The sequence below is a fragment of the Myotis nattereri genome (genome assembly GCF_964212035.1).
Source record: "Myotis nattereri genome assembly, chromosome: 10".
Lineage (NCBI taxonomy): Eukaryota > Metazoa > Chordata > Mammalia > Chiroptera > Vespertilionidae > Myotis > Myotis nattereri.
Genome location: NC_138085.1, coordinates 41,567,614 through 41,702,591, shown reverse-complemented (window position 1 = coordinate 41,702,591; position 134,978 = coordinate 41,567,614). Strand labels below are relative to the sequence as shown.

Here is a 134,978-nt window from a genome sequence, read left to right as displayed (position 1 = left end):
TATTAGCTGTGGATGAGTTAGCCACAAATGCATACAAGACTAAGGGAATTATGAGCTCTAGGAAAAGACAAAAGAAAAGGCACAAAACCATACTTCTCTTGGTGGTTAAGCTGCAAGCAATCACAGCAAATCTATAATAATAAAAGCATAATATGCTAATTAGACCAGACGTCCTTCCAGACAAAGCCTGGGCTGCTAGGGAGGCCTGGGTCCCAGGTGCCAGAGGGAAGATGGTGCTGGCGCCTATTCTTGCATGATTTTCGTGCATCGGGCCTCTAGTATATGTATATATGGCACTTACTATATGCTGGGCACTGTTCTAAATGTTTTGCATTTACTAACTCATTTAATCCTTACAACAACTCATTTTTTAGATAAAAAATATTTGGCAAAGAAATTAAGTACCTTATTGAAGATGACACAGTATATTAGTTTGCTCCTGCTTCTGTAAAATGACCACACACTTAATTCCTTGCAACAACACAAATTTATTACCTTATACTTCTGGAGGGCAGTCGTCCAAGATAGGTTTCAATGAGCTAAAACCAAGGTGTCTGCAGGCCGCCATTGTATCTGGAGGCTTTGGGACAGAATCCATTTCCTTGCCTTTTCCATCTTCTAGAGGCCGCCTATATTCCTTGGCTCCTGGCCACTTCCTCCATCTTCAAAGTCAGCAGCATAGCATCTCTCTCCCTCCAGTTTCTGCTTCCAACCTTACATCTCTCTCTATTCTGATTCCTTTGCCTTTCTCTTAAGAGGACCCTGGTGATTACATTGGGACCTTCTGGTACTCCAAGATAATCTCTTCACCTCAAAATCCTTACCTTAATCACATCTGCAAAGTCCCTTTTACCAAGTAACATATCCACTGGATCTGGAGATTAGGATGTGAGCATCTTTGAGGAGACATTATTTAGCTTATCACACAGAGCTAGGGATGGAGGCAGGATTACAATCTACCTCCAGAGTTCTTACTGATATTTATTATATTCTGTTGCTTCTATGAAAATATTTAGAGTAAAAAAATCATGTTAACACTCACACCGGATTTAACAGAATTTGAGATATAACCACATTGGGAGGATAGGGAGAAAGAAAGTATGTAGTAACATAAGAGAGTTAATTCCTCATATTGCACAGCAGAAAGGTGATATACTAAACAGTCTAAAGTGTAAAAAAAATTAAAAATGAGTAAATATATAACCAAGCTTTTACTATATATGTAAATAAATATGTAAATAAATATATATGAAATAGGTAAATAAATACATGTATGTGAAAAATAGGTAAATAAATACTTTTTTAAAAAAGTTGAAAAATTTTGCTTCAAAGGCAGAGCAGAGGACAGGTGATTTTTGTTAAAAGGCTGAAAAAAAAAAAAAAAGCCTGGGCCGAAACCGGTTTGGCTCAGTGGATAGAGCGTCGGCCTGCGGACTGAAAGGTCCCAGGTTCGATTCCGGTCAAGGGCATGTACCTTGGTTGCAAGCACATCTCCAGTAGGAGATGTGCAGGAGGCAGCTGATCGATGTTTCTCTCTCATCGATGTTTCTAACTCTCTCTCTCTCTCCCTTCCTCTCTGTAAAAAATCAATAAAATATATTAAAAAAAAAAAAAAAAAGCCCGGCAAAACCAATTGATTTTGTAAAACATATGCAGCATTACTTTGATTAAGGACGATTAATTAGAAAACCCTAAGGTGTGAATAGGGGACCATGTTTATGGCGTTTTCTATTTGCAGCATCTTCCCTGCTGGCCTTTACTCTTGTCTCCCAGCTACCTGACCTTGTCTCAGGATCTTGTTACTTGCCTCTGGCTCCCTGCATGATGACTAGATTTGGCTGAGTTCCTCAGCCTTGGCACTATTCCTTGGACACAGCTTTGGTATTTGTCCTCCAGTTGCAAGTCTGGGACTCTGGGTGTCTAAACCACCCCTGCCAGAAAGGGGACAGACAAGGACTAATCTAGTTTTGGTGGGTTCCAGGCATAGTATGTGGGCAGGGCACCTCCTTCCCATGTTAACGGGGCCTGAAGCCAGAAGGCAGAGACCAGAATCAGAGGCAAAAACAGAGATTATATGCCAGGAAGTTCATTATAGGGGCAATGCAGATAGGAGCCAGGTGGTAAGCCAATGTGGGATGAGTGAATATGGGTGACAAAATGGAAGTTTCTTCCAAGAACAAGGAGTGACAGAAGGGACTGGACACTGGTGGTGGCAAGCAAATGAGCCATAACAAGTGGATCTTGTGCCTGCCATTAGAATCTGTTCATCCGTACCAAATACCCCAGTATTTTTTCTAGACTCATGGTAGATTGCACTCTATGCAATTTTCTTTGGCCAGTGAAATGTGAATAGAAGCAATGTGTGTTATTTCCAGACAAGTATTTTCAGATCCAGACATTATATGCCACTTCTTCCTACCACAGTGATGTAGCAGGTGTTTAGATGGAACTTCCATCAGCTTAGATTTTTTTTGGTAACTACAATGAGCAGAGCCCCCTGCTGACTCACATTTGACATATAGAATGAGTAACAAATTTGGGGGATTGTTTGTGACCACAGCCTGACTTAACCATTCATGACTGATGTACCAGAGCAGTGAATACAAGGCACTCCATGGGTCAATCCCAGAAAACCAGGTTCATTCAGTGAATCCAACGGGCAAGAACAACGCCTCACAGGATGTCAAAGTCAAGAATCAAGAGCTGAGGAGAGCTGTACTGGAATAAGAACAGGTTGGAGCCTGGCCAGCGTGGCTCAGTGGTTGAGTGTTGACCTATGAACCATGAGGTCAGGGTTTGATCCCTGGTGTGGGGCATGCAGGAGGCAGCTGATCAAAGATTCTCTCTCATCATTGATGTTTCTAACTCTCTCTCCATCTCCCTTCCTCTCTGAAATCAATAAAAATATATTTTTAAAAAAGAACAGATTGGAAGTAAAACTCAGAGGATGCTTGTTAATTTCTAGGGAAGACAATGAATTAAAGTGAGCAATACTTATCTTTATTATTCACTCAGTACTGACCCACAGGCTGGTCTGGTGGGTTTGAGGACTCAAGGTCAAGTGGCTATGAGAGTGGTGGAAGCATCATTTCCATGAAGCTTGTGGAGCTTCAGGATGGTAGTGCAGGGGGATGTGGGAACATGGTGAGGGTGTTCTGATTAGAGAGGAAGCAAACTATTAAACAGAAACTCTGCATTGACGAGGTACTCTGCCAAGCACTGTTGATGATAGGTTCCCTTTGAGTCTTCAGATGAGGCGTGCTGTTTGGTCATTACTGTCTGTTGTGTAGTGTTCAAGGATGTGCCCTTCTAAACTGGAAGGCACACTAGAGGCGAGGTCAGAAATGACAGGACTGTGGAAGAAGACAATCTCACTGATGAACAGATTGGCTATGGAGGGGCAGATAGGGCCTAATAGGCAAAACATCCAGGATATGAGGCTGGCTCAGAAACATGCAAGGAAGCACTGAGAGTTGGAGGGGATACAGGCTTCTCAGGTATTCCTTGACTTCAGGGTGCAAGTTTCACATAGCAGTAATGTAAAGGATGTTGTGTTTGATTCTATACTTTATAGAATATAATTAGGCCTTGTTAACACTAGTCAAGAAGCAGGGCATCGACCTGAGCACATGCTCCCTGAGTTTTACAGAAAGTGTCCGCCGGGCAGTTTTGGCTGTCTAGAATGTATGAGATTGAAAACTCAGAACATTAGAAAGACATGACCTGCTTGATGTGAACAGAACTTCCCTGCATGTGGCAGCTGCTACAGGCTGTGATGGGATGTGTACCCTAACCACGAATGCAGAGCCCGTAGGAAACAATGACTAAAAGCTGATTTTAGGCTGGAATTCCAATTTCTTGGGATCATATTTGACCTGGGGTCAACTTTCATGAGAAATGGGTGCAAGGTTTAAGGTTTCTAGACTTGATGTCCCTCTGAGATAGTTACCCCATAACTTCATTATAAGCTAAAAGTCTAGAAGACTATAAAATGCCAGACAAGCTCAGCTAAGGTCTGGGCAGAGAGGTACAAAGCCTGAAGCCTCGGGATTATAGAGCAACTACCAGGTTGCTCTATTATGGTGCTTTCAGAGTAGTAAAGGGGTGAATGAGCATTAATAATATCCAATGCCACCAGATATGGTGATGAGCTATGTTGAGGCCTTGATAGTCCTGGTAGGTGTTCTTTACAAAGGTTCCTGGGGTCTTGCTGGGAACTTCAGGCTAGAAGAGGGAATGCAGCATCATGGTAAGATGTCAGGCTGGGCACATGTTCAACAGGACACTCGTACTTGGGGCGGGGGGCGCGGATAAGGAGGAGGGTGAAAACAGGGCACTCTTAAACCACACTGTAGGTGGTGTACATCTGAAATCTCTGACATTGATGTGGCAGGGGAGCTGAGGGTCTAGGGGCCCAAACAATGAGGTGGGTGGCAGGCATGAGTCCTTCAGGAGATGTTCTGGTTGTTGACCTTCAGTCTGGAGAGTCCAAGGAACTCAGACAGTATTGGCAGCATGGGACTAATAGCAGCTGGCTTTGGACACACTGCCCCCAAGGACAGCTGGAATAAAGTGGTCTTCTGGGCCACTGGCCTCTCTCCCTGCCACTCCCTCCATTTCAACCTCAGCAATATTGCTTCCTCTCTTCTTCCCAACTATTTTTTTAAATGAGGTCATTAGATTGGACTCTAATCCAATATGATTAGTGTATTAATTTTATTATATTATTTTGTTATTGATTTCAGTGCAGAAGGAAGAGAGAAACATCAATGATGAGAGAGAATCATTGATTGGCTGCCTCTTGCCTGCCCCCTACTGAGGATTGAGCCCACAACCCAGCATATGCACTGACCAGGAATCAAACCATGACCCTCTGGTTCATAGGTTGATGCTCAACTACTGAGCCACACTGGCCTGGCTCCCCAACAATTTTTTAAGAAGAGTGAGTCCAGTTACCTGCGAAACTTTGATTTCCTGAGTCAAGTATTCGAGTGACATATGACCACCTATAGTCTTTCTCCACATCTGTCCACATAGTGCATAACTCTTCCTCTAAAGAAACATTGAACAACTATTCTTTTTTTTTTTTTAATATATTTTATTGATTTTTTACAGAGAGGAAGGGAGAGAGATAGAGAGTTAGAAACATCGATGAGAGAGAAACATCGATCAGCTGCCTCTTGCACATCTCCTACTGGGGATGTGCCCGCAACCCAGGTACATGCCCTTGACCGGAATCGAACCTGGGACCCTTCAGTCCGCAAGCCGACGCTCTATCCACTGAGCCAAACCGGTTTCGGCTGAACAACTATTCTTTAAGCACTGATTTAATGGAGCATCAAATCCCTAGCTTCCCCACGATCAGTGTTCTGATCTGGCCATTCTCTACCTACCCTAAGGAGGAAGACGTTGCCCAAGCACAAGTGGAATGCAGGAAAACGCTTGTAGTTGAGGTTTGAAGCACAGCACCAAACATATGTATAGTTCAATGAATCATCAATCTGAAGATGCCAGATAGAAAAATGGGAGCAGGAATGAAGGCATGGAAGTGTGGTCAGTACAGCAAAGACAGGGCAACACTGGCATGGCTTAACTATGAGAGTCAGGTCCTCCGTGGTGCTTGAAATCCACCCCACCCACCATGGGCTAAATGCAAAATGTTCTACCCCCCCTTGATGGGGATTCTAGTAGAAGTCAAAGGCATAATTTGGCTGATGTTGGCACTGGTTTGGTCAAGTAGAGTAGAACAGCTGAGGAAAAGAGATCCAGAAGAAGAGAGCAAGAACCGGTTAGAAAAGAGCCAAAGCCAAGACTGGAGAGAGCAATGGTGCCAGGTCTGAACGATGACAAAAAGCAGATAAAGCTAGAAAGCTGGGAGCCAGATGAAAGGAAGATGAGGAACAAAGGCAAAAAAATGGGAGAGGGTCTAGTTAGGACTTGTAAGACGGTTGAAATACCCAAAGTTCCTTTGTGTTAGATATCAACCTAACACAGAATAGGAGGGGACAGTGTGCCATTAAGAATACAAGTGATACTAACAGTATTTGATGGTAAGAGTGATTTCAATGACCATTTAAATAACAAGCTAAAACAGTTGTAATGTACATTTGGAATAGTTGGGAAAACAAAAGGGTGCACTGGATGTTAGCATTAGGGAATAGTTGGGAAAACGTAAGTGTATACTGGATGTTAGCAGTAGGTGGGTGTTGAATGGAGGGATGAGTGGATGGAGCAGCATCACCTAGATCTGAGCCCTTGGAGACCATTCCTGTGCGTCCTTCCACCCTACACTTCAGTCTAACTATCCTCTCTATCAGGTCATTTGCCAGGATACAAGATGCAAATATGTAAGAGCTGGGGCAGTAACAAATTAAGAGTAGAGTCACTGTCCCACCTATTTCCCTAGGTCCCCAAGTCCCGCCTCTGCCAACGGCTCCCTGCCCTGAGGACAGCAGCTGCTGTCTCTCTTGGTAGCTTGCTGTGCTGACAGCTCTAACTGCTAAATGAACAGTCTGTTTCTAGAGAGACGAGAGATTCTCAAGGAGTATTTGGGCTCCCGCAACCCTGGGACGGGAACACAATATTGCGCAATCAGAAACTACCGCCTCACAGGAGAGGTCAGTGCTGGATTTTCCATTACAAGAGGAGTAAAATTGGAACTTGGAGGCATCCTTGGAATTTTGGCTCCCAGACTATAATGGGATTCTTCTGATCATTGAGAATGTGGAGGAGCTTTGCTTTCAGGATGCAAGCTACTATAATAAAAGTAATGGTTTGTAAAAGATAAATTGGGTAGTGGCGGTGGAGTTTGTGAGCTCTGCAAATGTATTCACAGCATGAATCTTTGAAGTTCATCCATAAACAAACATTTGTTGGGTATGTGCACGTGGGGTAGAGAAATCAAGAATTCTAAAACATGACTCTTTAAGACAGCGGTTCTCAACCTGTGGGTCTCGACCCCTTTGGGGGTCGAACGACCCTTTCACAGGGGTTGCCTAAGACCATCGGAAAACACATATATAATTACATATTGTTTTTGTGATTAATCACTATGCTTTAATTATGTTCAATTTGTAACAATGAAAAATACATCCTGCAGATCAGATATTTACATTACGATTCATAACAGTAGCAAAATTACAGTTATGAAGTAGCAACGAAAATAATTTTATGGTTGGGGGGTCACCACAACATGAGGAACTGTATTAAAGGGTCGCGGCATTAGGAAGGTTGAGAATCACTGCTTTAAGAGGTAGCAATTTTCCTGAGGAATGAATCAGGCATGATGACATCATTAAAAATGCTAGACAAAAAATATGATAAGGGTCACATAACAGATACAAGCACTCAGAAAAAGAAAAAAAAATCATTACTCCTAATGCTCTTAAAATAGATTAATATGGAAATGAATATTTAGATTACTGAAATCAGAAGAGACCTAAGAAACTTGGAGAAATTCAGAAACTATTTTATAAACCAGCTCTAATCTTATATTTACTCTGTAAAGTTAATGAAAATGTTATTTTAACAAATTAAAAACAATTTTATTGACAAAATGATATGTTGTATTAATAAACATCCTACAGCCTGGCCAGTGTGGTTCAGTGGTTGAGTGTCAACCTATGAACCAGGAGGTCATGGTTCAATTCCCAGTCAGGGCACATGCCCTCTCTAAAAATGAATGGAAAAATATCCTCAGGTGAGAATTAACTAAAAAAATAAATAAAAATATAGAAAAAAGAAATGCCCTTTCCTCTTTAAGGATTTATACTGAATTAGGAGTCACCTGTGTCTGATTTAATACATTCTTGTATACATTTATTCAATAAATATTTATTGAGAGTTTTCTGTGTTCCCTGAATTAAGGCTGGATTTTAGGCACCATTTGTCCCTTTGGCCAGGATATGCAGTGACCCTGGGTAAGGAGGGTATCACTTGGAAGGCGACACTTTACCAAATATCTGAAGGAGATGAAGAATAATTGAAGAAAAAGCATTCTAAGTAGAGAAAACACCAAGTATAAAGGTCCTGAGATGGAAATATGCCTTGCATAGTTGAGGAAAAGCAAAAAGGCCCACACGACCAGCAGGAAGCAAGCAAGAGGGAGAGTGGGAAGCCATGAGGGAAGAAAAGTAAGTGGGAATATAGATAGTGTAGAATCTTGTAGGCCATTGTAAGAACTGTCATTTTTACTCTGAGATTATTTGACTTCATTTTAAAAATATTTCTTCAGTTACTGGGCAGGAATATAAATTGTAGGAGGAGTAAGAGGCTTACAACAGGCAAGGGAGGTAGAGGTAAGGGAGGTGGTGACTGAGGTGGCAGAGTGAAGGTGGCAAAAAGTAACTGTATTTAAGGCACACTGACAGGATTTGCTGCTGGATTGGATGTGAGATGTAAATGAGAGGAGTTAAAGATGACTCCAATAATTTTGACCTTGGAGACTGGAATGATGAACTTGCCCACTTACTGAGATGGGGGGAATACATTTTAGTGGAAGGAGGAAATTTGAGGAGATCAGGATTTTGGTTTTGGACCTAAGTTTGAGATATGTTAAAAATTCAGATGGAGATAGGTAGATAGATAGATTTATGAGTCTGGATTCCAGGAAAGAGGTCCAGCTGGTGAGGTGAAAGTATATAGATGGTAATTAAACCCATGGGACTGGATGACACCCCCTGAGGAGTGAGTGTGGATGAAGAAGAGAAAAGGGCTCCCCATTAGCCTTCTTGCTGAACTTTAGACACGTGGAGCTCATTCTTGCTTCAGGTCCTTTGTCAAGAATATTCTTTCTCTAGACTAGGGATGGGGAACATCGGCCTGGGGTATAAGGCCCGCGAAATCATTTGGTCTGGTCTTACCAAGGCATTAGGTGTGAGTTAATTAGGTGTTTGACCAAATATAGCAGAGTAATTTTTAAAAATATATTTTATTGATGTTTTACAGTGAGGAAGGGAGAGGAATAGAGAGTTAGAAACATCAATGAGAGAGGAACATCGATCAGCTGCCTCCTGCACACCCCCCGCTGGCGATATGCCCGCAACCAAGGTACATGCCCTTGACCAGAATCGAACCCAGGACCCTTTGGTCCACAGGCCGACGCTCTATTCACTGAGCCAAACCGGTCAGGGCAGCAGAGTAATTTTTAAGTTGATAATTCTGTGTGGCCCATGAATGATGTTATCAATATCCTGATGACCCTTTGCAGAAAAAAGGTTCCCCACCCTGCTTACTAGATAGACATTTGTAAGGCTCCCTCCCTCACCTCATTTAAGCCTCTCAAATATCACCTTCTTAGAGGCACTTTCCTTGATCACTCTATCTAAATAGTATCCTTTTCCCCTATGCCCACCAGTCACTCTATCTCTCCTTTATCTGCTTTGTTTTCTTTTTTTAAAATATTTTTATTGATTTTCAAAGAGAAAGGGAGAGGGAGAGAGAGATAGAAACATCAATGATGAAAGAGAATCATTTGATTGGCTGCCTCCTGCATGCCCCAACTGGGGATCAAGCCCGCAACTGTGTCATGTGCCCTGACTGGGAATCGAACCATGACCTCCTGGATTATAGATCTACTAGAGTGCACAAAGATTTGTGCAGCGAGGGGGGGGGGGAGGTGCAGCATGGCATCTCGGGAGCCCTCAGGTGATGTCCAACTAACAGCTTAGGCCCTCTTCCCTCGGGAAGTGGGCCTAAGCTGTTAGTCGGACATCCTTCGCTGGCTAGCCATGAGCTGGCTTCTGGCTGAGCAGTGCTCCCCCTGTAGAAGCACACTGACCACCAGTGGGCAGCTCCTGCATTGAGTGTCTGCCCCTGGTGGTCAGTGTGTGTCATAGTGACCGATCATTCCCCTGTTGGGGTCAATTTGCATATTACCCTTTTATGATATAGGATGCTCAAACACTGAGAGATGCCAGCTGGGCTGCTTTGTTTTTCTGCAAAGAAAATGCATATCGCTTAGCATTTTTCATTTCCTAAAATCATATATTTATTTATTTACTTATTTACTGTTTATCTTCTTTGTGAGGTCAGGACATTGTCTTTTTAAATGTATTTTTTAAACCATTTATCTTAGTTTGGGTTTCCCCATAAGCAGGCCTGAGACAAGAATTTGAATACAATTGTTTATATGAGATATGATCTCCAGAAATACCAGTAGGAGTGTGGAGAAGTGAGAAGGCAGTCAATTAAGGATGCATTATGAAGCAAATTACCACTGTGGGTAACTGGAGTTTAATTGTGCAGGTGAACTCTGGGCTTCAAAGAATATATCCTGAGCGGTGTGGTTGCTGAGATATTAATACACCAACTCCTGTTTAAATTAGCCACCAAATAAGGGCTGTTTCTAGGTTGTGTTATTTCTTATATACTTCTGGTCTTATGGGCTCACTGGCCCATGCCCATACCATGTTCTGGCTGCTGAAGAAAGTTGACAGGCAAAGAGATGCAGATCCTGATCATTAGAAATGGGATGGTGTGTGCCATAAGGCTCAAGGGTATAATGGCGGGGCCCCAACACCATCTGCTACATCATTCTATCCTCAGCACCTAGAACTGTGCCTGACACATAGTGGGCATTCAATAAATACATGTTAAGTGAACACATGTTAACTTTTGGTTCACATGTTAAGGAAACATCATAGATGTCTGGGGTGGAGTGGATGGGTGGAATCCTATTTTTGCACTCAGCTCTTAAGTTCTCCCTTCCTACATTGTACTTTCTTTCATTTTCCAACCCTCAGTAGAGTGGCATGCACTTGGGCAGCCTTGTATGGTGATGGTGTGGACTCTGAAGGAGCAGAATCCATGGAAGGGATGTGTCCAGGAGCCCCAGGCAGAGGAGGGAGCAGGTGAGGGTGGAGCAGGGAGGAGTACATGCAGAGCAGATAACTTGGCGGGGGGTGGGGGGTGGGGGTTGGGGGGGGGAGCAAATAAAAGGTATGTTTTAAGAAACTTCCACTTTTCCAATATCTACCAGATGAAGCTGATTCTTAGATGGGTGTTTGGACATATCGCTTTCCCTCTTTATTTGGAAAGCCATGTATATGTCAAATATTAACTTCTAGTATATTCTTGTGTATATTTCTATATTCTGTTCTGTTTAAGCGATCCTTCTCTGTGTTCTTTAGCCATTTTTGAAATGTGGTTTAACTCTTTAAAGCCCTCCTCCCCCCGCCACCGTTTGAAAGCTTGCTGTTAAAGGAGGTGTGGGAGTGTGCAGGTAGAGGAAATGATACGTACAGAAGGGAGCAGTCAGACATCTGTGTGACTGGAGCCCAGAGGTCAAGGAGCGATGGCAGGTGGGGAGGCTGGACTTGTAGGAAGGGTTTGCTATGGTTTGTGTGGCAGATGTTGTTTTCCACAGATGGCCTCACTATCTCCCATCTCACAGGCTTATCTACAATGTGACCTGATACTCTTTCAATTGAGAGGGGAAGTCTATGTGTCCCTCCCACTCCTTGAGTCTGGACAAATTTTCTTGTAACCAGCAGAATGTGGTAGAAGTGACACTATAAATTCAAAGGCTGTCACAAATGGATATGTCACTTCCACCTGGAGTACCTGCACTTGGAACTCTGAAAGGCCAAGAGACATATGAAAACATGCTCAAAGTCACTAACCATCTGAGAGATGCAAATCAAAATGACAATGAGGTACCATCTCACACATGTCAGAATGGCTATCATCAACAAATCAACAAATGACAAGTGCTGGAGAGGATGTGGAGAAAAAGGAACACTCATGCACTGCTGGTGGGAATGCAGACTGGTGCAGCCGCTGTGGAAAATAGTATGGCGTTTTCTCAAAAAGTTAAAAATGGAACTGCCATTTGACCCACTTCTAGAACTATATCCCAAGAAAACAGAAATAGCAACCAGAAAGGATATATGCACCCCTATGTTCATAGCAGCACAATTCACCATAGCTAAGATTTGGAAACAGCCTAAATGCCCATCAGCAGATGAGTGGATTAGAAAACTGTGGTACATTTACACAATGGAATACTATGCTGCTGGAAAAAAGAAGGAATTCTTACCATTTGCAACAGCATGGATGGAACTGGAGAGCATTATGCTAAGCGAAATAAGCCAGTCAGAGAAAGATAAATACCACATGATCTCATTCATTTGTGGAATATAAAGAACATTATAAACTGATGAACAAAAATAGATACAGAAGCAAAGAAGCATTGAACAGCCTGTCAAACTATAGCAGGAAGGCTGGGGAGGGTTGGGGGAGGGTGAGAGATCAACCAAAGGACTTGTATGCATGCATATAAGCATAACCAATGGACGCAAGACACTGGGGGTGGGGGGAGGTGAGGGCATGTGCCGGGTGGCAGGGGAGGTGGGTGGGGGGTAGGAAGGGAATCAATGGGGAAAAAAGGAGACATATGTACTACTATTTGTAATACTTTAAACAATAAAATAAAATTAAAAAATAATAAAATAAATAAAAGAATAAAAAAGAATTCTTTCTACCCGGAGGCCACCAAGCTATGGGGAAACCAAGCCACAAGGAGAGGATACAACATACGTGTCCTAGTCAGCAGCCCTAATCTTCTCCACCCAGCCCAGGTACCAGACATGTGAGTGAATGAGCCTTAGATGATCCCCGTCACCATCCATGAAGATAACCCCACGTAAAGCCCTGGACTTCAAGTAGCAGAGACAATCTGTCTGCCTTATGCCCTTTCCAAAGCTTTGACCCACAGAATCCACAAGTCGAATGAAACGGTTATTGTTTTACACTGCGAAGTTTAGAGTAGTTTGTGACATAGTCATAATAACTGGAACACTGTCTGGGTTTGGGCTTTATCCTAAAGGCAATAGGGAATCATGAAGTGGTTTCATCTGTGGAATAACTTCATCCCACAGGAGATTTAGAAGGCATATTCCAACAGTAATGTATATAATACAAAGCCTCAGTGTTGCACAACTCCAGGGAGCACCAGTAATACAGGGTGGGCCCTAGCCCGTTTGGTTCAGTGGATAGAGCATTGGCCCACCGATGGAAGGGTCCCAGGTTTGATTCCAGTCAAGGACATGTGCCTCGGTTGCAGGCTCGATCCCGGGCCCTGGTCAGGGCACATGTGGGAGGCAACCAATTGATGTGTCTGTCTCACATTGATGTTTCTCTCTATATAGTAGTATCTCTCCTCCTCCCTTACACTTTCTCTAAAAAAATAAAATAAAATCAATGGAAAAATATCCTTGGGTGAGAATTAACAAACAAACAAACAAACAAAAAGAATAAACTCTTTCTCACTTATTCACAACTATAAGCCTACTTTTGCCCCACCCTGTATAGGATACAGTGTAATGATGGCACCTAGAGTCATGCAGAATAGCAACCCCAGATGCTGTGGATGAACTCTCAGCAGCAAGAACGAAAAGAAAGTGAACTACTAATGAGGCTAGAGTAATAATCCAGGGGGGAGAAGAGTAGGGTCTGAGCTAGGATCAGAACATTTCAGAAATGTTTCAGAGGTAGAGCCAGCAGAACCATGAAGTTGATCCTAAGTGAAGTAGAAGTCTGGGATGACTTCCAAGTGATTGGCTCATGGAGGATGGTGGTATGACAGGGGCTGGGCTATAAATAATGTCTTTGGGACTAAGAGTATATAGTTAGTAATTAAATCCATGAAGGTGGCCTTAGCCGGTTTGGCTCAGTGCATAGAGTGACGGCCCGAGGACTGAAGGGTTTCGAGTTTGATTCCGGTCAAGGGCAAATACCTGGGTTGTAGGCTCGATCCCTGGCCCCAGTTGGGGTATCTCTCTTACATTGGTGTTTCTCTCTCTGTGTGTCTCTCCTCCTCCCTTCCACTCTTTGTAAAAATCAATGGAAAAATATCCTTGGGTGAGGATTAACCAAAATAATCTATAATAATAAAAACATAATATGCTAATTAGACCGGACAGCCAAACGACCTTCGGGACAGCCTTCTGGACGACCTTCCAGACAAAGCCGTGGCTGCTAGGGCCAAGGCCCTTGCATGAATTTCGTGCATTGGGCCTCTAATAATAATAATAAAGCTATGAAGGTGAATGATGGGGCAGTCAGAGAAGTTATAGAATGAAAAGAAAGAAGGGACTAGGACTGAACACTGAGAAATGAAGATGTTTAAGGGACAGGCCGAGGAAGGGGACCTCATAAAGGATCTTCTGAAAAGAAATTATTGAATAAGTGGTAAAAGAAATAGAAGGGTCTGGTGTCAGAATAACCAATAGAGGAGAGAATCTTAAATTTTCACAAAGGTCAATTATATGCCAAATCTCAAAGAGCAAGGAGGATGAGTACTGAAAAGTGGCCACTACATCTGAAAATTATAAGGCCATTGGTGCCTTTGGAGAGAGGAGTTTCTGTGGAGTGGTGGGAATAATGGACAGCGGGTAAGGGACAAGGACTTACTGCAGAGTAAAAAGAAACATGAGTTCGCTAAACAGGCAGGGAAAGAGAAAAGAGCATTGACATCTACAATGGCAGGGAGAGGAGAGAGACGGGTGGGAGAGCAGGATGACTCGTCCCTTTGTCATCTATACTGCAGGCCTTTGTCCCTTAGAGAGGCAGGATGGATAGTGGTTAGAACAGGCTTTGGAGCCAGGCTGCCTGCGTTTGTAGCCAGTTTCACCGCCACTTACTAGCTACGTAAATTTGGGCAAATTACTTAACTTCTTTGTCCTTAGTGTCCTCATCTGGAACATATAATTGCAACGACTTCTTAGGTTTCTGTGAGCGCGTAGAATAGCACTTAGAAAGCACCCAATAAATGTCAGCTATCAATACGATTATTACTGTTATCATCATCATTACTACATTCGTAAATTCAGGTTTTTTCTCTTGGTGATATCTACTATGTTCTAGGGCAGTGATTTTCAAAGTATGATCCAGGGAACTCTGTGGGCCCCTGAAACTCTTTCAGGGGATCCGACAGATCAAAACTATTCTCATAACATGATTTGCCTTTTTCACTCTTATTCTCTCACAAGGGTATAGTACAGTTTTTCAGAGGCAATGCGATGTGTGATAGCGCAACAGAATGATGCAGAAACACATATGAAAATCCAGCTGTCTTCTATTAAGCCGGACATTTAAAAAAAAAAAGATTTTTAAAAATGTAAGAGAATGCTACTCTTTTCACTTATTTTTGTTGTTTTGGAAAATATAGCGAATTTTCATAAAATTATGCTATTTGTGTTAAGTTTATTGTTTTGTATGATTTCAGACTAATTATGTTTAAAATTTATCTGTTTTAATCTCTAAATTAAATACTCAAAATATGTTATCCATCAAATCTCTTTGAAGTCACCAACATTTTAAGAGTGTAAAGAGAAACTGACACCAAAAGGTCTGAGAATCACTGCTCTGGGGACTAACTCAGAATCAGAATAGAAAAACATTGACTAGTTTGTACTCCTGGCTCTACTCACACAAGACGACTTGCTTTTCCCTAAAAGTTTCCTTTCTACACTCCTGGTTTGAATCTTTCCTTGTGCTGGTAGAATGTCTCTTTTCCCTTCTTTGCCTGTGAGAACTCGGCACATCCCTTAGGACAGTGGTCGGCAAACTGCGGCCCCTTGAGTGTGGCTCTTCCACAAAATACCACGTGCAGGCGCGCACGTACAGTGTGACTGAAACTTTGTGGCCACACTCAAGGGGCCAAAGAGCCGCGTGTGGCTCGCGAGCCGCAGTTTGCCGAGCACTCCTTAGGATATCTATAACCAAAATGTCACTGGCTTATGGTGAGGCAGGCCCTCAGCTTCCCTTCTCAGAAGCTGCCTGGAGTCAAGTGTGCTTATACTCACTCCCCGCAATCTTTCCTTATTATTCATCAACCACAAGCATGGAAATAGTTGTGCGCCAATCTCAGCAGAATCGGAAGGGCCTTGTCACCTACGTTGCGGCCAGTGTCCTCCCTGAGAACCCTTCCTTCCTGCCAAGGCTGCTGCTCTCCGTGTCCACAGGCAGGAAATCCTAGAGCTGGACCATCCCTTCAGTTCTCATTTCATCACTGTCGCCTGGCTCCAATTTGAGCCAAAGTGGGAGAATGACCAATTCTTTGCTAAACTTTATCATCCAGGTCCCCAAGCACCATCTGTTGTTTGCTGACCCTCACAAACCTGCTACTTTAGTTTTGTTCATAAATCCCTTTCTATCAGAGACTGACAGAGTCTGGGCCTGAATAGAAACACAACACCCTGCTCCCCATACCTTCATTCCTCTGGTATTTCTCAGGGGCTCAAGCACTAAAATTGTCTTCTTCACAACAGTAGCATTTATGTCAGGTTCTGAATCTTAATTTAAGATTAGCCGGGACCCCCTGTGGTGGTCATTCTCCTCCTCCCCCTTCTCCTCCTCATTCTAATCCTCATATCTATTCTCATCTTCACAGTAATTCTGCAAGGAAGATGTTATTCCCTTGTATTACTTATCTACTAGAGGCCCTCTGTGTAGCCTGGGGGGATCCGGCTGAAACCAGCAGTCCAACGCTGCCTGCCGCTCCTGCCTGCTGCTCCTGCTCATTCTGACCCTGCTGCGCCTGATGCTGCCACTCTATAGGCTCGCTGCCGCTCCACTGTGGTCTCTGGGCTGTGTTGGCCAGCCGTGAGCCCTGCGTCTGGCACCCGTTGGTCAGCTGAGCGGTGCTCCTGCTATGGGAGTGCACTGACCACCAGGGGGCAGCTCCTGCATTGAGCATCTGCCCACCCTGGTGGTCAGTGCACGTCATAGCAACTGGTTGACCAACTGTTTGGTCATTTGGTCGCTTAGGCTTTTATAGATATACTAGAGGCCCAGTGCGTGAAAATTCATGCACTGGAGGGGGGTCCCTCAGTCTGGCCTGCCCCACCTCACGGTCTGGGAGCCCTCAGGGGCAGGAGGTGACCCGGAGATCAGGGGAAGGTGACACCCCCATTATACCTTGCTGCTGCCACTGCTGGCAGTGCAAGCCTCAGCCAGTCCTGGTTACCTGAGCCTCGGGCAGCCCAGGGTGGCTGGTCAGTTGCCATCCGAGGTTTGCCTGCACCTTGGGTGCCGGCGGGGCAGCCAACATCTGAGGCTTGCCTGCACCTCAGGCTGGCCCTGGGTGGCTGGGGGGCTGAGGGCGGGTCCGACCACACCATGCACCTGCCGCCCCCCGCTTCCCCTGGTGGGGCTGAAAGGACTGGGGGACTCCAGAGGGGCTGAGGGGACTGGGCGCTGCCATCTTTGTGACAGCGTGATGGTCAATTTACATATTCCTTCTTTATTAGATAGGATAGATTGCTATGTAATAAATTCTCCTGAAAACTTTAAACAACACTTACTATGTCATCATTCTGTGGGTCAGGAGTCTGGGCTGGCTTAGCTGGGTTCCCTGCTTCACAGGCTACAATCAAGATATCAGATGAAGCTATCGTCATTGTGAACCTCAACTGGGAAGGGATCTCCTTCCAGGCTGACTCACATGGTGTTGGCAGGATTCAGTTCCTCACTGGGCTGTTGGCTGGAGGCCTCCTTCAGTCTTTGCCACATGGGGCAGCTGGCTTCATTATAGGATGTAAGCTAAGAAGGCAATAGAGAAAACCCAGCAAGTCAGTCTTCTGAATCCTAATCATGAAAGTGACATCCCATCACTTTCACATATTTTGTTTGTTAAAAGCAAGTCACTAGGTCCAGCCCACATTTAAGGCCAGAGGATTAAAAAAGGGCATGCATACAGGATCACCCCTGGCCATCTTGAAAGATAACTGCCACACTCATTTTCCTAGACGGTGAAACTGAAACTCAATGAGGTTCGATAATTAGACCAAGGTCACTCAGTAAATGGCAGAGCTGGATTTGAACTCAGGTCTTTCAGTCCCCAAAGCTTACCTGAAGCACTTATTTCATATATGCTTACATTGTGTTTGTCACTGTGATTATCTCCTTCATTCTTCTGCTGCCATATTAAGGGCAGGGGATCCTTATGTCCCTTAGAGTGACAAAAGTGTTGGTGAATAGATGGATGGATGAATACATGAATCAATTAAAATGGTCCATATGTTGGAACCGTGCACACAGAAATTGCTAAACCAAGGTTCAAAATAAAAAAGAACTGCAAAACAGAGCATGGGTCAAACTGAGAAGGGAAGGTACAAGTGAGCCAAGGGGCAGCCCAGATACACTGTTGACCCTATGGAATTCTTCAACGTTCTTTTTCCTCTCTGTGTGAAACACAGCCTGTGTGTTTTGATAATCAGAGACAAATCCTATGTATCTTCAGAATTTAGACCATTTAATGGCCAAGACTACTCAAACGGCATTCTGAATAAAGCTAGATCCACTTCCCATCCCCTCTTTATTTAGCCTATGTATTTATGTGTATTTAACCCAGAAAGTCCTAATCTATGTCACTGTGCTGCTTAAAGGGGAAAAAATGGCTGTAGCCAAAATATATATGCTAAAAGAGACCAAGGGAGCAAAAAATGTCATGCAAATTTAAATGTTTGGGTTATTCCTTCACCTCACAATAAGGGTTATAAAAATATTAATAAACTATTCCCTGTAAAAGGTAACATTTCTAATAGCCATGATGTTACTAGAGAATACTTTAGATTTACATTTTTTTTTTAAGTTTATAATGGTCTTTATTATCCATGAATGAGTGAGATCATGTGGTATTTTTCCTTCATTGACTGGCTTATTTCACTTAGCATAATGCTCTCCAGTTCCATCCATGCCGTTGCAAATGGTAAGAGTTCCTACTTCTTTACAGCAGCATAGTATTCCATCGTGTAGATATACCACAGTTTTCTAATCCATTTGTCTACTGATGGGCACTTAGGCTGTTTCCAGATCTTAGCTATGGTGAATTGTGCTGCTATGAACATAGGGGTGCATATATCCTTTCTGATTGGTGTTTCTGGTTTCTTGGGATATATTCCTAGAAGTGGGATCACAGGGTCAAATGGGAGTTCCATTTTTAGTCTTTTGAGGAAACTCCATACTGTCTTCCATAGTGGCTGCACCAGTCTGCATTCCCACCAGCAGTGCACGAGTGTTCCTTTTTCTCCACATCCTCTCCAGCACTTGTCGTTTGTTGATTTTTTGATGATAGCCAGCCTGACAGGTGTGAGATGGTACCTCATTGTTGTTTTGATTTGCATCTCTCGGATGATTAGTGACTTTGAGCATGTTTTCATGTGTCTCTTGGCTTTCTGAATGTCCTCTTTTGAAAGGTGTCTATTTAGATCCTTTGCCCATTTTTTGATTGGATTGTTTATCTTCCTTTTGTTGAGTTGTATGAGTTCCCTATAAATTTTGGAGATTAGGCCCTTATCAGATATGACATTGGCAAATATGTTTTCCCACGCAGTGGGCTTTCTTGTTGTTTTGTTGATGGTTTCTTTTTAGATTTACATTTTGTCCAGGTAATTCCATTGCTCCTGCTTTTTATGTGGCCTCTGTAAGATGCTTTCCAATATGATGTTATGTTATGGGAAGGGGACTGGCTTGCTCCCACCACTCTTACCAGTTAGGTGAGAACTTGCTGAGAAATGGTTCCTGAACCTATCACTTCCTTTCTTCTACTGTACATATAGATTGTACGTTCCTGGTCAGAGTCGTACAACTCAAGGCACAACTGAAGAACTGAGCAGAAGCAGTCGTTGTGCAGCCTCTTAGACGAAGGGGAGGAAAGCAGCAGCCAAGTAGTCCATAGTCTGTGGTTGTTTGTGGTCTTCCCTCTCAGCGCTGGAGGAACGTATTAACCCACTCCACACAGCAATCATCACAATGAACCCTTTTTTAAAAAAAAAATGATTTTTTTTTAGAGAGAGGAAGGGGAGGAGAGAGCAAGAGAGAGAAACATTGATCAGTTGTCTCCTGTAAGCACCTGACTGGGGACCGAATCTGAAACCTAGGTGTTGTGGCCAAAGGTAAACTGAGTGGGGGGGGGGGGGGGTGAAAGGATTAAGGAAAGACAGATAAGAGAATAATAGCCGGTGGGTCACTGCTCCCTGATGAGGAGACAGCGCCAGCGCCCACAAGCCGTGTCTTTATTTTATAGCAGATGCCACGAGGCAAAGTAGGGGCGTGATCACGTTGTTTACAGCATTCTCATGAGTTCCAACCTCACTCAACTACATGCACCTGAACTCTAGCAGAAGGCACATGGGGCCACATGTTTGGACCATAGGTTCAAGCTTACTACCACAGCCATTGGCTATAATTGTGCTGGGAGGGCCCTGCCCTCCTGCTGGGACTTGCACGTGGCAATGAGAGGACCCTGTCCTTTCATTAGTCCAAGGCTTGAACCTGGCCAAAGCATTGTAGCCGCGCCCCATACCTAGGTATGTGCCCTAACTGGAAATCGAACCCAAAACCTTTCTGTGTACGATGTTCCAACCAGCCAAGCCACTGGCCAGGACAAAGAACCCTTTCTTGAAAGTTGAAATGGGATTAGTGACACTCCTGAAAACAAATCTTTAGAGTTTTCTGTTGACTAGATAAGTTCAAGGTACTAGATCAGTGGTACTAGCTTTTGCTGTTTTCCTAAAAATAAGAGCATAGTAGCTCAGATGTAACATAGCAGCCAGCTGAGCAATCCCTTCATCGCCTGGGTACTAAGTGGCTAAGGCCTGGGGCTCTAACTATCAGATTATCCCATTCTATTTTCTATTTAATTCAGTAAGGAAATTTACAGAGAGTTATCCCTGAGGGCCCAAAACTCCAGAAAATCCTACACTTCTGAAAATGTTTAGATACTTCTGCAAGATCCTGTCAGTTTGCTGGAAGTTTAGTTTTTAGAAGGGAGGGTCTAAGCCAGCCGTGGGCAAACTATGGCCTGTGGGCCGGATCCGGCCCGTTTGAAATGAATAAAACTATTGAAAAAAAAGACCGTACCCTTTTATGTAATGATGTTTACTTTGAATTTATATTAGTTCACACAAACACTCCATCCATGCTTTTGTTCCGGCCCTCCGGTCCAGTTTAAGAACCCATTGTGGCCCTCGAGTCAAAAAGTTTGCCCACCCCTGGAGCTGACAATCTCTATGATTTAAGCATTACCGAAATAGTGATTTCATGACAGTGAAACTATACATTTTTTTTAAAAATTACAACCGTCAAAGAGGAATTTTTTCTGAAATTTTTGCACAAGTGTCCAGGATATTACTATTTATAGGATTAGGTAGGTCATTTGTTGTTTTCAAGTAGCATTGGCAATGGTTGAGCAAGACTCCGTTAGCCATAAAACTATGCTAGGACATTCATTCCTCAACTCTTTGCTGACAGTACACAAGTTATCATATGGCCTGCATGGGAATGTGAGGTACAGTTCTATTTTCAGTTCACCCTCTGGCTTGCTCCATAACCTTGGGAGAATCACTTCTAGGCCTTGTGCCATAGACCTGCCACCTGTAAATTAGAGCTGGTTAGCAACCCTTCTCTAAGTCATGAATTCTGGAGCTGGAGAATTAAGAACTTCAACATGGTCACTGAGAGTCATTTACACACTTATTCTTTAAAAAAATATATACATATATACATATGAAATATATATATTTCAGACAGGGAGAGGGAGATAGAAACATCATAGATGAGCTCTAGCCGGTTTGGCTCAGTGGATAGAGCGTCAGCCTGCAGACCAAAGGGTCCCGGGTTCTATTCCAGTCAAGGGCACCTACCTTGGTTTCAGGCTTCTCTCCAGCCTGGACCCTGGCCGTGCAGGAGGCAACCAATCGATGTGTTTCTCTCACATCAATGTTTCTCTCTGTCTTTCCCTCTCTCTTCTACTCTCCCTAAAAAATACATGGGAAAATATCCTTGGATGAGGATTAACAAGGAAGAGAGAGAGAGAGAGAGAGAGAGAGAGAGAGAGAGAGAGAGAAGGAAAGAAAGAAAGAGAGAGAGAGAGAGAGAGAGAGAGAGAGAGAGAGAGAAAGAAAGAAAGAAAGAAAGAAAGAAAGAAAGAAAGAAAGAAAGAAAGAAAGAAAGAAAAGGAAGGAAGGAAGGAAGGGGAAGGGGAAGGGGAAGGGGGAGGGGAAGGGGAAGGGAAGAAGTAAAGACAGAAAGAAAGATGACGAGAGAGAATCATTGATTGGATGCCTCCTACACACCCCACAACGGGGATGGAGCCATAGAATAAGTTTTCTTTTTGGACGGCCTAACTATATTCCTTCCAGCCCTACTGCTAAGAGAGAAAGGGTATAAATTTTTCTTTTTTCTTAATATGTTTTTATTGATTTTTAGAGAGAGAGAGGAAGGGAGAGGGATAGAGAGTTAGAAACATCAATGAGAGAGAAACATCGATTGGCTGTCTCCTTCACAGCCCCCACTGGAGATTGAGCTCACAACTCGAGCATGTGTCCAGATGGGGAATTGAACCAGCGACCTCTTGGTTCCTGGGTCAGTGCTCAACCACTGAGCCACACTGGAATATGTAAATTTTTCCATCTTACATATGCATTTCCGTTTCCCGCAGCCATTATCCAGGACATACCTGAACAACACTTTCACTGAATTTCACCATGGCAGGTGCTTAGCCAGAATCCATTCATTCTGCGTTAGTCAGTGGATGGGGATCAATATTGTTAGAACAAATGAGAATTTTTAAAAAAATTCATACATTTAAGCCTCTCATAAACGTAAAACACCTACATTTACCTCTTATCCTCTTACCTTTATGGAAGGCAAATGTCAGCTACAGCCTCCCTTGCTTTTGTAATCTCAGTAAGATTGCCCCAAACATCGAATGTGGCTGTTTGGAGCCCTTCCCAAGATTGCCAATAATTCCGAGGGGGCTCATTTTCTTCTGTTTCTTTCTGCCCCTGAGTCCCTGAATCCAGGGGTGCTGTCTTTTCACTGTTCCAATGGCCTCAACTTCAGCCTCCTCCTCAGTTTTTACAAAACCCCATTCACACAAAGCTTTGGTGAGATTTTAAGATTTAAGAAAACAACTTAAAATTTATCTGTTGGACACTCCTGTTCTTTAAAAAGTCCATTTTCCCAACCTATCACCTGAGATTTCCTGCTAGCCCTTCACTCGATGCAGCTCCTCCTCTTGACTCCTCTCCCATCCCTTCCTTGCTTGGCCCATCTCTTCTCACCTCTCTCTCAGGAGCAGACATAAATTCCTCCCATGTTTTCATGCCTGCAGCTTTTCTTATGTTGCTAGGGCTTCTGCTAACACCTATGTTTCTAGAGTCTCACCTCATACCTGAAACAGATTATCAGGGTATTTTCTTAAGCAATGACAATTTTTTCTTTCTTTTTTTAATCCTCACTAGAGAATATTTTTTCCATTGATTTTTTTTTTTTTTAAGAGGGAGTGGAAGAGAGGGAAGTAGAAGAGGAGAGGGAGAAAGAGAGGAGAGAAAGAAACATTGATGTAAGAGACACACTGATTGGTTGCCTCCCTCACATGCCCCGACCAGGGCCAGAGATGGAACCTGCAACCTAGGTACATGCCCTTGACCAAAAATGAACCCTCACACTTTGGTGCGTGGGCCAACACAATTGAGCCACACCAGCCAGGGCAACACAAAATTTTCTTTTTTCCCGAAGAGAAATCCTGGTACCATTTAATACTAAGTTTTTTCCTAATTATACCCAACAATGTGCATTTATTTATGTGCACTCACCAGGATTTCCAAACTAATTTGAATTCTACTCTTCTTATATTTCCCGTTTATTAATGCAGAGCACATTTGCTGCTTTAATAAACACCCTCCCAATTATCAGGCATTTGAGTTTCCAGATGTATTTTGTTTTGCATTATGAATAGTGCTGCTATAATCATTTAGTGAACATTGATTTTTCTCACTTGGATTATTTTGAGGGAATATATTCCCAAATATGGATTATGGAACAAACATAAATAATTTCATAGATTTTGTGCTTTGACTTAGTATTTTCAAAAACAGTTGTCCCAATTAATAATTTTATCAATTTATGAGGTTAGCCCTTTTTCTTAGCTCTGCCAGTATTCTTCTTTGCAATTTTCAATTAGCCTTGCAGTAAGACTAATCATTTCCCCAAGATTTACATTTCTGAGTTTCTTCATATATGAAATATTTGGTCATATACTTTGACCTCTTGTTCAGTTAAGTCTGGGTATTAATTTTATTTTGACACCTTTATTGAGATATAATTCATATACCATACAATTCATCCATTGAAAGTGTACAATTCAATACATTTTAGTATATTCACAGAATTGTGCAACCATCACAATACATTTAAGAACATTTCATTACCCCCAAAAGAAGTCCTGCACCCTTAGCCTTTACCCCCCAATCCTCCCATCCTATAACCATCCCTAGGTAACCACTAATCTTTTATAGTTTCTATACATTTGCCTATTTTGGACATTTCATATAAATAGAACCAGACAATGTGGTCCTTAGTGACTGGCTTTTTTTTCTCTTAGCATAATATTCTCAATGTTTCATTTGTTATAGCATGTGTCAGTCCTTCATTCCTTTTTATTGCTGAATAATATTCCATTATATGGACATATCACATTTCATTGTCCACTCATTGGTTGATGGCATGTGAGTTGTTTCCACTTTTTGTCTATCATCAATAATGTTACTATAAACATGTATGTCAAGTTTTATGTGGACATGTGCTTCGGGGTATATTGCTGGGGTCATAGGATAACTCTACGTTTAACTGTCTAAAGAGCTACCAGACTGTTTCCCAACGAGGCTGTACCACTTTACATTCCCACCAGCAGTGTCTGAGGGTTCCATTTTCTCCACATTCTTGCTGCATCGGTTTGCTAGGACTGCCCAAACAGACTGAGTGGCTTTAACAACAGAAATTTATTTTCTCACAGTTCTGAAGGGGGAAGTCCCAGCTCATGGTGTCAGCAGGCTTGGTTCCTCCTGAGGTTTCTCTCCTTAGCATTCAGATGATCACATCCGCACTGTGTCCTCGCATAGCCTTTTCTATGTGTGCGCATATCCCTGGCGTCTCTTTCTCCTTTTATAAGGACATCCGTCATAGTAGATTAGGGTGTCACCCTTATGACCTCATTTCATCTCATTACCTCTCTAACGGCCCTATTCAGTCATATAGGGGATAGGGTCTCAGTACATAAATTTGAGGAAACAATTCAGTTCATAACACTTGCCAACTGCTACAGATTAAAATTCATATGCTAAAACATAATCCAAAATGTGATAATATTTGCAGGTGGTTAGGTCATAAAGGCAGAGACCTTGTGAATGGAATTGGTGCCCTTTAAAAGAGATCCCAGCCCTAGCCAGTTTGGCTCAGCGGATAGAGCGTAGGCCTGGGGACCAAAGGGTTCTGGGTTCGATTCCAGTCAAGGGCAAGTACCTTGGTTTCAAGCTCCTCCCCAACCCCGGCCCTGGGAGGCAACCTCTTGGCGGGAGGCAACCAATCGATGTCTTTCTCTCACATTGATGTCTCTCTCTTTCTCTCTCTCTTCCACTCTCCCTAAAAATCAATGAAAAAATATCCTTGGGTGAGGATTAACAACAACAACAAAGCAAAACAATAAAAGAGATCCCAGAGCACTCCCTCACCCCTTCTGCTATGTGGGGAGAAGACAGCCATTTCTGAACCAGGAAGGAAGTCCTCAGGCACTGAATCTACCCATTGCCTTGATCTTGGACTTCCCAGCCTCCAGAACTGTGAGAAATAAATGTTTATTGTTTAAACCACCCAGACTATGGTATTTTTTTATAGCAACTTGAAGGGGTTAAGACTCCAATGCTTGTCATTATCTGTCCTTTTGATGATAGCCATTCTAGTGCGTATAATGCAGTATCTAGTTATGGTCTTGATTTTCATTTCCTTGATGGCTACTGACATTGAATATCTTTTCATCAGTCATTTTAGATCATGCTTATTGGTCATTTGCACATCTTCTTTGGAGGCCTGTCTATACATATCCTTTGCCTTAATTTCTTTATTATAACACTAGAGGCCTGGTGCACGAATTCATGCACAGGTGGGGTCCCTCAGCCTGGCCTGCGATCAGGGCCAATTGGGGCCGTCTCACCCAGGCCCAATCAGGGCCTGCTGGCTGGGGGTGGGATGGGGGGGTGGTGGCAGGGGGAAGGGACCATGGGAGGTTGGCTGTGGAAGTGCAATGACCACCAGGAGGCAGCTCCTGCATTGAGCATCTTTCCCCTGGTGGTCAGTGCGGGTCATAGCTGCTGACCAGTTGTCTGGTCATAACAGTCACTTAGGCTTTTATATAAATAGATATTACTTTTTTTCTCTTTTCTTTTAATCTTTATTGTTGAAAGTATTACATAGGTCCTCCTTTTTCTCCCATTAACCTCTTCCAGCCCACTCCCATCCCCCCCATATATTACTTTTATTGTAGATTATCTGAATATGGATTAATCATGTAGATAGATATCAAACATACTAGCAGCAAACATGGGAGAAATTTGGGGATAATGACAATTTTTCTAAGATAAAAAAGAAATCTAGAAATAAAACATAATTCATTGTAAAAATACAATAAACAAAGCCAAAAGACAGTGTGGGTAAAAGGTAAGTAATTTACTTACAATGGATATGCAAGAAATTAGTTACCAGCAGTAGCCTAAAAGAAAAGAAAACTGCGGGCAGGGGATAATGGAGACTTTATTTTCATTGCATAGCATGTACTTTTGACACTACTGAAAATTTTAACTGTCATACATATTACTTACTCTTTAAGCAAAAAAAAAAAAAAAAAAAAAAAATGTGTGTACTGCTCTGTGCTGTGAATCATGGCCACCAGAATTTCAGGGTAACAAGCCTCTGGCTGAAATACCCCCCTCCCCCCTCCCCAGCTGCAAAATATAGGACTTTTGATAGTGGAATGTGCCTTACTGTGGGCTCCTCTACGTACCCGTTTTCTTACCTACTTCTCCCGATTGACTGGAAATCTCACAAGGAGGGGATGTTTTTCACTCCCCTGTGTCCCAGCACTGTGGCTGGCCCTCAGTAGGTGTTCTATAAACTACGGAGAAATATTTGTCTTAAAAAGAAAAAAGACAGAGGTCCTGGAAAATCACAAGTGTCCCAAACGCCTTAGACACTCCCAGGCCTTTCATTTGCAAAATCAGCTTTTCCTGTTGCCTCCTCACCCACCTGCAACACGTTTCCCAGCCGGGCGACACAGCCCTCAGGCCGGTGGGCCAGGACCGCCGAGCCAGGGCCGCCGCTCGGCCGCCGGACCGCTCCCGCCCCGCCTCCGGCTTCCCGCGCTCCGCGCCCATTGACCGCCCTCGGGAGTGGGCCGGGCCGACGGGCGGAGCCTTCCTTCCCGGGGCCCGGGCGGCGTGCGCGGTGCGCCGGGAGCTGCGCGGCTGCTGTGTGCGCGCCGCCGGCGATGTCCGGGGACCGCGTTCCCGCCGGGGCTACAACCCGGGCGGCCGCCGGGGCCGCGGCGCCGAGCTCCGGCTCCGGGACGGCCGCGGTGGCGCAGGCTGCGGACCCGCTGAAAAGGTGAGCGCTTCCTTTGCCCCCTGGGCTTACGCCCTCGCCGCGGTGCAGGGACCATTGGCAGGGGGTCTGCCGGCGTGGCGGGCGGGCGGCCGGGTGTGCGCCCGCACAGCCTCGCGATTCGGGGTTCAGGGCTAGATCACTCCGCCCCCCCTTCCCGGTCCCCCCTCCGGTGATTGTCATTCCCCGGCCTTTAGCGCTAAACAAATTGTGTGCGCGGAGGCGCTCGCGGGTCAGCGCACAGCAGGGGAGCGCCTCGCGGGCACTTGTTGCTGGGCTTCGCGGTGCGAGCAGCTCTGCTCGGGATCGGGACAGGCTCGGAGGACGCGGCGCAGGGCGGACGGATCTTGGGAGCCAAGATTCAGTAAACGATCATTTATTCTGCAGGGGTATTGGGGCGTGGCGGGGGGAGATGAGGTTGCGTCCAGTGGTCTCCTGTTCGCTTCTAACTCCGTGAAAATAGCTCCGACCAACAGGAGCTCTTTGCAGAGATTGCTCTTTATAAAAAGTGACGTTGTACAATTGCATCCTATTCTGTATGTCATCCAAAAACAGCTTTTGGTGGCTGACTAGTCATTTAAACGCAACGTTGACATTTTTGTTTCCTAAACAAGTTTTGAGCTGGCTTATTTTAAGGTTTTTCATTAAAGGAATTTCTCGAAGTACAGAAAAATAAAGGAGGGAAGCCACGCATAGTGTCCTGAGCCATCCGTTTTGAGGGATTCCCGCTCCCGTTAGCTTAGGCTTGCTTTCACAGCTGCATACCCAGGTTCCAGATTTTGGAATGGTGTAAATAGCGCGTGGGCCTCCACCCCCAGGCGGCTGGACTGCCCAGGGAAAGTCGGCCACGCCCCGGAGCCTCGCTGGGCCTGTGGCCTCGGGACTGTCGGGAGTTCACTGCTGTGATTTGCTTGTTACAAGAGCCCCTGGAAGCCTGGCTGCATACTTGTTAAGACGCTACTCACGTTTCAGCCTGGGGGGCCCTTGGTAGCAGCAATAGCTCTTTCTTTTCAGCCTGGTGGCCCGAGGCCTTTCAGCCTGGAGCAGGCTGAACAGATTGCTCTGACAACCCCATACCAGGACTGTACGGCCCTCCCCCAGTGTTTGTGGCCTTTCATGCGAGTTGATGGGAGCCGGGAATGGAGAGAATGATAGACATTTTGCAGGACGGAACTCTCTAAGTTATGTCATGCTTCTTGGCGCTGATTTCTCAGTCTGAGTTCTGGTGATGTTGATTCAGCCAGCTCTGCCCTTTCCCAAGTCTCCGTGGGTTAGTTTGCGTCAAAAAGGAGTGCCTATTTCTTATCCCGTAAGGATTAGGAAAAGTGCTGTCTTCAGAAAAAGGTGCGGGGAATTTAGTGTGTCGCCTTCCGAGGACCAGAAGATTATGGATTTTTTTTTTCAAGAATGAGGGCATATTGGAGACTAGAATATCGTAATTATTAGTCTTATTAGGGGATTGGAAAATAGAAATGCCACTCTTTAATTCAGTAATTAGGAAAAGTTTAAGTACCTTAAATGCATCCTTTAAAATTCCAAATGCTACTACGAATTCTCTTGTAAAGTCAGCAGCACCTTTAATTTATCTCTTCTGTAAATATATTTTTGCATATATTTACAGGACTTGGGTAGTGTGTTGCTGTCCCTAGTTGTCAGGATTCTTAGTGACTTCTTATTTAAACTTTAAGTGTATTTTAGGGAGGGGAGTGGGAGAAGAAGCTATAAAATGTAGTAATTCTCCTTTTGTCTCTGGGATGTCTTGTGGTGGCCAAGAAAACTTATTTAGTACTGATCTATGAAAATAGGATAGCATAAAGAACTTCTTGGGGATTGTTGTTTTTTAGTTACATTGTATTCATTATGATTTCTAGAATTGTATAGTATGCTGTATCTGTTCTAAAAAATAGTTTTTATGCTTTTTAAAAAGATCCTCGCCAGAGGATATGTTTATTGATTTTTAGACAGAGAGAGACAGAAAGAGAGAGAGAAAGAGAGAGAGAGAGAGAGAGAGAGAGAGAGAAACATCAATCGATTGCCTCCCATTCTGGCCCCCACCACTGGGGAACCAACCAGAAACCTGGATCTGTGCCCTGATCAGAATCAATCCCTAGCCAGCGGTTCTCAACCTGTGGGTCGCGACCCCTTTGGCGGTCAAACTACCCTTTCACAGGGGTCGCCTAAGACCATCCTGCATATCAGATATTTACATTACGATTCATAACAGTAGCAACATTACAGTTATGAAGTAGCAACGAAAATAATTTTATGGTTGGGTCACAACATGAGGAACTGTATTTAAAGGGCCAGAAGGTTGAGAACCACTGCCCCTAGACCCTTCTGTGCACCGGCTGATGCTCCAACCAACTGAGCCACACTTGTCAGGCCTGTTAGGTTAGGTGGCTCAGGGGGCGCTTTTTTTATACTGCGGTTGGGTGAGGGGCGGGGACATGAGCTGAGGTATTCAGCTGAGGAGGTTTCAGCTGCAGGGGGTCAGCAGGGGTATTCAGGAATGAGTCAATATCTGTGTGGGGGTCGGTGTTGATTCAGGGAGAAGCCAGTATCTGTGTCTGGCATGCTGATCTGCCAGAAATGCCAGGGGGAGTCCATTATCTTGTCACATGTCTGCATGGTTCCCATCCTGGGCTCTCTCCGACCTAACAAGGGCCAAAAGTAGTTTTTGATGTTAGGATGTTAACATAAAAAAACCATTGAAACCTGTAAAGAATTTTTTGTGAGTTTATTTGAGCCAAACTGTTGACATATGCCGGGAAGCAGAACCTCAACGGATTGAGATAATGCTCCGGAGGATGGCGGGTTACGTCTGTATTTATACATTGCAATCAAAGGAAAAGGACATAGGTGGGTTACATGAAATCCATTGGTTATAGACTAGAGAGGCGGGAGAAAGCAAAGCAGGGAAACCCCTGGGATTGGGTAAAAAGTAAAATGATGGACACATATTTAGGTGGGTGCAGGAACAATTAACATGATAATGAAGGAATTTGTGTTATCTGTCCTGGCACCCAGCACTTTAGGTTGTGCCCCAAGGGGTCCAGAAAAAGGGAAGTTACAAGTTACCTAGACATTTCAAAGGGTATGTTATTAGACTAGTCGATGCAAAAAGACAGATAAGCCCAGTTAAGGTAAAGGTTGACCTTTTCAGTAAAGATACTGGCCTAGGATGTAATTACCCATCATAACTGCTTTTAGTTAAAGTGTAATTTCAGACCATCCTTTGTGGTTACTTTAGGTCTCTGAGTTTGCAAGACTGCCATGCAGGCCTCCCCTGAGCTTGTCAGGTTAGCATGTGGCCCCTTTCGTCCACAAGGGTAATCATTTGAATGCAATAAGGACACTTTATATTTCTTAAATAATAAGTTTTGAGCTTTCTTATTTTGTGGTAATAACTTTCTTTCATTAAAGAAAATTTGAAAAATGCAGGGGGAAAATGTATATTGTTTGAATCATCAGTTTTGAAAGATTATTTTTCCCCCAATATACTTAGGCCTGTTTTCACCCACAACTACATACCCAGGTTCCAAATTTGGAATGACATTATTAGTGTTGAATGTACAATTTCTGGAAGTGGGGGGCTTATAAGTTGTATTAAAATTTGTAGTTTCCTTTATTGAAATGTCAGCACCAGCAGAGACTATTATGGCATTTTCTCCTCCAAGAAAGGGAAGTGATGATAAAACACTTTAATAATTTTGACTATTGTAACTGCTAATATTAAGTACTATGGTTTTTAAACATATTTTTATTGACTTTAGAGAGGAAGAGAGATATGGAAACATCAATGATGAGAGAGAATCATTGAGGCTCCCTGCTACACATCCCACACTGGGGATCAAGCCCCAGCATGTGCCCTAACTGGGAGTCAACCGTGATCTCATAGTTCAGTGATGGCGAACCTTTTGAGCTCGGTGTGTCAGCATTTTGAAAAACCCTAACTTAATTCTGGGGCCGTGACACATATAGAAATTTTTTGATATTTGCAACCATAGTAAAACAAAGATTTATATTTTTGATATTTATTTTATATATTTAAATGCCATTTAACAAAGAAAAATCAACCAAAAAAATGAGTTCGCGTGTCACCTCTGACACGCATGTCATAGGTTCGCCATCACTGTCATACATCATAGGTCAGTCTCAACCACTGAGCCAAGCCAGCCAGGCAAGAGAACGCATGCTTTTAAAAAGGGACTGGGTTTGCTCTCTCCTCCTCCTCTTTCTTCCTTCATGTGGGCTGGAAGAGAGAATTGTGTGGGGAGCTTATTTCAACTAGGCAAACTAAAAAAGAATGCAAGCAACAAGATAGAAGGAAGCTGGTGGCTTATAGCATCAGTGAACAAAGCTTCTAGCCTATGCTTAGACAGTTGATTGAGAAAGGAACATACTTTGATCTTATTTTGGGGCCTTCGTTGCAGAAGCTTAGCTTGTATTCTAACAGAAATGCATCCCATTTCTTCAAAACTGCTTAGAAACTTAAAATTTTTTCTGTTCTGTTAGTTCCACATCACCTTGGTCTGTTAATCCATGAGTATAGAAATGCTTTTTACCCTTCTGCCATCTTTAAATACATTGTGATTACCAGTACTGCGAATTGTATAAATATTAACATTATTTGATCCAAAATTTGGACACTTCTAATTAATATCTCATAATTGAACCAAGGTGCTACCAGGCTTTATCTCACTGCATATATTGGTAGTTTGCTATAGTTTTATTTTGTTGTTTGTTGTTTGTTTAACTATTAGACTTGAAGCAGTAAAGTGTACTATGAGAATAGGCAGGATCTTCTTTAAATTAGTTCCCTCATCTGTAAAATTGGTCTAATAATAGTACCTACTCCCCAGGGTTTTATGAGGGTTAAAAGAGATGCCGGTAAATTATTGGGAATATTACATACTAAGTGTCAGTAAGTGGAAATTACTGTTATTACAGTGAACAATTTAAAGTACATTTCAGAAACTTGAAAATATAATACTTAAGAATTTAGTTCAAAACTTCAATAAAATTATAATGTAAAGAAATACAAAAGGTAAAAAAGAATGGAATTGGAAACTACAGTGGTTTCAACTAACTTCTAGAATATTGAAAGTTGTCTTAGGGCATTGATTCCCAAAGTCTGGTCCCTATGGCAACAGCATTTGGGAACTTAGTTGGAAATGCAAATTCTTGGGCCTCACCTCAGACCCACTAACTCAGAAGTCCTAATGGAGGGGTCTGTCATGTGTTTTAGTAAGCCGTCAAGGTGATTCTGATGTGTGTTCAAGTTTGGGCAACACTTCCTTAAAAGAATGGAGATTCCCTTGAAAAGTAAGCCAGTTCACCATTACTGTCCTCCCATAACCCTCCCTGCTCAGTATTTGCTGACACCATGTGATAAGGAAGGTGGGAATGAGATATGAGTCTGAAAGCAGGGGTATCCCTTCATCTTGGGGTAACATTCTGGTTATTATTCTTTTATGCATATCCTTATGTGTCTGGATATGCATATGCTTAATTTTGCAAAATTGAGATCATATTGGCACTTTCAGATAGTCACTTTTTGGTTAATCTTTCCCTTATGTTCCATATCTAAGCACGTAACCTTATTTAACAATGTAATATAGACATCTTAGCGATGTGGATATATATGTGTGTGTGTGTGTTTTCTTCATAGTCATATATATGTATTGCATATAGATATCACACGAGTTCTTTTTCCTTTTATAGTAATTCATCTAACAAAATTTTTTATTCTTGAGTCAACTTTCATAATTTCTATTTTACTAAAAAGTCATTCATTTTCTTTTGGTTTTTAAATTTTTTTGCTGTGGAGGTACATGTGATATTTTCTTGTACTTTATTTAAGCTTTTTTGATGTCTTCTTACTTCTGATCCTATTCATTTTTTTTAATCTTTAATTTCTTTATTGGCTAAGGTATTACAAATGTGTCCTCATATCCTCTTCATTTTTATTCAGCCCTCTCCCTCCGTCTTCACTCTGCCAAAATCAAGGTTTGGTTTTGTTTTTTCAAAGAACAAGTTTTTGGATTTATATATCTTTGCTATTATTTCAAAAATTTACTCTTATTCATTCCTGCTTCCTATTGTCTATTGCTTTTTATCCTTTCTTCTTACTTTGAATAATAATTTTTAAAACCCCTGCTTAATGCTGAAGGCATTTAAAGCTCTAAAATTTCCTTTGAGGGACTGTTTTAGCTACTAGGGTGTTATCTCACTGGTCTAAATTTTTCTCCTTTTCACCACCTTTAATTGGTTTGTAATTTCAGTTCTGATTCTTTGATCCAAAGATTATCTAGTTGAATGTTTGTTAATTTACAAGTATTTGTGATTTTAAAAAATCTTTTTATTATTTGGAATTTTACTGAATGACTAGAAAACATGACATGTAAAAGCTCTATGTCTTTAAATTTTTTTCATCCATTGTTTACTTTAAATGACATAGTTGAGCATTTTTCTGTAGGCTTTTTTCACTTTTCATAGAGAAGATTGGAATTATGAATTGCTTCTAAGACAGAATGTGTGCTGTGTATTTAAGAGTTTTGACACAATCTGGCTTCAGAAATAGAACAATTTCTATTTCTCATCCCAGGAGTTTTCTTGTTTGCTTTTCTCTACAAGGCTCAGTTTAGAAGAGCTAAACAGTTAACTACATTTTGAGCTGTTTTCTTAAAACACAGGCAGTGTGGGTGACAAAATGTTAGGAGGTGAAGCCATTAAAAAAGTAAAAACAAAAAAACAGGCTTTTTAGATGCTCTGGGCATTCTGGGCAGTTAACCAAGGTTTAGTAGAAGACTGTTAAGCTCTGCCAAGAGGAGTGGCCTTTTGTATGAAATACTGTTTGCTTTGCTAGTTTTACTAAGAATATAGATTGATACTGATATTGGTAGGACATAATCTCATGGTGGCATGGTGGAGAGGATGGAGGGGAAGGTATGCCAAATTGATGGGCTGTGGACCACTCTCATTGGGCCCTCATAGTGTTTTATATGTTTTTTTAATTAGTTGGCAACACTTTAAAATAAAGCAACCACACACACACACACATCTGCATTTTCAGTGTTTAAAGATGTGGAAGCTCTGAGATTACATTAGCACATGGCTATAATAGGCTGGGATCGCCTGTTTCTTTTAGAGAAGTAGGTACTCTTTACTTCTGTGGTCCCCACCATTCTTGTCTTGCCCCCAATATCTAGGCTAAGTGTCAGTAGTCATTTATACTTTGCACTTGTGCTGCTGTTTTTCCACTGTAGTTTTCAATAAAGAAGAGCATTATATTCTGGGTCCACTTTTCTTTAAAAGTGAGGAAAGAAAAAGGCTTTTTCTTTTTCATTTTTTTAAAGAAAAGAAAATTTTTTGTTATCCTCACCCAAGGATATTTTTTTCATTGATTTTTAGAGAGAGTGGAAGGGAGGGAGGGAGGAAGGGAGGGGGAGAGAGAAACATCGAAACATCGATGTAAGAGAGATAACCATTGGTTTCCTCCTGCATGTGCCCTGACCTTGCCAGGGATCGAACCTGCAACCCAGGTATGTGCCCTCGACCAGGAATTGAATCCACCACCCTTTGGTGCACGGGCTAATGCTCTGTTCACTGAGCCACACCAGCCAGGGCGAAAAGAGATATTGTGTATAGAAACATTTTGTTTATGTGTGGAAGTAAAGAATATTCTTATGCTTTAACTAGAGGCCCGGCGCACGAAATTCTTTCGCGGGTACAGTCCCTAGGCCTGGCCTGCAATCAGGGCCATCTTCCCTGGCTGCCCGCAGCCGGCCCCACCTCCTGCCGCCACCCACCCCAGTTCCCCAGTCACCATCAGGTGATCAGAGCCTGCCTGCTGGGGGAAGGAACCAAGAGGTCGGCCATTCCCACCTGCTCGCTGGCCCCGCCCCCACCGCGGGTCATCCTCTGTGTGTGTGGCGACCAGCAGGGTGGGGGCTTTTGCCTGGTGCCACCTGCATCCCCTGCCATCCACTCCCAGTTCCCCATTCGCCATCGGGCAATCGGAACCTGCTGACCAGGGAATGGGACCGAGAAGTGGTCAGTGCGCCTCATAGTGACTGATCGAGCAGTCATTCTGCTCATTCCACCGTTAGGGTCAATTTGCATATTACCCTTTTATTATATAGGATAGAGGCCTGGTATATGGCGGGGGCCGGCTGGCCTGCCCTCATAAGGGCCCTGGATCGGGGTGGGAGTCCCTGCTGGGGGGCAGGGCCAGCTGGGGTGAGGAGCCACAGGCAGTTTGCAGGCTGGCCATGCCCCCATTGGGGTGGGGGTCCCTACTGGGGGGGTGGGGCTGGCTAGCTACAGTCATTCTAGTCTCTGGTCATTCTGGTCATTCCACCTTTCAGTCACTGGGCTTTTATTATACAGTAGGGCCTTGACTTACGAGTGTCCCGACTAACGAGTTTTTCGAGATACGAGCCGTCTCTTGGCCGATTTTTTGCATTGAGTTGCGAGCTAAAATTCGGGTTATGAGCCAGCTTCAGATACCTCACCGCTAGTTGGCGCAATGAACGTCACAGTAAATGCCACAACATCAGCCCAGCATCACGTGTCTCACTTGTTCACTTCTTGATTTGACATATGAGTAATTTGAGTTACGAGCTCCGTCACGGAACGAATTAAACTCATAAGTCAAGGCCCCACTGTATAGGATATGCAAACAAAGTATATCTGTGTTGAAAGAACCCAAATTAAGATGCCATCTTAAAACCAACCCATACATAGTAAGCACCATACTAGTTTACAGAAAAGATACGATAAGGTTTGTTTTTGAATGGGAATTAAATAAGAGCTGACTCTATGCTATGTAGTTATTTATTTGGCAAAAAAAAAAAAAAGAATTCTAGGTATCAATATCTTTTATAGATGGTAGGGTAAGTTACTAAGCAATTCCTTTTGGATAGAGCAGAAATTATGTACCTCAAACATAAAAAAATGTAAATGAATGTACATTTAATTGGAAATTACTAGCATGTTGAAGATATGACTGAGAACTTAAAAGGCAGGTTACATTACAAATTTGGATTATTTATGGCATTTTTAAGTTTAGCTCATGAAAACACATATATAGATTATCAACCAGTCAGCAATATTTGTGTTGTCCAAAAATTGTAATGGGTTGAAAAACTTTTGGATTTATTGCCTATGAAAGGGCCAATATCAAATGACTAATTTATGTGTGTTAGAAAAGTCAGTCAAAATTTAATGAAAGGGTAAAAATCTATGAGCTTGATTATAGATAGTGCTCCTGAAATAATGAGACTAGCATTGGATTTTGATGACATGGTGTAAGGATAAGACATGGATTTAATAATTTGTTTATTGTAGGTTTTACTAGGAATAATTTCAGGCTGAACGCTTAAAAAATGCAATCAATAACGTAATTATCACCATAAACTGAATGCTGATTCTTGAACTTCAGATGTTTCCAGGTTTTGAAGGATTCATGGTATGCACAACTCTACTCTTCTACATGTAGTTGAGGCTGTAATCCTTTTGTAACTGTTAAAAGAAATCAGTCTGCCGAAACCGGTTTGGCTCAGTGGATGGAGCGTCGGCCTGCGGACTGAAGGGTCCCGGGTTCGATTCCGGTCAAGGGCATGTACCTGGGTTGCGGGCACATCCCCAGTGGGGGATGTGCAGGAGGCAGCTGGTCGATGTTTCTCTCTCGTCGATGTTTCTGGCTTTCTATCTCTCTCCCTTCCTCTCTGTGAAAAATCAATAAAATATATAGAAAAAAAAAAAAAAAAGAAATCAGTCTGTTCTTATCATTCAAGGGAAAATCTTTGTCTCAGTTTACCAATGAAGAATGTCACAGATTTAGCTCTTTTGGTTGACATTACAACTCATCTAAATACTGCAAATATTCCTTTACAGCGGGGGTGGGGAACTTTTTTCTGCCAAGGGCTATTTGGATATTTATAACATCATTTGAGGGCCATATAAAGTTATTGACTTAAAAATTAGGTTGCTATATTTAGTCAAACATTTAATTAACTCACCCCTAATGCCTGGCAGGGCCAGAGCAAATGATGTTGAGGACTTTATACGACCCACAAGTCCACCTCTGCTTTACAGAGACACTTATTCACAAGGAGTATCACATGCACATGATTCAGTTCTCTCATTTGTAGTAAATATATGTTCTTTTCATAAACATTTTTTTTTTTTTGGTAAGGAATAATCTGGATTGCTTTCATATGTAATAATCTGGATTGCTTTCATATGCTAAAGTTGGTTTCTAGAAATGAAAATTATGACCTTACCTTCATTCCCTAAATTATAGAATGTAAAACTGAATTTCAAGGCAGGCTCTTTGATTTTACTTTATGAAAATGCACTAACATTGCTCCATTAATAGCAATAATGAGAAATGAATAGCTACAAGTGAAAGTATTAAAAACTAAATATAACATTGGAACACTAGAATTTTGCAAGTACCTTTGAATTACCCTAACGTTAAACTCACTATGCAAAAATTTCATCTTGGTTTGAAAGTGGCTGTGTTTAAGAGGAGCTGTGTTTGCTTTTGATACTCAGTTTTAAAAATTACTGCTCTTAGGTCAAGGATTCAGGTCTGAATTCTATATTACACGTTGCATGGAACTATATTGACATCTTGCTATCGGCAAAATGTCAAGTTTTTGCTTTAGATCAAAGGTGTTATGAGCTACAAGAAATATTTAATAATTAAGTATTCCTATTTTTTAATTTGTTTTTTTTCCCAGTTTCAATTTTATAGTCTCTACTATCCTAAGTGCTAGTAGTTACATTTTCTTTCTCGCTTTTAAACATTCTCTTATCTTGATCACTTCAATTGTTTTATGTCACCAGCTTGTCCCCTCTAGGTATTTGGGTTTGTGACTCTTGTTGTAGTTGTTAGGTAAAATCTTAGTTATATCCTTAGGGAACATGCCTATGAAAATATCGTGGTCACAACTTTCTAATTAATTTTACACTGTTACCACTTTTCATTAACTCAGGCATAAGCATATCTTCATGTTGGCTTGTTTCATGGTGGCAGTTTTAGGAAATGAAAATGGAAAATTCCTGCTTATTTATTTCAGCATTGTAAGTACATGTTAGACAGTCACATGTCATGAACCAAGATTTTCCCCTTTATCCTTCTCTCGCCTTCTGTAGAAACTTCAATGAGAATTTCTCGTGAAAGCTTCAGGGCAAACCATTAAAAAACCATACCTTGCCGAAACCGGTTTGGCTCAGTGGATAGAGCGTCGGCCTGCGGACTGAGGGGTCCCAGGTTCGATTCCTGTCAAGGGCATGTACCTGGGCTGCGGGCACATCCCCAGTGGGAGATGTGCAGGAGGCAGCTGATCGATGTTTCTCTCCCATCGATGTTTCTGACTCTCTATCTCTCTCCCTTCCTCTCTGTAAAAAATCAATAAAATATATTTAAAAAACAAAACAAAACAAAACAAAACAAACAAAAACCATACCTAGCCCTAACTGGTTTGGCTCAGTGGATAAAGTGTCATCCTGCCGACTGAAATGTCCCAGGTTTGATTTCAGTCAAGGGCATGTACCTTGGTTGCGGGCACATCCCCCGTGGGAGGTGTGCAGGAGGCAGCTGATGATGTTTCTCTTTCATCGATGTTTCTAACTCTCTATCCCTCTCCCTTCCTCTCTGTAAAAAAAAAATCAATAAAATATATTTTTTAAAAAAGCTTGGTTTCAAAACAAAACAAACAAAAACCATACCTATTAGATTTGATAGCATCAGAGGGTCCACCCAGATTATTTAGACATGTAATTCTGTTCCGATGGGGCATCGGAGGCTATGCTGTGTTTTGCAGTAACTCCTGAGCTTCTGTTGTTGCCTCATTGAAATTCTTTGGTTCGGGAAAGCTGTGTGCGGACTGTGAAAAGCTGCCTGGCGCTCCCCTCCCCCTGGCGGTGCTATCCTCCCCCTGGCTCAGATGCAGCCATGGCTCTGCCTTCTCAATTGCTTGCTGTGTGTGCATTTTCATGGAATTATAGGCCTTAAAGACTCTCTAGGGAAGCTTTTTAGATGACAGAAGAAAATTATTTTTAAAGTTCCCAAATTAGCCCAAGGAAAACAGAGAAAAAGAGGACAGTGAGACACATTATTCTGAAAGACTGTTTTTGTAAATCTTAAATAATTTGTAGGTATTGAATTGTCACTGTTAATATAGCCCCTTTTCCTCTCTAAAGTCCAGTGTCTATGTGGTTGCTTAAATTTTAATATTGTGAATGCTTAGAAAAAATATATTTATTTAAAGAAATTATGATATCAAGGGGTAAAATGGCAACTCTCCACTTTCCCTTGCTCCCTTTTGATCCTTCTTTAGGAAGTTATATTGCTAATGCGCTTTTCAGTGGTTCTCAGGTATGGTCCCTGTGCCAACAGCCCCCAGCATCGCCTCAGAACTTGTTGGAAATGCAGAATCTGGGGCCCCATCCCAGGCCTATAGAATGAGAAGCTCTTAGGAAGTAAGATTGGGCAACAACCTGTGTTTTAACAAACCTTCAGATGATTCTGATGTATGTAAAGTGTGCTTTCTATGTCTTGAGTTGTACCTGTTAGATTTGTACATGGAAACCTATAAAAGTTTTCAAGCTCCTTTAGTGCACCCTGCTTGCCTTTCATTACTTTGGGAGTCTGGGCTAGAATATATGTATATTGTGGTGAACTGGGGACCTTTATCCCAGCTGGTTGGGACTTTGTGGTAGCTACAGTCAGTTAGTGCCTTGAGCTACAACTACTGATGGTTGAGGTAACGGGTGAGATAGGGATGCTTTGGACACTTCCTGGAGAAATCAGTTAGATCTGGCATCCCAGGAACAATTGATCAGAAGGAAACCTGGTTTTGAGACTTGGACAAGAGCATTATTCTCATCTTGGTTACTATTTTTCCACTGGAGAAAAAAAAAGTCTGAGTATATGACTTTGTATGTGAAATTGTATGTTCATTTTCTTTTATTGTGGTAAAATGTACATACCATGAAATGTACCATTTTAACCATCTTTAAGTGTACAGTGGCATTAAGCACATTCACGTTGAGCAACCATTACCACTATCATTTCCAGAACTTTTCCATTATCCCAAACTGAAATTCAGTACCCGTTAAATAGTAACTACCCATTCTTCTCTCCCTATACTCCCAGATGACCACTGTTGGACTTTATTTCCCTATACATTTGACTATTCTAGATTCTTCATAAAAGTGGAATAATACAGTTCTTTTCCTTTTGTGTCTGGGTTTTCACTTTGCATAATGTCTTCAGGATTCATACATGTTGTAGCATATATCAGAATTTCATAGTTTCTAATGACTAAATAAAACTCAATTGTGTGCATATATCACATTTTGTTTGTCCATCGATTTGTGGGTAAACATGTAGATTGTTGCCACTTTTTGACTGCTGTGAAGAATGTTACTATAAACATTGGTATATAAATATCTATTCAAGTACCTGCTTTCAATTCTTTTGAGTATAAAACTAGAAGTGGAATTGCTAGATCATGGAATAATTCTGTTTTTTTTTTTTCTTTTTGAGAAACAGCCATATTGTTTTCTACAGTGACTGTTCCATTTTATATTCCTACCGGCAATGAAATGCACAAAGATTCCATTTTTTCCTCATCCCACCAACCCTTGTCATTTTCTTTTGTAATGGCCATCCTAATGCATGTAAAGTGGCATCTTATTGTGGTTTTGGTTTGCATTTCCCCAATGATTAGTGATGTTGAGCATCTATTCATGATTGGTTATCTGTATATCATCTTTGGAGAAATATCTATTCAAGTCCTTTGCCCATTATTTTTATTGGATTGCTTATAGTATTTTTTGTTTTGTTTTTTAGTGTAGTAGTTCTTTATATATTCTGGGTATTAATACCTTATCAGTAATGCAATTTGCAAGTATTTTCTTCCATTCTGTGAGTTACCTTTTTACTTTGTTGATACTATTCTTTGATGTTCAAAAGTTTTTAATTTTATTTATTGATTTTTACAGAGAGAGAGGAAGGGAGAGGAGAGAGAGAGAATATATCATTGATTTGTTGTTCCACTTATTTATGTACTCGTTGGTTGCTTCTTGTATGTGCCTTGATCGGGGATAGAACCTGAAACCTTGGCATATTGGGACAATGCTCTAAACAACTGAGCCGCCTGGCCAGGGCCGTAAAAGTTTTAATTTTGATGAAGTCCAATTTATATGTTTTTTTCCTTTGTTGCCTATGTATGGAATATGTAGATCACTTTGGGAATTATTAACATTTTAACAGTTTTAATTGTTTTCTAATCATTTATTTGTTGAGTCTTTTTATTATGAAAGGATGTTTAATATTATCAAGTACATTCTGGATCGATTAAGATGATCATGTGTCTTTCCTCCTCCAATTCATTTTATGAAGCAGTATTACCCTGATACCAAAACTAGACAAAGAATACCAAAAAGATAAGTACAGACTGATAACCCTCATGAAAGAGATAAGTACAAGGGGGAAGTAGGTTTGGATATAAAAGAGCAACCCAAGGGATCCCTGCGGTGATGGAAATGCTCTCTATAGACTGTATTAATTTCAGTATCCTGGTTGTGATATTTTACTATGGTTCTGCAAGATGTTACCATTAGGGAAAAGCAGATAAAAGATACAAGGGGTCTTTCTTCTTCTTTATTTTTTTAGTCCTCATCCAAGGATATTTTTCCATTGATTTTTTTTTTTTTTTTTTTTTTTTTTTTTTTTTTTTTTTTTTTTTAGAGAGAGTGGAAGAGAGAGGGAAAGACAGAGAGAAATATCGATGTGACTCGCATCGATTGGTTGCCTCCTGCACGAGCCAGACCAGGGCCCGGGCAGAAGGAGCCTGCAACCAAGGTATATGCCCTTGACCAGAATCAAACCCGGGGCCCTTCGATCTACAGGCTGGCACGCTATGCACTGAGTCAAACTGGCTAGGGCTCAGTGTTATTTCTTATAGCTACATATGAGCCTACAATTTAAGTTTAATTTGAAAAGTTTAATTTAAACATTTTCTGTAAATGAATTCAGCAAAGTAGCAAGATACAAAGTCAACACACAAAAATCAGTTGCATTTCTATACACAGTGAACATCTGAAAGGAAATTATAAAAGCAATTCCATTTACAGTAGCATCCAAAAGAATAAAATACTTAGGAAATGGGTAAAAGACTGTACAATGAAAACTATAAAACATTACTGAAAGGAATTAAAGAAGACAAATAAGTGAATATATATTCCATGTTCATGGATCGCAAGACTTACTGTTGCTAAAATGTCAATACTGCCCCAAATGATCTATACATTCAATGCAATCTGTCTCAAAATGCCAATGATTTTTTTTGCAGAAATAGAAAAACCCATCCTAAAACTCACATGAAATCTCAAGGGATCCTTAATCGCCTAGATCCGTGGTCGGTAAACTGCGGCTCTCGAGCCACATGTGGCTCTTTGGCCCCTTGAGTGCGGCTCTTCCACAAAATACCATGTGCGGGCGCGCATGTATAATGGGATTGAAACTTCGTGGCCCATGCGCAGAAGTCGGTATTTTGTGGAAGAGCCACACTCAAGGGGCCAAAGAGCCTCATGTGGCTCACGAGCCGCAGTTTGCCGACCACTGGCCTAGATAATCTTGAAAATAAAGAACAAAACTTGAGGATTCATACTTCCTGATTTTAAAATTTACTACAAAGCTACAGTGATCAAAAAACAGTACGGTATTGGCATAAAGACAAACATTCTGTAAACCCATGGAATAGAATAGAGAACCCAGAAATAAACACTTGTATTTATTATGGTCAAATGATTTTTTACAAGAGTGCCAAGATTACTCAATGGGGGAAGGACAGTCTTTTCAACAAATGGTTCTGGGGAAACTGGATATTCACAATGCAGAAGAATGAAGTTGGACCTCTACCTCACACCATATACAACATTTAACTCATAATGTCTCAAGGACCTAACTGAAAGACCTAAGACAATAATACTTTTAGAAGAAAACATACAACAAAAGCTTCACGACATTGGATTTGGCAGTGATTTCTTCGATATGACAACAAAAGCAGAGGTAAAAAAAAGAAAAAAAATAGACAAATTAGACTTAATGAAGATTAAAAATTTGTGTGTGTCAAAAGACATTAGTAACAAAGTGAAAAGGCAACCTGTAGAATGGGGGGAAATATTTACAAATCATAGATCTGCTGTGTTACTGGATTAGACTAAGGAAACTCAAAATGAATTCTTGGGCGTGTTCCACCTGTGAAAGGCACACAGACTTCCCCTGAGCAGGGGCATGATGGGACAGCTTTCCTCAGAAAGGTGTGGCCAGCCTTGGGCTAGTACTTCAGGAATAGAATGGATTGTGTCCCATTTTGGTCACCACGTTTTAAAGAAACTATGTAGATAAATTCGAAGGTGATTAAAACTATTTAAAAGTAGGCAAAATATCAGCCCTAAGATTGGCATTGATTTTTTTTTTTTTTCTGGAGCTTAGACCAGAGGCATTTCAAGTTTCCAGTAGCAATACTGTGAAAGACCACAAGATGGCAAAAGAACTCTAAATTACCTTTTTTTTTTCTTTTTTAAAATCTAGGTTTGAGAGAGATCAGATGTTTCCTGATGAAGCAAGGAAAAGAAAATTTAAGAATGTCTATATTTCAAACTAAGTAAATGTGAAGATCCGATTGGCTTTCTTAAGCTATTCATGAATTGGGCAACATCCCATCTAGAAACCAGAAGGCCTCTCAGAGAGGTTGTACAAAATGGAAGGGTTGTTAAAGGAAGAAGGCGGGGGTGGGGGAGCTATTGGGAAAAGAAAAGAAATAATTATTTTTAGGCCAGGCCATGTCTTTGGGGGCAGCAAATGGCAAGGGTTTTATTTTGTAGATTGCATCTTCTTTGGGTGTGTGTGGGGGTAAGGTAAGGGCCCACATGGTAGATTACCTTACTGGCGCTTGACCAGAAAATTCCAGATGGGTTGATTAACATTACACTTTCAGTGAAGATCTAAACTGCAGTTAAGTGAGATATTAAGTCTAGGTTTGATATGGGATTCAGCACAGTGACGCCATTTTGGTACTATAGTTCTCTCTTTAACAAAGGGTGTACTCTAGCCGCCCACTATATACAGTGTTCTGCCTTTTATTGTTTAGCTTTTACTAAATATAGCTCAATGATCGTTCCATAACTTCATACTATTTTTATTGGATGGATATACTATAGTTTAATTCTTTATTGGTAAATATATAAGATGTTTTCAATTTTTTGAAATAACAAATAGTGCTCAATGAATAATAGTCTTTTATGTTCTAGATATTGCCAAATTGCTTTTTATAGAGATCACAACAATTTACATTACAAATAGAAATATATGGAGGTGCTGATCATTCACACTCTAACCAACATAGTCATATTTTCTTATCTGTGCTAATCTGATAAGGAAGATATAGTATCTCGATGTAATTTCAACTTACATTTTCTTGTAACTGAAGTTGATCATCTTTTCATATGCTTCTTGTACTTCTTTTTCATAGCCTTTGCCCATTTTACTATTATTTTTTCTTATGACTTATGGGTGTTACATAGTTGAACTAATTCTTTGTTTTTTGTTAAATATATTTTTATTGATTTCAGAGAGGAAGGGAAAGGAAGAGAGAGAGATAGAAACATCAGTGATGAAATTGAATCATTGATTGGCTGCCTCCTGCACAGAGCCCACAACCCGGGCATGTGCCCCAACCAGGAATTGAACCATGACCTCCTGGTTCATAGGCCTATGCTCAACCACTGAGCCATGCCAACCAGGCTGAACTAGTCCTTTGTAATAGGAGTTACAAATATCTTCCTAGATACATTTCCTCTTTAATAATGTCTTCATACTTTCTAATTTTGTGAATATTTTTGGTAAGTTATTTCTTTTCATGGTGCTAGTATGTAATTGTGATAGGTGCCTGATCAGAAAAAATGCAAATTTAGCATACTTGAGAGTTTCTATTTTCAAAGAATCCTTATGTGACTTTGGTGATCTTTAGTCAAAACTTGGGGACTCTTTTTGATATATGCTCTGTGAGGCAGGTAAAAATTTAAATCTGGGAAGTGTATCTTGACATACACATAAGTTTTTAAAAGTTTATTTAGGCACAAGGGAAAAACTGTGGTCATTATCCTATATAATAAAAGGCTAATATGCAAATTGACCAAACAGTGGAACCACCGGTTGCTATGATGTGCATTGACCACCAGGGGGCAGACACTCAATGCAGGAGCTGCCCCCTGGTGGTCAGTGTGCTCCCACAGGGGGAGCGCCGCTAGACCAGAAGCCGGGCTCATGGCTGGCGAGCGCAGCAGTGGCAGCAGGAGCCTCTCCCACTTCAGTGGCAGCGCTAATGGGTCCTACTGCTAAGCTGTCAGTTGGACATTCCCTGAGGGCTCCCAGACTGCAAGAGGGTGCAGGCCGGACTGAGGGACACCTCCCCCACACCAAATTCATGCACGGGTGGGGTCCGGCCTATCAGGAGGAGGAGAAGGCGGGACTTTGGCCGGTGGGCCCACCCCAAACCAGCCCAATCAGGGGGGTTGGCTGGGGGTGGGGCCGCCTATGGGGAGGGGCTGTGGGCAATGGCTGCCTGGCCCCGCCCCTGATTGGGGAAGGGGGAGGGGCCGTGGGAGGTTGGCCCGCCAGCCTGCCCCTGATTGGAGTGGGGGGGTGGAGCTGGCTGGGAGAGGGGCCATGGGTGGATCGGGGTGGTGGTGGGGGCCCATCAGGGGTGGGACCAGCTGGGGGGAGGGGCCGCAGGCAGTTGGCCAGCCAGCCCTGCCCCTGATTGGGCTGGTTTGCTGGCCGCAGTAGGCATCATAACAACAGGTTGCTCTGGTTGTTAGTGTTCAGGTTGCTGGCTTTTTTTATATATAGATAAGAAACAATTGGGTGGTTTGTTCTCAGTTATCTCGGCGAGCTCATTCTATTATTATAGTCATTAAATACTGCCTATTCTCAACACTTGGCCTTGACCATCTTTTCTTCTCCCCATGTAATCTCTTTGATGGCTCACAGCATCAATTATTAGACACAAGCCAGTGACTTCCAAATTTATAACTTATAAGCCTCTTTTGAGTCCCAGCCTAGGCATCTAACTGCCTATTTAGCATTTCTACTTGTGTCAAAGACTATACATATCCATCCTAGACAGAACTAATGAATCCTCCTCCCCCAAACCTGGCAGTCTTCCATTGTTCCCTATCTAAGTGAATGACAAGATCATCTGTTGCACTGATGAAGCCATAAAATTAGGAATTACCACTGATACATTCTTCACCTCTCCCCATATCTACTGCATTACCAATTTTTCTCTCCTAAATATCTCAAGTCTTTCAATTTCTTAGTGTTTTCGCTACCAATATTGTAGTCTATGCTATGGTCTTTGGGCAGATCATCTGGTTTCCTGCACCCAACAGAACCTCATCTTATAACAACACGAGTGCTTCTCAAAGTATCTGTGGTGAAGGACCAGTTCTTAAAAAATTTTCAATTGGTCACAGACCAATATCTTTGTGAAATACAATAAAAATAAATTACTGGAAAAAATGAAATTAAAAACAAAGTTATGCAAAATACAAGTGTTGCAGTCTTATTAGATTTAACAACCTGCAGCTGCTGTCAAATGTATAAGTTTCTGAGCACTCAATTTTTGTACTTAACTTAATGTGTACTGCTGTATCTCCAGTGCTTAGCATCTAGAAGACACAGAATAAATATTTGTGAAATGGAAGACATAACTTTGATAATTTTGGGATATTCAAGTTATTTCCAGTGATTTGCCACTTAAATATCACATGAACATATCTGTAGTTATGTTTTCATACCTTGTCTTCCACAGTGCTAATTCAATCTTCTGCTTCATTCAACCTACTATTTATTCCTTTTGGTGTATTCTTCATTTCAGATATTGTATTATGAATTTATGACTGATTCCTTATTGTGGTTTTCTATGTTCCTTTTTATGCTGATGTAGTTCTCACTAAGTTCTTTGAGCATTCTTATAACCATTTTTTTGAACTTTATATCTGATCAGTTGCTTGCCTCCCTTTCATTCAGCTCTTTTTCTGGAGATTTCTTCTGTTCTTTCATTTGGGGAATATTTCTTTGTCTCCCCATTTTGGCTGTTTCTGTGTTTGTTTCTAAGTATTCGGTAGATCTGCTATGACTCCCAGTTTTGGTGGGGTAGCCTTATGTAGTGGGTGACCTGTGGGACTCAGTGGTGCAGTCTCCTTGTTGATCTCAGCTGGGTGTTCCAGTTATGTCTCTTTCATGTGTTACGTGAGCACTTCTGTTGTAATTAAGCCTTTATTGCTATTGCCCCCTTCCTGCTTGTGTTCGACCTTCCGGTTAGTTGACTGTGAGGATTAACCCTGACCACAGGGCACAAGCTGTTGTGGAGATGCTCACCACATGGAATGGAATTTGTCTCAGCAGGGTCTGGTTCCTGCTGATATTTTCCTTTGGAGATGCCACTTGTGAAGTTAACTGATGTTGTCTGAAGCTGGCCACTGGGTGTATTTGTGCTGGGGCCTTTAGGGAGGACTCTGGTGACGTCCAGTGTCAGATGCCAACTGTGACTGGCCCTGGGCAGCCTGTTTGGAGCTAAAAAGTGATCCACAGTTTGTGGCTGCCTCTTCTGGGCCTGGTGAATTTGGGAGAAACCAAGCTGCACACCAAGGCCAGCTTTAACCAGCACTGAGCCTGGGGGCAGGTCAGCAAAACTCCCAAGGCACCCTGCGATCCCATCCGCCTCTCCCTGCCTCTGCCTGCTGGCTGCCTGTTAGGCTTAGTCACTGAAAGTGCCTCTGGCTGTACTCGAGTTGCAGTAGATAGGTTCTCAGTGAGTCACCAAGTAAAGGCAAGCGGTATTCACCGGTCAGATAAAGGTTCAAACTCGGTGCCAGTGTTGGGTCTGCAGCCACTTAGCAAACGTCCCCGGGTATATACCATGTCTAGCTGCCACCCACTGGGTGCTTGCACACCTTTGTGGTGGGGCAGGGTTGAGCTGCTCAGTGCTTGTCTGGCTGGTTAGAAAATAGGGTGGGTAGCCGAAACCGGTTTGGCTCAGTGGATAGAGCGTCGGCCTGCGGACTGAGGGGTCCCAGGTTTGATTCCGGTCAAGGGCATGTACCTGGGCTGCGGGCACATCCCCAGTGGGAGATGTGCAGGAGGCGGCTGATCGATGTTTCTCTCCCATTGATGTTTCTAACTGTCTATCTCTCTCCCTTCCTCTCTGTAAAAAATCAATAAAATATATTTAAAAAAAAAAAAGAAAATAGGGTGGGTAAAAGAAGAGGGTGGGGAATTGTGGAATAGAGTGATGGTAAGAAGAGGATATGGAATAAGATAGCTTTTTCTCTCTTAAGAATATTGACATTTTTAGATGGGAATGAGAATTTCTGTAATTGGTCCAAGGAAAGTATAAAACATAAAAGTTTGGAGTAACATGGAATAATAGACTCTTAGTTAAAAAACTTTTTTCTGCCCTGACCGGTTTGGCTCAGTGGATAGAGTGTTGGCCTGCGGACCAAAGGGTCCCAGGTTCGATTCCAGTCAAGGGCATGTACCTTGGTTGCGGACATATCCCCAGTGGGGGCTGTGCAGGAGGCAGCTGATCGATGTTTCTCTCTCATCGATGTTTCTAACTCTCTATCCCTCTCCCTTCCTCTCTGTGAAAAATCAATAAAACATATTTTAAAAAAACTTTTTTCTTAGGAATTCCATAAATATTTATGAGCATCTTTCAGTTTACAGAAGATTTCCAGACTCACATCTTATGGGCAAGCTAATTAATCTCATCCCCTTCCTTCCCCCCTTTTCACTTGTTAGAAACTGAAATCCAGTGAGGTTAGTATCATAGGGCCTAAAAAGTAACTCTTATGATCCCTAAATCCAGTGTTTTATGCAATGTTCTATATATTGCCTTGAGTGGTTTATAAAGCTTTGCATAATCTGGTTCCTTGATACTTCTCCATCCTTATCTTGTCCTTTCTATTTTTTAAAAACTTATTTTTATTGATTTCAGAGAGCAAGGGAGAGGGGAGGAGAGATAGAAACAACAATGATGAGAGAATCATCAATTGGCTGCCTCCTGCACGCCTCCTACTGGGGATCGAGCCTGCAATTCAGACATGTGCCCTGACTGGGAATTGACCCATGGCCTCCTCATTCATAGACCTTCCCTCAACCACTGAGCCACTCCGGCCGTGCCATCTTGTCCTTCTTTCACATCATTCCCCTTCAGCTGAGCTGGCCTTGTTCGCCAAACACACCCAACATGCTCCTGCTCCAGGGCCTTTGCATCTGATGTGTCCTGTTGGAAAGCTCTTCTTTTAGATATCTGTATGACTTTCCCCTCTTCCTTTATGTCTTCGCTCAGATGTCACCTCAGCAGAGATGACTTCCCTGACTCTCCTGTCTACAGCATTACCCAGTTGCTGATTCATCCTTACCCTTATTTGCTTTATTTTCTTTATTTTGTTACCACATTGTATATTTATTTATTGTTTCTTTCTACTAAAATGTCAATTGTTTGAAAGCATTCACTTGATTTTTGTTGATTGACTGCCATATCTTCTAGTGCTTAAAATACACGGAATATGTATTCAATGTAATGTAAGTCAAATTATGTCACTTCCTTGCTCGAAACTTTTCCCATCTCAGAACCAAAGCTCTTAAAATTGCCTATGTTATGGACTGAATTGTGCCCCCCTCCGAATTCATATGTTGAAGTTTTAAGCCCCAGCACAGCTTAGAATATATTTGGTATTTCCAGTTAAATGAGGCCATGTGGGTGGGACCTAATCCCATGTGACCAGTGTCCTTACAAGAAGAGGGAGAGACAGCAAGGATACATATGCACATAGAAAAGCCACGTGAGGACACATTAAGAAGGCAGCCAATTGCAAGAAAAGGAGAGGGCCTCAGGAGAAACCAAACCTGTCCACACCTTGATCTTGGACTTTCAGTCCTCAGAGCTGTGAGACAATACATTCCTGTTGTTTAAGGCACCCAGCTTCTGTTATGGCAGCCTGAGCAGACCAATACAGCCTGTAAGCATTCCTGGTTACTGTCACTTCATCTGTGTTCCCTCTGACTCATGCTGTTGTAGCCTCTGGCCTTCTTGCTGTTCCTGAGTATGCCAAACTGGCTATCACCTCAGAGCTGTCTTTCCATCGAGGCTGTACATGCCATGAGGGCAGGAGTTAGTGTTATCATCTGGTTTGCCACTGAATTTTTTGGTGCCCAGAAGAGTTCCTGGCACAGAGTAAGGCCCTGAGTAATATTTATTGGATCAGTCAATGAATAAACAAATGGAAGTGACCCATGGGTGGAAAATAGGTTAGCAAGACAGGCTAGAATGACTATAAATTCATTTCCCATGTGGGACTTAATAAATTTGTTATTGTTGATATTGCTTGTTTTTTATTTTTATTTTTTTAAATATATTTTATTGATTTTTTACAGAGAGGAAGGGAGAGGGATAGAGAGTTAGAAACATCGATGGGAGAGAAACATCGATCTGCTGCCTCCTGCACACCTCCCACTGGGGATGTGCCCGCAACCAAGGTACATGCCCCTGCCTGGAATCTAACCTGGGACCTTTCAGTCTGAAGGCTGACGCTCTATACACTGAGCCAAACTGGTTAAGGCACATTGCTTGTTTTTTAAAGGAAAGAGACACTTCAATGAAAGTGGAGAGAAGGGTGGTTTACTTAGTATCTGAAAACTGAACAATTAATGTAATACATTTGGAAGAAAAAGAAGTTAGGTCCCTACTTTATATCACAAAAATGATAAATTTTAGATTAATTAAACATCTAAGTATAAAAAGAAAATTGTGAAGTTGCAAACAAAAATTTAAAAAGCTTAGGATACTTTTTGTATAATTTCTTGGTGTGTATGCTTCTAGGTACGGCTTCTTAGCTAAAAAGAACACTCAGAAGTCATAAAGAAAAAAATTACTTTTAAATTTTATAGTAGCAGAAGACACTCAGACAGAATATTGAATATTAAAAAGGTTTTTTTAAAGGAGGAAATGGCCTGGAGTGTCGACCTATGAACCAGGATGTTATGGTTCGATTCCCGGTCAGGGCATATGCTCGGGTTGCGGGCTCAATCATCAGTGTGGGGCGTGCAGGAGTTAGCCGATCCATGAGTCTCTCTCATCATTGATGTTTCTATCTCTCTCTCCCTCTCCCTTCCTCTCTGAAATCAATAAAAACATATTTTAAAAATAAATAAAGGAGAAAATGCACATGGTTAGTAGATCTGAAAGAATGCTCAACAGTTTCATCACACACACACACACACACACACACACACACAATTTTATACCCATCAGGATCATTCATTCATTCATCAAATACACACTTTTGTTTTGCCAGCTGGTGTGTCTCAGTGGTGAGTGTCAGCCTATGAACTAGGAGGTCACGGTTTGATTCCTGGTTAGGGCACATGCCCAGATTGCAGGCTCCATCTCTAGTGTGTGTGTGTGTGTTTGGGGGTGGGGGGAACGGGGGGAGGGCATACAGAAGGCAGCCAATCAATGATTCTGTCTCATCATTGATGTTTTTATCATTCTCTTCCTCTCTTCCTCTCTGAAATCCATAAAATATATATATATATATATATATATATATATATTTTTAAAAAACACACACACTGAGTTTTTACTGTATGCCAAGTATCATTCTAGGTATTGGAGATAAAGCAGTGAAGAAAACAGAAAAATACTCTGATATCAGAGAGCTCATGTTCTATTGGAGAGAAATAGATAAGAAACCATAAGAAATAAATTATGACATGTTAGAAGGTGATAAATGCCATAGAAATAAACAAAGCCTTGTTAGGGGGCAACATAGGAAATGAAAGGAATTTAAGAGGTTATTTTGCCCAACTCTAGAGAAATGAAAATCTAGATGATGTGGATGCTTTTTTAGGAGCATATATATTACAGAAATGATTGTGGAGGAGAAAGAGAAATTATAATCAAATTACATATCATAAAATATCTAGAGAAAGTTGTTCAAGAGCAGCCCCTAGAAAAAGCACCAGAGGAAATATTTCAGAGGTGAATTCTACCAAACCTTTATTTAAAGAACCGGCCAAAAGAAAAAAACAAAGAACTAGTCAAGTCCAATGATATTTATTTCAGAGAAAGAAGAGATGTTGTGGAAAAATGGTCATTCTCCTATATGTTTAGTGGAATTTGTACAGTATGAACTCTTTGGAAACTATTCCAACGATATCTTTTAAAATTATATACATTATGTCTTTTATTTATTCATTTATTTATTTATTAAATATATTTTTATTGATTTCAGAGAGGAAGGGAGAGGGAGAGAGAGATAGCAACATCAATAATGAGAATCATTGATTGGCTCCCTCCTGCATGCCCCTTACTGGGCATTGGGCCTGCAACCCAGGCATGTGCCCTTGACCAGAATTGAACCTGGGACCCTTGAGTCACCAGGCCGACCCTCTATCTTCTGAGCCAAACTGGCTAGGGATACATTATATGTCTTTTAATCAAACAGTCTCACTATTAGGATTCTAGACTTTAGAAATAAAAATACCAGGTCATAAGGCTGTGTGTATATAGCAATGTTTGTAGTATAAAAATTACTCAAAACTTCAGTGTTCAATAACAAGTTGAATAATTAATTGATGGAGCCATACTATGCATATTATGCCCCAATTTTATTTTATGTTTTATTTTTTTTAAATACATTTGTATTGATTTCAGAGAGGGAGGGAGAGGGAGAGAGAGATGGAAGCATCAATGATGAGAGAGAATCATTGATTGGCTGTGTCCTGCCAACTAGGAATCGGATTGTGACCTCTTGGTTCATAGGTTGCTTGACGCTCAACCACTGAGCAATGCCAGCCGGGCTTATGCCACAATTTTAAAAGGAGAGGATATAGTTTATGTGGAGAAACACCAGTGATCAGAAAAGCAAATACAGCCTAGCATGTAAATTTTTGGAAAAAAGAATAAAGAATATTTCCCAATATTGATAGATAGCCTGTTTGTGTATATTTGTATGAATAGGAAGAAATGTATGGATGGAAACACATCAAACTTCAACATTGGTTATTTGGAGTTTTGGGAGAGCTTGCTGGTTTTTTCTTCGTTGTTTTTGGCTTATTACCTTAGGCAGGATTTTTAGTTTGAAAGGAAAAACCGATAAAATACATTTTATAAAAGACTTTTCTTTCAGCCTTTTCTAATGTGAACAAAAGAAAAACGTCAGCTTGTGTGCTAGGTAAAACTGATGCCCGAGACTCAGGGTAGGTGGTATTTTGTTTGCTATTCATAAGGCAGGGCTTGTGAGTTTCCCCAGATCTTTCCCAATGATTGATTTTATGTTGAAGTGGTAAGTAGAGTGAGCTTGAGAAATTACTCAAATTCTCTCAACCCAAGGTTTTCCGTCAGTAAAATAAGGATTGAAAATATCTACCACACATATTTTTATTGTGAAACGACATATGAAAGGACTTTGACAGTGGTTAAGCTCTTAACTGAATAAGTTTTCATTGGATTCTAATGTCCTGACATTTTGAGTGGCTCTGATATGTGCTAGGGATGCAAAAACAAGCAAACCAAAGCAAAGTACAAGGGGAAAGGATAAAGGCAGGTAAAATCTTAACCATGTGAAGCATGGCATCAGCTGCCAGGTGAATATTATCTAATTTAATGTGTGTGTGTTTTTTAAAAAATATATTTTACTAGAGGCCCGGTGCACAAAAATTTGTGCACTCGGGGGGGAGGAGGGGTCCCTCAGCCCGGCCTGTGCCCTCTCGCAGTCTGGGACCCCTAGGGAGATAACGACCTGCTGGCTTAGGCCTGCTCCCGGGTGGCAGAGGGCAGGCCTAATCCCTAGGTGCAGCCCCTGGTCGGGCTCAGAGCAGGGCCGATTGGGGAATTGGGGCACCGCCCCCTGTCATGCACAGAGCAGGGCGGATTGGGAGGTTGCGATGCCACCCTCAGTCATGCTCAGGGTAGGGCCGATTCGGGGGTTGGGGTATGGTCCCCTGTCACACTCAGGGCAGGGCCGATGGGGAGGTTATGGCTCTACCCCATCACACACAGAGCAGGGCCCGTGGGGGGGGGGGGGTTGGGGCGCCGCCCTCTATCACCCACAGAGCAGGGCCGATCAGGGGGTTGGGGCGCCGCCACTCTCACAGGGCAGGGCCGATGGGGAGGTTATGGCTCTACCCTGTCACACACAGAGCAGGGCCCGTGGGGTGGGGGGTGGGGGGTTGGGGTGCCGTACCCTGTCACACACAGAGCCGCAGGGTGATCAGGAGGTTGGGGCGCCTTCCCCTGTCAGGAACAGAGCAGGGCCGATAGGGAGGTTATGACCCTGCCCCCTGTCACACACAGAGCCACAGGGCGATCAGGGGGTTTGGGCGCTGCTCCCTGTCATGCTGATCCCGGTGCTGGGAGACCTCGCGGCTCCGCTGATCCCAGTGCTGGGAGGCATATTACTATACTTTTACTATATAGAATAGAGGCCTGGTGCATGGGTGGGGGCTGGCTGGTTTGCCCTGAAGGGTGTCCCGGATCAGGCTGGGGGTCCCCACTGGGGTGCCTGGCCAGCCTGGATGAGGGGCTAAGGGCTGTTTGCAGCTGGTCATACACCCTTCAGGGTGGGGGTCCCCACTGGGGTGCCTGGCCAGTCTGGGTGAGGGGCTGAGGGCTGTTTTCAGGCTGGGACTGAAGCTCCCAACTGCTCCTTTCTTTCTTTCTTTTTTTTTAATTCTGGGCCAGCTTTAGCTCTGAGGCTCCAGCTCTTAGGCCTCCACTCCTGAAAGCAGGTACCTGGTTTGTTTAGGTTCTACAATCGAAACTGTGTATCAACTCCAGCTGTGAGATCCCGGCTCACTGAAAGCTGGTTTCTGGGGTTTTGTTTATCTTCTATATTTGTTACAATGTTTCAGACTGCAGGCTCAGAGGCCGGCAAGGCAGGCGGGAACGTTGGAGTCCTCTGTCACTGAAGCAAGCAAGCCTCATGTTAGTTTCAAGCTGCCTGGCTGCCAGCTGCCATCTTGGCTGGCAGTTAATTTGCATATCGCCCTGATTAGCCAATGGGAAGGGTAGCGGTCGTATGCCAATTACCATGTTTCTCTTTTATTAGATAGGATTGATTTTTTACAGAGAGGAAGGGAGAGGGATAAAGAGCTAGATACATCGATGGAGAGAAACATCGATCAGCTGCCTCCTGCACACCTCCTACTGGGGATGTGCCCTTGACCAGAATCAAACTTGTGACCCTTTAGTCCGCAGACCGCCACTCTATCCACTGAGCCAACCGGATATAGGGCTCTAAGTCAGTGGTTCTCAACCTTCGGGTCGCGACTCCTTTGGGGGTCGAACGACCCTTTCACAGGGGTCGCCTAAGACCATCGGAGAACACATATATAATTACATATTGTTTTTGTGATTAATCACTATGCTTTAATTATGTTCAATTTGTAACAATGAAATTGGGGGTCACCACAGCACGAGGAACTGTATTAAAGGGTCGCGGCATTAGGAAGGTTGAGAACCACTGCTCTAATCAAGGAAAGATCACGGAAGAGGTGAGATAATAATACAGGTTAGAGATGCCCGCGATTTGGGCAGGACTGCCACAGAACAGCCTAGGTATGTATGGATGGATGTATATATGTATGTATGTATGTATGTATTTTATTTAGAGAACATTTATTGGGTTTCTTTTTCTAGGAGTGCATTTTTTAAATTTCTTTATTAAGTTATTACATATGTGTCCTTATCCCCACATTCTCCTCCCCCCTCCCCCACATGCGCTTACCCCCCTGGTGTCTGTGTCCATTGCTTAGGCTTATATGCTCGCATGTAAGACCTTTGGTTGATCTCTCCCCCTGACCCCCACCCTCCCCTGCCTTCCCTCTGAGGGTTGACCGTCGGTCTGATCTGTCTGATCCATGCTTCTCTGTCTCTGGATCTGAGGCCTAGGTATTGACACTGGCTGGTGCTTTAGTTTTACCAGATGCCTGAGCAGATGCAAGAGCGACCCCTTCTGGAAGCACGCTCCTTTTTCGTGCCTACGGGCGAGCGTGGTGCGGGCTGTACGCAGGCGCCGGGAGCCGGGACGGCGTCGCCGAGGCCCTGTAGGCGCGCATGCGTGCAGCGCCGTGGAGGCGGCGGCTTCGTCGGTGTCGAGACTGGAGGCTCAGTGGTAAACTGTGTGGGGCGCAAATGGGATCCGGCTGGTAGTCGGTTCGGCATAGGTAGGACCGCTGCCTTGTGGGGACTCGGGGGTTGGAGGGCGGGAGCCCGTAGCGCGGGGGTCCTGAGCCTTTCCTCGGAGATCCTGGCCGACTATTGTATGTGTCGCAGCGGCTGCGCACAAAATGGCGGCGGGCAGACGGAGGGGGCGGGAGGCGGCTGGGGGACCCCCGGGATGGGGAGGGAAGCTGGGCACCCCTACGACCGCGTCGGCTCCCCTCGCCGCCCCGGAGGGCCGCGTCGGGCACCCGTGCGAGGACCGTGCTGCAGAAAGAGCCGCCTGACGCCGTTGCACGGGGCGGAGGAAAGAGAGACAACCCTTTGCCAAGGCCGCGGCGGCCCCTTCCCCACAGACGCCGGGCCTGCCGGGAGCGCGCCGGGCCTGGGGCCTGACAGCCGGAGCGAGCGGGGGTGAGCCCCGCCGCGGAGGGAGGGAGCGTCCCCGTTGGGCCTGCAGGGGCGGCGGAGCTTGAGCTGAGCCTTGGCGCCCGCGACGTTGTGCAAGAAGCGCGGGGAGAGAAGAGCCTGGTCCGGGCCGGGGCTGCGGGAATCGGGGCGGAAGGGAACTGGCCGGACCCGGCGGCCTGGGCCGTCGGTGTTTCTCACGCTGCCCGGTGCGGGTGTGGGAGCAAAGACATGGTCACCGCGGTGCGGGGCACGGAGCGCGCGTCCATGGCTCTGATGTTTCTCTCCGCATCTTTCGGGGGGATCTTGAGTACGGCTCCTTCGCGTGTTATTTTTGGGTGACGCCTGCCTCGGGCCCCCTTCTGTTAAAGATGGGGGGAAATGGGAGCCACACGCATCAATCTTGGGGGACGTTTGAAACTTGCCTTTTTGTTGTTAGAGGTAAATGCGAACGAAGGAGACGTAGTCCTACAAAATCTTGCGTTGGATTAGACATAGTGAAGGCGGCATCCCGCTAATTTTTGTGAAGCTTAAATGTTAGTGTTTGGCAGCATTCTGGGGGGGGCGGAGGGGGGGAATGCCGATTTAATCGGAAGGAGGTCTGAAGAAAAATTTGTTACCAGGATCCGGCGATTTATGTTAGTTCAAATGCTTTTGCTAACGAGCTTTGGAATTGTGCACACACACACACACAAATGTTTCTTTTTTCTTTATGTGATGTAAAAGAGTTAATTTATTTTAACACTGGTTCAAATTTGCCATTCACATTGATTAACTGGAAAAAGATTTTTTTTAAAAAAGATTAATTAATGCCTAACCGGTTTGGCTCAGTGGATAGAGCGTCGGCCTGCAGACTGAAGGTCCCTGGGTTCGATTCCGGTCAAGGGCATGTACCTGGGTTGCGGGCACATCCCCAGTAGGGGGTGTGCAGGAGGCGACTCATTGATGTTTCTCTCCCATCCATATTTCTGACTCTCTATGCCTCTCCCTTCCTCTCTGGAAAAAATCAATGACATATATTTTTAAAAAAGATTAATTAATGAAGTTTATACAGAAAAAACGCATAATTTACATTATTTCAACATAGCTTTAAATTTTGTTGATGTTTAGTTATTCAACACTTAGTGGGCTTACGTTGCATTTTTAAAAATTTGACAGCATTTCATGACGCATTATTTTGTATTTTCATACACTGTAATATGCACTTTTAAATTCTTAAATGGGCTCAACATGATAACACATTACACTGAACTGGGCCATTTCCTCCTTGGTTGTTCATGTTCAAGCAGGTAAGGGTAAAGATAAAGCAGTTGGAAGAAATCACAGAATTTCATACTCATTTGTATTAACTAGTTATTTATGTCACATGTCTATTACTTTGAATATTGGTTATATTAATAGTTCTTCAATCTCTTGCATGTCATCTTTCATTATGGAGGCTGTATATATCAGATAATTTGGTTTAAAAAAACACTTCATATGATCTCAGAGATGACTTTGTATTTCCTGGCTGCCTTAAAGCTTTTTCTCTTCTGTGCGCTTAAGAAGGTGATCTCTGGAAATTTTGTTTTCATGTAATGAAAGAAAATGAGAGAAATAGTTTAGTGGAGAGATAATAGGCTTTGGAATCAGAAGATCTGGATTCGAATCCCTGTTTTTCCTCTTAATATATGTGTGAGATTGGGAGTAAGTTATTTTAGTCTTTCTGAATTTGTTTCCTTTTCTGCAAAATGGTGATTACTACTACCTACTTGGCATTGTTGTGAGGATTGAGACAGTGTAGGGAAAGCTTCTATTCCTGGATCGTAGGAGCTGTTGAATAAATGTCAGCTGTTACTTTTATTACAGATCTTTAGCGTCTTTTTCTTTTGACACAAAATTGCAACCTGTGGGTACTCCCTTTTAATTAAAGGGACTTAAGGAATTTAGGTTAAATTGATAAACTTTTGGAGCACTTATCAAAACATTGTAACCATTTATTTATGTGAGTGTTATGTTCACCTTTGTATCTGTCCCAGTGTCCAAGTATGTATTAGATACTCACAATTAGAGTGAATGATCTCAGCTGGTAGTTGCAGAGGCAGGATAAGAACACAGGACAGACAATTGGAGTCCAAATTCTACTCCTTCTACATAACTAAGTGCATATTGGTGAAGGTTTAGATAAATCTTTCCAAATTCTTAGTAAAATGCTGTACGTACTAAGACACAGTGCTTCCAGTATGGGTGCCTGGTAAGATAATTTGGGCTGTTTTGTGTAAAAACAAGCTATTGAGTGTTGACATGTAGTGTAGAGGTCCTCCAAAACAGAAAGTAGTTGTATTTGTGGAAAGCTGGTAAGTACCTCTTTGTATCCAGCTTGACTGGCTCTCTCATAGCTTCAGTTTTATGTCCTGGGATCTGTATTTGTGGTTGAAAATTAAAATGGGAAGTAAATAGATTTATGGAAGATAAAAAGAGAATAATGAAAAGGAAGACGGTAAGGAAAAAGGTGAGGTGTTAGAAATAAAGCAAAGCTATAGAGATCAGTGAGGGTTACTTTCTAAGATTTTGTTTTGAAAGAAGGTTTGGGGAACATAGAAAGTTTTAAGATACACATATTTTGATATTTTCTTAGTGGTGACCTTGGCGTACCTACATTTTGGGTTATTTTTTAACTCTTGAACCCCTTAAATACCAAAATATGTATATTGTTCCAGTCTTGTTAAAGCTTTCATACTTTTTTTCTGCCTCATTTCTGCAGTCTTCATTTTCTTAAACTTTAAACTAATTGCCCTATTGTCCCTGCTAATGAGCAAATATTTCCAACTTCCTTTTGTTTTGAATTTTTTTACTTAAACATATTATGGAAAAATTCTAAACATATACTAAAGCATAATACAATGATTCACTACCCGTATACCTATCATCCAGCATTAAAAATTACAAGCTAATGGTCAATCTTGTCTCTACTTTCCACCTTATTTTTTAAAAGCAGATCCTATATCATTCATAAATATGTAGTTCAGAAGTTTTCTTCTAAATATTTAGAGAAAAACATGCTTAACACACCTAAAATAATAATTCCTTAATGTTATGTAATCATTCAGTACTCAAATTTCCCAATGTGTCTCATATACCACACACGTGTGTGTATAATAAATGTGTTTGTTTCTACTACCATATTGGAAATTTCAAAAATTATCTGAGTCTTAAAAGGAACAAATTCCTACCTGCTTCTTAAATAAAGCATTTTGCTTACTGTCTAACATGTTTTGAGCACCTGTGGTATATCAGGAGGTATAGTTTTAATTATTCTTCACATCAACATTCTTAAGTGGGTATTGTTTTTATTCCCATTTTTCACATGATCAAACTGAGGCATGGGTTAACTAATTTGCTTGGGGTGACATTTTTAGCAAGCAACAGGACCAGAATTAAAACACTGAATCTAGTTAGGGTTTGTGTTTTTTAAAAATACTGTGCTACATTAGTGTTAAATTTTATTTATGGGAGTTAACCACTTTTGCATGAAGTCATTCAGTGGCACCCCTCCTAAAGGGCGGGTGTCTTTAGATCATTGGAAATTTCCCCAAAATCAGATTATTATGCATTGCATAATGGGCTGACTAACAGTCAATAGTTAGGGAGTGAGCATGATGGGGGGGGGGAAGGGCCAAATCCAGATATTTGCTTAAGGCTGATGTTCTTTACCATATTGGAGGTTTCCTTCCTGCTGCCATACTTGCTTATAGTCCAGTCATTTTTTTGACTTAGTATATCATCCTATATAATAAAGAGCTAATATGCAAATGGTCCTAGTGCCAGAACTACTCAGACACTCAACACTGGGGAGAGAGGAATGGGGACCACCAGCCAGGCTGCAGCCCGGGAGAGGACAAGCCGCCTGAACCACGGTCCGGGCAAAGCCGCCCACCCATGGTCCCCTGGGCCTGCGGCCGGCTAGAGGGAGGGAATCCTGGGTCCCAGGTGCAGGGCAAAGCACAGGCGGTTAGGGGCGATCAGGCAGGCAGGTAGAGGGGTTAGGGGTGATCAGGCAGGCGAGCGGTTAGGAGCCAGCGGTCCCGGATTGCAAGAGGCAGTCGGACATCCCCCTAGGGATCCCGGATTGGAGAGAGTGCAGGCCAGGCTGAGGGACCCCCCCTTACCCACTGTGCATGAATTTCGTGCATTGGGCCTCTAGTCTATATAATAAAGAGCTGATGTGCTAATGGTCATGACGCCCTCATGTGTAACGACCAATCAGGAGGCTGCGTGCACAGCAAGTGCTGGTGGGCAGGGACTTGCAGCATTGGGGACTTGAGTGAGGCTGCATCCCATCCCCCGCCCGGTGCCAGCCCGGGGACACGAGGCTCACATCTCTGCCCCCAGCGCCAGCCCAGGGGCTTGAAGGGGGTGGGGCTGGCCAGGTCTGGGCCTTGCCCAATGTGGGTGGGGCCGGCCAGGTCTGGGTCTCACGTGATTTTGAGGTGCGTGTGGGTCGGCATGAACTTGACTCTAGGTCCCGCGGCGCCCCCTAGACTCTGACAGGGGGGAGATTTTCATACACATTTTACTAATTTTCTTTCCTCTCTGACACTTCTATTATAGTGAAAGGGCAAATAGCAATATTAAAATATTTCCTCTAATCCCCTTTTTAAAAATATATTTTATTGGTTTTTTACAGAGAGGAAGGGAGAGAGAGAGAGAGTTAGAAACATTGATGAGAGAGAAACATCGATCAGCCACCTCCTGCACACCTCCCACTGGGGATGCGTCTGCAATCAAGGAACATGCCCTTGACCGGAATTGAACCTGGGACCTTTCAGTCCGCAGGCCGACGCTATCCACTGAGCCAAACCAGTTACGGCTCTAATCCCTTTTAATGTGCACAAATTTTGTGCACCGGGCCACTGGTATATAACTAAGAAGTTAGGTAGATTAGGTAGTCCAGTGTTGGATTTAAAAGTTTGGGCCATTAACTATTTTTGAATGAAGTAAAGCCCTGGCTGACAGGAATTCCCTGTAGGTTTCGCTCTTTTTCTTCCCTCTATTGTTCTACACACACATCCACCCACACATACACACACACACACACATACACACACACCACATCACACACATCTGCCCCTCCCTCCGGACTATTTGAGAGAAGTTGCCTACATTGTGCTCCTCTACTCTAGTTTATTTTCTAAGAATAGAATATTTTCTTTCTTAGTCATAGTATAGTTACTATCTCCATAAATTTAACATTAATAAAAATCTTTAATTTACCATATTCTGATTTTGTTAATTGACCCAATAATGTACTTCATATCAGTTTCTCTTTTTGTCCCCCCCCCCCACCCCATCCCTCAGTACAGGATCAGTCTAGGATTAAATAATTGCCTTTAGTTGTCATGTCTCTTTAGTCTTCTTTATTCTGGAATATTTCCATAACCTTTCGTTATCTGTGAAATTGACATTTTTGAAGAATATCAAAGTGTTTGATTTCTCCCCCCACCCTCACCTGCTTGAATTAATTGACTTGTGGAAAGACATTTTAGGATTATGCAACTGTTCTACTCTTCATCAAAATTTCACTCTGGACTTAACATGCACAGATGATTCTTACCTAAATCAATCTTTATTATGATGGTTACAAAAATGATGATTCTCCATCTAAGCTGTCTCTCTACAAATACATTGCTCTATTGGTATGGAGTTAAGAACCCCTGGTTTTCTCAGTGGTATATAAGGTTTATAATTTACTGCTATCCTGTTCTTTCTTTCTTGCTCCTATTTTATATCTATATGTTTTGTCTTCCACAGTGAGAACCATGGCTCTCACACTATCAAAACATTTACTTGCTCAATCTTATATCTAAAGTAATTTCAGAATTATTTTACCTATACCACTACCAAAAAACCCCCACCAAATCCCACAAAAACACTAAAAAAGATAAGAATTTGTTTGTAGCTCTCCCCTTTCTCCTAGCTACCCCTAAATTGAGGGTATATAAATCAAATAATGGTTTTATAACTAACTTGCATTAGGGTTTTTTTTTTTTTTAAATGTTTTTATTGATTTTAGAGAGGAACAGATAGAAATGTCAGTTGACTCATTCACGCCCTTTACTGGTGATCAGGTCCCAAAACTAGGCATGTGCCATGACCTGGAATCAAACAGGTGACCTCTTGGTGCATGGGGTGATGCTCAAGCCACAGCTGAGCCACACTGGCCAGGCACATTAGTTTCCTTTTTCCCCTTCAGTGGGTTAAAGTATTCATTCCAAAAATGATTGAATTAGTATGCTTTTAATTTTAGATTTTTCCCTTTTTCCCATTCTTGTTTTAATTTTAAAAAAATGTAGATTGTTAACATTTTTTCAGAGTCAAAACTATGTAATAAGATGTACTCCATGAAATATTCCCCCTTTTAAAAAGCCTTTCTATTACTTCTACAGCTAACCAGCTTTATTGTTTTCTATGTTATCCTACCTATGCATTTTTTTGTAACCATAAACAGATATGTGTTTCCTTATTTCCATTTCTTATACACAAGTAACATACTAAATATGCTCTTTTGTACCTTGTAAAGAGTTTAAGACATTTGGCACTTCATCCATAATTAAAGATTTTGGAAACCTACTGTAGGCAAATGGGAACATTTTTTGTATTGTGCATTTCATGAAAGAAGTGAACAACCAAATGGCAGGCATGGCAAGTATGCAGTTAGACTTCAGGAACCATTGGAACTGGATAGCTGAATGTCTTCAGTACTGTAGTTACCTCTTGGTCTTGCTTATCTCTTTTGTATTGACTACATTTTGTTTCAGTTTTGTGCTTTCTCACTAAAATCATAAATATGCTGTCAACAATATTTGAATTTTATCAGCATCCATCACTTTTCCCATTCCTGATTTTTTTTTTTTTTAATCTTCACCCTAGGATGTTTTTCCATTGATTTTTAGAGAGAGTGGAAGAGAGAGGGAAAGACAGAGAGAAATATCGATGAGAGAGAAACACATCAATTGGTTGCCTCCTGCATGAGCCCCAACCAGGGCCTGGGCCAGGGAGAAGCCTGCAACTGAGATACATGCCCTTGATGGGAATCGAACCCAGGATCCTTTGGTCCACAGGCTGACGCTCTATCCACTGAGCCAAACCGGTTAGGGTGAAAGATTTCTTTATTCCAAATGATCAAGTAGTTTTTCTTGGACTGATGTATTATATTTGTTGAGGGTAGCAAAGTTAGCAGAACCAGTGCACATCCCTGGGCATTATTTACTATGAATACAATTATGACCCTAAAAAAAGTATATATAGGCATGTGCAGTTCATATGACCCTAAAAAAAGTATATATCTGATTGTACTCATTTATCCTGTTTATCAAAAAGTTGTCTTCCTGGAAATGTTAACTATTAAATCAGTGCTTATGGGGTTGTTAATGCATGGTTCTGTGGTAATTTGTTCCTGTCATTAGCAAGTTGATATTCCATTTCCTTTCTCATCTGAAATCACATTTATCAGTCTTTCCAGGTAGTGAAGTTTGTGATGCCCTTCATGTTATCAAATAATGTGTCTAATTGTCTGCTTATTGTTTCTTTGACAATTTCCTTGAGGCACCACACTTTTGGCATTTTAATATACAGAATGATACTCTATCCACACTTAATGGCACCTTCAGAATTATGATTTGCATACCTTTTGTGATTTACATACATTTTGTAGTTCTCCCTTTTCTCCTAGCTATCCCAAAACTGAGATCTCGGTACAAAATGTGGTAGAAAAGAGTTGGCTAAGTGGATCTATCTATACACTAGAAGAAATTAGCAGACTGAGTGCCACTTAAACTGAGGAAAGCATAGAAGATATGTACTCTTGTATTATTAACTAGTGTAATACCTTCATTCTTAGGTGCAAACATGGATTTATTTATTCTGAGATAAAGTCGCTCTAACACAGCGGTTCTCAACCTGTGGGTCGCAGCACGGGTCGCCTAAGACCATCGGAAAACACATATATAATTACATATTGTTTTTGTGATTAATCAATATGCTTTAATTATGTTCAATTTGTAACAATGAAAATACATCCTGCATATCAGATATTTACATTACAATTCATAACAGTAGCAAAATTACAGTTATGAAGTAGCAACAAAAATAAAATTATGGTTGGGGGTCACCACAACATGAGGAACTATATTAATGGGTCGCGGCATTAGGAAGGTTGAGAACCACTGCTCTAACAAAGCAGTACTGATTGAGATATGTGGGTATATACCTAGGAAAATGATGTTAATGATAGTTTTCCCTTTGTGGTAAGATTATACAAATCTTTTTGTTCTTCTCTATGTCATGAGGATTATTTTTCTTTTGGGGGATGGTGGTTATGAACATATATTTTTTATAATTAGAAAAGGAAAGCTATAAAATAAATTTAAATTTAAAATATCTAGAACACAGCATGGAAAGAACACTGAGAGTTAAGGTTCTAGTTATGATCTCACCACTTGGTTCCAAGGTCTTACTTAATTTGTAAACTGGGATGCCCTTGCTTACAGGGTTGTTGTGAGGCTCAAATGAGATAATGAATATTAAAGTGCTTTTTAAACCATGACATGCTATAAAAAGTGTAGGAATTGCTATAAATCTCTTTATTTTAAATTTAATGGAGCCATTATGATCTGGCTATTTAATTTTTGACAACACTTAGATTTATAGATTTTAGATTTTTTTTTAAACTAATATCTAAAGAAAAGGAAGGATTCTTTTTCTTCTGAAAGAGTACATCAAAATCACAAGCAGTTCTTGATTGTATAACTCAGAAATACCTCATGGGACCTAATGGTGATATCTTTTTAGTCCATCAAATTATTTTTTCATGTCTGTCTTAAGAACTCAGTTTCTACGAGGTATTTCTGAAACAACTTTTATGGTTGGCATTTTACTGAATATTTTTTGCTTCAGTGTATATATGTTTTAGTTCCTAAAAGGACATAAAAAGAATTTTTAACTGTTACTTGTCAAATAATAAAACAAATTTCAGGAGTTCCCAATGTGTTGTGGCTATTAAGTGTCCTGTTTTTGAAAATTTTTTTTATTACTTTTTATTTTATTTTAGAGAAAGAGCAGAAGGGAGAGGGAGGAGAGAAAAACATGAATTTGTTGTTCCACTTATGTATGCATTCATTGGTTGCTTCTTGTATGTGCCCTGACTGGAGATCAAACCCTCATCCTTGGTATATCGGGATGATGCTCTAACCAACTGAACTTACCTGGCTAGGGCCTGAAAAATATTAAATATAGGAAAATAAAATGTTGATTGAAAATGGTAAATAGTATAGTTCTAATTTTATACAATAAAGTTTGGTGTACTCTTCTTCCCTTACCATCCATGCATGTACACAGAACTAGAAGACATATCAAAATATTTGTTCACTCTAGGTGATGGTTTTATTGCTAAGGATTTCTTACTACTTCTTTGTTTTCTATAACAAGCTTATGTTTCTTATATCATCAGGAATAAAATTTATTTTAAAGGGTTAATACTACTTAACTGCAATTGTTTTCAAAGGAGTTAATAATTAAGAACTCAGATCTCAACCCAGATTTTTCCAAGTTCATAAGTTGGCTCTTGTAAATTCCCCTAGCTAAATGAACCTCTTTATGGCCAGAGCTTTTGGAGTTAAATGAAAAATGTTTAATAATGAATGGTTGTGTTTATTTTAGTTGTTTTCAGGTGTTAATGCCTTTGTCAAAGTTACCTTTGTCTCGCTGGTTCCTCACATTGTTTTTACGTTATGTCAGTATTCTCAAAAGACAGGGTTTATTTTCTTGGGTGTGGCATAACCTAATTCTTAATCAGAGATTTCTTATGAAGAACCATTTGCTTGTTTTGCTTAATTTTACTTTCTTTGTTTCACAAATTAGTTTTGTTCACCAAAAAGGTATATTGAAACGAAAAGAGTAGCATATGAAACTGTTTAGTAATGGGTAAGTCAGTAAGTTAGGTGGGAAGGACAGGTGTAGGGAATAATTAACTAAAATGAGATTTTTTTATTTAAATCTGCATTTGTTATTTATACATTAATCATAACAAGTTAGCTGATTTTGGCTTTTGTTAGATTGGTGTGATAATGGTAGATTGAGAAGTATGAAGTTGTGTTGGTTTTATACTCCTGTTTTTGTTTTCTATTAATGTAATACTTAATATTTAGCATTTCAACTTTTTATTTTGGAAATGTTTACGTAAAAAAGTAGAGAGGAGAGGTAATAAATCCTTATAAAACTGCCATTTAGCTTCCACAGCAAATATATTTGCTAGTCTTGCTTCATCAAACTTCCTTACCCACCACCTACTCCTATCCCCTGCTCAGACACATCCTTTTTTCCGTGTGCCTCCCAAGCCTAGCCATTAAAAGCCTTTCAATATTGTGGCCTGTGCTCTGTGTCTGAAAAATATTTTTCATTTAGAACCTCAGTTGATTAAAAAAAAATTAAGCAGTATTTCTCCCTAAGGCAGTGAAGGGTGTATATTGCATGGCTGGAAGAACAAGAAAAATGAAAAATTTAAAATTCCTTATTGTAGCCCATTGTTAGGAAGTATTTGTTTTAAAAATTTAAATTGAAATGTAAAGGATTAATATTTTTTAACTATTAGTTATCCAGAAAATGGCATATTCTTTAATAGTTCTGGATAATGAAAATTATATTTACTATATTAAGCATGTGTTCTGAATATATGGCTATCACTTGCTACCTTGATTATATAAATTCTGTGATACTAGCAATATTTAAACTTACTATCAAATTAGTAAATGCCATTGTTGGCAAAAAAAAACCGCCTTTGGTTTCTTTACTTCTAATAGTAGATTTGGAATACCTAGAACTCTATTATATTACTCAAACCAACTTGTCTCTAGACATAGGTGACGTGAACTAATACTGTTTACATATTTATATATATAATACTATTGTATGGGCATTTCATCTTTAAACAGCATTTTATTTCTTGTTCATAGGCTAATATAAATAACTTGAAGAGTTGTTTCATCCGCTAGTTCTTATCCTTAAGGTCTATCTTAACAGGGATGAATAGTAGCATTCCTTTTTTTACATATGCATAATATGGATATACTTTAGTTTATTCAGCCAACTTCCAGTTTCTGCAAATCCTCTTAATTACAAAGGTGTGAAAAGGGAAAATTCCAGGAGATTTCTAACTATATTTTATCATTTTGGTTTCTTTAATTTTTTATGAAATATTAGCTCCATCTTTAAAACGTAAGTGTTAGTTCTATGAAGGAAGAGATCTGTTCTGGTTTACTGACCTTCTACTTCCTCACCTAAAACAACACTTTTCTTTTAATCGTATGAATAACAGCTGGATTTGAAATTACTCTGATATATTTATTCTGATATATTTAAAAGATATCCTTAATGACCTGATACTTGATTTTTGGAATTTTATTCCCATGGATCATTTGAGAATGCCATAAATTCCTGTTTCTATCAGGTGTTAGTATTTGTATTTGCATTAAGTAGTTTTATGCTGGGGCATCATTGGTAGGTCTAAACAAGAGAAAGGGGAGAAAAGATGTGACAAAAGGAAATTGATGGTGTGGGGCTTGCCTTAAATTAGATTTGAAGAAATAAGGCTTCAGAATTATAGAATTGCAAAATAAAATTTATAATGCCTTATAAGTAGAAAGGTTGAAATATAAATATAAACATCTTTTTACTTAAAGCATTTGGAGTGAATGGGAATGATAGCTGTAAGAAGGTTAAACGGTAACTTACCTAAATGATTAAAAATGTGCATTACACATAATGCAAGTGAAATATGAATATACTTAAATTCCGTTCATTAAGAAGATAGATTACGTTTCGGTTTTTTACCCATTGAAGATAGTGTTATTTGAAATACAGATTGTAGGCAGACTTTTTATTAGAGTTTCAAAAATGTATTTGTCAGTTCTTGCTAATGCCCAACATTGTGTTTCATGCTTTGATTTAAAATTTACATCATTATAATGAGAATAGAAATGCAGATAGCTATATAATTTCTCGTTAGTGATGTTTTGATGAACTACATTGTTGGAAACTTTTCTACCTGGATTAGAAATGATACGGTATAGCGTAAGAAGGTGTTTGATGATTCTATATTAGTGAATTACTGTCTGAAAATGTTACTAAATACAAACAAAAGGAAATAAAACCTGCTAGACTTAAAAGTCTGAAATTTGGAAGGAGTCTTGGGATAAAGGTTAGGAGAAGTGTTGGCTTAAAGTACAGGAGGATTAAATAAACTTATTCTCAGAGAGGAGGTTGGTGGAGGATACCTGTTGAATGTGACATTTGTGTGTAATGATGAATTTTCCACGATATTCATGCCAAGAGAGAAATTTTCGTATCTTTGGCTAGCAGGTCCTGGAATCAGAATGCTTAATAAATAACTATGGCTGAACAGGCCTCTAATTTGTCTTACCGAGAGATGGGAGAGGTCTCTTTGGGGAGCTAGGACTGTTAATTTTGTCCTCATTCTATTAGATTTCACAATGGACTAACGATATGGGAAGTCTGGGTGAGCTTTTTAAGGCTCCTAAAAGCAAACAAGCCAAACCTCTGCTTATTGATAGTTGAAATTCTTTAGTTAGGAAAAGGCCTTTTAATTCTTTGTATATATTTTAGACTGTTGAGTGAAAGACTGGTGTCTTTTCAGGACTGTTTCAGTGATTACACACTGGTACAGATATGCCAGTTGTTAAAATATTGAAATAATTTTGCCATGATTTGTAAATAGCTGTTACCCCGAAGGTGGATGGACTTCTACTTTCACCATCATAGTACTTTCTTCCTGAGGACTGCCCTACCATCACCTTGTGCACAGCAACTAAAAACTTAAGGGCAGTGGACGAAGGAGGGGCTCATATTGCTGTTATTATTCATTGCTTGTGCTTTACTAATTACTAAATACTCCAAATATCACTCCTGGGTATACACATGAAGGAAAACTCAAATTGAGAAGTGCAAAATGAAAAAAGGTTTTTGGTAAACACCAGTGCACCTCAGAGCCTTTAATATGCAATAGTTATTGTGCCCCTCTGAGAAGGGTAGCACAAGAGCATTTCACACTCTCTTAACCAGGGAACTCCTTTGTAGAAGACCTACAGTCTTACAGGACTCTGGTTTCTGCAGAATACACCATATGAAGGGCTGCTCTCTTGCAGTCTATTAATGTATATTTACATCAGTGTTAAAACAGTGCTGGGAATATTAACGTGCATAGACAGGTTTTTTTTATTGTTAAGGAATTTGAAATGTGAGTATTTCTAATGATACATGTTCATAATTCTATGTGGTAATTAGATGACTGATTGAAATCTGTTCCTTTTTGGTTTATTATGGGGGAGAAACAATATTTGGAAAAGTTTGTGCTTCTGAAGCTGTGAAAGGAATCTTCACCAATTCAGGAAAATAGTGCAGAAAGAGTATAACTGGATGACAAACTGCTTGCATAAGTGATTATTTTTAAGGACTGGGTCAATACAGAGTTGTTCTTAGAAGTATTTTATTTTATAGAAGGTAGGTACAGTTCATATGATTTATGATTGTTTAAAAAGACCTGGAATTTGTGATAAATGAACATTATTTACAGAAAATTTGGATATAATTGTTTAGTAACTAGTATCTGCTGCTTGCACCTAGTGAATTAGAAGCCTACATAATACTTAATGTATTTTTGTGTTTACTCTAATTTGAAAATAGTCCTTGTCAAGTATGAGGACTTTGGATATTAATGCAAATAGCTTAACAAATATTTGAGGGTATAACAAGAGTAGAGTTATATCCTCGGGAGATAAGACAACAGTGAGCATGCCTTCAATTGAGACTAGGTTGTTGGAAAAGACTGCATACATATGAACACAAAAACAAGATAGTAAAAGGTACAAGTCCGAAAATGGTATAAGCAATAAAGTTTGTTGGAAGACTCACTCTGAGCCTTGGTGGTCAAGGAAGGTTTAATGGAGACTGACCTTGAAGAATGAGTAAAATCAAATAAATCAGGTCAAGGCAAAGTTGTTTCCTTCATGTGTTTTGATTGGAAGAGATGAAGGGAGGAAAGAAGAGAGGAATAGGAACAATGGCCTAGCTGGAATAAGTGTTTGGTAAAATTAGGAGGGTAGAAATTGACTAGGTTGATTATACTTTCCACATAAAACTACGACATAAAAGGAATGAGATTCTCTTGGATTGTTTAATAGAGGGTGATGTGGCAAGAATGTCCTTTTATAAAAATTAAATGTAGTGGCAGCCTGTGAGATGGTTGGAAGGAAGAGTGTTATCAGATAAAGCCTATATCTCAGCTGAATCTCCATTTCATTAACATCACATATGTTCCCACCCTGCATTTCTATTGGATATCAAAGTAGGGGGACTTGATAGAAATAGGCATGGTCTGTGTTTGTTTTTCTTTTAACTGAAAGGGCCAGCGAGTCCTTTGACCGCTGACCTTGGTCCTGGAATGATAGCTAAAGTGCGATTTCTTTGAGAACTGGCTTTGAGTGAGTTATGCTGCATTCCGAAGGGGTGGGCAGCAACCAGTTTTAACTAATACAGTGCCTGGGAACTGCAAGATATTCTTGCTCACATCTACTGGTAGTTAAGAGCATGGATTATGGGGCCAAAATACTTGGAATGCACATCTTGGCCTGGCCACTTATCTATGTAAGTTACTTAACACATTGCAGTTGGATCAAGATAATTCTCGCTTCATATTACACAGTGTTTTACAAAGTATCATACTTTAAAAAGATATTAGCTTGTAAGGACATGTAATAAATAACTTCAAAATGCAATGCTTATTTAATTTTAAGGCATGTCTTTAACATTTATGTAAAATGTTTTTTGTACCAGTTCATTAGAAACTTACCTGGCCACTGACTAAAGCCAGTAATAAAACTACTGGTCCGCAATGTGTTAACTTCTCTGTGCCTTAGTATCCTTGTAAAAGTGTGCATATCTCGGGGTTGTTGTGAGAAATGAATCAGTCCATGTAAAGTACATGTACAGTACTCTATAACACTATAGTTCATCATTATTATTGTCCATATATACAGGGGTAGGCAAAAGTAGGTTTATAGGTGTAATACAAGTAAAATAATGTAATAATAATACAAGAATAAACTGTTTCATGTACTCACAATTGTAAACCTACTTTTGCCCACCCCTATATTTGTCTCTATGCTCACCTTGGAGGGAATCCAAGAGAAAGGTGATTGGTTTTGTTGCATATTTTTCTGTATGTTATAATCAAATACATGCTATTGCACACTATTTTGTCAGACTCTGTAGTCAAGTTATTGGTGACAAGTTTGCATCTTAAAAGAAACAACTGTTTAACAGCAGAACCTTAAGCATAGTCTAATTGTTATATGGAATTTAATTAGCTGTGGTTCCAAGGAAGGTGTGTCTTAGAGAAATGGGTCTTGTAAAATTTTAAGTTTACAGTTCCTGTTTTCATTGTTTGTACATCTGATAACATAAATATTAAGTGTGTGTGCATTTCTAAGTATTTAATGCTTTCATCTTTTTCTCTCCATATTAAAGCATGAAGTAATCCCATTTTTCAAGATTATTTAGGAGTTGTAATTATCGCTCAGCACCTAGGACAGCACCCAGTGTAACAGTATGCATGAACCTCTGGCTTGAGGTTTGTTTGGGTTTGTGTTCTGAATTCGGAAGAAAAGAAGAGAAAGTTTTGGGGAAAGTTTAAAATCCTTGTAAGCACTTAATCTCAACGTGTATGAAATGCAGAATCCTTTCATGGCTTTGTTTCAAAATGTTTTACACTGGCTATAGACCCCACTTCATGAAGTAGTTTGAGTTAAAATGATCTAATATTTGTGTTTTAACTTTCAGCTTTGTGTTATTCTTGGAAAATTTCGCACCACTTGTGAATTCCTTGAACCTGGGCATTGCAAACCCACTTCTGTTGGGCCCATCTCCTTTGCACTTTGCTCAGATTAAGACTCAATTGGCGCTTCAGCAGCTGAATGCCGTTGCCTCACATAGTTCAACACCACCTTATACTTTATTAAATCAGGCTTTCTTGAAAATAGCCATGTCGAGACCCAGGTTTAATCCTCGAGGAAACTTTCCACTTCAGAGACCACGAGTACCTAACCCTCCTGGGATGAGGCCTCCAGGACCATTTATGAGGCCGGGAGCTATGGGTCTTCCAAGATTTTACCCAGCAGGGAGAGCCCGTGGAATTCCACCCAGATTTGCTGGCCATGAATCTTATCAGAACATGGGACCACAGAGAATGAATGTTCAGGTAACTCAGCACCGAACTGATCCAAGATTGACCAAAGAAAAATTGGATTTTCATGAAGCACAACAAAAGAAAGAGAAGCCTCATGGTAGCCGGTGGGATGATGAGTCTCAAATACCTGCATCAGTGGCAGTGAAACAGAGTCCTATAACACAGGTAACAGAGCAGAGTCCTAAAGTGCAGAGCCGCTATACAAAAGAGAGTGCCTCAAGTATCTTAGCAAGTTTTGGATTATCTAATGAAGATTTAGAAGAACTCAGTCGCTATCCTGATGAACAGCTAACTCCTGAAAATATGCCATTAATTCTGAGGGATATAAGAATGCGAAAAATGGGGCGCCGATTACCTAATTTACCTTCTCAGAGCAGAAATAAAGAAACACTTGGTAGCGAGGCAGTTTCAAGTAATGTGATTGATTATGGGCATGCAAGCAAATATGGCTATACAGAAGATCCACTTGAAGCACGTATTTATGATCCTGAAATTCCAACTGATGAGGTCAAGAATGATTTTCGGTCACAGCAGAGCATTTCTGCATCTGTTCCTGCACCAAATGTGATATGTAATTCTATGTTTCCTGTTGAAGATGTGTTTCGACAGATGGACTTCCCCGGTGAGTCCTCCAATAATCAGTCCTTTTTCCCAGTTGAGAGTGGAACTAAGATGCCAGGTTTACACATTACAGGAAGACAGCCAGTCCTTGAACCTGTAAAATGTGTCAGCCAGTCCATTAGCCAAACAGTTAACCAGGCAATGAGTTGGTCTCTGATTCCTCCATCTATGAACCAGCAACCTTTTTCATCGGAATTAATTCCAGCTGTAAGCCAGCAAGAGCGGATCCCACGTGAGCCTGTGATTAATTCATCTAATGTCCACAGACCAGGAGGAAATAAAAAGAATTATCAGTCGGAGGCTGACATCCCCATTCGGTCACCCTTTGGGATTGTGAAAGCATCCTGGCTCCCCAAGCTTTCCCATGCTGATGTTCAAAAGATGAAGAGACTACCAACTCCTTCTATGATGAATGACTATTATGCAGCATCTCCAAGAATATTTCCACATTTCTGTTCTCTCTGTAACGTAGAATGTAGTCATTTGAAGGTGAGTGTTTTTAAACACTGTATAATGATACACAGCGCCCAAGTTTCCGCTATTCTCAAGTACATTGGTGTTAACTAGGCATTAAGGAAATGGCAGAAGTTAATTTTGATTGCAACATCAACACTTAGTTGTAATCTAAGTAGTCCTGGCCTAAGTACTGAATTGAGTGTTAGGCTTTCTGTATTCCTGTAACTGGGCACACCACATGGTTCGTCTATTTATTTTGAACTTTTGATTAGTTATCCCAGAAATTTATGCAGCATAAAATTTATATAACATAAACTGTATCCTTATAAAGACAATGTCACATAAGTCACTTTAAATAAGAGAATCTGTTAGTATAAAAATAAAAAGTTGAAATAAAACATTTGTACTATACACTTTGAAGAGACAGTATGTTGTAGCCTTGCATGTATCTACGTGTCTTGGGCTAAAGACAGTTAATGTCAATTTAATAATTTTCTGACTATCTATCTGGACTAGGATTTTTAGTGTTTTATGAGAAGGAGCTTCCTAACTTAATCATAGCAAAATTGAGTCGAGTTATTTGGAGACTAATTGTGGGGTCAGCAAATAGAGTGTAAACTGATAAAAATTTAGAGAGAAATATTTTAAAAATAAAGAAGCCTTAAGTATCTTCATGGTTAGTACAGTTAGAAGGAAGTGTTTTACAGAGGTGCTGAGGAGTAATGTAGAATACTGTTAGTAATCATTGGTAGATTTGAGTAGGAATTTCCAAGTAAGCTTTATTTACTTATATATATATTTGGAAACCACCGTTTCTTCTACTTACTGATGTGATTTGTAGATTTAGATCATAAATGGCCAAGAAGAAATGTACTTCTCATGATAATAAGCATTGATTCAAGGCCATAGCATTGTATACTTTGAATAGGCTTAAAAATCTATAGGTATTAATTCTCTTGTTGCTTTTTCTCCTTCCAATGCTGCCTTTTTATTGTCTATTACCCACTCATCAGGTTTCAGCCAACAAGAATCTGATACCTAGAGCTGATGCTTTTGTCATAAGGTTAACTCCAGCAAAGGAAAGCAGCATTCTACCTCATTTTAGCCAGATTTACTGAGTTCTAATAAAATAATAGTTGCCTGACTCTGCCAAAGAGGATAGCAAAGTCTTGAAAAATCTCAGAATAATTTATAACACTTAGTTATAATCTGTAAGTACTCCTGGCGTAAGTACTGAATTGAGTGTTAGGCTTTCTGTATTCCATTTATTTTGAACTTTCAGTTAGTCATGATGAATCCAAGGAAAATACCTTAAAATAAAGAACTTAAAAGTTTTCATTTTTATTCTGTAGAATAGAAAAGGTATACATTTGTTCAATTGGTATTTATTGATTACTAGTTTTATACAGTCCGATATTAGGTACTAGGGCAGAGTTGAAAAACTATAGAAAATTTAGATGTTCTTAACCGTTTATAGTGTCTCACTGCTTCTTAATTACACACCGCAGGAATTAAATAATTCAGGACAACAAATGATTTGGTGATTGTTTTTATCTTGTTTGGATTTGCTTAAGGGAGAGATACTTCATATTTTGATTTTGATTCAGGCTTATATCAATTCAGGCCAGCATTATCTAATTTCCTATTATGTATTTAGCACTATGTAATAAAAAGAAGTATGAATATACTTTGACATCAAGAAACTTGTATAGTTTAGTTAAATAAGACTAATTGAGTGATGGTGACTAGCTGCACTAAATCTCTCTGGACTTGAATGATCTGGGAGGGAGGACTTCGTGGAATAAGTTGAAGGTGGGCCCTGAATGATGAATAGGCTTTAGTGTACCTGGGGGAGGAGGAATTAATTTCAGATGAGAGCAACAAATAAAAGTACAAAGAGACTTGAAAAGCTAGCCTAAGAAGTTTAGACTTAAGGTGAGAGGCATTAGGAAGCTAATTAAGGCTTGCTATGTGACATGTAAAAAGTATATTTTAGGGAGATAAATGTCTTTGACATGTGCAAGGTGAATAGGAATGAGAAGAGATAGATAGAGCAGGGCACTAATTTGAGGCTTCCCTAGTGAAAGACTGGGTTAATATAATAAAAGTAAAATTTAGAGTAGAAAATAAATCTTTTAGTGATCACTAGAGTTCACTGAGATTGCCATTTAAGACAAACACCTTTTAACAGTCAGAACAACATAATCTAATCAATGTTTCACTACTAGATGACTAAGTGATAGGAATTTGTGAACAAACATGGATTTACATGATACAAACTACTTCTCTTGTTTCTGTGATATATTTTATTGTCCATATATATGACATTACGAATATGTGGCATATAAATTATCAATTGCAAATTTTTTCTTGCAAAGTAACATTTGGCAATATACTCCCCACCTCTGGAGTCTTTAAAAATGTACCCTGAAAAAGGCAACTATATAATGTGAAATGTATTTCTATTTCTAAATTGGGATTTAGATGTTGGAGGAGGAGCTGTCCTGGGTTTAGAAGGTATGTTTGTTTTACTATCCTTGGTTACGAAGGCTGTGTTTGGTTTAAAAGCTGTCTTTCTGACTGAAATAATTCAGTTGAGAAAGGACTTACTGGCAAGATATTTTTGAGGTAGCTGGAGGATAGTGAGTGAGCTCTGATACTGGTAGATGTTTTCAGTTTGATTCTGTGCCCTCTCAACTCTATAGTCCTTGTAGCATGTCCTGCTTCGTTAGGTAATGATCACTCTTTGGAGAGGCAGTACTGCTTTGGGACCTTCTTTTAATCTTCATACTGTTAATAGAAGTCTCAACACTGGGGTGGCATAGATATATTTACTGAGCTTAAAGCAAGTAATGTCAGCAAGTGAGTGGACCTATTAAAAAAAAGTAGAGAGTGGGACATGTGTATATGTGTGTGTAGAACTGGAGAGAATATGCTTTAAATAGGGCAGCTATCAACGTCAGCTGATAGTTGCTATAGAGAATACATGTCCAATATTATGTCCTTATTTATTTATTTATTTTTAAGAAAAGCTGGGAATCTAGATTTGGGGGTAAAATCTCTGGATTTTTAAATGTTGGCAACTTATTCATATAAAACACTTGATAGTTCAAATAAATCATACCCAATCCACTACTGCCAATGTGTCTGTTTGATGTAAACAGTGTCCAGTTACTGTCAAAGACATGGGTTTAGCAGTTTTAGAGACTCTATAATTGCCAATCTCTACAAGCTTTCTACTTGTATCACTGAGCAAGATGTGCAAATATTTCTTTTTTGCAATGCACAATTGGTTCCATGGCTCAATGAAATACTTTAGGGTTTGTCATAACCTGTTGTTGAGTACTGCAAGTAGCATTCACTTATTTTCAGATACTTCTTGACAAGGCAGATTCTATAAATAGTGTCAGCTGTGGTTTTAACTGGAAATTTCTAGTTCATCTTTAGCAATAACAGAATAAAGTGTTTTTGAAATGGAAATGAGTAACATTTTTCTCAAGGAAAGTTTTCAAATACAGAACTGTTTAGTAAGTTTTCTGCCTATCCAAATGCTGGAAAAATAATAAAACATTGAATAATATACATGTTATTTTTAACTGTCACTTGGAGGACTGTATCTTTGAAAACTATTGCTTTTTTTTTTTAAAATCAGATGTATCTTCCAGGAGCTATTTATGGGTAGAGAATGTAATTTTAGGGCAGATTTGTAAAGGAAGTAATGTATAAGAAAGCATTTTGTTTATTGTAAAGCTCTATATGTAAGAGATATTGTGTCTTTGAAATGGTGTTACTTTCCCTTAAATCTTAAAAATAAATTAGATTTGATCATCATCTCTTCATATTTTTACTAATCTTATTCTTTGCCAATATAGTCTGGAATGGTACTGGCCTATGAGGTATGATTTTTTAATTGTTACTGTTATTAGCTTGAATTTTAGAGGTAAAAGTCATTAAAACCCTATGTTTTGAAGATGCCATTTCAGATGCCATTTTATTTATAGGGTTTTTGGTGTTCTCTGGTGTGTTGTTTTTGTATCTGAGATGAATTATTTCTGATCCATGCATTTATTTTCTCCAAGTTTATATATTTGATTTCAAAATGAATATTTGTGGGTATGATCTTTTAAAAAATACTTAAATGTTTAAAGTGGCATAAATGAGATATGGTATTAATTGCTTTTGTTTGGAAACCTTTATTTTTGGTTGTAAAAGATTTTATTGAATAGCCAAATACTATCTGTAACGAGATTTGTTTAATATTTTGGAGGGAGTATCCTGTATCAACCCAGAAAGCCTAATTCATAATTCAACATGAGAAATATTCTAAGTTCAGCACTTTTCTTCTTTTACAATAGGATTGGATTCAGCATCAAAATACATCTACTCATATTGAGAGCTGCCGACAGTTACGTCAACAGTAAGAACAGTTTTTTCTTTTTTATAGGTAGCAAATTTATAAAAGTAGTTAATGCTCAGATATAACTGTTTAATACCTTTCATGTGGTACCTTGGATAAAAATATTTTAGAAAGCTATTGCTTATTTGAAGTGTTCATTTTATAGAAGTGTATTTAATTTTTCCCAAAAGGAATTAAATATCATTTCTTCTGACTTCTTCCTAATTTAATCTCAGGTATACTTTTTAATATCATTGGTTCATTCCTTGCTGGCTTGTGTTCCTTGGAAAGGTTCATCTATTTTTGAGTAGACATCCATTCTCCTATCTACCCCCCTCCGCATCTCAAATATAAACCATGATAAATAACTAAAAACTACCCATCCCAAGCACCAGTATTTAATTTCAGGTCTAAAGCTCTCTTCTGGCTTAGAACCTGTTTTCAGAATAAACCTTAAGTAGGAGATGAACAAGCTAGATGTGTTGGTTCCTCAAATTTATTCTTTAAAATAGCTCTTTTATTACTATCACTAGTGGCCTGGTGCACAAAATTCATGCACATTAAAAAGGAATTAATTAGAGGAAATATTTTAATATTGCTATTTGCCCTTTATAATAGAAGTGTCCAGCCAGCTCCACCCCCATTGAGCAACACCAAGACCCAGCCGGCCCTACCCCCGTCAAGCCCTGCCGGGTGGGGGACGCGGCCTCAGGTCACCCGGTGCTGGGGAGGGGGGTGCGGCCTCAGGTCCCTTGGCTGGTCACCAGTTGAGTGTCTGAGCCATGAGGTTGTGATGACCATTTGCATATTAGCTCTTTTTATATAGGATTACTATTATTATTTCAGAGAGGAAGGGAGAGGTAGAGATAGAAACATCAATGATGAAAGAGAAATATTGATTTGCTTTCTCCTGCATGCCCCCAGCTGGGGGCATGTATCTAGACCGGAAATTGAACCGTGACCTCCTGGATCATAGGTCGATACTCAACTGCTGAGCCATATCAGCCGGGCTCAAATTGATTCTTTAAGTCTTCCACCTTTTTCTTCTTGAAGACAGGGTACCTAAGCAGTTGAAAAGTGTGATTTTAACAGTATTCTCTTATGTCTCTTGGAGTAACATAAAATTAAATGTTTTCCCTAGCATCATTAAACATACTGATACAGTTGGATGTCAAGTTCCTTATCACTAGACTTATAGTAACATGTTCTTGGTCAAATAGATCTGTGGCAGCTGTTTTTTGTGGGGTTTTTTTTGTTGTTGTTCTTTTTGAAAACATCACCAAATTTTTTTGAGGTTATTTAGGACTCTAGTTGTAAGTGATGAATCTAACTCAAAGTGGTTTTTACTAATAAAGCATGAGAATTTAATATCTCATTTAACTGGGAAGCTTAAAGAGTGGTTCTAGTTTCAAAGCAGCTGAATTGGATGCTTAACAAAAATCAAAGTGTGAGAAATATTTTGGTTTCTTGGCAGTTCTCTTTTGCTTTGGCCACATGAGATCTCAGGCACACTTTTCTTCACAGAGCAAAGTGACCCCCATAGTTCTGTACTTAAGTGGTCTGTATAGCTAGCAAATTTCAGGAGTTTTTTTAAAAAGTAAACACCTCTTTCCTCATAACTGCTGTAGAAGTCTTTGGTTTGATTCCTTTGGTCTATTCTGGGTTAGTTGTCCATCTCCGAACCAATTATAATGATTGTGGGAACAGGGTATTCTAACTCAGTTATTGTCATGTGCCTACTCCTAGAGTTATGTATGATATAAGCCCTACTTGAATCATAAAGACTAAGAATGGAGATTGGAGTTGCTTCCTTAAATAGATGCTGTGCAGAAAAACATAGGTTATCATACAGATAAAACTGTTACCTGGTAGGCTTTATTGCCACTGTAAATGGAAAATCTCTAAGCCACAAATTTTCCCACAGATACCCATTGGGATGTCTAATTTTTATGAAGGTGAGAGAGGTAGGAATGAATTATTTACTCAGGGATTTAGGTAGGAATGGTTTACTTGCTGTAGATAGGCATTAATGGCAGTAACAGGATTCTAGTTACATGTGCTGTCAGTAATTTATCAGAACAAATGGCATGGGTTTATGAAGTTTTTCTGTAGATATGCCTATTTTTCCATGCACAGATTTTATTTGTTTGTTTGTTTGTTTGTTTATAATCCTCACCCGAGGATTTTTTTTTCATTGATTTTTCAGACAGAGTGGAAGGGAGGGAGGAGGGGGGGAGAGAGAGAGAGAAAGAAACATCGACGAGAAAGAGACACATCTATTGGCCTCGTGCATGTGCCCCGACCTCAGCCGGGGATGGAACTCGCAACTGAGGTACGTGCCCTTGACCGGGAATCGAACCCCAGACCCTTTGGTCCGCGGGCCGACGCTCTACCATTGAGCCAAACCGGCCAGGGCCATGCACATATATTATTAAAACATGTGCTTTCCATGCCTGCCACTTTAATACTCTATCCTACATTTTTACCTTTTTTCAAGTTATATGTTCTTGAATAATTCCTTCATGGCTTTCTCTGCAAAAAAATTAACAGATAAATTAAATTTGATTAGGCATTTGGTATTCTTCCATGGCCAAATAGTATATGCTACTCTATTCTTTGTGTGTTTGTTTTTTTAAGCTTCATTGTGTTTATATACTTCAATCTATTTAGTCATTCCTCAACTAATGTATATTTAGGTTCTTACTCTTTTCTTATTCTCTATGTCTTTATTGGGTCTTTCTGGACTCAAGAGTTTTTGGTTACCTTGGGAAAAGATACAGTGCATCATAGTTTTAATATTAAAAATAAATAATAATAGCTCTTTGCTTATTGTGTGCTGGGCATTATTCTGAGTGCTTTACATAATTTATTTACTCTTCAAAGCAACCCTATGAGATAGATGTATAATGATTATTTGTGATTTTACCGGTGAGGAAATTGAGGCACAGGGAGGTAAATTTTATACTCACACAACAAATAATTGACACAATGAGTCTGTTTAGTTCATGGATCTTTGTCCACCCTCCCCCCCCCCCCCCAAACATTTTATTCTGAACAATTTCTAAGCTGCAAAAAGTTGAAGTCAATAAACATATATTCTTTTTCTTTATTCACCAATTATTAAACTTTGCCACATCTAATCTATATCATTATATATATATTTTTGAACTATTTGACAATTCACTGCTCAATTCAGCATCTGTCTTCTAGCTGTTTTTCAAATGCCTTTTATAATTATTCCTGCCTCTCTCCTCCTCCCCGCATCCACACTCCCAATTCAGTATTCAAATCAAAATTTGTGCATTTCAGTCTCTTAGTCTAGAACAGTCCACCCTGTGGTTATTTTTGGCGATATTTTCATGATGTTGACTTCTTTTGAAACATCCAAGAAAATTGTCTTGTAGCATTTACTACATTCTGTACTTTCTTCTGTTTGTTTCTTCATTGTTAAATTCAGGTTGGACATTTTGCTCACAACTTTCATGTGTATGCTTATTATAACATCACATTGACACAGATAATGTCAGTTACTTAGGTTCATTTTCTTAGCCCTTATATTATACAGCATATGTAAAGGGTATTATGCCTCTGAAACACATTTTAAAGTAGATAGGTAATATACATAGACAGTCCAAACTCTACTTGCAGGATAGTATATATGTTTTATCTTTCTGTTCTAGGCAGCAGAGACAAGAACTAAACATTATTTACCAACCCTTGAATAATAGGCTTCAAGCTCTGTGAAACCATAAACTGGAAAGATCTAGAAATCCAATAACTTGCATGTGTTAACAACCAGCTATAATTTCCAGCATTGTACATATAAGATAGCTAAGGCTTAAACATATTAAGTAACTAGCTTTCAGATACACAGCCATTAAATGGCATCACCTACACTTAGATCCAACTTTGTTTGAGTCCAAAGATGTTACATTGAAACACTATATCACAGAATTAGAAATGGATCTTTTTAGGTGGTACAGAGTAACGAAAGTTAAAAAGTGTAGGAGTAGATGAAACAAAAGTATCCATGTTTTGACAGTTGTTGATGCTAGGTGATGAACACATTGAATTAAAAGTTAACTTTTTTTTTAATCAATTCATAATTTGTCACTTCAAAGCAAGAAGAAGGGAGCAAAAGCTTTCTGAGAAGTCTGCTTTGTACCTATTTCTCGTTGGTTAGAATCTACCACTGGCTATCTTCTAAGGGGTCTGGAAAACAAATATTTAGCTTTGTTAGCCTTTGTAGTAGAGACAGGCAAGGTAAAAAGAAGTTGAGAATAGTTGTCAAGTTAACCTGCTAACAATAAATAAAAACTACTTTAGCCCTGGCCAGTGTGGTGGGCTTGATCCTTGGTAGGGGGCGTGCAGGAGACGGCCAATTGATGTTTCTCTTTCTCTCTCCCCCTCTCCTTTCCTCTCTCTAAAATTAATAAAAATGCATATTTTAAAAACAATAGCAAGAACAAAAAGACCTGCTTTACATTTACTAAGGTTTTGACCTAATTTCATTTTCCTGCCCGGTGACTGCTGAGTCTGCTGCTTCCATTTTCTTATCTGGCTCTTTTTTTGGTTACTGAAATTATATTCTTGAATACTGGTGGTTTCTGATGGTTTATTTTAATCACTAGTTCCAATGAATCTTTAGAATCCACAATCTCTAGAAAAGTTAAGGACAAAACTTCTACAATGTTCTCCTACTTTTCCTTTCTGTGAATACCCCTTAATCTCTTTCATTAGTTTTATCTTTGTCTGTTGTACTTTTAAGTGTTTGTGTGCATAAAATTCTGTCCTCAACCCTCTTTTTTCCTACAGATTCCCATTCTGTGTTAGTTTCTCACTCTTAGTACCATAGCATAGCTTCTACTTGCCTGATTTCTAAGTATCTCAACCCTCCCCCCCTCCAGATATTTATTTCTGAATATTCTGAAGACATTCCTATATTCTCTTCACTTTAGAAATGTATTTACTTATGTGCACCCTCTTTACCTGATTTCAAAGACCTTCACAATTTGTCTCTGAGATACTTTTCCAGGTTTTTCCCTTGCATAATTCCTTTTTGTCATTTCCATGCTTTCAGCCAGATTAGTTTATCTCTCTGAGGACCACTTGGTGCAGTGTAAGGGACACCATTCATTTATATTCCGTAGAATAGTGTCCCCTGGAATTCTACAAAGTATGTGAAGTGTCTTCCCTCTTTTAACCCCTACATGAGCTTGTATCTTGACCTCTTCTGTACCTCTTTTATGTGTACTCCTTGTTCAACTTTTAAAAATTTTGAAGTCTTTGAAGTATGGGTTTCTATTTATTTTCTCTGAATTGACTACTAGCATAATACTTGATTGGATTAGACTAGCAATTTTCAACCTTTTTTATCTCATGGCACACATAAATGAATTATTAAAATAAATATATCATTTTTGGCCAGTCTGACCAAAAAAAAAAAAAAATGTAATTTTTATTCATTCACACCAGCCAGCTATTGTTGTATTGGCTTTTGTCATTTTTTAAAATTTGACAATCTAAGGGTTCAGTGCTCCTGACTAAATAGTCAAGAATTGCATGTTTTAAAATTCTTACAGCGCACTGGTTGAAAATTGCTGAATTACACACTCAAAATATTTTCTTCCCAAGAAAATTTTTGTGCTTTAATATACTAGTAAATTACTATGTAAACATAGGTTTTGAACAGATATATTGCAGAGAAAGATCACTGGAGCCTTACAGTCTTATTTTGATTGTTAATTAATATTGTTTATTCTCAAAATAGGTATCCTGATTGGAATCCTGAGATCCTCCCATCAAGAAGGTAATTCTTATTTTAAAATTTATTTTATTATTTTCCACCACCGTTTATCCCCTCTATGCCCTCTTACACCTCCACCCTTCTCCCACTCCCCCACCCCCATAATCACCATGGAAAGTAATTATTTTTTTTAACAGTGATATTATTGAAAGAATTTTCTTTTTAGAAGTAAGCAAGTACTTTTTAAAAAGGTATTATTTTGAGTTGTGTCCTGTTTCAATTACCCCAGCTTAAATGTTATAGTTCTCTTCTGCTTTTTAGTCTTTTTCAAAAATACTTCATGCTTTTATTATTACTTTATACTTGTGGAATATTAGATTATAAATTGCCTTGAAGGATGGGAATGGTTTTATTAAGCCTTGTATTCCCTTGCGGGGAGGGTGTCCCTATTCGTTGTGCATATATGCAAATACAGCAGTCAAAGAAGTATTTGTAGATGGCATAATCTTTTAGGAAAAAATGTTGAAAAGCATTTCTCATTTTGTAAAATATTTTGTTCTAATTTTTTTATATAACTTAATACTTTTCAGCCAAAACCGGTTTGGCTCAGTGGATAGAGCGTTGGCCTGCGGACTGAAAGGTCCCAGGTTCGATTCCGGTCAAGGGCATGTGCCTGGGTTGCGGGCACATCCCCAGTAGGAGATGTGCAGGAGGCAGCTGATCAATGTTTCTCTCTCATCGATGTTTCTAACTCTCTATCTCTCTCCCTTCCTCTCTGTAAAAAATCAATAAAATATATTTAAAAAAAAATAACTTAATACTTTTCAAACATATTTGTATATAATAGTGATACAGGAAAAGCCCAAGAAATTGATGATGATATTCTTCTGTAAATTAGCAAAAGAGAGGGATCCAAGCAATTAGAGGGCTGGACATCTGTTCTGATTATTCCTTATTTGTCTCAAGGATAAATCATATCATAACAAACAAGTTTCTGTTTTTAATAAATACATAGTATCAGAGTTTGGTATTATTAGTAGTCTGTTTTTAAGACTATACTTCTGTCACTTAAATAGCTTAAATTTACATTAAATTGCTGAATTTGTGCATCTCTTTTGTACTTTGTAGAAATGAAGGCAACAGAAAAGAAAATGAAACTCCAAGAAGACGTTCTCATTCCCTCAGTCCTAGACATTCTAGGAGATCAAGCTCAAGTCACAGATTCCATCGATCTCGAAGCCCACCACGTTATATGTATAGACCAAGAAGTCGAAGTCCAAGAATTTGCCATCGTTACATTTCTAGATACAGATCCAGGTCCCGTTCACCATATCGAATGAGAAATCCCTTTAGAGGTAGTCCAAAAAGCTATCGATCAGTTAGCCCTGAAAGGATATCAAGGAGATCAGTGAGATCATCAGGTACACTTATGATCATGAATAAGTTTACTTATTTTGACTATTTTTTTTAGGCTTTTCATTTGTTTGAATTTCTATATTTGTATATTTTTAATAAGTTTGAAATGGTGATTTTCGTACTATTAGGATTTAACAAAAGTTGACATTTGAGCTATTTGCCTTAGCTCTTTTTAAACTTTTTAAGAAATGAAATATTTTCTTTTATTAAATTTTAGAATTTCTATATGAAATCTGACCCACATCTCAACCTAGTTTATTTTTCTTCCCTTTATTAACTATTAGAAGAAATACGCAGGAGTGTATATATCCACCCAACATCGATTTTTAAAACCAAGGATATACAAACATCTTGCCATAATAATTGATTATAGACTTATTTTCTGTGAATTAATTTAAAAGCTTTTTGAAATTATTCATTATTTCAACTTGGTGTTAATAATTATTGGTTTAGTGATCTTTACAGAAATAGCTCATGTATATAATATATATATATATTCCTGGAGGTCTTTTCAGAGATCTGTGAACTATCCCCTTTTTCAATTAACTACATGTCTGTGTGACATGTAGTTTCTGTATATATTTCGACCAGAATAATATATCCAGCAGAATGCATGCAAAAGCAGATATGAGAATTTAGGGGTTTTCTCTTAAGCCCAACGTTAAAGCATTTGGGAAAATGTACAACAGTGGTACTCATCTAATCTTTGTTTTGGCAATTCTAGTGTTTCATAAAAATTTGTTATTTATGTTAACACAGGAGTTTATTATTAAATGAATAAGTGTTTTATAACTCTTATTTTAATTTCTTTTATGGTAAATATTGATAAACAACACAAACAAAAAACTTTTCATAGTCCTTATGTTTTAGAGTGTAGAGGAATGCAGAAAACAAAAGTTTGAGGACCCCTGAATAACGGAAGTTCATGTAAAAGCCTTTTGAGTGAAGAATTAAAGACTAGGAATTTTTTGTGTCTATATGCTCCCTGTTTGGCTTGACAGTGGCTCTATGTGATAAATATTTGGACAGTTGAGGGATTAGTCTTTTTTTTAATATATATATAATGTGATGAAATGGTTCTACCTTACATTCTTTTTAACTAAAGTAGTACTTATATCCCTTTTACTAGATAGAAAAAGAGCATTAGAAGATGTAGCACAACGATCAGGGCATGTGCCAGAATCCAATAAAGAGAAGCATTTTGAAGCAGTTGATAAAGGACAGTTACCAGCACAAAAGGCTAAAACTGGAAGTGGATCAAAGTCATCAGTTAAATCTATAAGCTCTACAAAGAATGATTCAAATTTAGGAGGACATTCTACTCGTCACAAATCAAAGAATCTTGAAGATGCCACCTTATCAGAATGTAAACAGATGTCTGATAAAGCTGTTTCTGTCCAGCGTAAGGTCAGTAGTTCTTTAACTTGTTAGTGCAAGTGTGTGCATACATTTACAGTACTATTATGACAAAGAGAAAACAGAGTTGTCTGAAATATTTTATTCTAATTTTCCAAAAGTTTGAAATCATGACTTGTTAAAATCTATTGGTATGGAATATTTTATTTGTTTTTCTTATGAACATAATAAAAGTCCAATAATTCAAAATCTTATAGTTTACAAATCCTAGAGGGTTGGCACTTGATCTATTAAAGGTGAGAACATTCTGGTGATTTGGTGTTTTTGGCTAGCCACATAAGTAGATCATGATGAATTTTGCTATCTTATTAGGAAAGTGAATGTAATCATCGGCAGCATTAATATTTTTGTTATCTTTGTTAGTAAGCTATAGAGTGAGTCTTACCTGACCAGCATGGCTCGGTTGGTTGGAGCATTGTCCCAAAAGGTGGCGGGTTCAATTGCTGGCTATGCACAAACTGGTTTGAAGGTTCAATCCCTAATCGGGCTCTATTAAGATGTTAAGATATTAATTAACCAAAGAACATATATGCATGTATGCATAACCCATGGACACAGACAATAGTGTGGTGAAGGTCTGGGGAGGGATGCCGGTGTCGGGTGGAGGGAGTAATGGCGGGGGGAGGGAGTGTAACAATAAAGATAAATTTTTTAAACAGATAGTAAAACAATATTAAGATATTGTCAATTGTTAGAACACAGTGAACCAAGCTGTAATTTCACTTCATTAGTGATGGACCATGCAGATTCATATAGAAAAATTTTAATAGTTTTGGACCATTTCATAGATCTTGCTTGTTATAAAATTTTTTTTAAACAGAAAAGAGCATCTGTGACTAGTTACCTATAAACTCATTATCACTGTTGGGTTTGAGTGGAAAATACCATCCTTTTTTTAGCATTAAAAATTATTTTTACTCGTGCTAAAATATTTAGAAAAGACTTTAAAGAACTAAGATTAGCTGGTAGAAGAATTTATATTGGAAACTATTAGTCTGTACTTTGTGCATAACTTGTCTTATTTTTAATTTTTTTATTCCCAAAATAGTCTCGGAAAGACCAACCTTTGTATTACGGTTCCGTTCTTCTTATATCTGAATTACCAGAGGATGGCTATACTGAAGAAGATATTAAAAAACTATTTCAACCATTTGGAAAAGTTAATGATGTCCTTATTGTTCCATATAGAAAAGAGGTGAGCCGTTCAGTCTGTTGTGAAAATACATGAAAAGTTATTGCTTTAAGAAATCGTTGTTTGATCTTTTAGCTACTTTTACTACAACATAACATACATAAATTGTTAATTGAAAGTTATGTAAATATCTGTTTTCAAATTAACAAGGTCCCAGAACATTGTTTAATATCCTTTAGGACAGGTTGGCACACTTGATCTGTAAAGGGCTAGACAGTAAAATTTTAGACTTTGCATACCATAGAATTGCAACTACTCAACTCTGCCATTGTAGTACAAAAACAGTCATAGATAATATATAAATGAATGAGCATGGCTGTATTAAAAAAAAAATTATAAAAACAAGTGGCAAGCCCAGGCCAGGTATCTCAGTTGGTTGGAGCATTGTCCCCTACATCAAAAAATAAGGTTGTGGGTTCAGTTTCCAGTCAGGGCACATACCTAAGTTGTAGGTTTGATCCCCAGTTGGGGCACGAATGGGAGGCAACCAATCAAAGTTTCTCTCACATTCTCACATAAATTTTTCTCTTTGTCTCTTTTTTCTCTTTCTCTACCTCCTTCCCCCTCTCTCTGAAATCAATAAACATATCCTTGGGTGAGGATTTCAAAACAAAAACCAGTTGGCAGGCCTTGGTTTGCCAACCATTGCTTTAGCATACCAGTAAGCTTATACTAAAACAAATGACTTTGTTTTACAGTAAGTATTTTTTATATGTGGGTTGTATTCCTGTAATTCACATAATAAAGTTCATCAAACTAGCTAGGTGGCTCAGTTGGTTCGATCATTGTCCCGTATACCAAAAGGTGGTGAGTTCAATTCCCCATCAGGGAACATACCTAGATTGTGGGTTCGATGCCTGGTCCGCACATGTGAGAGCAATCAATCCATGTTTCTCTGTCTCCCTTTTCTTTCTCTAAACATACCCTCGGGTGAGGATTTTTAAAAAGTCAGATTTAAAGCAGCTAGACCAGATTGTGCCTTATGATTGATTTTTAATTGAGCCCTGTCTTCCCATTTCTCAGTGTTCTATGAGCCTAAAATGGAAGGCTGTTTTCCTCTTCTTATTTTTGTAATGATATAAGATTAAAGGTCCATTTCATGTGTGAAAAGATCAATCTACACTTGAGCAAAAAAAAGAGGTAAAATCAAGACTAGAGGTTATTTCATAATTTTATGTTCCACAAAATAGTATTAAGTCATGCAAATAATTTTAAGTTAGATTCTTTTTACTAATGATATATTTTCTTTTAGGCTTACCTGAAAATGGAATTTAAGGAGGCAGTCACTGCAGTCATGAAGTATATTGAAACAACACCTCTTTTGGTAAATGGGAAAAATGTGAAAGTATGTGTTCCAGGAAGGAAAAAAGCACAGGTAAACTGGATTTAGACCCATTTCATTATTGTTTAAGTTTATTGTTTTAAGTTTCATTATTGTATTAGTTTTAAGGTTTTTTTGTTTTTGCTTAAGTTTGGCACATACAGAAAAATGCATAAAGCAGATGTTTACATAACAGATTGTATGGATATCGATTCAAATACACTGAAATCAATAACTTTTTAATATGTGCATATATAATTATGTTTTGCTGAAAGATTGGTGTATGTTATGAGAAATATGTCACTAGGTGATTTCATCATTTTAGTAACATCACAGTGCACTTACTAGTACACAAACCTAGATGGTATAGCCTGCTACACTTCTAGGCTATATGGGATAGCCTATTGCTCCTGAACTACAAACCTGTACAGCATGTTACTGTACTGAATACTGCAGGCAATAATAACACAATGATAAATATTTGTGTGTCTAAACATATCTGTATATTAAAAAGGTATAGTAAAAATTCAGTATAAGAGATAAAAAATGGTTCATCTGTATAGGGCACTTTTATAGAACTGGAAGTTGCTCAGGATTAATCTGAGTGGTGACTGAAGGCTTAGGACATTACTGTATATTACTGTAGACTTTATAAATACTGTACATGCAGGCTATACTATAAAATTTTTCTTCAATAATAAATTAACCTTACTGTAACATTTTTACTTTATAACCTTTTGAATTTTTTTAAACTTTTGGACACTTGTAATAACGCTTAGCTTCTTTTGGAATACCTCTGGAAGGACCTGCTTGAGGCTCTTCTTGAGGAGGTGTCTCTTTTTTCAGGAATATGATGGTTCGCTTGCTTTCTTTTTTTCATTATAGATTTGCTTGTAATCAGATAATGTACCATGAACATTCCTCTCTGTTAATGGAAACCTTTCAGTGTAGGGGTCCATGTTTTCAAACTTTTTAAGGAACTTGTTGAAATCTGCAAAAGCTTTTGCTAATCCATTCACTGTGAATTTTCTTGGGGTTCTTCTTGGGGACCATCATCATATATGTGGTTTATTATTGATCATTATGTGGTGCATGACTGTATAGCTTATAAACAGTATTAAATGGTGAGCAGTAGAGGAGGAAATACTTAACAAAATTAGGAAATAATTCGTGAAACCTCTGCCTTGGTCACAAACCATAATATTGATAACATCTTGGAAGCCCCTTGCATACTTCTTGCAAATCCTTACAACCTTTCTTTCTGCCCAGAAGTAGCCCTACCTTGATTTCTACCATAGTTGAGTTAAATTAACAGGTTATTTTTTGTTGTTATTTCACTATTATTTTTAACAAATTTTATCGAAAAGGCCACATGTTGGAAAAAACATTGTAATTTCCCCAACATAAATAATATTACATACCTACAACTATAGTCTACGTATTTAAATCCAGGAGTCACTGCTCATAAACAGTTTTTAGCGAATGATAAGCCACATCATGGGTAATTGATTTGGTTGTCTGGCATGACTTTCTGCCACAGTTTTAACATGTGCCTAATTTGTTTTTCCCTGTTTATTTGAAAAGCTAATTTCATGTCTGTAAATTACTTTGTATACATAGATGTGTTTTAGACTGTTGTCACATTAGTCTATTTTTGTGCCAGTGCTGTGTGATTTCACTTGTTAAAATTATAAAATTTATAATATTTGCCTATTTTTCTGGTAGAATCCTTTTTCTTTGTTCTTTATTTAAATTTATTTTGCTTAATCCTGAACATTCACTCCTGTATGTTAATTTTAGAATCAGTTTAAGTTCTCTGAAAAATTTTATTGGGAGGTTAATCAATACTTATTGAAATTGTATTGATGTTTTTATAATTATGATTTCTGTTAAAAAACATGGCTTATCTCTTCTGCAAGTTTTCTGTTTCCCCCCCCATAAAATTCTTGTACTTTTTGGAGGGGATAAGTTTATTTCTTTTATTTACTTGTATGTATTATGAGTATTCAAATTGCCATTAGAGAAAGGATTTTTTTTTTAAGAAACTTCAATTTACTTTTTTAATATTATTTTTTATTGATTTTTTTAGAGAGGAAGGGAGAGGGATAAGAGAGAGAAACATGTGCCCTTACTGGGAATTGAACAGGCAACCCCTCGGTTCCTGGGTCATTGCTCAACCACTGAGCCACACCAGCTGGGCTAGAGAAAGGATTTTTATTTCTCGTTTTCTATCAGAGTAGCCCTCATCCTAGTTCAGTGATGGCGAACCTATGACACGTGTGTCAGAGGTGACACGCGAACTCATTTTTTTGGTTGATTTTTCTTTGTTAAATGGCACTTAATATATAAAATAAATATCAAAAATATAAATCTTTGTTTTACTACGATTGCAAATATCAAAAAATTTCTATATGTGACACGGCACCAGAGTTGAGTTAGGGTTTTTCAAAATGCTGACACGCCGAGCTCAAAAGATTTGCCATCACTGTCCTAGTTTATACCTGCTACATGCCATCCATTTATTCCCATTGTCCTGATTCGAATAATAAATTATATGGTAACCCTAGTCATTACCAACTCTGTTATTTAAAATTTCTTTTATTTTCGACCAGGTTTATTAAATAAGAGGTTTTTTACCCATAGCAGGAAATCTGCAGGTAGGTGGTCCCTGTCCAGTATAGGAGTTCCCTGTCTTTAGGAACCCAGCCTTTTTATTTATCTGCTCCACCATCTTTAGCATGTGCTTTTTTTCAGTTGTTATGTGGTTGCAGTACCTTCTAGCATAATTTCTGTCTTCGAAGCAGAAGAAAGGAATAAAAATGAAGAGCAAAATGGGTTTTGAATTTTTTTTTTTCCCTTCTGGGAACGATGAGCAACTTTTACCCTCATTTGATTACCAGAACTATAACACATAGTCACCTCTGGTTACAGAGAAGGCTAAGGGGAAGCAAGAATTAAGTGCATAATTTAAGACCTTAAACTTTATCCTGTAGACAATTAAACATTATTTGAGTAGAGGTATAATGAGATGGATTAGAAAGATTCATCTGGAAGAATGAATTAGAGGGGCAATTAACTCTCAGTGCAAAGAAAGCTTAGCAAATGGATGGAAGGGGAGAAGAGAAAAGATCACCCAAGTCCAGGTAACTAATGTAGTCATCAGTCTGTTGTGATAATAGAACAGTTTTAGATAGACCTTGAGACTAGAAAGGAGAAACAGATTATACCAGTGACTCATGAGCAAAACCTAGTTGATCATTAAATCTGGAGAAGTGGGAAGAAAGGTCAATTTTCTTTTTAATTCTGAAAAGTTTAATCTGGGAATATAGATGAGTAAGGCTACATTTAAAGTCTTAAGAGTATTTCAAATAGAGTAGAATAATTCTCTAGGATGACTTTTTTATGAGATTGGTAAGGAAGCAATATAAGTCTAAGACACCAACCATATTTACTAGTACTATTCTGGTTTTCAAAGAAATGCATAATGGAAAGTATAAGCTTTGGAAACTAGAAAACATGCCATCTGCCTGTCAGAAACATTGATGTTCTTCAGCTAAATATGATTTGGATGGTGTTCAGTTAAAGGAGCCTTAGAAGGCTAACTCAAGATTCCTTGTTGTGATAGAGCATCAGATGGCTTAGGGATTAACTGGAGGAGCAGTGCTATAGCTTTCTTGGTCCAGATCATAATTTTCACATGAATAGTCAAAACCAAGAAAAAACTTTTCTGCCTGCATTTGATGTTTCTTGTTGGGACTGCCTTTGACTCTGGCAGTGATTCACAGAACATGGTCTCCATTTGGCTGCTTCTTGGGATCAATAAAGAAATGTTACAGAAAAGGTAAAAAATTTCCTATATCCCTGTATTTTTATTTTTAAAAAAATGTATTTTTATTGATTTCAGAGAGGGACGGAGAGGGGGAGAGAGAGAGAAACATCAATGAGGAGAAAGATCGTTGATCGGCTGCTTACTGGGGATCGATCCTGCAACCCAGCCAGGCATGTCCCCTTGGCCAGAATAGAACCGGGACCCTTCAATCCCCAGGCCAGCGCTCTGTCCACTGAGCCAAACCAACTAGGGCCTACATCCCTGCATTTAAACTTATGGGTCTACACAGTCTAACAGAAATTGAGTTACCTTGTTCTTTAATTATAAGCCAGTCTAGACATTAATCTTTAAGAGTGATTCTTACCTTTTTTATTTTTTTAGTTACTCTCTGCAGTACCACTAGCACTAACATGATGAAAGCAAGCATTCTTTTTTCCCAGAGAAATGGACAAAATTTTCCTTAAAGAAGCAGGAGCCCTTGATCTAGACCAGCGGTTCTCAACCTGTGGTTCGCGACCCCTTTGGGAGTTGAACGATTCTTTCACAGGGGTCGCCTAAGACGATTGGAAAACACATATATAATTACATATTGTTTTTGTGATTAATCACTATGCTTTAATTACGTTCAATTTGCAACAATGAAATTGGGGGTCACCACAACATGAGGAACTGTATTAAAGGGTCGTGGCATTAGGAAGGTTAAGAACCATTGATCTAGACAAAAGTATGATCAGATTTCCCAACAAACAACAAACCTTCACAACTATCAAGTAGTGCTGCAGCTCAACCCTCTGCAAAAACAAACAGAACTAAACTCAAGACTTAAAATTTAATGTTTTCAGCAACATTCATGGGGACATTACATGCAAAACCTAGAACAGTTAACTAAGGTCCAAGATTTCATGGAAATGAAAAACAATGCTGGGGAGCCTTATGGGAAATCTAATGAGTAACAGGGCATAACCAAAAAGATACAATTAATTCAGATGAGAATTCAATTTCATTTGAATCAAAAACTTTTTAAACATCTGTTAAGTGTCAGGCATTGTGGTATCTGTAGATGCTGCAGTGGTGAACAAAACAGATGTGCTTTCAACGTTCTTGGAGGTTAGTCTATTTAGAAGGTTAAAGCTCCTAACATGATGAAAAGGAAAGACATGGTAAATAGGAGATCCAAACTGCATTTAACTGGAATTATGGAAAGAGGACACCACTTAAATACTGGTGAAAATTTTGAATTTCATACTTATGAAAGGTATCCTATATTGGTTTAGCCAGAAATGGTATAACTATAGAAAGGAAGAGTCTAGCCCAGGGGTGGGCAAACTTTTTGACTCGAGGGCCACAATGGGTTCTTAAACTGGACCGGAGGGCCGGAACAAAAGCATGGATAGAGTGTTTGTGTGAACTAATATAAATTCAAAGTAAACATCATTACATAAAAGGGTACGGTCTTTTTTTTTTTTTAGTTTTATTCATTTCAAACGGGCCGGATACGGCCCGCGGGCCGTAGTTTGCCCACGGCTGGTCTAGCCTTAGGTAGCAGAGCACCACATTTTCAAGGTTGAATGGGAAGAAGTTGATTCATTGCAGTTTAATACATCTATATCAAGTCAAATACTAACTTGTGTGCTAGGACAGTATTTTCAGACATGCATGGGCTCATAAAGTATATCATCTATATATCTTCCCTAAAATATTGTTATAAAAATGCAGAACATTAAGAAATAGAGAAACTACGATATAAAATGATTGGTAATGAGCATTGAAACCATTTAAACAATAAAATAAATCTAAGCATATATTTATAAAATAACAATTGCAAAAATGTTACTTAATATTACAAAGATTGTTTATCTAAAATATATCATCAAAAATTGGTATAGCCCTGACCAGTTTGTCTCAGTGGATATAGCGTCGGCTTGAGGACTGAAGGGTCCCAGGTTCGATTCCGGTCAAGGGCATGTACCTTGGTTGTGGGCACATACCCAGTGGGGGGGGGGGTGCAGGAGGCAGCTGATCGATGTTTCTCTCTCATCGATGTTTCTAACTCTCTATTCCTCTCCCTTCCTCTCTGCAAAAAATCAATAAAATATATTTTTTAAAAATTGGTATGTAGCTAAAGGTTAGGGACTGAAATTTTTAATTTATACAGAAGAAATCTATAGTTTAAAATGTCTTTAAAAATGGAAAATAACCACTAGTAGAATAAAAAAATAGGATGAATATCATCTAACTCATTGGGTTTAGGGAGGTAATTGGCATAAAATCCCATATAATGCAAAAGAAATGAAGTTCAGATCAATTTAACATATATTTACTGCATGTTCACTAATTGCCAAGCACGATTTTAGGCATTGGGGAGAGTAATAATAAAACAAAGTCTCTTGTCACCAAGTTTAACTTCAAGGGGTAGGGAGAGAAAGACTACAAGGAAACTAAGAATGTATACATATTATGTCTGTTAGCAGCAAACACTGTGGAGAAAACAAAAAAGGGGGATAGAAGTGCTCTTGTTGGGGAATGAGGTACCGTGCAACTTTCAATAAGGTAGTTATGGAAGAGCAAACACCTGAAGGAGTTGAGGGAGCAAGCCCGTCTCTGGGTTAAGAGCATTCCAGATAGAACAGCAACTTCAAATGGCTTTTTAGATCCCCACATATGCAGCTTGTTTGAGAAGGATAACGGATGCTTGGGGTTGGAAGTAGAGAAGTATATGAAGAACTTTGTGGTGATTTGGGGCTTGGGAGTGTGTGGAACGTGTGGTGTAAACTTACAGGCCGTTTTAAGTATTGGCTTTTCTTCTGATGTGATGAAAGGTCTTGAATGGCAAGATATATACTTAGAATAGATTTGGGGGGTGGGTAAAACGGCAAGGACAGAAGCAGAGAGACTGTTAAAAGGTTATTGTAGTCAAAGCAAAAGATGGATTGAATCAGCATGATAGTTAGATATCTGAAATATTATAGTGCTATTTGAAATGTTTTAAAAGATAGTGATAAGCAGATATAGATGAGTGGTAAAAGGTAGGCTGTAAAATTATGTCATATGTGATGACAGGTTGAAGAGAATCTTTTTATTCTATCTATAATTAGAGAAAGATAATATGCATTTACACTTTAGGATAGGAAGATTTTTTTAATGCTTTTTAAAATTGTCTTACGCTTTTCTGTATTGTCTCAAGCAGTGATGGCGAACCTCTTGAGCTCAGCGTGTCAGCATTTTGAAAAACCCTAACTTAACTCTGGTGCCGTGTCACATATAGAAATTTTTTGATATTTGCAACCATAGTAAAACATTTATATTTTTGATATTTACTTTATATATTTAAATGCCATTTAACAAAGAAAAATCAACCAAAAAAATGAGTTCGCGTGTCAGAGGTGTCATAGGTTCGCCATCACTGGTCTAAAGCTTTTTAGAACTGAGAAAGAAATTAAATTTTTTTTCTTCAAAATATTTTTCCTCCATAGAACAAAGAGGTGAAGGAAAAGACAGATTCAAAGAAAACATCTGCTTTAAAGTAAGTAATTTCTATAATTTCATGTGAGAATGAATGTGCATATGAATTGAAAATTTTCAATTTTACAAGTGCATTTTTAATGTTTTACCGTTTTGGCTCTAGTTTAAATGGGACAGTGTTCAAATTGAATTATTTTAAACTTTTTTAAGATTTAAATTACATCTTTAGAAGTTTTAGAACTTAGAATTTGCTAAATTTTTCTTCTTTTAAATAGAAAAGATACAGATGCTTCCAAAGCTGTTGAAATTGTGAAGTCAGCTTCTGCTAGTAAGTTGTTACTTTTAATACTCCTTCTCCAAATGAGTATATTTTGTCATTTTACTAGAAACTTCTTGCAAAATGATGCTAGGAAAACATTATTTATTGTGCTTTAGTAGTGGGGACCCAAATTGGCTCCTGTATTAGGCTATTTACTATGTAGTTAAGGGACCTCTTCTGAAGTACCTATCACAGTTCTATAGTGAGTAGCTGTTTGCATTAGTTTTGCAATACCTCTCTTTACCCCTCCCAATAAACCCACAAGACAAAACAAAGTATGTTAAGATTGCTTGTCTATCCCACTTTGTTTTTGAAAGTAAAACAAAAAAGACAAAATCGAAATAAATATTGTATTCACATGGTAAAAGTTGTTTCTTTACATATAGGAGAGCACTTCAGGCCTTTTTTATGAATCTAGCTAAATGAATTGTTCATACAACCTTAATAAACTGGATTATATTTTTTTCTTACTCCATTTAGGATTGAAAAGGTGGAGACAAAGAAGTTATTGCTCAAATATACACTTGAGTCTAGGAAGAATAAACAGCTTGTTAGTGAAGGATAAGATACAGAAGCTAAAATGAAGTAGATATAAAATATATTCAGAATATTAAATTGCTCTCTTTTGGAAAGGCAGGTTTATAGAGTGTTCTGGATTTCTATTCAGAATAGATTAACTAGTTTTTGGAAAACTGATATTCAGGTGACTAGAAAATTGGGTTGTATAGAATATCTCATTTGTCCATCATGTTTAGTTGGATAATACACTGAAGTAATTGGAAGTTAGTGAAGGTGACTGTGGATGGCTTCTGGAGGGCAGTAAATTTTGACTACAGTTTTAAATGTGAATGTGAAAAAAGATGACATACAGAGTCAGAAGATACTTCAGTTAGGAACAGAATTGAGGATTCATACTACCTTGCTAGTTGTTATGAATCCTATATTATTCATATAGTTGGATTATAGTTAATATAATCCTATATTATTCATATAGTTGGATAATAGAATGCCTTGAAGATTCATGTTGGATATTTTAAAATTTGATCCATTAATATCATAATCTTCCATTTCTATAACATTCTTGAAATGATAAAATTAATAGAGAACAACAGATGAGTGGTTGTCAAGGGTTTGAGAGGAGGGAAGGAGGTGGCTGTTGCTAAAATGAGTAGTAGGAAAGATCCTTGTGATGAAACTGTTCTGTATATTGACTACTGGTCACAGTAATCACGCATATGATAAAATTTCATAAAACTAAATACACATTAGTGCATGTAAAACTGGGGAAATTTGAATAATGGTAGATTGTATTGATAACAGTTTCTTGTTTGTGACATTATACTATAGTTATACAAATTATTACTATTAGGTGAAACTGGGTGAAGGTTATATGGGATCTCTCCCAGTATTTTTTAAAATTCCATGTAGAACAACTTTACTTATGAATATATTGATACAACACTTTTAAGTAAAATATTAGCACATAGTGTCTGGGAGCACATTAAAGAAATACTATACTGTGTCCAAGAGGGGCTCATATCAGAAATATAAAGATGATTCCAAATTAGGCAATCTGTTAATTCATTTTACCATATTAGAGAAAGATAAATGCTACAAAAAAATATTTAGTAAAGTTTAACATTCATTCATTCCTAGCATTGAAAAAAGTTCTTAAAGTAGATAGCTATGATTGTGTGTGTGTGTATTCATACTTTTATTCATATACATAGAAACATATACACACATATTAAGTCAGAAGCCAGCATATGCTTAATAATGAAACAATAGAAGTGTTTCCATTAAGATTGCCAACGAAACAAGGAATACTCATCACTTATATGAATTATATAAATTTTATTCTAAAATATAATAGCCACTAACCAGTGCATTGTAAGTCAAGAGGCATAAAGATTGAAAAGTAGGATACATCATTATTTGCAAATGTGTATGTACTAGAGGCCTGGTGCACAAATTCGTGCACAGGTGGGGTCCAGCCCCACGGCGCCCCCCCCCCCCCGCCCCCCCCAACCAGGGGCAGGGGCGGTGGGGATGCAGGAGGTCGGCCGGCTGGCCCCATTCCCTGGCCGAACTCCCATTTGAGGGGGCAATTTGCATATTAGGCTTTTATTATATAGGAAGGATGGTGGAAAACTCAAGTATGTATGGAAAATCCAAAAGAATATTGAAATGCTGCTAAATAAAGGGTGTCCCAAAATTCACGTAAGACTTGAATTTTGTGTGAGCATTAACAACAACAACAAAAAATAAAATCCTTATTTTACTTGGTTTATTGAATCAGATTCTAATATCTGTCGCCCTTTGATTTCAATCCCTTCAATTTGATAAGATTACCAAGTACCAATTATGGCCCAGGAGCATGGACAATGGAGACCACGGCTTTGCGTATGTGCCAGTAAAGCCATTGAGGCCATTTACCCGGTGTGCTATTCCATACATAACCCTATACTGTATACTTTATGAATCAATAGAAAAATTTACAATTTTTAATTATAAACCTATGTTTTCTATCAAAATTACTTCTTGCGTGAATTTTGGGACACCCTATATAATTAGCCATCTTAATTCTCTAAATAAAGGCTTTAATTGCTTTATTATATAAGAATAACAATTTACATGTAATTTAATAAAATATTCCATTTACAATAATAAAGAAGGTAAAAACTATGAAAAGAAAACTTTAAGATACTACTAAGAGGCATAAAATAAAATGAGAAAATGCCTCATTTTTGGATAGAAATCCTCACCATTAGAATCTTCCTTTTTTTTTCATATATTGAAACATAAATATTATGAAACTAGTAAAATACCAATAAGATTTTTTAAAAAAACATGTAAGCTTATTATAAATTGGTATTTTTTTTATACATAAAAAATTAATTTAGAATAGTCAGGAAAGTTCTGCAAAAGAAGAGTAGGACGGACTAGCACTAACAGATATAATATATTATACAGTTAAAGATTCAAAATAGTTTCATATAGTTGGATAAATAAATAGAAGATCAGTAGGACAGAAGAAATATTCCCCCAAATATGGAATATCAATAAATCATTATAATAATGTTTCAAATTAGTGGGAAAATGATCAGTTATTCATTAAATTAACTATCTACTTAACTAATTATCTACTTAATTCATTAAATTAACTATCTATAAGTAAAGAATTTACAATGTCAAAATAAATTACAGATGGGTCAAAAATTTATACAGAGTAAGGAACATCCTTCCTCTATCAGGAAGACATTTGACCACATGAAAAGCATTTTTTTAATAAGTATTTTGTATAATTTTAAAAAACGTTGTTATCTCTGTGATATAAACTAACCTTCCTAACATATAAAAAGCTCTAGTAAACAATAAGAAAAACCTCAACAAATCTTTAAACTGGATTGACAAATATAGGCAAATCATAGAGATGAATTACACATATGAAAATTGACACTTTACTCATAATTAAGACAACAAAAATTATACCAGTTTCTATCTCAGATTGGAGTGATTAATAACTTTTTTTACATACTGTGTGTGGAAATGGGGAAGCCCCACTCTTATGTTCTATTAATGGGGATATTGGTACAACCTTTCTGGAGGACAATTTAATATAGTTAAAATTTAAATCTATTCCTTTGTGTCAGCAAGTCTATGTCCAAGAATTTACCTGTAGTTACTGTTCCATGTATATACAAAGATGAGTATAAGGATATTTCTTGCAGTGTTTTTTCAAAATCATTGCCAGGTTATGTTTTTCCTAAATCTAAATGATATTATTTGTAATGTATTATTGATATATTTGTTTGTTATTTTAGCCAAAACTGGACAAGCTAAAGCATCTGTAGGCAAAGTGAATAAATCTTCAGGTATGTTTTTTTATTAGAATTCTAGACATATAGGTAAACTTTAAGAAGTATGTAGCAGTAGTGTTGGATTTCATGTGAAATAGTAGGTGCTGAGCGTATACTAATCTTGGAAATTTATAGTCATCTAGAAATTTTTAGGAATAAGATTTATTAGATAATGTTCTTCCCTTGCAGTAATTATAAAAATAAGATCATTTGATTGGGAAACTATTTCTCATAATGGATATCAGAGATAGTTCCCTCTTTCTCTTTTATTTAGGTCTTCTCTCTATTTTATAAAAAATAATCCAGATAAATTTACTGCAAATTATATTCTCTTTGCAGTTTTTATGGGCTATCATGGGTTATAAAGTAATTTTTAATTTTTCTTTCCCCTAGCATTAGTTTCCATTCTATTTTCCCTCTCATTTCTGCTAAATGCCAGTTAATTAAGTGGATAGAGGTCAATATATTAAATTCTTCCCTAAAATCGTAGAAAGGAAAGGAAGCAGTGTTGAATTGGCAAATATCATTGTTAGTGGCAGAGCCAGAATGTTCATATAATAGTTGCTTAGAAGCAGTAACCTGAGGATGCCAGGGATGGCTAGAAAACTTGTTTTAAAGATGCGTTTATTTAGCAAACAGCTTGATATTGCTTTGATAGTAAGTATATGTGAGTCGCTGGTGGGGATTTAGGCGAGTGGATGCTAAAGCCCCTTTCAACTATTGGAAATTAATTTTAGATATTTTCCTTACGTTCTGGTCCCCTTTAGAAGTAGTAAAGTGAATTGACTTGTGGTAATAACAGAGATAGGTGAAAAATAATTTAAGGACTCATTAGTACTCAGGTTACTACAGTGTGTCAGTACTTTTTAATGACAAGTGACAATTCATAAGGATTAGTATTGTTCTTTTTTGAGCAAAGATTAGGTCTGTCTTTGGATATAAGGGTAAATTTGTAAACTATTTTCAGTTGGTTGTTGTGGGTGTCAGTAATTCTTTTCCTTTATATAACTTTTCTAAGCATTATCATATTCTTACACGGCTCTGTTAGATAATTGTGGCAGTTACCATCCTTATTTATAAACGGGGAAATGTGCACAGAAACCTATTAATGCCCCAAGTCTTCACAACTTAACTTGGAATTCAACTTGGAGCTAATTACTTCTGATCTAGGTTTTTCCCTCATACTACCTTGCTAGTTGTTATGAATCCTAATTTTCAGAGCTAAATCTTCTGTTGTTTTCTGAATGGAAAGGGTTTTGGCTTCGTGGTGATCTTTTTAGTGACACTTTGATAATCATAGTCTTTATAAACAACATCATCTTGGAAAATAAGCAGCAGCAATAGATGGAAATGTAAACAGCGATGTTAAGTACAAAAAAATCAATTGAAAAATATCTTCAAGTGAGGATTACCAATAGATAGATAGGTAGATAGATAGATAAATAAATGCTGCATGAGGCTATTTTTATATCCTTGTAATTAGTAATTTTGCTTCAAGTTGATCCACAAATTCAGAGCTTTATTTAACTTGCCTGAATGCCATTTTTATGTTCCTGAATTCTTCAGTGATATTTTTCTTCCTGAAGACATTATTATCATTGTTAGATTTTAAAAAATGGCCTGTGTTACCCTGGCCTGATGGCTCAGTTGGTTGGAGCATTGTACTCCAAAAGGTGCTGGTTCGATTCTTGGTCAGGGCACATACCTAGATTGCAGGTTCAATCCATGGTGGGGGTGCCTGAGGGAGGCAGCTGATCGATGGTTTCTTTCACATCATTGTTTCTTCCCTCCCTTTCCTCCCCCTCTCCCCCTCTCTCTAAAAAAATATGAATAAAAAGCAACATATCTTCAGGTGAGAATGAATGAATGAATGAATGAATGAATGAGGCTGTGTGCCAAAAGGTGATAGCATTTTGTTTTGGGTAAAGTATAGCCTGTTGCTCTTATATTAATTCTTTGTGAGGTTTTTGGGGGACTGATGATATTGGTTAAAAATAAACCAGTTTTGACTACAGCTTTTTGTGATTTAGGGAAATCAGCGGGTTCTGTAAAATCTGTGATAACAGTAGCTGCTAAAGCTAATAAAACTTCAACCAAAACAGGTAAGACTGTTGGGAGGGAGAGGTGTTATTAAGTATGTTTGTTTCTGCAGTTGACATTCAATGTTGTATTAGTTTCAACTTTACAGCATAGTCATTAGACATTTATATAACTTACAAAGTGATTTCCCCAGTAAGTCTAGTACCCACCTAAACCATACATAGTAATTAAAATATTATTGACTATATTCCTTACTTCAAACTATATCTTATTTATTCATTTTATTGAATTTATTGGGGTGCCATTGGTTGTGTTTCAAGTGTATACAACTCAGTAAAACATCATCGGTACACTGCATCTTCCCTATAATGGTAGAAAGGAAAGGAAGCAGTGTTGAACTGGCAAATATCATTGTTAGTGGCAGAGTCAGAATGTTCATATAATAGTTGCTTGGTGTACCCATGGCCCCAAGCAAAGTCTCTTTCCGGCTCCATTTTAAGCATATTCTTAATCTGCCTTAAAGAATATAATACAATGATATCAAAGGACACAGACAATAGTGTGGTGAAGGCTTGGGGTGGGGAAGAAGCTGGGAGGGGGGCAGTTACAGGGGGACATCTGCAATACTGTCAACAATAAAATTAAATACACAAGTTTTACATTTATATAGCTTTTAGTACCAAATAACACCTTGAAAAGTTTAGTAGATCCTGCTTTGATATTTAAAACCTAAAACATATAGGACTTTAAATTTTTGGTACTTTGGTCTTTGACTTTTTCTACCATTAACATATTTTGTATTGAACCATTTTTGACAGCTATGCAGGGTCAAAAATTCCATGTGTCGTGTTTGTATTATTTATTAAGTATTGTTTTATTTTCCATATGGACACCTATAAACCTATTTTTGCCTTGCCCTGTATAACTACAGACTGTTCTGCCACTTCTCCCCTACAAATTGTTTAATCTTTGTTTTTTTAATTTTTTTTAGAGCTATCACTTCATATTATCTTCCCTAGCTTGTACAGTTCTGATGTTTATTACTGTGAAGATTTTTTTTTCTGTGTTACAAGAATATATTTCCTTTATAAAGAAATGGAACACTATCCTATATAATAAAAGGCTAATGTGCAAATAGACCGAACGAAGGAATGACTGGTCGCTATGACGCGCACTGACCACCAGGGGGGAGATGCTCAGTACAGGAGCTGTCCCCTGGTGGTCAGTGCGCCAGAAGCCGGACTCATAGCTGGTGAGCGCAATGGCAGTGGTGGGAGCCTCTCCTGCCTCCATGGCAGCACTAAGGATGTCCAACTGTGAGAGGGTGCAGGCCAGGCTAAGGGACAATATCCCCCCCCCGCCCCCCCCCGCACGAATTTTGTGCATTGGGCCTCTAGTTTTAAATAAACATAATGTTTAAACTAACATACTCTATTTAGTATTACTATTTTTCCAAATAGGCCAATGTAAAGAATCTTTGTAGAAATTATAAAATACGATTTGTGTGAGTGTGATTATAATGTGCTTCTGTCATCTGCAGGTCAAATTTGTGGCTCATTAATGGCCATCAACAAAAATTGTATCTCAGTTTACATTTGCTTTAAATCTTACTGGTAAACAGGTATTGAAAATCAATGGAAAGGAGACATATGTAATACTTGAAACAATAAAATAAAATAAATGGAAGTAAATATGTAGAAAATAACTGCTTTTATAATTAAGTTGCACTACTTACTTACTAATATATTAATGTGAAACATACTAAATGACCAAACAGACCTTAGAATAATGGTTCAATTTTGCTTTTGACAGCAAAGTCCAGTGGAAAGAAGTCTCTAGAAGTCAGAAAGGCTGGCATTGTCAAAAACAAAGATGCCAATAAACCTCTGACTGTACAAGGTAACCTTGAAATGCTGTCATTTCATGTTTTTCTTTAGATCCTCTTGGTGTACATTCAAGGTATATTTTGAAGTTATTGCTTAAAAATCTTCAAAGGGATTGTTTTGTTTTCAAAGAGAAACTTGTGTTAGCTTTGACTTAAATCAGGTCATCCTAAAGAGAGTTGAAGTGACAAAATAAAACTAGCTTAAGTTCTTGTTTAGATTCATTAGTTTAATTATATTAGTGTGTTTTTCTAGACTATTAAAGTAGACTATTTCATGCAGAAAACTCTGAAATAAAGACCAGTATGGAACTCAAAGCCACTGAAAATAGTGCTAAAGAAACTATTTCAGGTAGGCCAATAGAAATTTTATTTTGTTCTCTTACATTATAGATAGAAAATTTAATTTTAAGAAAATAAAGTATTTAATTTCATGTGTTGTGTTTGTTTGTATGTATGTATGTATGTATACTTTTAAATACCACGGTCATAACCTAAGTGAAATTAAGACTATTATGATTCAGCTCTGCACCCTGTCTCTTGATTATTCTGAAATTTTGTTTTTAGGATAAAACTAAATGTATTATTTAAAACCCATTGTTACTTATGTAGCTACTTCCTACTTAAATTCTTTACTCTTTTGTCAGTTTTATACATTTTCATGTAGTTACTATTTAGTACGGTTTAGGATCTTGATAAATGAAATATATCTGCATGAATTCTTATTTTGTATTTTAAGAAGCTGCTTTGGTGGTCACAGAAAATGAAACAGTTAATAACAAGGTCAGTTTTTATATTTTACTTTTTCATATTTCACCTTTTTTAAAGTTTAGGAAATTTTGACACCGTTTATTTCCTTTTACTATAAACCCACATAAAAATGTACAAGAGCCCCAGCCAGTTTGGCTCAGTGGATAGAACGCTGGCCCTTGGACTAAAAGATTAGGGGTTCGGTTCCAGTCAAGGGCACATAACTCGGTTGCAGACTCAATCCCGGCCCTGGTCAGGGTGCATGTGGGAGACAACCAATCAATGTCTCTTTTTCACATCAGTGTTTCTGTGTCTCCCTCTCCCTTCTACTCTCTCTAAAAATCAATGGAAAAAATATCCTTGGGCAAGGATTAACAACGACAAAAAAATGTGCATGATTTGACATGGTGAAAAAAACCCACTTTATAAAAATAAAAGGAAAAACTTTTAAAATACGGTTTGGGTTCAAAAGCTTGAGCTGCAGAGTGAGTCCTAAAAATTTAGGAACAGCCTGTCAGTAAGTGTACAAGTGTATGAGGATTACTTTTCACTGAGAAGAAAACATTAGGCCAAAATGGTGTTTTAAGTAAATAAGTTGTCAAAATAGAACGGTGTAATTTTATGAAATCCTTTTTTTCATTTATTTTAGAGGCAAAGGATAGATAAAATATTTATTTTATTATTTTTTGTTAATCCTCACCCAAGGATATTTTTCCATTGCTTTTTAGAGAGACAGAAGGGGGTGGGAGTGGGGGGAGAGAGAGACATCTATACGTGCGAATGGTTGCCTCCCACATGAGCCGATTGGGCGGACTGGACCAGGTCGAACCTGCAATCCAGTTACTGCCCTTGACCAGGAATGGAACCTGAGACCCTTCAGTGCTCAGGCTAATGCTCTAAGCACTCCAGCCAGGGTGATGTGTTAATATTTAGAATACCAGTTGTTCATTATGTTTTTAGAAGAGCAAGTGGGGTTTGCAGTTTTATTTGAAGTGCATAAAGTTCTCATTATTGTTTTCCTGTAGTTACATCTGGTATTATAAATATATTAAAATCTCATTAATTTAGATTTTATTGGTTAAGATTTTAAGATCATTCAGGTACTAAGCATAAGTTTGCTTTTGACTGGTAGACCCATTTTCCAAGTAGGAAGTAGTATGACTTCCTATTTTGTTTTAGGAAGAATATTTTAAAGCACTAAGAGTATTTTAAATTCACTAAAAGCACTTTAGAAGGAACCATTTACGAACACAGTTGACATACTAGTTAAAATCATTCTCAACTCATTTATGAAAATTATAACTTCCCACATTTTCCTCAAAAGAAAAGTCAAAAGTTGGTAAATTTACTATTGTAAACCTTTGGGGATTTCCCCAACATTTACTAAAGGAAATATTGGCATTGATGAGTCATCTTGAAGAATAAAATAGATCTGCTAGAAAGAATGCAGAAAAGAAAGTATTTACTTTGTAGTAGAGATTTATGGGGTAGGGATGCTAAAAGACCAGGTAAGCTTTTTTTAAATTGTAAGATAAAAGAATATGTAACTAAAAGAAAAGAATTGTAGTCAAAGACAAACTCGTGTTTTTAAACAGTTGTTGAGAAAAAGAATTAAAGATCTTGACTACATAACAGGTGGTATGGCTGAAATTATTCTATGTACTTGAAGATAGGAAATTTGATTTTAATTTGAAGTTCAGACCAACTGTCAGAATTGGCCAATTTTAATATTAAATGCAATTTAAATACTGACATAACATTATCTGCAGTATAAGCTTAGGTAAATATAAAAGCAGCTAAAAAATTTTTAATGTCAGTTGTTAAATTTGTTTTGAAGGAAACAGAGGAAATGTGTGTGGTACTTATTTCTAATTTGCCAAATAAAGGATATTCTATAGAAGAAGTTTACAACCTAGTAAAACCATTTGGTGATACAAAGGATATTTTGATTTTATCATCTCATAAAAAGGTAAGTGTTGATAACAGATAGCTGTTCTTCTCTGCAAGCACATTTTTCCATTAAGTTCACAAAGAAAAGGTTTAAAAGTAGTACCTCAAAATAAGCTGTTTTAAGCTAAGGAATTTTTAAAATAAGTGATAAATAAGACTTTTCTTAATGTCATTTACTAGAATGTCATCTGTTTTTTTCTTTAGTGTTTTCTTATGAGTTCAGTTATTCATTATATCTTGCTTATGGTTGTAATATACTGAATTTATTGGTCTCATGTTTCTGAGGAATGCATTTTTTTATCTTCAAAAAAGTTACTAAGTTTTTCAATTTATTTGATTCCTTAAGTATTAAATATTTTCAAGAAAAAGTAACTTAAATAAGACTTTTCCATTCTTGTAATTTGTTTTAAAAGGCTATTATAGAAATAAATAGAAAATCTGCAGATTCTATGATAAAATTTTATACCTGCTTCCCAATATCAGTGGATGGAAATCAACTCTCAATTAGTATGGCTCCTGAAAACATGAGTGTAAAAGATGAGGTAAATAACACTATCATTTTAATTACATTTTTATTAAATTTATTGTAGTCTGTTATATTTTTTAGTTTTCTTCTTTGGTTCCTATTTTCTCTCAGACAGTGAGAAAGATTCTTTCTGTCCCTCCACTGCCTGCTCTCTCACTGTTTTAGAGTTACTTCCATTTTGAAGGAATCCTATTCCTGTTGTATGTTCGATTGGGGGGAAGGTTAACTATTGTTTGTAGAGTATTGTCTGTACTACTGTTTGGACCCTTATCTCTGCCATTATTTGTCATACAAACCAGGAGGTTATCTTCAGTTTTTTTCTCTCATTTCTTATAAACAGTTTGTCACTAAGTCTTGTCTCTTAAATTCTGAATATTTCTGGAGTTTGTTTCCTGTTTGTTTCCTTCACCATTTCACCATTGCTTTACTTCTTAAAGTTTTAATTCTTAAAACCTCCTAGTAAAGTACTTCTTTGGATCCTTTACCTTCCTTTGTTGTTGTTGTTGTTGTTGTTGTTGTTAATCCTCACCAGAGGATATTTTTCCATTGATTTTTTAGAAAGTGGAAGGGAGGGGGAGAGACAGAGAGAGTGAGAGAAACATCATTGTGAGAAGGATACATTGATTGGTTGCCTTCCGCACACACCCTGGGAATCAAGTCTGCAACCCAGAACCTTCAGTTTATAGGCTGACGCTCTATCCAATGAACCAAACCAGCTAGGCCCTTTTTTTATTTTTTAACCCTCACCCAAGAATATGTTTTTCATTGATTCTAGAAAGAGGAAGGGAGAGGGGGGCACAGAAATATCGATGTCAGAGAAAAACACTGATCGGTTGGTTGACTCTTGCATTTGCCTGGCCAGGGATGGAACCACAACCCTGTGGTACACAGGACTTCGCTCTGCCTTCATTTTTGTCTCCGTGAAAATCTTTCTCCACAAAGTCCTGAGACTGAGATAAAATTTAAATCTGTTCAAATTTAACTGATTTAGAAACTCTGCATTGTTTCTGTGTGGCCTACTATCAACAGCTAAGAGGCATGAGGCAGAAATGTTATAATCACTAGAGCAAGGTAGAAATGCATCTAATTTGAAAAAGCCTTCTATTGAGAATCAGTCACTCAATGTGGTGCAATTACTGGGATTGTTTTATACATATTAGTAGTATTAAGAACCATAGTCTCATAAGATAAAGTTTCCTTCTGGTACATGTAAGTCTTCCATTAGCTTTGACCTTGTCTCACGCCACTCTTGGCCTCTTTATAATTAGCAGCACCAAATTGCTATACACTTAATATCCTGTGTTGTTGTTTTTTACTAGCCTACATCTTTGTTCTTCCTCCTCCCCTACTTTGCTTAATTAACTTTTTGTTTTATAATTTGAATCTCTTACTATCTGCTAAATTAAATATCTTACTCCTTGTATGTGAATTTGAGTGTCCTCCCCTAAATGGTACAACCTTATTAATCTTTAATGTACTTAGGGGAATAGGATAAATTAGGTGAATGGGTAGGGTGCGACTTGTATAACTTGTTTAAGAAGAAGGAAAGATGTGGAAATAACAGAACTTTTGCTGAATTCATTTTATGAAAGTGCTTCATGATTATTCATAAATGTTATTTTATTATAAATCTTGACTAATTAAAAATATGAATGAAGAATGATGTACACCTTCAACCTTGTTCCATTTTGCTTTCCTAGGAAGCTATATTTACAGCCTTGATTAAAGAAAATAATCCAGAGGTGAGTTTTGCATTAAGTGCTTTCCTAGAATTGTTTAATTGATAGAAGCCTTGGTTCTTTATGTGTTCACCTGCTAGAAATTAAAGGAAACCTTAGCACTAATTTTAAAATTAAATGCTGTTAATCTATGCTATACATTTGATACTTCAGCTGTGTTTTTCTTTTCCTATGCTCTCTCTTAAAAAAAAAAAAAAAACTACAGGCAAACATAGAAAAAATACACAATCGATTTATACATCTTAATAACTTACCAGAAGATGGACTTCAGTGTGTACTATGTGTTGGACTTCAGTTTGGAAAAGTGGATCACCATATATTCTTGAGTAATAAAAACAAGGTAACAAAGTCCCTTCTATTTTTATCTGTGTGTTCTGTAAATAATATAAAACTAAATCCTATATTATTATAGTCTGCAACTTTTAATTCAGCTTCTGAACTGAAGCACCTGTAAGCATTACTCAGCCTCATAGCAGATAGATGGGTGTGTTTTCTTTGGGCTGTGACAAGAAGGAAGAAATGATCTTTCTCTCTCCTAGAACCTAGTTTTAAGGGGAAATAAAACTTGCACAACAGATGAAAGATACTGTAGTGCAAAAAGCATTAACTTATGGGGAAGTTTTAGACTTGAGTTCATCTAGCTTTAACCACCTTTATACCTTGGCTAAGTTGGTTTACACTTCTTATTTGTAAAATGAAACGGTGTTGCCAGGTGTTTTCTAAAGTCCCTTCCAGCCATAAAACACATAGAGAGTTGGGTCTCTTTGTTTAGTTATATGGAAAGAAGTATAAAATGATCATTCCTTACTTCTATGCTTTGGTTTCTTCCCTTAAAAGACATTAACTTCTTTACATTTGCTCTGCCTGCTGTGTTTAATGTTTAATTCAGATTCATGTCCATTAAAAGTAGATTTTGATCAACCTTATATTACCTAGAAAATTAGGGTTTCATATGAAAGTTGGAAATATTTGCTTTATAAAAAGTAGCTAGCCCTAACTGGTTTGGCTCAGTGGATAGAGTGTCGGCCTGCGGACTCAAGGGTCCCGGGTTCGATTCTGGTCAAGGGCATGTACCTTGGTTGCAGGCACATACCCAGTGGGGAGTGTGCAGGAGGCAGCTGATTGATGTTTCTCTCTCATTGATGTTTCTAACTCTCTATCCCTCTCCCTTCCTCTCTGTAAAAAATCAATAAAAAAAATATATTAAAAAAAAAAAGTAGCTAATTGACCAGAAACTAGTTATTAATTTCTCTGACATGCTTCTAAATGATACACAGAACATGTTTGATACTTTAGAAATAGTGATATAGGATGGAAGGGAGATGACAGGTGGCATAAGGAATTCTAAATATTACTTTAGACATTTTTAATTCGATTGGTTCTTACTCATCCCCTACTTTGCTTAATTAACTTTTTGCTTTATAATTTGAATTCTGCACACACCCCGATCAGCGATCTTACCCAGCATTGAACCAATAGGTGTCTGGACAATGCTCCAACCAACTGAGCCACACTCCTTTTCAATTTTGCCTTGACTTTGCAACATTTTAAGAATTGTTTTCTCTTGTTTACTTTGAAATAAGGATTAACCTTACCTTTTAAATCACATGTTTGAAATCTGAAAAAAAACATATTCATACTTTTAAAAATTAAAAAATGTTTTATTGTAAAATAACATAAAATTTACTACCTAACTATAGTTAAATGTTAGTTCAGTGGCATTAAGCATATTCACATTGTGCAGTCATCACCACTATCCATCTTTCCATTAAACAATAACTCCACATTCTCACTCTTCCTGGCCCCTGGCAGCTACCATTCTATCATTCTGCTTTCTGTCTCAATGACAGCGGTTCTCAACCTGTGGGTCGCGACCCCTTTGGGGGTCGAACGACCCTTTCACAGGGGTCGCCTAAGACCATCGGAAAACACATATATAATTACATATTGGGTTTTTTTTGATTAATCACTATGCTTTAATTATGTTCAATTTGTAACAATGAAATTGGGGGTCACCACAACATGAGGAACAGTATTAAAGGGTCGCGGCATTAGGAAGGTTGAGAACCACTGATCTATGAATTTGACTACTCTAGGTACCTCATATAAGTGGAATCATACCTTATTTGTCCTTTTGTAACTGGCTTATTTCACTTTGCATAATGTCTCCCAACATGTGTGATAGCCTATATCAGAATTTTCTTTTTAAGGCTGAATAATATCCCATTGTTAGTATATACCACACTTTGGATAAATACTTGTGTTGCTGTCACCTTTTGGCTATCTATATATATAAAAGGCTAATATGCAAAGTGTCTCCTCGAGAGTTCGACCCGGAGACCAAGAGTTCGCTCACTCGCTATGACGTGCACTAACCACCAGGGGCGGCGCGGAACAAAGGAAGGCCCCGGCTGGCAGTCAGCAGCCAGGGAAGGAAAGCCCTGATCGCCCGCCAGGCCTAGGGACCCTACCCGTGCATGAATTTCATGCACCAGGCCTCTAGTTGTGAATAATGAACATCAATATACAAATATTTGTTCAAGCCCCTGCTTTCAATTCTTTTGGGTATATACCAAATAGTGGAATTGCTGGATGATACGGTAATTCTTTTTTTAATGTTTTTAGGACCTATTCTTACCTTTTTTTATCTTCTCCAAAGGCAATTCTTCAGTTAGATAGTCCTGAATCTGCTCAGTCAATGTACAGCTTTCTGAAACAAAATCCACAGAACATAGGTGACTGTGTATTGACCTGTACATTATCTCCAAAGGTGAACTCATTAGAGGTAAGTTTGTTATTTTGGGTTGTTTTTTTTTATTCAACTTCTATGCTTTTAGAAAATAAAGTATACAAGTCATTCTCCCAAAGCTATGTGATATACACTGAAGGTAATTTCAAGAATTATATTCTTGGACAGTAATCAAACTGATTCTGCATTTAGATTCTTTCATTTAAAAATTTGTCTTGCAATCACTGTTCCAATTTTTATTTTATGGAGCAGTATAAATTTGAGAATAAATTGAGTAATTTTGGAAAATTAGCACAAAACTTATTTTGGACATATGTGTAGAGTGATTCCATTTGTGTAATATGGTTATCTCCAGAATGCAGAGACTACTTTGAGTTCATTTTGGCTTTGCCCTGGTACAAAGAAGTTGTTTTATTCTTTTATTTGTTTAAATTATATTATAAACTTTCTTCTTGTATAAGAAATAATATTTTACAGGTTCTTGGCTTATGCAGTAATAATACATATATGAAAACTACAAATAGTCCACCTTTGAAATTCAAATTCATGTTTTCTAACAGTTTAATTATATGTGTATCAGTAGCAGCAGGTAAACAGTAGGGCTTATATTTGGTGACGGAATGTTTTCTGTTTGTTAACATGCCAAAAATCTTGTGTAGCTCAAGAAAATGAAAATTCACATTAAAACCAAGTTAAATAGAGCACCTGTAAGTAAATGCATCATAGTAGGTACTGACCAAGCACAAATTGAAGGAGTTGTTTAACCTGATTATTTCATAAAAATTTGGAAATTTTTAGTCCTTGTTTCTCAACAGAACATTGTTTTTTTAAATTTTTTTTATACATTTTAAAGTTATTGCTTTGTTCAGCTAAGTTCAGAAATTACAAAAACCTCTGTCTACATTACTACTTTACTTCCTGAGCCCTTACTCAGAACCTTATTCTTACATCTTAGGAGATTGGAGATCCCATTTGGCTTATTGTAAAAGTCTTAGCTACATCACTAATAAGTTAGCCTTGTGATCTTGAACATGTCACACATAGTGTCTATTTTATCTATTCAATAAAAGACATATTGGATAGTAGAGGCAGGTAGACTTCAAGGTATTGTAATGGTCTATCTATAATAATAAAAACATAATGTGCTAATTAGACCAAACGTCCTTCCAGACAACCTTCTGGATGAAGCTGTGGCAGCAGGGGTCATGGCAGTGGGGGCCGAGCCCCTTGCACTAATTTTGTGCATTGGGCCTCTAGTATAAGAATGAAAGCCCTAAGCTAGGGATTAGACTATGAAATTGAAGTGATTCCTGCTCCCAGAGTTTTTAAATAATAGTTTTTAATTTATCATGTTTATAATGAATTATAACATTCTTATATTACCCTGTCTTCAAATGGTCCTCCCCATTTTTGTTATCTGTTAAGTTACTTCTACGTGTAGTACATTTCAGTCTTTAGTTCTGTAATTATGGTTTACAGCATATGAAGCACGAAAGCTTAATTCTGAGTACTGAAAAACAGTGTCTGCATTTTTTTGACATCTTGATTATGAAGATACTAGAGGCCCGGTGCGTGGATTCGTGCACCAGTGGGGTCCCACAGCCTAGCCTGTGCCCTCTCACAATCTGGGACCCCTCGGGGGAGGTAGTAGTGCGTGAAGTGGCAGGCGACCTGGGAGGAGCCTGAGCCCAGTCCGGGCGCCGTGCCGCTCCTGCTCATCCCTGCCCCGCTGCACCTGTTGCGGTAGCGCTGCCCCAGAGGCGGGAGAGACTTGTGCTGCAGCACCTGTCCTTGCTAGCCGTGAGCTGGCGCCCATCGGTCAGCTGAGTGGCGCTCCTGCTGTGGGGCACACGGACCACCAGGGGACAGCTCCTGCATTGAGTGTCTGCCCACTGGTGGTCAGTGTGCGTCATAGCGACCAGTTGAATGGTCGCTTAGGGTTTTATATATATAGTTTTACTGAAGAATTCAGTAGTGATGAGATGGGATCTATAAAGAAGGAAATATATGTCTATAACTTGTATGCTCGGAGGTGACTTATATTCCCAATCATTTCTCAAAATGACATGTTTTTGTTTTCTGTTATTTTAGAATATGGCTTTCCTGTATAGTTTAGGAATTGTTTTTTGTTGTTGAAAGAAGATTGTCTTTATTGTTATTTAGGTCATATAACTTAAACTAGAGGCCCAATGCACAAAAATTTGTGCACTGGCGGGGGAAGGGTGGTGGGTGGGTGTCCCTCAGCCCCACTTCTGCCCTCTCACAGTCTGGGACCCCTTGGGAGATAACCACCTGCTGGCTTAGGCCCGCTCCCCGGGTGGCAGATGGCAGGCCCGATCCCTTGGTGCCTGCCCTGCCTCCTGGGTCGTGCACCCAGCAGGGCTGATCCGGGGGTTGGGGTGCCGTCCTGGGTGGGGTCGCACACGGGACACCTGGGCAGAACGGCTGATAGCTGCTGCATGGCCCGGCTGCCCCAGGTCGGGTCACACACAGACGCCCACTGCCCTGGGTCGCAGATAGCAGGCCCGGATGGCAGCAGGGCAGGCAGGATGGCGCTGTCCCACCCTACCTGCAGTATGCAAATTAACCACCATCTTTGTTGGTGGTTAATTTGCATATTGTGCTGATTAGCCAATGGGAGGAGTAGCGAAGGTATGGTCAATTACTGTGTTTGTCTATTATTAAATAGGATAGAATATATTATCTTCTTAAAGCTATTCTTCTGAACCCTGTCCTAAATTTATTGCCATTTTCTTTGTAAAGCAACCATACATTCATTTTTATATATATACTAGAGGCCTGGCGCACAAAAATTTGTGCACTCGGGGGATTCCCTCAGCCCGGCCTGTGCCCTCTCGCAGCCTGGGACCCCTCGGGGGATCGTGCCTAAGCTGGCAGTCAGACATCCCTCTGGCATCCTGGGAACCCTTGGGGGATGTCCACTTGCCAGCGGGGAGCAGGCCTAAGCTGCAGTCGGACATCCTTAGCGCTGCTGAGGAGGCAGGAGAGGCTCCCACCACCACTGCTGTACTGGCAGCCACCAGCCTGGCTTGTGGCTGAGCAGAGCTCCCCGCTGTGAGAGCGCACTGACCACCAGAGGGCAGCTCTTGCATTGAGCGTCTGCCCCCTGGTGGTCAGTGTGTGTCATAGTGACCAGTCATTCCCAGTGATTCTGTTGTTAGGGTCAATTTGCATATTACCCTTTTACTATATAGGATAGAGGCCTGGTGCACAGGTGGGGGCCAGCTGGTTTGCCCTGAAGGGTGATCTGGATCAGGGTGGGGGTCCCGCTTGGGTGCCTGGCCAGCCTGGATGACAGGCTGATGGCTGTTTGCAGCTGGTAAAACCCCCTTCAGGGTGGGGGTCCCCACTGGGGTGCCTGGCCAGTCTGGGTGAGGGGCTGAGGGCTGTTTTCAGGCTGGCGGGCGACTGAAGCTCCCAGCCTCTTTTTTTTCCTTTTGTTTTTATTCTGGGATTTATTTACCTTCTATAGCTGTCATTGGAGCTGAGAGCCGGCTCCAGCTCTGAGGCCCAGCTCCAGCTCTGAGGTCGTGGCTGGCTGAAAGCAGGTATCTGGGTTTGTTTAGCTTCTATAATTGAAACTCTGTTGCCATCACTGGCGCTCTAAGCTCTGAGGCCCTTGCTGGCTGAAAGCAGGTATCTGGGGTTTGTTTACCTTTTATAATTAAAACATTGTTGCTCCTGGAGCTCAGAGCTGGGCCGCGGCAGGCGGGGAACCTTGCTTTCTCCGTCACTGGAGCAAGCAAGCCTCATGTTCGCTTCAGCTGCGTGGCTGCTGGCCGCCATCTTTGTTGGCAGTTAATTTGCATATCCTGCTGATTAGCCAATGGGAAGCATAGCGGAGGTATGGTTAATTACCATGTTTGTCTATTATTAGATAGGATTCCTTTTCTATGACAGCATACTTTAGATATTGGAATACATTGATGACAGAAGAATCAATGTCCCAGTATTCAAAGAACTTATTTAGTGGAGGAGATGGACTATAAACAGATAAGAACTACAGTGGGGCCTTGACTTACGAGTTTAATTCGTTCCGAGACTGAGCTCGTCAAGGAGCTCATTAACTCAAATTACTCTGTCAACTCAATGCAAAAAATTGGCCGAGAGACAGCTGGTATTTAAAAAAAACTCATTAGTCGGGACACTCGTAAGTCAAGGCCCCACTGTATATATAATGTCCAGTGGTAAAAAGTGCAATGATGTGCTATGGAGACAAATCACGATAAAAGGATAGAGAGTGATGGGTGGGAATATGTGTATTTTAGAGTGGTCAGGAATAGACCCTCTGAGGTAGAGTTAAGTGAGAGATCTGAAGGAAGTAAGCGCCATGAATAAAGAGGTTTTTAGAAAAGCGAAGGTGTTAAGAACATTGGTGATTCAAAAGTCTTCAAGGATGATCATAGGGCTAGTGCAGTGTGCAAGGTTTTATCTTAGTTTGGAACTTATTTTCTAGATCCTGCTTACAGGACTGAAGGAATTTATGAAAGTCTAAAGATTACTGTGTTCCTGGATCTGGTGAATGTTTTCCTCCTATTATTTCTTTGATTTTTTTTTTCTTGTCTTCAGTTTTAACGTTCTGTCTTTCTGGAAATAACACCTATACCAATTTTGCAGATGATATATATCTTGTTGAATTTTTCTTAGAAAAATTCTTTAGAGAGGATATTCTTTAGAGGTGTTTTTAAAGCACTTCAGTTGTCTGTAATACACTCAGCCATTTTAATATACTTGTTCACTTTTGTGCATTTGTATGTTTTTTCTTTTACCTATTTATGAATAAAGAAGCAAATTAGCTAATTAAAGGTATCTGGTATAGATTTCCTCTAGTATCATATAAACTGTATGGAAACACTGTGGATGAAGCTTATCAACTGCCATCTTTAATTTCAGTCATAAATCATTACGATATAGTCTAGATATCCCACCAGATACCTCAGTAAAGAAAGCCTTTTCTCTGGGACTCCATCATCCACACCAGGAATTCTCTCTGGGCACATTATTCTTTTTTTTTTTTTTTTTTTTAAGTAGAAGTCTGAGTTTTTAATTTGACAAAATAATGGAGAAAGACAATTCTCAACTCAAAGGACACAGTTCCCACAGAAAAAGCCTCCAGCTAGCATGTGTAAACTTTAAAGGGCATATATAGAGAGCAGACTGACATCTGTGTGGGAGATTGCGGGGGGTGGAGAGATTGAGAAAAAAATAAAAAGAGAACTCATGGATGTGGACAGCAGTGTGGTGATTGTAGGGTGGAGATGGAGGGAGGGTATAGGAGAGAGAATTGGTAATGGCTGGAGGCTTGACTTGGGGTGGTGAACACACAGTATGGTGTACAGGTGATATGTTGTAGAATGGTGCACCTGAAACCTGTATGTTTTTGTTGACAAATGTCACCCCAATAAATTAAAAGGAAATTAAAATAAATAAAGGGCATATATTTTTGCTTGTTTTGTTCACTCACTGTGATATATCCTAAGTGCCTAGCCTAGTGTTTGGTACATAGACACTGAATTTTAATTCCTGCTTCCATTTTGGGCCCCAAATAATTGCTTTCTTGGTGGTTCGGATATGTGTCTAAAAGATTATTGTTAAATTTTGTCCAACTTTTCCAGGTGTTTTTGAGTAGAAAACTTCTTCAAGTCAGCTAGTTTCCCTTATAAATAGAAGTTTTTTTCAGTAATAATTGCACAATGAAGAAGTTGATATTTCAGATTGATTGTTTTTATTCTTAGCTAAAGGTGGTATTTCCAGGTCTTTAAAGTTAAAAGTTTATTTCCTATTTATGTCAACACTAAGGAAACTTATTTTTCTCATTAGTTGCTATTGTTAGTTTTTCTCTATAACCTAACCTTAATGAGAAGTTTTTCTCTATAACCTAACCTATCTAGAACCTGATAGTTATATGAACACTGAAAATTAACTTTTATTTTAATATATCTTAAGTGTAGTTTGTTATTGTTTTTATTTATTTATTTATTTTTGCTTAGATTTTAAGAATTGAAATCATTGCATTGATGGGTTAAATACTTAAAGTTTAGTATAATAGGCTCTATTAAAATGTGGAATTATGTTACAGGCTCAAGCTGAGAAAGACCAAGAACTAGGAAAAGAAAGGTATGTGGCTTTAAGTATATTAACATTTTCATCTAGTATTTAGTTAATTACTGCATTTCATTTCTGTATTTTGTAGTAATTGTTCACCTGTAGCAAAAATTTCTTATTTTACATGTTCATTTTGTGTATATATTTATAAGTATTGTGGTTTTCTCTTTTGATTTTGTTGACCAAGGGGGTGATTTTTGTTTTTGTTTTTTGTCTCGGTATTTACGGATTTTTTTTTTAGAAAAACTGTATAAACACAATTTGAGTTAAATATATAAATATGACTTCTTTATGAAATGTTTTGCTAAAACTCTTAAACAACTCGACTCTGATCAGTTTTATATTCTTCATGTTAGATTTCCTTTTCCAAAATAGTTACAATGGTAACACTTCAATCTTTTTGCATAATCTTTTAAAATTTTACACTTAAAACCGAAAAGGTAATGTTCAGTGTGTATTTTGATACTTTTTAAAAACAGCTGGGATGTGGAAAGGGATATTTATAAAACAGTAATATGTATGCTGCTTTATATTTTCAGAGGATGAAAGTTTGTTCTTCAGAATCTACACAGAGTAGTGGCTCACTCACAGCTTTGTTTTGACATTGTCTTTTTAGTCACTCTCTCTTCCTGATGAATCCACTCATAGCACCACCTTTGCCCCACCGATGAATAATCTCCCTGTTACTACTCTTTATTGGGATTTACGAATTTAAACTCTTTTTCCTTCCCTTATATAATTAATGTAATTTACCCTTATTTGTTGGAATTAATGTAGTAAGAGCTTTTAAGTATGAGAGCATTTTGAAAGTGCTTAAAATGTGGAGAGTTTATTTTATTTGATGCACTAATTGTAAGATGCCTGAAGAACAGAAAAATAGGAAGTTCTACCGATTTTTCTTCTCAGTAATTAATATTTATTAAATGAGACTTTTAAATGATAGAGGGTTATGAGTACATTAAAATATGTTGGTGACTTGAAGCAATAGATTTGATGTATGTGTCGGCACAAACTTTAAGTTGTACATCATACCAATTATATTCATATGCCTAAGAAGGAATACCAAAAGCAATGTTTGATATAAAAGCCCATGAATGGCTTAATAAGTAACAATGCCACATGTAGTAGTAAAGATAGACCTACAGTTTGGCCACAGTAACTCTGGCTGGTAAGTAAATAAACTCTTTGAAAATTCTATTTTATATATTTCATCTGACAAAATTTCTTTCAGGTCTGCAGGAATAGGCATCATCTGTGTTTTGGTCATTTTTTTCCTCTTGTTTTGACTTTTAAAATCAAATATATTTCTTAATGAATTTAGAGATAATTGTCTAATCTTAAACATCAATTTAAAAAATTCTAGTACTAATAACTTTTTAATTCCCATTTTGCACTCAGTTTTTTTCTGACTTATATGACATTAGAGAAAAAGATGCGGGTTTTAGCTCAAATACTTCACATTTGTTTATTGGAGTTAAACTGATTCTGAGAAAATATGGGTGCTTTTTTGCCTGTTTGTTTATAGTTGAAGTATTTAAATACATTTTCTACTGAAAGGATATCTCACATGAATATATTAATAATATAATAACTACATTTTGTCTGTTCTCGTCTTCCCCCATGTAACATTATTTATCATGTGATAAGGCTCAAAATAAGGACACAAGATAAGATTTTCACCAATTCATTCATAATGTTGGGAAGTATCCAGTGGCACTCTGAAATAAACACTAATCTTCAGTATTGTTAAGTCTCAGTCTAAAGTTTCTTGTATGGTATAGTCTTACCATTTGTTCTCATGCCCAGCTTTTATTGTATGCCTTTTCTGAAGATTTGAAACTCTGGTGTTATGGGGGGGATGGAGGTGGGCAGAGGGTGGGAAATTAATACTTGTATCCTGAATGCCTTCCTGGGACCAATTTTTTGTGCCATTTCCCAGAATATGATTGTTTTCCTTTGATCTTCTGAAAGACTGATTGTTTGACTTCTAATGTTAATAATTACATGTATTTGACATTTCAAACTGACTTTCCAAGCTAACTAAATCAATATTGAAACTTTTTCCCATATTAGCCAGAAAACTAGATACTTTGGTAAATGAATTCTTTGAAGAAAGCTCTGTAATTTAAAAAAAAACTATGCAAAGAACAAATATGGAATTGAGCCATTTTCCAAGTAGGTCTATGCTGTTTGAAATATGCAACTGCTGCATAGTGATTCATTTTATAGAAAAGATAATAGCTTTTTTTTTTAATTGACAAACTTTAAATATGGCAAAGGGGAAGGACTTGCTGTATTCTAGAGCCAGGAATCAAAATCCACATTGCTAGTCTTCTAGACCACTAGATTGGTGTTTTTGTAATAGCCTTAATTTGTAACGGCTTTAGGGTTAATACACTGTTCTGTAATGAGGCAGAAATTTGAATTTAATCCTTATCATTGGAAATGAGTCTTGTGATTTAAAAACAAAATGTTTGTATTTTGAGAAATCATATTTATGTAACTGCTGTAACTGAATGTCACAACTTTTTCTTGTCTTTGTCATATTTGTGCTAGTCCTAAAAATTTGGAACACTCAAAATCAGCCATTGGTATTTTTTAATGTAAGGGGTGTGAATTATTTAAAACAACATTTAAACCCTTTCAGCGTGTGAAGGGTAGCTTATATGCTTATATAAATGAATAAATGTATTGATTAAGTCTATGGTTACTGGCTGTTTAACTTAAATTCCTCAGCCTCTTTGCCTTTACACTTTTTATCAAGAGGTGTTTTTCTGATCTCTTAAAGTTTTCTCCTTTGGAAGTTTAAAATACCAATTTTAGGGAGAGGACTAGTTTACTGCCTCCAATTATTAGACCCTTATGTGATAGCACTTTTTCCAAACTTCTAAAATATTATTAACATGTCAGGACACAGATACACATTATCTTGTGTTCAATAAAGGATATATGGCCACCTCTTAAGAATCATACCATAGGGGGTATCTCATCACCTCCTATTTTTTAAAGTAGGGGGGAAAGTGTGGATACTCTTTACTATGAGGTATTGATGTGGCATGGCCACTTTCTGTCTGGTGTCTGCCTCCAGCCTGCTGTTTCTGATGTAATTAAGTGAAGGTGTTTGTTGAACTTCAGTTTGTGTAGATAACATGCTGGACACTGTCTTCAGAAGCTTGGATTTTCCTTGTTACTCTTCAAAATTACATCTGATCTTTGGAACATTAATATAGTTTATTCTGTCTCTGTCTCAACGAAAGTAGTTGAACGATAGACTCACACTTTTGCTTACCTTTCATTTGGAAAGACCACAATGAAATAAGATCAGTTGCATTTATTTCCTCCATTTATTCTGAATAATTTTACTTACATTTTTAACTTATGTATTGGAATTGTATATTATTCTCTATAACTGGAAATATTTCTTTTAACATATTTCTTCTCATAATATAGCCAAAGGTACATATTTTATAATAAGACCTCATATTTATGTTAGGGTGACACTACTATCAGTTTCATATCTAACTTTAAATATCCAAGAGTATTAAAAAAGAGGTGACTTACTATCAGTTTCTGTTTATGTTGTTCCTTTTAGGTAAGGTTTTAGATTTCAATGTGTAGATTATTAGTTTTATTGTAAAGCTACATATATATTTTATTATTTCAGTTACCACTGTTAGAAAGATAGGACCTAATAATAAGATGCAAATTTAACACAGAAGGAAAAAATTTATTATAACTTAAATGAGTACAAGGATCCGATAAATGGTTATAATTTTGCCGTTTCCTTTGAACTAAAAAGAAATCTTCAATGCACTGGAGGATCTCTTTAAAATTTTTATATTTACATATTTACATCAAGGCATCTTAACCATTTTTATGCTGATTGGCTGGATTTCCCTATGCTTATTATTAATGCATTAGGAACTCTTAACAATTGGCATCAACGGGATTATTTATGATGGTTGAATTCTCATCATAGTTTGATTTTTGTTTGTGTTTTTGTTTGTGTTCTTTTTTGTTTGTTTTTAAATACTTTTAGCCCTGACTTGAGAAACAATCCAGTTGATGAAAGTGAGGTGCAGACAGCAGCTGATAGTCCCTCTGTTAAACCTAGTGAGGTTGAAGAAGAAGCTATTCCCAGCTTTCAAACAGAAACTTCTGTACAACAGGAAGAGTTTTGTGAGGAAGAACCTGACAGAATACTATGTGACTCTGACTTTGCTATTGAAACGTTGGAAATTGAAACTCAAGGAGAGGAGGTCAAAGTGGAAATTCCTCTTGTAGAATCCATTCCAACCAATATTGAATTATTCACCGAAAATGTAGAGGAGTCCGTTTTAAATCAGCAGGTGTATACCAGTGACTTTGGGAAGGAAGAAGCAGAAATTATTAAAGCTGAAACAGAAGTAGCAACATCTGACAGTGCATTTATAGAAGAAAGGAACATCCAAGGAATTCTAGAAGAATCTCCATCTGAAGCAGAAGACTTCTTTTCTGGGATTACACAGGCTATGATAGAAGCTATAGCTGAAGTGGACAAACATGAAACTGTTTCAGAAATAGTACCATCTACTTGTGTTGTGACCCTGGTACCAGGAATTTCCACTGGGGATGAGAAGACAATGAGCAAAAACGGAATTTCTGAAAAAAGTAACATGGATGAACAGGAGGAGAATGAATTTAATACTAAGGAAACCAAAATGGATCTGCAAATAGGAACAGAGAAGGCTGAAAAGAATGATGCTAGGATGGTTGCAGAGAAGGTGGAAAAGATTGTGGTAGCAACGAAAGAAAAGCCTGCAGAAAACACTGGGATCAAGGCATACCCGAATAAAGGAGTGTGCCAGGCCAGTAAGCCTGATGAAACTAGTAAAACTAGTATGCTGGCTACATCAAATGCACCTAGCAGTAAAGCAAGCATCAAGGCTGGTATGGCCTCTTCTCCAAAGGCAAAAACTACAGCTTCCAAATCTGAAAACCAGAAAAGTTTTCTAAAACCTGTACTCAGAGATCAAATAAATGCTGAAAAGAAACTTTCAGCCAAGGAATTGGGTCTTAAACCTGCAAGCGCCAGGTTGGCTGAAAACAGCAGTAAAATCAAATCTACTCAAAGCGGTATTACCAGAGGAGGCAGTGGAAGGATCTCAGCTCTGCAAGACAAGGATTCTAAACTGGATTACAGGGATATTACAAAACAGTCTCAGGAAACAGAGGCTAGACCTTCCACCATGAAACGGGATGACAGCAACAATAAGGTGAGGAGGGTAGGAAGAATAGCTCAATGTATTTTTGAAGTGATTAGCTCTCCTGTTGTAGCTTTGGAGTAGATGTAATCTTGTTTTATACTTCATCTCACTTTACTCCCAAGCTTCCATTTCTCTTTCTGATTCCATTGATCTAAGCGGATAGACATTTAGAATAATAAGCTCAAGTTCATAATTATTAACAGGTTTGGAAAGTTTTATTTGGATAAAATGTGGTCAGAAACTTAACTTTGTGGTTTAAAAATAAAGTCTGCAGTGAGTCTCCTGAAGTGACTTAGTACTCTGCTTCTGAATGGGAAACTTTTCTTTTTTTAAATTGAAGCTTTATTTATCAGCTTACTGATTGCCCAACTTAGATATTGTTGGAAAAGGTCAGTAAAACTGAATTTAACTACAACTTATAGATTATGCCTACACTGTTATTAACTGGTGACTTAGTTTGGTATACCTGGTAAATATTGGCATAACTGAATGTGTTTGGATAATGTTTGTTGATTGAATTCTCTTTCCCTTTTTAAAGAACACTAATAACCTAGTTGTAAATTCTTTTTTTCTCTCTATATTTTTTTACTTAATATTTCAGACTTTGGTTGGGCAAAACACCAAGAATCCTAAAAGCACCACTGGTAGAAGTTCCAAATCTAAAGAGGTGAGAAATAGTGTATTAAAACAAACCCTTCTGTTCTATCCATCCATGGAAGAGTTCATCTACCTTATAACTTATCTCTTTCCTGTAATAATTAAATTGATATATATAGAGCAAAGGATAGGAATGAGATGTTTTATTTTCTTTGGACCCTATTACCAATTTGTTTTTTACCTTGAACTAGACTAGTTTGTGGGATTTTTTGTTGTTGTTTTTCTTTTGTTTGAAGTATTACAAATAGTAGTACATATGTCTCCTTTTTCCCTCATTGACCTCCCCTGAGCCTCCCCTACTCCCTGGCACATGCCCTCCCTCCACACCCCCAGTGACTGTGTCCATTGCTTAACCTTATTTATATGCATGCATACAAGTCCTTAGTTTGTGTTCTTGATGCAGGGCAAAAAGTTACCCAGGGACAGAAAGAGAATTAGAGTAGGAAAATGCCTTTAATCTCATATTGACAAGAATAGGTTATAAACACAGAATAAAATGATATGTGAAAAGGAGACTGGGGCTTGACTGAAGTCTTCCCCTCATTTTTCGACACTTCGAGAAAGGTGGTCATTTTGGTAAATGGATGGGCTCTATGATTGATTTATTTTTCTGGTACTCAGCCAGGCATACAGCTTACATTTTATGTTTGCTATTTTAGGATTCCACCATTCATAAAAAAATTTTCCTAGTCATTTTTTTAATATATATTTTATTGATTTTTTTACAGAGAAGAAAGGAGAGGGATAGAGAGTTTGAAACATCGATGAGAGAGAAACATCAATCAGCTGCCTCCTGTACACCCCCTCCTGGGGATGTGCCCACAACCAAGGTACATGCCCTTGACCGGAATCGAACCTGGGACCCTTCAGTCCACAGGCTGATGCTCTATCCACTGAGCCAAACTGGTTAGGGCCCTAGTTATTTTATTTACTTCCTCTGGTAGGGGAAGAATTTGAGCCTATTTTATTGGGGCAAGGGAATATATTAGTTTAAGAAGCAGAAGTAAAGATATAGTTATTCCATTGGCTTAATAAGTTGATAATACAATTGCTTACAGATTCCTTCTTCACCAAATTACTGGGTATATATTCAGATGTCATTATTATTAATCATTGATAGTATACTGAAGTTATAGGAAAAGCCTGCTGGGAATTTATTTTCTTTACTATTGGCATTATTTTTTGAATTATATATACTTCTTTTTTTTAAGTGCATTAATACTTGCCACAAGGTCTTAGTAATTTTCCATATAACTTTATCAATATGTAAACTTTATATTTAAGTGCTGCATATCTTAAAATATATATTACATATAAACTGGTCCATGGAACTATCTTGGTAGCTATTTACTTTTTAACTTCATTGTGATATTTAACATATGGAACAGTGAATTCTTTGTATTATATTGTTTGATAAATGCTTTTGTCCATCATATTTTAAAACTTGCACATTATTTAGGAATTAATTATAGTCTTACTGAAATTAAGTGAAGGTGGAATTAGGTTATTACTAGGGTTTTGCCCTTTGCATTGTTTACCTTGTGAATTACAGCTAATTCATTTCTCGGGCTTTTAAAAATAACTAATTTCAACCTTTAGGAAACCTCTCTGCACTGAAATTCTCACAAATGATACTTCATGCACATTTACTGGGGCTATTTGAAATGTAGTCAGTTTATTAGTAGTTATTCACAATTCTTTGATTTTTTTTTTTTAACCTTTCCAACAGGAACCATTATTTCCATTTAATTTGGATGAATTTGTTACTGTGGATGAGGTTATAGAAGAAGTGAATCCTTCGCAAGCCAAACAGAATCCACTAAAGGGAAAAAGGAAAGAAGCTCTCAAAAATATCCCTTCCTCTGAACTTATTGTAAAGAAGAAGAAAGGGAAAACTTCTGCCCCGCATGTTGTCGAGGGAGAATTATCTTTTGTAACATTGGATGAGATTGGGGAAGAGGAAGATGCACATCTAGCACAAGCTCTAGTCACTGTAGATGAAGTTATTGATGAAGAAGAAATAAATATGGAAGAAATGGTAAAAAATTCAAATTCACTTCTTACATTAGATGAGTTAATTGATCAAGACGATTGCATATCCCACAGTGAACCTAAAGATGTTATTGTACTGTCGGTGGCTGAAGAACAAGATCTTCTCAAACAGGAACGCTTGGTGACTGTGGATGAAATTGGAGAAGTAGAGGAGCTACCTTTAAATGAATCAGCAGACTTAAATTTTGCCACTTTAAATACTAAAGGAAATGAGGAAAATACTGGAAGTGAGTCCATTGACTTCATTTCTTCCCAGATGCCTGAAGACCCTTCTACTTTGGTTACTGTAGATGAAATACAGGATGACAGCAGTGATCTGCACTTGGTGACTTTGGATGAAGTAAATGAAGAGGATGAAGACTCTGTGGCAGATTTTAATAACCTTAAAGAAGAGCTTAATTTTGTTACTGTTGATGAAGTTGGAGAAGAGGAAGATGGAGATGATTTAAAAGTTGAATTAGCACAAAGCAAAAATGAACATCCCACAGATAAAAGAGGGGATAGGAAAAAGAGAGCTATGGACACAAGGAAGACAAAACTTGAAGCCTTGTCCCAAGTGGGTCCAGTAAGTGTGAATGTTATGGAAGAAGATCTGAACACCATGATTGAGAGGCACTTAGCAGGTAGATACTTAGAAGCAGTTGCTTTCTGTTTTATGAGGGTGTTACATTTAAAATATTTTAAAAACATGTTGCAGCATTTCTAATACTTTTACCGTATTGATAAAAGAAGCCAACAAATAGTGATAGCCAAGGAAATGTGTACAGATTTCACAGATTTCTCTTACAGCGTAGCCCTCGCCCCAAGTTCTTATACCTCAAGAAAAGATACCAAAACCAAAAAGCAAACTAGAGTGCCAATATTAAAATTGGAATGGAATGGTATATTTGCAGTTTCTGGGAAACTAGCTTTGGTAAATAGAAGGTTGTTTATACCAGACCGCCTCCCAGTATTTGCTTATACTTTGGATTTAGAAGAATTTAAGAAGGTACCATTTCACTGTTAAGTAATATTTTGAGGGCATAGAATAATAGGTCAGCTCACCTTCAGGACTTGAGGGAGATCGAAATAATATCCAATAAGGAAATCTTGAAAGTGTTATCCATACTAAAAAGAAAAAAATACTAGGAAGGTCCCACAGATTTGTGTAACAAAATAGAAAAATATGTATAGGCTTCTTAGGGAACACAGGTAGGAAGATATAGTTTGGAACAAGATAAACCAGAAAATAAAAGAATACTTAGACTAATGCTGAATGTTTTTAAATAAAATGTTCTTATTTTATAATAGAAATAAGCTTCCTTCCCAAATTTGAGTATTGTTTTCAAAAAAGGTGTTAAAATTGTTACTTACCATTAAAAGCAATTTAAATATTGTTACTGTAAGTAAATAAATTAGACTTTTTTTTTTTAAAGCTAAAATGCCAACCAAGAGAGTTAGAATTGGGACAACTCCACCATTGGAAAACGCAGTTGAGACAGAACCAGAGCAAGATAAAGAAGAGGCCTACCAAATTAGTGAAGGTAAAGCAGGATTGATGGAAGGGGGGACAAGAGAGTAACACAGCACAGGGTCTTAGATCTACCACTGAAGAAGAAAAGTAGAAAAATAGTGAAATAGCTTGTTGAGGGGAGGAGGGGTATAGCCTTATAATGATTAGATCTGAATAATGATTTTTTTATTTTTGTAATTTAGAGAGATAGTGGAATATAATGAAATGGGATAATAAGATAGTAGGCAATCCCATTATAATAGAATGAGACAAATTTATAGAAGTGATCCACAAAAGGGGTTATTCTGACCATGTTGTAGTATCAAGTGAAAATCATTTATTAACTAGTTCTTACTTGTAGACCAGATTTGTTACTTTGTGGATGCTGCCAAGCAGCCAGCCAGTGAATTCAGATGTCTTAATAACATTAATAAAACTATGTTGAAACAAATAGGGAATGTTGTCTAAGTGTAAGAGAGTTCTCTAGGCATGAAACAAGTATTTGTCATTGTATCCATTATGTTCATAGCAAAATGCTAAAAAGGTTAGGGAAAAAAAGCATACCATTTCAGATCTCAAGTTTATTGATTCAGAGAGGTAAAGCAAAATATCAACTACCCACTGTCTTAAACAGCCCTTGCACCATCCCCTTTACAGCACCCTTGCCATCTTGCTTTTCTATCTTCTCTAAGGAAAAACTACTAACTGATTCAGTCCAGGTTCATTGAATCTAATCTTAGTTGGCCCTTCAGTGCTGCCCCACAATCCCTCTATATGATAAAGAGGTAATATGCAAATTAACCTTCACACCCTCACAAGATGGCTGCCTATGACCAGGCCAGCAAGGGGGTTAGTGAGGGATGACTGAACAGCAGGCTGCGTGAGGCGACCAGGCCGGCAAGGGGGGCAGTTGGGGGCGACCAGGCCAGCGGGGTGGGGGTGGGGGGGCGCGTTGGGGGTGACCAGGCCAGTATCGGGGGGCAGTTAGGGTGACCAGGCCAGTATAGGCGGGGCAGTGGGGGGTGACCAGGCTGGTGGGGGCGCAGTTGGGGGTGACCAGGCAGGCAGGTGAGCAATTAGGAGCCAGCAGTCCAGGATTGTGAGGGATGTCCCGGATTGGAGAGGGTGCAGGCTGGGCTGAGGGGACACACACACACACACACCCTGCTTGAATTTTGTGCACCAGGCCTCTAGTCTATCATAGGCCTCCTTCCTTTCCCATTTCCTAATTGTTGTAATATAAGCCTTTTTCTCCCCTCTGTATCGCCTATTCCAGTGGTCGGCAAACTGCGGCTCGCGAGCCACATGCGGCTCTTTGGCCCCTTCAGTGTGGCTCTTCCACAAAATACTGACTTCTGTGCATGGGCCACGAAGTTTCAATTGCCCTGTACGTGTGCGCCGCATGTGGTATTTTGTAGAAGAGCCACACTGAAGGGGCCAAAGAGCCGCATGTGGCTCGCGAGCTGCGGTTTGCCAACCACGGGCCTAGTCCATTTCTCACTATATAACTTTGCTTTCATTTCTATTTACCAGAGCAAATATAGGATCTCCCCTTTCTGCCAGCTTGTATTTTACCTATATTGGCTCCTCACACTTAAAATATGCCAAGACTTTCCCCTTTAAAAAACTGTGCCCTTAACTTTGGAATCCTAGTTGCCATCTTTTCTCCTTTCTTTTAGAGCAAAGCATTTAGAAAGAAATGTTACTTCTTCATTTCCTATGGAACTGGATATATTTTGGCTTCTTTTGTAACCACCTTCCTGAATTGGTGTTGAGAACCTCCATTGGGTTGTTGTGAAACTTGGTTGTTTTTTTTCCTTCTAAATTTAGTTTTATTTTACTTCTCTGCATCATTTGTTACCACCGATCATGCCCTCTTTCTTAAAGCTCTCTCCCAAACTGTTACTCCTCTGTCTCTTCTGTATAACCTCTGCTTGATACCAAGCCATAGTTAGTGGTTAAGTTGAAGAATGAAGAATAGAGAAAGGATGATTTATTTACTGCTTCTGTAACAATTTATTTCCATTAATGCAGAGACAGTATGTTTGGCAATATGTTTTCTAGCTTAAGAGTTCATTTTTAAAACTTCAAATATTTGTTTTAATTTATTTAAATTATTACAGAATTACTTATTATTATGAGATAAATGTGTCTTTGGAGTTTCAGGAGCAAATGTGTTTGAAAAAGTTTATTCCTTTGATAAGGGAATAAACTTTTGCAGGAAGATATTGGAGGCTATTTTAACTATCAAGTCAAGAAATGGGATACAGTCTTTCTTTTATTGATTCTTTAGGATTTGATGACCAATAAACTGCAAGGAATAAGAGAAGAATAAATAATGCTATCATAATTCCTAGTGACCTCCTCAGATTTGGTAAAGGTAGCCCAATTTCCTGTAGAGAGCACTGAACTCGAAGTCACAAGTCTTGGCTCTAATCTTTATCACTTAACTATCCATGCAACCTTGGGCATATCAGTTTCTTCCTCTCTTGCTTTTGCTTTCTCCATCTATGAAGAAATAGGGATAATAATGATTTGACTTGCCTCTCTTCACACGAGATACATGCTAAATGAACGATGTGTATGTGAAAGGGATTTGTCAAGTGCTATGCAACAGTGTAAAGTATTTCAGCTACTGGGGGTAGTAAATTAGATTGCTTGGAACCAGTTCTGTCTTTGTTTTCTCCCAAGATCATATTATACAGTGTCTGCTGACATGAAGTGCTTTTTACATATTATTTATTCTGCTGGGCTTTAGCATTTGTATTTTTACTTGTGATTGTGTCTAACAAGGGTCTTAGTCTGTCAGTTTTGGCTTAGTTGGGTTGTTTTTGTTTTTTTGGTTCTTTGTTTGATGGTCGCAAGGGCCTCAGTACAGAGCATCAGAATTATTCTCTGCACATTTCCTTTCCCCCTTAATCCACACTCTTTCCCCCAACTCAATACTTTGCATACACAAGGTAACTTTTGACACTGTATTGAACTTCTTCCATTACCCTTTAAATTATTTCTGGAACAATTTATTTAAAAAATGAGCTGTTAGCTTTATTTTTTTTTAAATGTTTTTATTGATTTTTAGAGAGAGAGGAAAGGAGAAGGATAGAAAGAAACATCTATCACTACCTCCTGCACACCCCCTACTGTTAATCAAGCTCATGATCTTAGCATGCGCCTTGACCGAGAATCAGTCCGGTGACTTCTTGGTTCATGGATCGGTGCTCAACCGCTGTGCCCCACTGGCCAGGCTAGTCCATTTCTTTTAAATTCATTTAATAAGATTAAATATATTTACCTATTTAGTCCTTACATCAAAGAATCTTACAAGAGTGGTCAGGTAGGATTAAACAAGGTGAGCCATAAATAAACTAATCTTTGAAGGAAGGGATTATCTAATGTAAACTTTACAAAGTCTGTAAATTTATTTTAAATAACCTTTTTTATTTAAAAATTTAATGACTTTAGTTGGTGAAGAATCTGACTTTAAGGATTCAGAACCAGAACGAAAACGCAAGAAGATTGAGGACCCTTCTTTAGGGACACCAGTGGCAGCTGATGTCTCCAAAGGTAAAGTAACAATGGCACTTTTTTTCCTAATCCATAAGAAATAAAATTCAGTGCCATCATGAAGGTTTTGTTGGTTAGATGAGTAACAATAACTCATATGTCACTTCCTTTACTGTTCTGGTAAACATTGAATTAAATAACTTGCCCAGGCAGAAATTTCATTTAAGTAGAATATACTGAAAAACTTAGCTAACCAACTTTGTTCATGGCTAGCTAAGGTGATCTGAAGGGCTCCTTATTTGTCAGAATAGCCCTCAAGCAGACAATTGCCCATCATCTGCCTCTTTCCTGTTTTATTTTAATAGGGGATTCCAAAGCAGTTTATTTCAAAGAATCTCTATGGGATTCTTTTTTTCAATGAATTGCTGTTCTGAAGGAATTCCCTGGCATTCCTGGAATGTTATATATAGAATTTGTTAAAGAAATAAAAACATTTTTTAAATTAAAAGCTTAATTGCTCTTGACCCCTAAATATATAGCAATCCTAGGTGTATCTTATGTTTGTATATAAGTATATACTGTGCTTGGTTTTTTGTTGTGTTTAGATAAATTGATTAACATAGCTATAAAGTATCATAAATTTTACTCCTTTCTCTTTGCCCTCTCTCTTTCTGCCCTCTAGATTTAGACTTTCTTGTACCGAAGCCTGGATTCTTCTGTCCAATTTGTTCCCTCTTCTACTCAGGTGAAAGAGCAATGACAAATCACTGCAAGAGTACACGTCATAAGCAAAATACAGAGGTAAATTTCTAACTCCCCATAAAATTTTCAGGTGATGGCATTATAGGCAAACTACTTAAGTGTCCACACAAAATGTACATTCTTTCCCTTTAGGTAGGAGGACTTCTGAAGGTGTGCGCCAGTTGATTTCTCTTATTCTCCTATTCCTCTCCTTTATTGTTTCTTGCCAATAACTTCTAGTCTTTCTTTCCCTGGCAGCATTTGCCTGAGTGGATTCTGCAGATCACTAGTCCAATGTGACACTTCATTCATTAAGTGTAGGAAGTTGTATTCTGATGCGCTCTTGCAGAGTCATCATCACACAGCATGTTAAAGTTTCCAAATTGTCTAGTTAGAAAGAACTGCTTACCTATTTATTTAGCCCATTTTTTAACCTGATTTAATCATAGCCCCTCCCTTTTCCCCAAGTTATACACATCTTCAGGGAGTGCTATAGGGAATTATCATCAGCCATAGCTCTAGTTTCTCCTGTTTGAAACAGAGTTGTTTTTATGCATTTTCCATATTGAATTTGTGGCACAGACATTCACCTAACATTTATTAAGTTCTTATTTGCTGTAAACTTATTTAATCCACCCTGGTCAACTTTATGAGGTAGATGTTATCATTCCATTTTAAAGATGAGGAAACAGTCTCAAAGAGTACCTAAAAACAAGTATCTAACCCCAAGGTCATATAGCTAGTTAATGGCAGACCTATGATTTGAACCCAGCTTTGTTTTATTCTAGTCTTAAACCCTGAATTGCTATGTTCTAGGTTGTTTGTTTGTTTGTTTTTTAGCTCTTTGTTTATTTTTCATACACAAAAGGCCTGTTGCTGCCTTTGTACCTTTACATTGCTGTTCCTTTGCCCTCTCTTACTCCCACTTGTATTGCTGGTTGTTCCTTGTCTTTTAGGCTTCTACTTAAATATCAGCTTCGAGAAAGGCTTTTGCCCTAGAAAGAACAAGCTAAAGTAGAATCTTCTCTCCTCTACAAAAGAATCAATTACCTTATTATTTTTTCCTTTATAGGGCTTACCACTATCCAAAATTATTTATTTTTTATTGTCTCTCTTCCTCCACTAGAATGTAAGCTCTATATGAGGTAAAGGGCCTGACCTATTTTTGCAACCACCCTAAGCACAAAGCATAATGCCTGGTAATCATTAATATCAGATAACTGATGAATGGAAGGAAGGAATGTTAATGTAAGGCACTGTGTTTCAAATCTTTACTTTATAGGATCAGGCTCTTTTAAATTGTAAATACAGTGAAATAGATTAGATTTGTATGTATGCACAGCAAAACAACATCTAATAAATATTGTATATTATAAATTGATTTTAACAGAAGTTCATGGCCAAGCAAAGAAAGGAAAAGGAGCAGAATGAGGTTGAAGAAAGAAGCTCAAGCTCTAGGTGATTGGGGAAAAATTCGTTAGAAATTTGTTTAGGGTCCAGTTGATTTGTGTATTTTTGTTATCACTAATTTGTAATTTTTGTTTCAGAAGCAAATATTCATGTTGTATAAATTTCTGATTGTCCTTGATGTAGAGAGACTGATGGGGAAAGTATGATGTGTTTGATTTTTATATCAAATCATCAGGCATGGAGAAATATCTTTTAGAAGTGTTAAAATAAATGTTCCTACTGTATATTTAAAATACCATCTTGTGTTTGTGTCTGATTTATTAAAGACTTGTTTACATGTGATTGCAGACAGGCTTCTTCTCTGTGACCACTGTGGCTTGGGATTTTGGGGAATTCTTCATGTGTTAAAACCTTTCTCCAACTATCTATGTACAGGTCAGAGATTTCTTAAAACTCCCAATTTGCTGGCTAAAATTAGTTTGCAGCATGTTTGGCCCAGGTAGGTTTGAGTAAAATTCTGCTTGATTTTTCTAATGTGTTAGGAAGATATTTGTTCTGCTTCTGGATCTATCTACTATTTCTTTCACACCCACTTAAGGTAGCTCCTTGCAAGTAATTTAAT

General features: G+C 38.5%; 1 protein-coding gene across 2 annotated transcripts; it reads left to right on the top strand.

Moving 5' to 3' along the window:
• Window positions 1-27,292: 27,292 nt before the first annotated feature.
• ZNF638 (zinc finger protein 638) lies at window positions 27,293-134,698 on the top strand. Of its 2 annotated transcripts, XM_081101105.1 has the most exons (29): window positions 27,325-27,441; window positions 73,053-74,568; window positions 78,891-78,952; window positions 81,138-81,263; window positions 84,702-84,740; window positions 85,806-86,098; window positions 87,223-87,500; window positions 88,558-88,704; window positions 89,954-90,076; window positions 97,325-97,374; window positions 97,589-97,641; window positions 101,457-101,507; window positions 103,523-103,594; window positions 105,345-105,431; window positions 105,698-105,766; window positions 106,154-106,197; window positions 108,002-108,133; window positions 108,528-108,656; window positions 110,341-110,382; window positions 110,585-110,719; window positions 113,039-113,164; window positions 119,229-119,266; window positions 123,294-124,509; window positions 125,102-125,167; window positions 126,887-127,832; window positions 128,625-128,732; window positions 132,164-132,265; window positions 132,888-133,006; window positions 134,337-134,698. In XM_081101105.1, exons 1-29 carry the CDS (start codon window positions 27,326-27,328, stop codon window positions 134,406-134,408), a joined length of 6,357 nt encoding a protein of 2,118 aa, XP_080957231.1. In that variant the 5' UTR covers window position 27,325; the 3' UTR covers window positions 134,409-134,698. The 2 variants fall into 2 exon arrangements, with proteins under 2 accessions (XP_080957232.1, XP_080957231.1); XM_081101106.1 differs by lacking the exons at window positions 73,053-74,568; window positions 81,138-81,263 and having other exon boundaries at window positions 27,293-27,441.
• The last annotated feature ends 280 nt before the right edge of the window (window positions 134,699-134,978 follow it).

Bases quoted from the DNA above. Each gene is read 5' to 3' on its own strand.
- ZNF638 (XM_081101105.1), top strand. From the start codon at position 27,326: ATGTCCGGGGACCGCGTTCCCGCCGGGGCTACAACCCGGGCGGCCGCC. The intron at 81,264-84,701 runs GTACGTGCCCTT...TTCTCAAAATAG, and splicing joins GGATGGAACTCGCAACTGAG to GTATCCTGATTGGAATCCTG. The intron at 97,642-101,456 runs GTAAGTTGTTAC...TTGTTATTTTAG, and splicing joins TGTGAAGTCAGCTTCTGCTA to CCAAAACTGGACAAGCTAAA.